The sequence below is a fragment of the Globicephala melas genome, chromosome 3 (genome assembly GCF_963455315.2).
Source record: "Globicephala melas chromosome 3, mGloMel1.2, whole genome shotgun sequence".
Lineage (NCBI taxonomy): Eukaryota > Metazoa > Chordata > Mammalia > Artiodactyla > Delphinidae > Globicephala > Globicephala melas.
The window spans coordinates 170503452-170626962 of NC_083316.1; the positions used below are offsets into that span (position 1 = coordinate 170503452).

Genomic DNA, 123511 nt, shown 5'->3' on the forward strand with positions numbered 1-123511 from the left:
AAAAAAAGGAAAAAAAAAAGATGGAGATTCTGACACCTGCTACGATATAGATGGACCCTGAGAACACGATGCTCAGTGAGAGAAGCCAGACACAGAAGGACCCACTGTGTGTGATTCCATTGATGGGAAACATCCAGAACAGGCAGATCCACAGACACAGAGAGTGGGTTCCTGGTTGTCAGGGGCTGGGGAGGGGTTGGGGGGTTGACTGCTTATGAGGACAGGCTTCCTTTCGGGGTGATGGAATGTTCTGGAGTTAGAGGTGATGGTTGCACAACCTTGTGAATGTCCAAAATCCCACTGAATTTTTTGTCTTAAAATGATTAATTTTATGTTGTGTGAAGTTCATCTCAATTAAAAGGTTGCCTTCCTAATTTCTGTTCTTTGTATCACAGAAGTCAGTCATGGTCACTGCTAACTAAAGCCATCGTAAAAGTCTGTAGCCCGCCAGGAAGCTCGCACCTGTGTTCAAAGTTCTCTCCGGGGAGAGAGGTCTGTGCAGACAATGCCGTTTTTTTTTGTTGTTTTTTTTTTGTTTTTGCGGTACGCGGGCCTCTCACTGTTGTGATCTCTCCCGTTGCGGAGCACAGGCTCCGGACGCGCAGGCTCAGCGGCCATGGCTCACGGGCCCAGCCGCTCTGCAGCATGTGGGATCTTCCCGGACCGGGGCACGAACCCGTGTCCCCTGCATCGGCAGGCGGACTCTCAACCACTGCGCCACCAGGGAAGCCCAACAATGCCGTTTTTATGTGACAGTGAAAAAGTAATGTCAGTCACGGCTGTGGTCCCCAAGCTGAGGGCAGCTCACGTCCACCCCTGCTAGCTGCGAAGGACCTCAGAGCCCACAGAGTCAGAAGTGGCTGCTGATGAGGGTCCCAGGCCCACCCTTCCTGCTGGGGGGCCTTCTCCAGCGGCATCGCTGCTCTCGCGTTTGCAAATCTTCGCCTCGCATCTGCTTCAGACCCAGAGGGGCTGCTGGGTCCCTGCCCCAGGCCCAGGAAGGGGAGAAGGAGACCCGTGGCCTCTCCCAAGCCCCAGCTCATCCCCCTGGGCACTGCCCAGACACAATGCACTTGCGGGAGACTGGGACGCCAGCCAAGCCCCAGGCCCTGACTGCTGTGTCTGAGCCGCTGCAGGGCTCGGGACTCTGCAAGTGACTCCATACCAGACCAGGCCGGGGAGGGGGTGTGTGTCCCACTTCACAGCCCAGAACACCGAGGCTCACGGAGGTCTCAGCAGGCCCCGGCCCCAGCCAGGGCGGGGCTGAGATCTTCTCTGTCCCCACGTTCCTCCCAGGGCCCCCATGCCCCACCTCGCTGTGCTCAAGCTCCCAGCCTCCCGAGGCCCCCTGCCCCCAGAGCTCGCAGCCAGGGCCCTCGCACGGGGCACCTCGGGGAGGGGAATCGTCTCTTCTCCTTAAGCCTCCATCTTTAAGCCGGCCGTTGCCTTGGCAACGGTCTGTGGCTGACCTTTGTGCAGGAAGAAAGGGTGACCCTCCCAATGCAGCCCCCCTCCTTGCCATCCCCACCTCCCGCCCCGCCATGGTTTAAAGGCATCTGTCTAAACAATACATTATGGATTTCTCTGCCGGTGCTCACGGCCTGAGAATTTCAATCTAGGTGCTCCACCGTGTCCCAGACTTGAGGAGGGAACGGTGTCCTGGGAGAGGGTGTTAGAAATGCATGCTCTGGGCTGGGGTGGGCCTGGGAATCAGCAAACGCTGCCCGGACAGCCCAAGACACAGTCGGGCCAAGATTGGCGCCCCAGCCTCAGTCTCCCCGTCTGTACACTGGACACGGCAGAACCCAGCAGGTGGAGGTGACTGGCTGGCCGTGCTGGAGCCCGTAAGGGGCAGTTCCCCGAGCAGAGCCACGGCCACACCAGGCACAGGGACGCGCTGGTCAGTGTGCAAACCAGGCCCCCCTCTATTGCCCAGGACGGGGCTGCAGCCGGTCAAGGCCCGGGGTCATCACTGGGCCCGGTGCTCCCTCAGCGGTCACACAAGGGCTGAGGGCGGGAAGGGGCGGCTGGCTCAGCTGGGCCACCCACACACACAATGGAGAGTGGCTTCGGGTACCAGGACCCTCGCCACCAGGCACAGGAACCAACCCCCAGGCCCCTCCCTCCAATTCCTTAAACAGTGAGGGAAACAAGGAAACGAGGTCGGGGAGAAGTTTTCCTCTAAGTTCCTGTTGGCAGGATTTCTGCCCTGGGCTCCTGCCCCCAGCTCCAGGCAGCCCTGTGTGCCTGGCCCCCCTGATGGGCCCACCATCGGATCACGTCCCTCCCCTGCTCCAAACTCTGCCATGGCTCCCCAGGGACCTCGGGGGGGAAACCAAACTCCTCCCTGAGGTCCCCCAAGCCCTCACTGGCCTCCCCACACCAGCCTCCCCCGCTGCCCATCACACCAGCTGCCCAGAAGACCTGCAAACACACCTGGCTGTCCCCCATCTCAGGGCCTTTGCACTTGCTGTGTCTTCTGCCTAAAGTCACCTCAAGTCACTCCTCTCCTTTCAGCTCAAATGACACTTCCTCTCAGAAGGCCTCCCGTTCCTTCCCTTAGAGCTTGTTGAGACAGACAGGGAGAGATTGAGGCAGAGAGAGATCCAGGCAGCTTTTGGAGCTCACAGACTGCCGGCTCCCTGAGGACAGGCACCAGCTCTGTCTTCATTTTTATTGTATTATCTTTTAAAATTTCATTTCATGTTCAGACACGATGCACATGGATTCTGTGCCACACACGGTTCCAGGCGCTTTACAAATACAGACTCACTGGACCCATAACCACCCAGTTACCCCAATGTCTGAAGGTGGAAACTGAGGCCAAGGGAACGGGTCTCTCTTTTCCTGCCGCTCCCCTACACCCAGAGCACACAGTCGGTGCTCAATGAATGCACACGTATTATGCGTTATGATACCAGCCACTGGGTGAGGGTTCACTCTATTGACCTCATCTTCACTTGATCACATCTGCAAGGACCCTATTTCCATACACAGTTCCATTCCAGGGGTTGGGACTTGGACACATCTCTCTGGGGACACGATTCCACTCATAACAGCACGTCAGTAGGTGTGGGCCCTCCCTCCTCCGCCCCACTCTGCACCGAACCCTCAGCCTCTCACCCTTCCCTGCGAGGTCTGGGGAGATGCCGTGAGCGTGCCGAGGGCAGTGCCTGAGGCTCCACCGTCTGAAATATTGGGACCTGACATTAAGAGGGGCCCCTCTTAGGGACTACCCTGGCGGTCCAGTGGTTAGGACTCCTCACTTTCACTGCCAAGGGCACAGGTTCAATCCCTGGTCGGGGAACTAAGATCCCGCATGGTGCAGCCCAAAAACAAAATAGAAGGCCCCCCCTTAGATCCAGAGTCAGGCCAGGAGGCCCTTCCTGGGGGCCTGGGACGCTTGGGGCCAGCAGAACCCAAGGGTGTCTGAGCCCTTTCCTGAGTCCCTACGGCCGCTCCTGACATATGGCAGGTGCTCACAGATGGGGCCACCCCAGAGCTTCGGGACACTGGGAGTGGACATGAGGCAGCCCCTAGGCCCCCGGGGCGGCAGCATCAGCTCACCCTCAACCCCAGACTCAGATGAGTCATGCGGCTGCCCGCCCAAGGCCACAGAACGGAGCCATCCGAACAGCCAGGGCGTGGGGTTCGGGCAGCTGCTGGGCTCAGGGGGCCCGGGAGTGAGGCCGCTGGCCTGGCAACATCGTCCCCAGCCCCGGCTCCTCCTGTGTCCCTCTGGGTCTGTCCCTCTCTGGGTCTCTGTGTCTCCCACCCATTGTGTGGCCTTTGGCCCCCGTCCTCTCTGGCCTCTGTCCAGCAGTCTCCACTCTGTCTCTGAGATCTCCTTCAGGAAAAGAAGGAGATGGATGCAAGGGCAGGGACTTATGCAACCCCTCCTCCTTGAGGACTGGAACGCAGGTCACCTGGCGCCCCAGGCAGAGCGGGGCAGCTTCCAGGGAGGGCCCGGAACCTGCCAGCTGCCTAGCCAGCGGACAATGGGGCTTTAGGGGCCCCACCTTTAGGCATCAGGTGGGTGCTACCCACCCCCAGGCCGGGCTCAGGGACTCCATCCCCTGCCATCCCCACCTCTGAACAGCAGGTGCGAACTCACTCCTCTGGGACCACCCCTCCAAGGTCGGGGACCAGAGGAGGAAAGTGGCATTCCTGGATTTCTGGACAGAAAACCGAGGGGTCGTGGACGCTGGGACACCCCCTCCACATGCCCAGATTGCCCTCCAACAAGAGCGGTGGTGAGACCCCCATCTGTGGGAGCATGCAAGCCAGGACCCCTGCGCAGTTGCCTTTAAGTGAAAAGCAGGTCCGGGCACAGGCGCTGTCCCGGTGTGACGTGAACACATTAGGTGCTGTTAAAGCCCTTTGGCCAATGGAGACACCGGGGTCAGGGCAGGGTCACCCAGAGAGACTCGGGGTCCATGCCCCTGACCCCGCATGAGGCTTTTTCCCGGAGCTGCAGATGCCCTGACCCGCACTATACTTTTGGCCTTGGTGGGCCTTGACGTTGTGTGAGGGTTTCATGCACAAGGCAAGGGATGATTAAAGGGTTTTCAAGAACAGCATCCCCTTGGGCTTCCCTGGTGGCGCAGTGGTTGAGAGTCCGCCTGCCGATGCAGGGGACACGGGTTCGTGCCCCGGTCCGGGAAGATCCCACATGCCGCAGAGCGGCTGGGCCCGTGAGCCATGGCCGCTGAGCCTGCGCGTCCGGAGCCTGTGCTCCACAACGGGAGAGGCCACAACAGTGAGAGGCCCGCGTACCGCAAAAAAAAAAAAGAACAGCATCCCCTAGGGCTTCCCTGGTGGCGCAGTGGTTAAGAATCCGCCTGCTGATGCAGGGGACACGGGTTCGTGCCCCGGTCTGGGAAGATCCCACATGCCGCGGAGCAACTAAGCCCATGCGCCACAACTACTGAGCCTGCGCTCTAGAGCCCGCGAGCCACAAGTACTGAGCCCACGTGCCACAACTACTGAAGCCCAGGCACCTAGAGCCCATGCTCCGCAACAAGAGAAGCCACCGCAATGAGAAGCCCGCGCACCGCAAAGAAGAGTAGCCCCCACTCGCCGCGACTAGAGAAAGCCCGTGCACAGCAACAAGGACCCAACGCAGCCAAAAATAAATAAATAAATAAAATTTTTTTTAAAAAAGAACATGAACTCCCATCATGAACTCCAACAGAGTGGGAAACAGCCCAAGTGTCTCTCAGTGGTGAAGAGATAAACACCACGTGGTCCCTCCACACACGGGAACATTACTCAGCCACGTAAAGGAGAGAAGCCCTGACACTCGCTACCACGTGGACGGACCTTGAGAACACGACGCTGTGAGAGAAGCCAGACACAGAAGGACACACAGTGTGTGACACCACTGACTGATGGGAAACGTCCAGAACAGGCAAATCCACAGAGACAGAGAGTGGGTTCCTGGCTGTCAGGGGCTGGGGTGACTGCTGATGGGGGCGGGGCTTCTTTTAGGAAGGATGAAAATGTTCTAGAATCGACTGTGCTGATGGACACATAATCTTGTGAATATAGTAAAACAAGTGAGTCATACACTTTAAATGAATGAACTGTAAGGTATGTATCTCAATAATGTTGTTAAAACCATGACATGCCCTCCTGCCCTGTGTCCCATTCCTCCCTGACTTTGGAAGTCCACCCCAGGTAAGGCACAACTTCGCCCTCACCCAGGGCCACATGCAAGGAGGCCTTGTCTGGAAGCCTTGCAAGGTAGTGAGCTTCCCGTCTCCAGAGGCATGCAAGCAGGGAGCAGCAAGCTGCGGGCAGGGCTCCCTGCCCTTGGTGATGAATGGCCTCTGACTCAGGCCCAGCACTGAAAACCCTGGAACTCCTGGCTGCTAAAACTACCTGGTATCTCAGACACTGTGCCTGGTGTAGGGGCCCCAGGGGTGAGCCCTCTGCTGAGATGGCACCTCAGGGACGCAGCCTCAGGGCACGCACATACATGTACGTTCACATGCACACATATAACTGTTTGGGGATTTTTCCCTTCTTTTCTTCAAGTAAAGGAGCCTGTCATGGTCACGGGGCAATGGTGACACCATGGATTTCACGGTGCTTTCATCATCGCCGGCCTGGCTCACAAAGGCCCCTCTAAGCCCTCTCCTCTATTCTCTACGTGGGAGCCTCCTCGTTCCCTATTAACTACAAAAGTCTCAATCCCACTAGGGTGGGGGCAGAGGGACAGCAGGCCAGCCGGGGGCCCTGGGGACTCTCATTAGGCCAGCGGTGTTCCCGCAGGTCTGAGGGTCTCTGACAACCCCCCTCCCCACCTCAGCACCTCCGGAAGCAGCAATAGGATGCTCAGCCACCCATAAGGGCCACTCCTTCCGGGCAGGAGTGCCGGGCGGGGGGCAGCGGGTTCTGGGCATCTAGGGGTTCAGCTGACATCATTTCGTGCAGCTGAGAAGCGTCTCTGGACCCTGACTTATGCCGCATCCCCTGAACCTCCGTCTCCTTACTCGGAAAATGGGGCCAGTGCCACATCCCCGAGCTGTCGCCCACCCTACCCTTCCTATCCGAGCCGGGACCCTCCTGAGGATCAACTGGCCTCGCCGTGTGGCCGCGGGAATGTCCGGCCATGCCCTGGAATTCGGATTAACCCTGAGGGCAGTGGGGAGCCTTGGATATAGGCAGGGGAGGGTCACGGTTTGACTTGGGGTTTTGAAAAGTTCCCTGGTTGCCCCAGGAAGCAGGCAGTGCGGGGTAGTTAACCGCCCTGACCCAGAGCAGAGGCGTGGATGAGGGAAGGGGCAGATGCCATGTGTGTTGTACAAGATGGGGACAGACACGGGGGTCAGGGAGGAGGCAGATCCCTGTGGGACCCCGGCCTGGGTGTGCTGGCCCACAGGGAGGAAGGAACGAATCGGGCTGCCTACATACGATGTTCAGACACGAATCTCATCGGCACCCTGACCAACACGGAGAAGAGGACAGGACAAAATGGGAATATCCACGCACGGGAGCATCACTCATCCACGAAAAGGGGTGAAGCCCTGACGCTACAGTGTGGATGGACCCTGAGACCACGATGCTCAGTGAGAGAAGCCAGAAGCAGAAGGACCCACAGGGTGTGATTCCATCGATGGGAAACGTCCAGAACGGGCCAATCCACAGACACAGAGCGTGGGTTCCTGGTTGTCAGGGGCTGGGGAGGGTGGGGGGTGACTGCTTATGCGGACAGGGTTTCTTTTGGGGTGATGGAATTTTCTGGAATTAGACAGAAGTCATGGTTGCACCACACTGTGAATGGACTTGAAAACACTGAACTGCACACTTTGAATGGATGAAGTATGTGGTATGTGAATCACACCTCAATTAGAAACAAGAGAATCACTGGGTCTTCTGGGTAAGCATGTACCGCTCACTCCATCAGTGTACGAAGCCGTCCTTTTTCAAACACATTTGCCTCCTGTACTCGACCGTAACTTCCTGGAGGCAGTGGGGCACAATCCCCCAGCCTCTTTGTAATAAATATTGTTGAACTGAAAGTGAGAATGGGGTCGACACATGGGGGAGGGTGTGCCCCGTGGGGCTGCCCTTCACCGGATTGGCCAAGGGTTGTCACACACGGGAAGGGAACAGACCTGTGCAAAGGCCCTGAGGCAGGCACAAGATTCATGTGTTCCAAAGAACAACAGGATAGCTGGGTTGGAGTGAGCAAGGAGGAGGGGCGGCCTACGGGGCCAGATTCCTTACTCTCCGTGCGCCGTGAACCCGCATAGAGAAGCGCCTGGGGAGAAGGTTCAGGGGCGGAGCAGGGCGGCTGAAAGACGCTGGAACCCCAGTGCCACCCCACAGTAGATGGCATGCTGGGGAAGGATAGAAGCCAGTGCTTTGCGGGGGACACCTCCCCACAATGAAAACAAGAACCGCTGCCAGGGCAATGTGGCCTTCCTGGGGCCCAGGACATGGGAAATGGCCACTAGATGGGCTAATCATACCGAAGGAGGGACCCAGGTGTGCTCATTACACAGAAGGGGACCACAGTGTGCTAACTGCACAGAGGAAGCACCGCAAATGTGCCAATTGTACAGAAGAGGAATCCCAGATGTGCTAATTACACAGAGGGAGCGCCATATGTGCTAATTACACAGAAGGGGACTCACATGTGCTAATTACATAAAAGGGGTCGCAAAAGTGCTAATTACACAAAAGCGGGTCCCATATGAGCTAATCACGCAGAGGGAGCCCCACATATGCTGTGAATGACCAAACCCTCTGTGCCTCAGTTTCCTTTTCTGAGAGATGGGTCTTCCAAGAGGATGAAGCCATACAGCAGAAACTAACAACATCGTAAACAACATCGTAAAGCAACTATACTCCAAAAAAAAAAAAAAGAGGGATGAAGCCAGAAGCCACTCCTCAGGCGGCAGGTGGAGCTGGCAGAGGCAGGAGGCGGGCACGGGGCAGGCTTGGGGTTCCAGTCGAGGGTCAGATACGACCCTGAGGCTCTGGCAGACAGGGGACAGCCTGGGGCCGGTGGCTGACACCTGAGCCCACTCTGGTTGTCCACAGCTTGAACCCTGCGGCTCCGTCCCTGCCAGGCCCCACCTGGACCCCACCCAGGGCCCCCTGGCCCTGCTGGGCCCCCACTCCTGCCTGTGCCCAGGCAGCTGGAGGGAACTGGGAAACAAAGTAACTTAGACCATATCACCCTCCCGTCCTCACCCACCATGGCTCCCCAGTGCTCTCTGCACAGAATTCAAGTCCCTCCTACCCTTCGTAGCCTACAAAGGCCTGGGGTGGAGGCAGCCCTGCTCCGCCTCTGCCGCCCAGCCTGTGGTCCACCTTGGGGCGGGGAGAAGCTGCCCGCTCTGTGCAGGACACTCAATCTGCCCAGTATCCCTCATGCCCCAGGTTTCAGCTGCAACGCCACCTCCTCAGAGAAGCCAACCTGGGTCCTCGCCTGGGGGTGAGGAGGGGGTCCTGAGGACCTGAGAAGACCCACCCAGCCTCAGCAGCGCCCTAACTCAAAAGGACCCTCGCAGCTCCTGCACGCTGACGGGCACCCAGCCTCAGCCTCCCCAGCCGGCTACTCGCGCCGCTGCCAGGCTGCGGGCGTTAGCTGTGAGCTGCCGAGTCTGAACTGTGCGCCGGTTTACACAGAGGCATCCGCGCGGCGGCCGGGTCAGGGGGTCAGGGGTCAAGGTCGGACGGGTCCTCACCGCGTGCGCGCTCTGGACCCCGCCCCTTCTGCTCCCGCGCTTACCCCTCTCAGGGTGTCCGGGCCGCGGGCGGCGCTTCCCTCTCAGGGCCTCTGTTTGCAGGGCAGGGGGCTCGAGCGCGGAGTGGTCGCGGGCGTCCACCCAGCAGCGTCCGCTCAGGGCCTCCGCAGCTCCGGACCGCGTGTCCGCCCGCGCCGCGTCTCCACCGGCCTCCTTGCTCCACCTAGCGGCGGCCGGAGCCGGAGCCACGCGGGGCCCAGGGAGGGCGCGGGCCGCCAGGCGCACAGCCGGGGTCGGGGCCCACGGGGCGCGCGGGGCCCCGGGTGCACAGCTGGTGTCGGGGCCCAGGGAGGGCGTGGGGCCGCCAGATGCACAGCAGGGTCGGGGCCCGGGGGGGGGGTCCCCGGGGCGCACAGTGGGGGTCGCCCCCTGCCAGGTGCACAGGCCGGAGCAGGACTGCGAGGGTGGGGGGCGGGGTTCACAGCCAGGAGAGGTGGAGCTTCATACCCCACCCCTTACTCTGAGAGGGGAGAGTCTCCCACGGTCTCTTGTTACAAGGTGGGGAAACCGAGGCACGAAAGGGACAGGCATGCCCCAAGGTCACCCAGACCTTTGGTTCAAACCAAAGTCCACCGACTCCGGACCCCATTTATGTCCTTCCTCACCCCAGAAATTGTGGGGGCCCTGGAGTCCCCAAATAGTGGGGTGAGGAGAGGGGTACGTGGATGGGGGTGCGGAGGTGGTGGCTGAGAGTCCACTGCACAGGGACGGACGATCCCCACCACCGTCCTGCCTGGGACTGTAGGACAGATCTGAGCTGGGACCAAACCCCAGCTCTGCGCCGTCAGTAAACTTGGCCAGCAGCCCCCGCCTCTCATGGCCTCAGTTTCCGGATCATAGGGTAGTTGATCATCGTGTAGTTGTGAGGGAGATGAGGCATACAGTAGGCACTAAATAAATGTTGGCTGTTGATTAGCATTGAGTCATATTGTCACCAGGCTCATCCACGCTCCCTCTGCTCCCCGCTCCTTACCTGCTCCTGCCACACGGGTCTCCTCGTGCTCTTCCAAGGCCCTATGCTCCTGTTGCCTCAGGGCCTTTGCACGTGCTCCCCCCCCCCCCCCCCGCCCAATGCCTGAGAGTCCCCTTACGCTGATTAACTCCAGCTCAGTTTTGTCTACTTTGGTTCCCACTATGTCCCCAGTGTTCCGCCTGGGATCAGGCGCACAGCTGGCACTCAAGAAATGCAGGAGGTCTGATGAAACAGGTCTGGCCCCAGGCTCCCTCCCCCCATTTCATTATTCCCGGGAAACCGAGGCCCAGAAAGGGGCAGCAACTGCAGAGTCCTCTTGGCACCAGGCGCAGGTGCCCGGGACCTGGTGGGGCAGGCTGAGGAAGCCACCACGTCCCCCACCCCGACCCCAGCCCCCGAGGAGGGCCAGGCTGCAGAGGCAGAGACCAGGCCAAATTGAAATTGATTGTGGGGAACAGCTCGGCAGGGTGGAACAGACACGCGGCCACTGGGGAGCCCAGGGGCGCCCGGGCGTGCGAATGCATCCCAGCCAGCAGTGGAGAATCGTTTAATCTTCACTGAAGGCTCCTAGCGGCGGCCTCCAAGGAGCCGGAAGGCTAAGTCGCCACAGCTGCCAGAAGCGGGGACACCCCCCTCTCCTCATGCCTTCACCCCGTTCTTCCTCAAGCATTTAACAAGCATCTGGTTATTCAGTGTCTTAGTTTCTCCTCAGCCAGCCCTACCGGGTCGGTAGAAGCAGAAAGAGGCAAAATGCTCCTCCATGGTGGCCCGAGGTCAGGACTGGAGCCAGGGCTGAAGTCAGCAACGTCCTGAGCTGCATCTATTGAGCGCCTGCTGTATGCCTAGCCCTGGGCTCAGCCTGATTAGTGCGGTTCCTCATTTTATCTTCACAACAACCCTGGTGTTACTATCCCCCGTAACCACCGGGGGAGGCCCAGAAAGGAAGACGGCTCACCCACACCCACGCCAACGGAGTGGGACTCACCCTGGGGGGTGGGGAACTGATATTTGAACCCAGGTCACAGAGCTCAATGGCCAAAGCGTTTGCCACTGTTTCTGAGGCCCTTGTCCAGGTGGGGAAACTGTCTTGAAGACAGTGGGAGTTATGGAGGAGTCTAGAGCAGGGTACGGCAGTCCGGTCAGAAAGTCCCTCCCACACTCCAGGCCAGGGTCTCCTGGGGCCTTCCCAGAGGGGACACGGGAGCCATCCTTAGCCATCCCCCAGCCCAGAGGGGTACACTGAGGCACAGAGCCAGTTAGGAGCCCAACACCCAGCATGGCTGTGGGATGCCTTCCAATACGCCCGAGCTGCCTGTGACCTTCCTATTTTCAGGCTCAGAGAGGGCAGCTGCTGGCCTCTGGTCACCAGCCTAGAGGCAGCAGGGCCTGGGGGCTTCCAAGGGCTCTGCCTGCCCTCAGTTTCTCCCACGGGCCTCTGCGGGGTGGTGACCAGACACGTGGCCAATGGGGCAGCCGTGTTCCCTGAAGCCCCTGTGACCCTGACCCGGAAGCCCCCCCTTGGTGCCTGGGGCGGGGGTCACACCCTGGCCCATCTCTCAGGGTCGCTCCCAGTGAGGGCCTCAACCCCGGGATTAGGGGGCCGGGGTCAGGGGTCAACAGCATTTGCCTCAGCCCCTTTCAGGCCTCGAGCAGATCCGTTCTCCCTGCCACCTCGAATTTCCTGGACAAAGGCTCTGTGGAGGGACTGGCCAGAGGGCCGGGCCGAGCACCCCTGGGAAAACTGCGGCAGCTCAGGGAGGGTGTCTGCCCCCCAGCTGCCTCTGCCCACACGGCCCCCGTCAATCCCCAAATGACCCATGGGCAGCCCCGGCAGGCGCGCCCATGCTACAGATGAGGAAACTGAGGCTGGGAAGGGACTCAGCTGGGCCACTGGGCCGGAAGCCTCTCTGCTGAGGGTCTGCTGGGGTTTTGTGCCGGCCTCACCCGGCAGGGGCCACAGCTGAGTGTGCGGCACTAGAGACGGCGTCTGGGCCGGCGCGCGGGCGGGGCCCGCGGCAGACAAAGGCCGGCAGGCTAGGCCCGCGGGGGCGCGTTCCGCTCGTCAGCGTCGGTTCCACTTGAGTCCATCCTGGACAGGCTAGAATAATCCCTCCCGCGACCGCTGCTGGGCCGTGAAGACTTGAAGGGGCCCCGCGGGCCTGACTGACGGCCAGGCCGGTGCGGGGGGGCGCCGGGAGCCCGCCAACAGCCCCCAGTGCTGGGAACAGCACCGAACCACCACTGATGATGATGTGGGGAAACTGAGTCACGGGAGGCACACACACCTCTCACATCACGCAGCCTCGCTGGGACCTCCCCGCCCCCACCAGCAACACAGCCTCACCTGTGACCTGGAGGAATTTGGGGGCCTGGGCCCTGCTGAGTCATGGGAACCACCCACCTCCTGTTCATTCCCGAGCACCTGGGTGGCAGGTACACACAGGTGGCTGGACTGGAGCCAGGCCAGGGTACCAGGGAAGGCCCCGCTGGCTGCTGCCGAGGCCGGTAGACAAGGCTACCTGCCACGTGCCTCCGACTCTCTGGCTCAGGCCTGGAAGGGTTTCTGCAGGAGGGGACAGATCCTGGGAGGAGGAAGCAGCTGGAGGAAGGCCCAGGGGCAGGATAATTAGCAGACTCGTGGAGCGTGAGGGTCGGATGGGGTCTGCGGGAGTGTGGGGACCAGGCTGGGGAAACTGAGCCCCAGGGGGAGGTGTCCTTGGGGGTCAAGTTTCCGCAAAGAATGCTGGGAGGGGGATGGGGACCAGTTGGGCTAAAATCCCTCACGGGGCTCCCTTGTCACCCTCAGAAGGAAAGATGAGCTCCCTTTCTGCCAACCTCCTGCCACACCACCCTCGGGCCTTCCTGGGCTCCGGCCTTTACTGCTTCTACCCAGAGTGCCTTCCGCATTGGCCTCCTCCCCCTTTGGTCCCCAGAGCTGCTCCCCAGTGGGCATTTCTCTCCCACCAGACCACTGGCTGCACGGGCCCCAGTCTCCCTCCCTCCTGTTCACTCTTTGGCCTCAGCACTGGGCTTGGCAAACAGTAGGTGCTCAATAAAGCCATTCTGAAACCACAAAGGAATAGGAGCCGCTTAAAAAGGCCTGGGTTCCAGGGACCCTGGACTCATAGCCCTGGGATCCGGCTCCTCCCCTTATGCCCTGAGAGGCCCCCTTCGCTCTGGGTCTCTGGTCTATCTGGGCCTCAGTTTCCCTCGCTGAAAATGGGTCCTGGCTTCTGCAGAGGAAGACCTCTCTCTCTCTGCCTGCCCCGCCCCCCACCCCCCAGGGATAGCTCCCTTGCAACCCTCGAGGGGCCTCGCTCCGCTAATCCACCAGCCAGCCTGCGCCTCGGTTTCCCCTCCCGGCTGCCTAATCCCAGGATTGTCGGAGGCCGGTTTTACATACATTTAGAGGCTTTTCATAATAGATTTACTGGGCCCCAGAACGGCCCTCGCTGGGTGATTAGCTTCTCCTTAATTGAAAACTCCCTTCCCACTCCCCCTGCCCCTTTGGGCCGAGCTCAGGCAGAGGGGTGGGGCCAGGGGGCACCCCACAGCTGTGCGGGCCCCACGGGGGCCTCCCCCTGTGCTCAAATGGGGTCTCCCTGGTATCCACCTTGACGGGGGCTGCCAGTACTGCTGCCACCCCCGCCCAGGAGGGGCTGAGCCTGGATTCAAACCTGTCCTGTCCCAGCCCCACGTCCATTGCTACCATGGCTTGCGGGGGGTGGTCTCCCCAGTGCGGATGGGGGGGTCTCACTCAAACCTGGGCCTGTAGGACCAGGTCGTGGGCGCCAACCCTAGGGCTCAGAATTCAGGTCTTGGACCCAGATCTCGCTCCCTGAGGTTCCCAGGATGCGCCCCCCCCCCACCCCGCCCAGGTCCGCAGCAGGCTCCAGCGGTGCCAGAATGTTCGCAGATAGAATGAGGGATGGTCAAGGGGCAGAGCCAGTGACGCATCCCCACCCACCACCCCAGCCGGGCGACTTAATGCCGCCTGTCACGAGGCTGTGCACCGGGTTATTTATCTGGTGTATATACGCATTTTAATGTAAAGATCTGCCAGCCAGCACAGCTGACTCCTGCGGCGCCCCCACTGCCCCCCTCATCCAAGAGAGGCTGTTCCCCAACACCTCCCCAAACCCGGGCTTCCCCCAAGGAACAAACGCTAGAGGAGGCCGGCACCTGCATCGCTGTTGGAGCAAGAGCGCTTGATTTGGAGTCCACGTACAAAACACACTCAGTAAGGGCTTCCCTGGTGGCGCAGTGGTTGAGAGTCCACCTGCCGATGCAGGGGACATGGGTTCGTGCCCCATGTCCGGGGAGATCCCACATGCAGCGGAGCGGCTGGGCCCGTGAGCCATGGCCGCTGAGCCTGCGCGTCCGGAGCCTGTGCTCCGCGACGGGAGAGGCCACAGCAGTGAGAGGCCCGCGTACCGCCAAAAAAAAAAAACACACTCAGTAAGTCATTCAACAAATATTCGCTGAGGGCTGGCTGACATTGTGCCAGATGCTGGGGCCATGGTGGGAGGGGAGAACCAAAGGTCCTGCCCTTAAGGGTCATCAAGAACCCCCAGGCAGAGTCCCCTCTGTGTGCCATTATAGCTCCATTTTCCAGACTAGCAAACTGAGGCTCTGAGAACAGCGGTGGTTCATCCGTGGTGGGTGGCGGGCTGCCTCCCTCCCCACCCACCTCGTGCTGACGGCAGGGTCCCAGCTGTAGGGCCCGGGGCTGGCCCGCCCCTCCTCTGGCCTCAGCACCTCATCTGTAAAATGGGTCTCAGCTGGGTCTCATCTGCTCGCAGAGAGGTCAACTGAGGCCCAGAAAGGAAAACGCCCCCTCCCTCAGGGGGTCCCAGTGGAGAGAGAGGGTGAGTGGAGGCTGGGACCCAGACCTTGCACCACACCACACAGCTGGGGAAACTGAGTCCCAGGGGAGGAGGCAGCTTAGCCAAAGCTCTCAAACCGGGCCTGTCCTCCCTACTCCAGACCGGAGCTCACACCCCGACTTTGTAAACAGGGAAACTGAGGCCCAGAGCTGGCCCTCCAGGGTGAGATGAGCGCAGGGAACCGCGCCGCTGGTTTCGGGGCCCATCTGCGGGGAGGAAAGGAGGGAGGGGGGAGCGCAGTGGGCAGGGCCTCACGGGAGGAGTGGGGCCTCGTCCTGGGTACCTGGGGGCCAAGCAGGGATTTGAGCAGGGGAAGGAGTGCGGGGTCCAGGACCTCGGCCTCTGCGGCGTTGGAGGGGGGGGAGGGGGCAGACGTGCCAGGATGCACCGTCTGTCTCAGGGGCTAGGACTTTTCCGGTGGGGGCACCCCCAGCCTCAGCCCCTGCTGCCCTTCCCCCGCCTGCCCGCCTGCCTGCGGGTCCCAGAGGCCGCAGGAGGCTTTTAAGCACTTAGAGCTGGAAACCCATGTGAGAGAAGCAGCTGGTCCTCTGGCCTATCCCAGCCCGGCCCGAGGGCCCCCAGGGATCCAGCACCACATCTCTAGCCTCTTCCTCCCCGCAGGAACCCCGCCAGGGCTGGGGCAACTCCCCTGAGGCCTGCCTCAGATTCCCGGGGAGGGATCAGTGGATGGTGCAAACAAATCCTGGAAGCCACGGAGGAGAGTGGCCCGGCGGGTGCGGGGATCCGGGTGCCATAGACAATACCCCCCACGTCCCTGCACTGGGAGGCCACGGGGGTGCCATAGACAATACCCCCCTCGCCTCCCTGCACTGGGAGGCCACACGACCTGGTGTTTCCTGGGGGAGGGGCTTGCAGGGCGGCCCCGACCCTGGCTGCTGTCGGGGGACCCAGGCCTCCCCCATCACCGGCTGCCCCCCCTTCCCCAGGGATTGCATTGTCCATTAGGGCCCATCGATCACCTCCGGGCCTCAGCCTCCATTTCCGGATCAATGGGGCAGGTGAGGGGCTGTCAGGTGGGCGGCCCCAGAGGGAGGGGGGAGGGGTCCCGCCCCGCACACCCCTGCCTCCACCCCAAGTTTCCAGGCTCCCATAAGTGAGCCGGGAAGCGTGGAGAGGATGGATACGGTGGGCTTTCTTCTCCAGCAGAGAAGGCACAGAAGGGTCAGTGGCCCCTTGGACACCTCCCTGAAGGGAAGCCGGGGTCCTCGGGCTCAGCAGTTCCCCACCCAGAGTCCTCTCCTCCTCCCTGGCCTCCAGTCCTGCCCCAAAGCCTCCCGTGGCCCCCCCTGCCCATCTCCTTTGCACCTGCCCCCCGCCCCACCCAGGCTCCATCAAGATCAGGCGAAGAAATGCCTCAATCGCCCAGCAGTCCGTCTGTGTCCTGCACCTGCCCCGTGCCCAGCATTTGAGGCCCCTCCCTGTCCCAGGTCCACACCCAGCCCCAGCCCTAATCATCCTCACAAGTATTGTTTCAGTAAGGACCACCACCAGCAGCTCCAGGGAGAGGAAACTGAAGGTGGGAGGGGCTCCTGGCTCCCCCCGCCCCCACCTGTCTCAGCCACACCAGCCACACCAGCCCAGCTGCAGCCACTTGATTTCCGACTTGTGTGTCATCGCATGTGATTTATGGCTCCTCAGGGGCTCCCGGGCTGTGAACCGGCTTTTTATTTGTCTGTCAGTGGCCGCCTGGCCACCTGCACCCTGGTCCACACTTCCCCATTACCTAGGCCTCCTCCCGTGTCCCATAAGCCCACCAAATATGGGGCCCGGGGCCCACCGGGGCTGGCCCCACTGTCCTCGCCCTGATGCCACAGGCAGAGGGAGGGCCCTGCCCTGGCTGCACACAGTAGGTGCTCACTGTTTGCTGGGGGGCACTGGCATTGACATGGGAAGTGGGGGTGGGGTGGGGCGGCAGCACCTAGACTGGGGACGTGAGCCCCAGAGCCCCCGGGATGGTGACCTTTCCTCCGAGTGACATGACCCACTGCGTGACTGTGGTCAAGGGACTTGATCGGACCCCTGAAAGCCAGGGTGGTCCCCATCAGTCCAGAGGGCAAGGCGTGAGCCCCCTCGTCACGGTCACGGTGGGGGGGTGTGGTCGGGGATCCAGGGTGTGGCCTGGGGCTTCTCCTGAGACAGCGGCATAGATTAGATAGGGACTCAGGGGCCCAGAGGGGAAGGGCTGTGGGGTGCTCTCCTGTGACTGTGGGCATTGATGCCCCCAAGCCAGGGCGGCCATGAATCTGAGGGGGCCCCGACCGGGAGGCCTGGCTCCACCCGACAGCGACCGTCAGGATGTGGGGGAAACCTCAGGACCCCCCCCTTCCCACTTCCCTGACCCCCCGCCCTTGGGGATCCTCTGGGTATGCACAGGACCCCTTTACCGATGGCTGCCCTGGGGGTACCCCACTGTGCCCAGTGCAGCCCCAGGAGTGAGGGGCCACTCTGCACCTTGGTGGTGGCCCCCGAGGCCATGGCTGGTGACCAGTGATGGACAGCATGGCCCCTGAGAGATCCAGGCCCCAAACGCAAGCATGTGTCGGTACAGGGGTGCGCACAGGTGGGCGCGGCCATGGGGTTCCTCCACACAGGTGTGTGCACGCGTGTCTGTGCAGGTGGCAGATGACAAGTCCCGAGGGAGACTCCTGATGGTGGGACTCTGGGGACTCCCAGCCGGTGGGGAAGACGGACAAGTAAAGAATCAGAGATTTGCGTTGTATGAAAGGAGAGAAGGTCAGCACTCCCCTCGACCAGGATGGAAGAGGCCCTTGGGCCTGACAACACGCATACGGTTAAGGCATTGCCACCTACTTCGTGGCATCTAACCACTGTTTTTGACGTGTACCATAATGTTCATTGCAGCACTAGTTACAATAGCCAGGACATGGAACCAACCTCAATGTCCATCGACAGATGAATGGATGAAGAAGATGTGGCACATATATACAATGGAATATTACTCAGCCATAAAAAGAAACGAAATTGAGTTATTTGTAATGAGGTGGATGGACCTAGAGTCTGTCATACAGCGTGAAGTAAGTCAGAAAGAGAAAAACAAATACCGTATGCTAACACATATATATGGAATCTAAATTTAAAAAAAAAATGGTACTGATGAACCTAGTTGCGGGGCAGGAATAAAGAGGTAGACATAGAAAATGGACTTGAGGACATGGGGTGGGAGGGGGAAGCTGGGGCGAAGTGAGAGAAGCATCGACGTATATACACTACCAAGTGTAAAATACTTGGCTGGTGGGAAGCAGCCGCACAGCACAGGGAGATCAGCTCGGTGCTTTGTGACCGCCTAGAGGGGTGGGATAGGGAGGGTGGGAGGGAGACGCAAGAGGGAGGGGATGTGGGGACATGTGTATGCACATGGCTGATTTGCTTTGTTGTACAACAGAAACTAACATAGTATCGTGAAGCAATTATACTCCAATAAAGATCTAATAAAAAAAGAAAACGTGGTAAATTAGATGTAGATAATGCCTGGTAAATAAATACACATTATTGTGAAAAAGAAAAAGAAGAATCAGAGATTTGACAGCAGGGGGATGGGGTGAGGGCCACTTGGCCAGGGAGGTCTAGAAGGGACATGTACCCCTTATGAAAGGGCTGGGGGAGAGAGTCAAGCAGTGGTCTGCAGAAAGGGCACACCAGATAGGGGGGGAACAGCATGTGCAAAGGCCCCGCGGTGGGAATAGAGCTATTTTTATACTTACCCATCCAAGGTCACCTTTTTGTGTTAAAATTTTGTCTCAAAAGTCCTCAGAATAGCTAAAAGGAAAAAACCCAAATGTCCATAAAAGAGTGAATGGGCAGAAAGTCATCCCTCCACACACGGGAACATCACTCAGCCATGAAAAGGACAGAAGCCCTGACGTTCCTACAACGTGGGCGGACCCTGAGAACACGATGCTCAGTGAGAGAAGCCAGACACAGAAGGACACGCAGTGTGTGATTCCATTGATGAGAGACGTCCAGAACAGGCTGATCCAGAGGTACAGAGAGTGGCTTCCTAGTTGTCAGGCAGTGGGGAGGGGGAGGGGGCTTCTTTTTGGGGTGATGGAATGTTCTGGAATTAGATAGTGGTGATGGTTGCACACCCTGTGAATGGATAAAAATTGTGGAATCGTACTTTAAACGGATGGATTGTGTGGTATGTGAACTATATCTCAATAACATTTTTTTAAATAACAAAATCAAAGTTAGCTGCTACGATTCTGCCCCACGACCCCTGCATTTAATCCTCGCCTTCCAGTTTCCTCTGTCCCCGTGGTCGAGTTGGGGTGTTCGAGCAAGGGGTCTCAGGGGGGTGGACATAGGGGGACCTCCTCCCTCTCTGAACCTCGGGGTCCTCTCCACAGAGTGGGGGGATCCCTCGGCTCTCCCTCCGTGGTGCTCGGCAGTGGCCACCCTCCGTCCCACTGCTGCTGGGCAGGGCAGGCGGGGCGCACACAGGAGTCTTTGTGCCGCTTCCTGGCCTCATTAAGAGGCAGCCCCCGTCGCTGGACCCAGCACGACCGAATTAATTAGCTGAGAGCCTTCCCTCTCAGCTAATTGTGACCGGGACACCGCAGTCCCTGCGGGTGGCACTGAGGCAAGGAGCAGCCCCGAGGCCCCAGTCTCTCCGCCCTGTTCTGTGCCTCTCCGGGGCCAGGCTGGGGTGAAGGCCCCTGGGAGCCCAGAAGACTCTGACACATGTCGTTTGGAAAGCCAGGAGGGAATTCGAGATGACAAACCCCCACCCTTGCCTGGAGCAGTTGGAGAAACTGAGTCACCCCTCCACAGAGCTTGGCGACCAAGATGGCACCGAACTTGGTTGGATCCTAAAAGACCTGTCATAGAACCCAAGGACCGCCCCCAAGTGAGGACAAGGGTACAGGAGGTCTTGACTGGCCCTGGGGTCCAGGGATTCCCACCTGCTCAGGTGCATCGGGTGACAGACACTTAACAAGCCCCTGCTGTGTATTCAGAAGCCAGCCCCCATCTCTTCCCTCCATCTTCCCAGCTGCCCCAGGGGAGAGGGGCTTGTTCCCCCCTCCTAGGGGTGGTATGAAGGGCACAGCACCCCATAAGATGCTCAGTTCGGGACCAGGCACCCCAACGATACACAAAACCAAAGGATCACAACCGGCCCCGGCGTCTCCAGACATTCCTTAAAGACACCCCTCCCCAGCAGATTCCAGACCCGACCTGCGGCCCCAACACAGACACGCAGCCTGGATGCTTACGCTTATTTTATTATAAAAAAATACAGAATCCAAAGTTGATTGTGATGGGGGGGCGGGGCCCGTCGCCAGCTCCAGGCGTGGCAATGCCGCACGCCCACGACCCCTACAAAAGTCCCCCACTGGCGTGCCCGAGCCATCTCCCGGCGGCCACACGCCATATATATTTATATATAATATATATAAAACACAGATCAGGAAAGGCGGGTAGAAATATGAAATCTGTATAAATGCGCTGTTTACTTCATTAGAGTGTTTTGGGGAGGGGGTATCTCTTTTTTGGTGGTGATGTTCCCCGCCCCCCCCGTTTTGTTTTGTCCTGTTTTCCCTTTTCTTACAAACATTATTAGTCATACGGTAGAGGGAAGGGGGTCTCACAGACAAAGGAGCTTATTTTGAAGTGCGGCTTCTACGCTAAAAAGTCTACCCCAACCCCCCCATCAAAATAAAAGCCCCCCCCCCATGAAGGGGTGAGAGAAAAAGAAACATTCCAGTCCATCCTCAGGAATACAGTAAAAATAAATCACAGTATATACTTGCTGGCTCTATTTACAGAAATATAATGTCTTCTCGGTCTCGGGGGCGACTGTGTGAGGCTGGGGGGACAGGTGGGGCCTACGTCATCTCTAAGACGTTGTAATGCTATGATTTTGAGGGTGCCGGGGCTCCATGGTGGCTGCTGGTGAAACCCCGTGGTTTTCTGCTCTAGGAGACAATCACCAGGAGGGAGGAGGGTAGAGCTGGCAGGACAGGGGTCTGAGGGCCCCGGACCAGAATCAGGGAGACTCACCACCCACCCCTTCTGCCTCAGGCCAGCCTGTCCCATGGCACCTGGGGTTCCATTCCATGGTTGCCTCCACCCAGGACCCAATAAATGGAGTGACCAGGCCAGGGGTGGCCCAATCCCCCTCCCCTCAAGGGGGCCAGGGACCCCTGCCCCGTCTGTCTATTCTGTTTCCTTCCCAAAGTCACAGATGACAGCAAGGAATAAATTAAATTAAAAGCTCAAGTCTTTCTGATGCAACCATGAAAAATACACTTAAAAAGCAAAAACAGAAACCAACGTCACCAAGAGATCCCAGGGTTCAGCAGGTCCCCCGGACAAGACAGCATGGCCAGCCGAGCAGACACCCGGCCCCTCTGGCACGGGGTGGGGGGACCTCGGCTGCCCTCACCCCCCTCCAGCCCTGGGGCGGGTGGACGGCCCCCTGCCCGGCGAAGCAGCACCAGTCGTGGGAGAAGCGGCGTCTCTATTTGGTCTCGGAGGCGGGCCATCAGGGCGGGGCCAACGTCCCATTGGGCACTAGGAGCCCAGGAGGGTCCACAGCACGGGGACGGTGCTGAGGAAGAGCTGGCAGCTGCGCAGGCCGCTGCATGAGTTATTGCTGGTGAAGATGGGCTCGGGGGCCTCATACAGGGTCTCATCTGGGGGGACAGGGAGACAGGGGGGTCAGTGGCAGGCCTCCCACCCCCCACCCTGCTTCCTAGACCTCACCACGACCTGACATTGTTAAACATCTCCATTACGGGACTTCCCTGGCGGTCCAGTGGTTAAGACTCCACACTCCCAATGCAGGGGGCACGGGTTCCACCCTTGGTCAGGGAGCTAAGATCCCATATGCACTGAGCAACCAAAAAAAAAAAAAAATCTCCATGTCACTGCACCTCCAAGGGCACAGAGATCTCTGTCCACCTCGGCGGAGGCTGTGCCTCCAATGCAGAGCATGGCAAACAGAAGGCTCCAGGCGAAGTGGCGAGGCTGCAGGACCCCCCTTCCCTATGTTTCAGGAGCTCAGAACACAAACCCGTTGGTCCATCTCAGAGAACTTCCGTGATACCCGCTCACTGGGTGAAGGGGGCTTCGGCCTCAGTGAAGCCCAGCCATGGACTTCAACCCTCATTCTTGAAGGTCTGAAATGGCCCCATTTGCAGATGGAAAAACAGAGGCTCAGGCAGGGCCTGTCCCAGCCATCGCTGAGGTTGTGGGACTCCCCAGGCTATGCCATGACCGCCTCCTAACTCCGCTGATGACTCACTGGTTTCTGTGAGTTAAGGACCCTACATGAACCCCCACCAAGAACTTACTGGTCGGTCGCACGTAAACTTTCAGCCGCAGGCAGGGTCGGTCCACAGCATTGGGGGGCGTGGCAGCTGGAAGAGAGGGGTTGGGGGTTAGTAGGGCAGGAGGCTCTTGGTGCCTGAGACCTCTTGGGGCTGTATGCCCTTCCCTACGCCCGTAACCCAACCCTGACCCCAGGTTGGGGAATCCACCCATAAAACTCCTCATCATACATCAAAGCCCCAGACACAATGCCCATGATTTCCCAGAAGTCCTCTTGCACTCTTCCCCTACCTCTCACTTTGCTGAATCCTAACTCCAGAGACGGGGGTCAGGTGAGGTGTCAATGTCACCCCAGGGCTCCATCTCACCCCAGGGCATCACAGGGCAAAGTTCAAAGGTGATGAATAAAAATAGGTGTGTTTCCAATCAGCAAAAAAAGGGAATTCCCTGGCGGTCCAGTGGTTAGGACTCTGAGCTTTCACTGCCAGGGGCACGGTTTCCATCCTTGGTCGGGGAACTAAGATCCCGCATGCCGTGCAGCACGGCCAAAAACAAAACAAAACAAAAATCAAACAGCCAAAAAAAAAAAATCAGTGTAACCAAATGATTGACCAGGGATCAAAGCCCTGCTCTCAGGGTGCCTGTCGGCAAGTCACCCCCTATGTGGACCTCATCTGGCCCATGGAAGTTGCTTTGGAAATCATTCTTTCCATCTGGGTGACGCCGGAAACCCAGTTACCCCTGGGAAGGAGGCAGCTTCCGGCCTCACCTGGAGAGCGACCCACACCGCCGAGTCATGTGCAGGCCGAAGTGCATTGGGTCCTCACACCTAAAATTCCACCATAGGGCTCCCAGCTTCTTGGCCCACTTGGCGGGCGGGGGAGGTACCAGAGCATCAGCCATGAGTCAGGAGGGAGGAGCTCAGGGACCAGGACAGGGGCAGGGAGGGAGGCCTGAGGCCCTGCGGATGGCGGGGCTCACGCACGTGAACAGGCACGGGCACCCACACGGCTGCGGCTGGGCCTGCCCCCGCCTGTGCTCTCGGCCGGTCCTCTCTGCGGCCATCACCTCTGCCCGCCCCCCAGAAGCCCCTCGTGCTGGGAGATGAAGATAAAAAGCACGTAATAAAAGTAACATTCATCACAGAGATAGGACGAATAATTACAATAATTATCTTTATGAAACTCCCGTCTCGGAAAGAAAAATGTAATTTTTCTTATATTACGGAGACTTAATTTAAGCACCTTCTTCCCCTCCCCCACCCCCTTCTTCCCTGAATTAAAAAGAAAAAATCCAAATAGAGCAGAGAAAGGAGGAAATGGGAGCCTTGTAGAGTTTAATTTGACTCAGCAGGAACCGGGGTGGTGAGGCGCTGGGTTCCTCTCCAAAGCCCCGGGGGCAGACCCCCCTTCCCACCTGCTCCCCATCAGCCCCCAGGACGCTGAGAAATGGGACCCCACAATCCGTTGAAGTCTCACTGCCTCGGGAGAGGCATGAGTCCGATGCCAAGGTGGGCTCCCTGATACCCCCTCTCGGCAGGGGCGATGCCTGGACCCCAGTGTTCCTGGTTTAGGTTCTCAGACTACAGTCTGCCAAGGCCCCACTGAACGGGAACTTGAACCCAGCCCCGACTCTGCCGCCTCCCCAGACCCTGCCCTTGGCACTTGATGGGAAGGAAAAAGGGGCCCCTTGGGAACCCCTGATGCCCAGGAGAGGTGGGGGCAGCCTAGCCGGCCCCCCCCGCAAGGCTCACAGCGGGGCACGCATGCGCAGTGTCCCAAGGCCGCCACCAGCCGACAGTGAAAAGCTCCTCGGGGAATCTGGGCGCGGGTGGGCCGCTGGGAGATGGGGGGGTGGGCCCGGGAGACCCCTGCCATGTCCAGGGTTGGTCGCCCTCACCCCCTCCCTCAAGATTCCACAGGCCTCAGTTTCCCACCTCCTGCAATGGGGGGATGGCACCCCTGGTCTCAGGGTGGGACAGGCTGACCACATGGTCCCAGTCCAGAGGCCCAGAGGCTTATCCAGAGGCCGAGGTCACAGGGGGGCTTGCGGGGAGGAGGGCGAGACCACCGGAGCGTCCGCCCGGAGACAGAGGCCAGCGCGGAGGACGGCCCCCCACCCCCCGCGCCCCTGCCCCGCCCCCACTCACAGATGTAGTAGTACTCATGGCCCGGGCGGAACTCGAAGCCCAGCGAGAAGGGCGTGAAGAGCTGGAACTTCTCCGAGAACTTGAGCGGCCCCCCGGGCGCCGCGGGCCGGTTACACTCCCAGCGCTTGAAGCCGCGCTGCCGGTGGTCGCAGGAGGCGTGGCCCTCGCCGTTGACCATGTACAGCACGTAGTGCTCCATGCGCTCGGCCGGCGGCAGTGGCGCCCCGTAGTGCGGGCAGTAGATGTCCAGGTAGTCGTTGATGCTCACCTCCACCGTGTAGCCGCCGCCGTCGTCCGCGGCGCCCGCGTGGAACCTGGGGGCGGGGCCGGCGGTCAGCGCGGGGGTAGGGGCGGGGCCCGAGATGCGGATGATGGATCAGTGCAAGGGAGAAGGGGAGGGTCAGGGATGGGGTAAATGGAGAGGGGTCAGCGGTCAGCGCGTGGGAGGAGACGGGGTAGGGGACAGGAAGCACGAAGGCGGGTGGGGACGGGTCAGTGCAGGTAGAAAGGGGTAGGTCAGAGATGGGGAAGGGGGAGGGGTTCGGGGACCGATGGGCGGGCACCCTACCCACAGACAGGTGCCAGGGTCCGAGCCCACGGCCCCCTGCCTGGCACAACCCTGCCCCACCAAGGCCACAGCAGGCTCCTTGAGACTGGGACTAGCGCTGAGCCCACGAGGTGGGTGCTGGGGAAGAGGGGCTGCCGCCAGGCATTCTGGGTAACCACATGCAAACGAGCAGGCGCCACGTGACTCGGAGCCCCCCCAGTCTCTCCACCCGCTGCAGAATCCACATCTGGGCCCCTCAGCCGCAACAGGCCTGGCACAAGATGTCCGCCCCCCCACCAGGAAGCCCCTCTCCAAAAACCTTACTACTTGACTTCGATGCCCCCTCCTCCAGGCAGCCCCCCACGCCATCCCCAGATGCAGCCTCCTCAGCTTTCCTTTGCAGATTTGCCTGCCAAGAAGGCCGAGGGCAAGACTATACTTTCAGGAATCATTTCTATAGTTCGTTACTAGAAAGGTTTCAATATTACTCAGCCATAAAAAACAATGAAATTGAGTTATTTGTAGTGAGGTGGATGGACCGGGAGTCTGTCATACAGAGTGAAATAAGTCAGAAAGAGAAAAATAAATACCGTATGCTAACACATATATATGGAATCTAAAAAAAAAAAAAAAATGGTTCTGAATAACCTAGGGCCAGGACAGGAATAAAAACGCAGACATAGAGAATGGACTTGAGGACACAGGGAGGGGGAAGGGTAACCTGGGACGAAGTGAGAGAGTGGCATGGACTTACATACACTACCAAATGTAAAACAGATAGCTAGTGGGAAGCGGCTGCATAGCACAGGGAGATCAGCTCGGTGCTTTGTGACCACCTAGAGGGGTGGGATAGGGAAGGTAGGAGGGAGACGCAAGAGGGAGGGGATGTGGGGATATATGTATATGTATAGCTGATTCACTTTGTTATAAAGCAGAAACTAACATGCCATTGTAAAGCAATTATACTCCAATAAAGATGTTTAAAAAAAAAAAAAGGGGGCTTCCCTGGTGGCGCAGTGGTTGAGAGTCCGCCTGACGATGCAGGAGACACAGGTACGTGCCCCGGTCCAGGAAGATCCCACATGCTGCAGAGCGCCTGGGCCCGTGAGAGCCTGCGCGTCCGGAGCCTGTGCCCCGCAACAGGAGAGGCCACAACAGTGAGAGTCCCGCGTACCGAAAAAAAAAGAAGGCCGAGGGCAGTGTGGGACATAGGCCAAGTGTTCCCAGCCTCTCTGGGGCAAGCTCTGACCCTCCTCTAGCCTCAGTTTCCCCAGAGGGGGCAGGGTTTGGCATAAAGGATGCTCAGGCCCTCCCTCGCTCAGTCCAACTCAGGGGTGCCCTGGGTTCAAGACCCCCAGTTCCACCCCTTCCATCCTGTGTGACATCCTTCCTTCTTCCTCCAGAGCCTCCAACTTCCTGGTCACCCCACCAGCTTCCCCACCCCTGACACCTCCACCCCCAAGCCCTGCCTCCCAGGCTTTGCTCTGGAGGTCTCCCCACACTATCATGCAACCTGCACCCCTTTCTCTGGGGGGAGGCCCCTGACCCAGGCTCATCTGTCAAGGATAGAGGTCAGCTGAGCGAGGGACCAGCAGCTCCCCTTCCATCACTGCCTCGGGCTACAGCGCCAGGAGCCCCTAGACCTCCTGGACGTGGTGCCCCAGGCCCCTGTCATGTAAACGTGGCCTGGATCGAGGGGGGACAAGGGGGCCTCCCGAGAGGGGCTTATTAGCACATAAAAGGCCTGAGCATCAGAGGGTTGGGGGGCGGGCTCCCCCAGTCTCCTCTACTCCCTGTATCGGCCAGTAAACTGAGGCCCAGTGTGGGTCGGAGGCAGGGAGGGCTGCTAGGATCCCAGCCACGCCGCTGCCTCCGTGCCCGCCGTGCCAGCCGCCCCGGCCCATGGGAGGGAGCCAGGCAGCCTCCATGCCGGGTGCTGGCACCTGAGGGGGGCTGGATTATCAGATGGCATCGGCTGGCCCCCCGCCACCCGTGAGACTGTGCCAGGTGGGGGCGAGGGGTCCTGGGAACTCAGAACTGGAATGACGGAGACAGGGGACCAGCTCACGGTGCCTGAGTCTCCCCCGCCGTCAGCAGGGACCCAGCATGATGATTCACGTCTGTGGCTGAGGTCAAGGGCCGCAGAATTTCAGCATGGGGAGCAGGGGCAGTGGATTCACCTCCAGCCCCTTCCCTGCTCCACTGGGTTCGTCCAGGGACGGGGAGGCCACCCCCTCTCGCAGACGTGAGAAGGCGTTTGCAGAATAAATGTGTCTGGTCTCGGGGGTCAGTTGGGAGCCGAGGAACCTCAAATGTGGTTCAGTCACAGGTTGGAACCCAGCTGGGTTCTCAGCTCCTCTTCTCAAAGCCTCAGATTCCAACTCTGTGCCGTGGGGATGGTCCTCGAGGCTGATGGGAGAACTCCAGCTCTGTACACAGCAGGCACTACATAGATGCATGCGGGGCGGCCCTGGGTCGGGCTGGGACCCTGCCCGTCCCTCAGGCAGCTCCACGGTTGGCCAGGCACGGGCGTCTCATTGACCGGCCCGTCCTCCGGCCCCTTGGGCACAATCGATGCAGAAGCTGCTCCAGGCTTTTTGAAAAGTCATTTTCGCCCCTTGCCGGGCCCACTGAAAGCCCCATTGATCAGCCGATCGATGGCAGCTGTGGCCCGGCAGCCGCCCAGGGACCCAGCCTCACCCAGGTGGGCCCCGCAGGGGAGGCTGTGACGCGGAACCACGGGCCGTGGGGGGAGTCCTGGTCCTGCCCTCCAGCCCTCAGCGTTCCCTCTTGTCCCTGGCATGATGCCGAGGGGTGTATACTCAACCTGAAAGGGAACGTGACTCCACGCATGGTCTTTCTGGAGAGAACGGACTCCAGAAGGTGGGCTCCCCTTTCCTCCTTCCTGTCCCATCAGGCTTGCCTCCCTCCCCCCGTGACACCTGCACCATCAGGTCCCCCCAGCTCACTTTCTGAAGAACATCAGAGACTGAAGCTGCTTTGCTGCCTCAGAGGCTGGACGCCTGGGCCCCACTAGGGCGGCCAGACTCCTGGCCTCCCAAAATCCAGGGCTCACTTTTCTGAGTGTACATCAGACCCCGTGACCCACTGTCTCAAAGCCCTCCATTGGCTCCCCACACACACAACAAAATCCATAGTTCTCCCAGGCCCACGAGGCCCCGTGTGGTCCCCATCCATCCCCAACCTCATCGCCCTCTGGCTCCCCCAGCTCACTCCCTTCCAGGCACACCAGCCTCCGGGCTGCCCCTGGTCCCACCCCAGGGCCTTTTCTTTCCGGCTGCGTTGGGTCTTCGTTGCTGTGCACGGGCTTTCTCTAGTTGTGGCGGGCGGGGGCTACTCTTTGTTGCCATGCGTGGGCTTCTCTTGTTGCAGTCGCAGAGCACGGGCTCTAGGCGCGCGGGCTTCAGTAGTTGTGGTGCCTGGGCTCAGTAGTTATGGCTCGCAGGCTCTAGAGTGCAGGCTCAGTAGTTGCGGAGCATGGGCTTAGCTGCTCCACAGCATGTGGGATCTTCCCGGACCAGGGCTCGAACCCGGGTCCCCTGCATTGGCAGGCGGACTCCTAACCACTGCGCCACCAGGGAAGCCCCCACCCCAGGGCCTTTGCACATGCTGTTCCCTCTGCCTGGCACATTTTTCCCTACTTTTCCCAACTCATCTCGTTTGGACATCATCATATTTATACCTTTAAGCAGCCCATTGTCTGCCTTCCTTGGATCCTGGGGGTTGGCCTCCTTCTCCGCCCTTTTCCCTGTAGCCCGCACAGGCCCTGTATACCGTGGTGCTCGATATATGTTTGCTAATCAAACAAAGGCCAAAGACTCGAGGTCTTTGAGGTGCTAGAGTCATGGGGAGCAGAAAGCTGCCCCCAGGTGGGGGCGTGAGGACCCCAGACAGGCGGGTCCCCAGGAGACGCCTACAGCCACACACACCTGAGCTCTGGCCGCCTAAATGGACCATTCTTCTCCCTTTCCTGCTCTAAAATAGTGGCGGCCTTGCTGCGTTGGCATTCCCGTTCCAAACTGGCGCCTCGCCCCTGCTCAGGGTGACGCTTATGCAGGGGAGTGGGCCCCCACCCCAGACGGAGCCTGGTGAGAGCAAGACAAAGCCTTCATTTCCTCCCTTAGCACCGAAGCCTGATATGCAAATGCTCCACTCCAGCGAGAGCGAGCGGCAGATAGAGATAGAAATTCTCACTAAGGGGTTAATGACTGACTTGGGATGGTTCCCAGACAGAGGGCTCCCCGCCCCCGCCCCGCCACACCTTCACCCCCAGCTGCTCACCCTGCTGGCCCCCTGCCAACGTCCACCCTGCAGGCAGCCCCCCCCAAAGCCCAGATGACCCTTACCCGCCACCGACCCACCCACCACCCCTTCCCCAGCAACACCCAGCCCGCAGCTAATCAGCTCCAGTCGGGCGACTGTCAAGTCATTAGATGCTAATAGCAAAAGCCACTAATTAGGGGTCTCACCCAAAATGGGGGTGGGGTGCTGTGCCACCTTCCCAGACTGGAAACTGAGGCACAGGCAAGGCGGGCAGGGGAGTCTGTGTCCCCCTCACTCCCTGTGGCTCTGCCTCTATCTCCCTGGTCTGAGTCCATGCACAGCTCCTACTAAAGGCGCTCAGACCTGCCAACAAAGATCCCAGCAAACAGCCCCAAGGCCCAGCGTGGGCCGAGCTCGCCCATCCCCGCCTGCCACCCCCAGCAAGACCCCTGCGGCCTCAGTGTCCTCCCCCAGCTTTTCTAGGGGCCAAAAGACATGTCCCCCATCCAAGGCCTGGCCTCCTTCCTCCTGCTGGCGGGACGTGGGGAGGACCTCCCAGAAAATTAGGGCCCCAAGGTGGTGCAGGATCAGCTGAGAAAGGACGATTATGGCCTTGTGTGTGGATGGGTAAACTGAGGCACGGGCCCCAGAGCTGAAGCAAGAGGTAAACAAATGGGGCTGGGTGGGCGGGAAAAGTAGGGTGAGGGCCTCAGGGCCACCCCACCCCTCAGGCCTTGGTCTGAGGCAGGAGGAGGCCCAGGTGCACGGTCCACGGGGCACACCTGCCTCGGTCACCCCACCCTCCTCTGCCCCCCGGTGTGCACGGTGTCCCTGATGCCCCTCGGCCAGCCCCAGACGTGGCTGCCTCTTGGAGGGGGTCACCCCACTGGACCCGGCTTCCTCATGACCACAGATGAGTCACTTTCTCTGGGTCCATGAAACGGAGGCCTAAGGGGGAGCCCGACCCACAGGGTGGGCAGATTAGGGGGTGCATGGCTGGGTTGGGGCGGGCGAGGGGCAACGTGGCCCAGGCGGTGGAACGAGCCCCTCGAAGCCAGGGTCCCTGCGTGGGAGGGGGTGTGGGGACAGGCACCCACCCCCAGGGCCGGCCGGAGCAGAGCTCGGACTCTGGCTTCTGTGCTCCCAGCCTTCAGCTGCGCGTCTGCCACGGGGCAGCCACAAAGGCGGCTCTGCCCCTTCCCCGCATGGCCCACTAGGTGGGGGACGCAGCCAAGCCCCCTCTGGACCCATCTTCCAAAGAGACAATTTCCCCAAAGCAGCACCTTGGGGGGGCAAGGCTGGCTGAGTGCCAGGTCCTGAGGAGGAAGAAAGGGGAAGGGGGGTGTCCCGGAGTAAAGCTGCTGAGAGGCGGGACCCCCCAGCAGGCCCAGCTCGGGAGCGGCAGAACCAGCCGGCGGCCCTGCAAGAGGCCTGTCTTCCAGAGCCCCGTTCACGCACCTGCCATCCCGAGGAAAACCACCTTTGAACCCATGACCTCGAGGGACCCGTGAACTTCACGGGACGTCTGCTGGAGGGTCCCGAGGTCAGAGACGGCCGCCCCTTCCCCGGCCCAGCTCCCAGGCAGGCTGGAGGGCCCCCCCGCACCGCCCTGCGTCCTGAGCTGGTCCCCAGCCTCGGGTCCTTCCTCTGCAAACTGAGCAGCCTGGGGAGGGGAGAGGCCCACTGCAGGGAGGGACCAGGGCTGGGGACAGGGAGCCTGTGGACCCCAGCTTCAGCGCCCAGGCCCCCCACAGGGTGGGGGCATCTCAGAACCAACCCCCAGCCCCGCACTGCGGTTCCCCCCTAACATCGCGACTGCTGCAGATGTGAGGGCCTGGTCCCCCAGGCTCCCCCACTTGCCCACAGGGGCTGCGTCGGTTTCCTCTCCCCCTCAGGGGCCTCTGATTCCCTGGGGTCACGCCCATGCCTCGCCCGTCCACACCGCGCCCTGCTGCCATCCGCAGAGCTGCCATCCACAACCCACCGGCCCACTTCCTGGAGGAGGCGCGGGGGCTCCGAGCAGCCAAGCTGCCCACCCGAGGGCACAGCCGGGCTTCCCGGATCCCCGAGTCCGAGCCCCGCCCCCCACGGCCCCCCAGACCCATGGATTCTCAGTCTCCAAGCCACCCCCCACCCCACCCCACAAGCCGGCTGGTCGAGCCTCTTCCAAAGGAAACAAAAAAGCCTCATGCGGCAAAATATGGCATCTCCCTCTTCAAAGCCGGTTCCCCGGAGGCCTGGGCGAGGCTGGCAAGGACAGGGTGCCTGACATTCCCCGCCATGGGGAAGATGCTGCCCCAGTCGCCATCTTCCCACCCGGTCGTTTGAGAGGGGAATGTGGCTGCTGTCCACACCCGAGGGCAATCAGAGCCTCCACCCGGGTCCGCACCGCTGGGTCCACCCGGGCTACAGGCCCCCAACCAGGTGGGGGCCCCGGGGACGGCGGGTGTCCTGCCGGTGCCAGCTCTGAACTTCGATGGCCCCTCTGCACCGAGGACGGCACAGTGCCCATGGGACCTGGCCGCGTCCCCCCAGCAGGAACCCACCGGGCTGGAGGAGGGGGCGGGGGAGGAGTGGCCGGGTGGGCAGGGAGGGCAAGCTGTGTCCCCACTGGTGTGGAGTGTCTGCCCCCTCACCGGAGCCCCCGGGACAGCCAGAGCCGGGCCGCACACGCAGACACTCTAAAGACATGCATGCATCCCACATACAGATGCACCTGCTCCCCAGGTGCCAATCTGCACACACGGATATACACACGCACCTCAGACACCACGTACATTCCACACCCAGACACACTGCTGCAAACATGCATGCACCCCGCACACGTGTGTACTCCAGGCACACTCACGTGGGCGCGTGCAAACGTCCAGGGCCAGGGTCGCTGTGCACACGTAGGCACACGAGCGTCTGTGTGGCAGGGTGACGCATGTCCTCCACACACACAGTTCTGCACCTCCCAGGGCCCCAGGACCCCCGAAAATCATGGGCAAGAACACGCAGCTACACGCAGTGACACATGCAGACACACCCTGCAGCCCAAAGAGACTCCTGGGTGCCCCCGGGTCCCCCACGTACACAGATGCACCCGTAGCCCCACGCTCGGCCCGTGAGCAGCCAGCCAGGACCCCCGGCCCAGTCCCACCCGGGCCGCAGACAGGTCCAGAGACACCCGGCAGCCAGCCCGGGAGTGCCCGGCCCAGGCAGGGGCCGGCCGGAGAGACGGCTGGCCAGCGGCTGGTCGGGGTGCCGGGGCCAGGTGGCTGGACTGGGCTCCACCCTTTGGCTGCGGCGGAGGTGGGCGCAGGGCCCCCTGGCAACGCCCGCCAGCCTCACGCGTGCCGGAAATACACGGCACAGCAGGAGAACGCAACTGGGGAGACATAGCCGCATGCGCATTACCTCGGCGCGGGCACCAGGCCCGGCCGGGCGAGGGTGGCCGGCCTCACTGCGGCGCCGCCTGGGCCTGGCGGCCCCCACCTGAGCGCACTCATCCCCTCCCACCCCCACTCCTCTGCTGGCTGCCTGATCGCCCCCCACCCGAGCCCGCCCAGCCCTGGCTCCGTCCCCGTCCCCACGGTGCCTTTTGTGCGCACCCCTGTCTCCGGCACGGCCCCTGTCCCTGCGTTCCCCGTCACCTCCGCCTGCCGCCACCACCAGTCTCTCTGTTTCGACCCTATCCTTGTCTCTCCCCGCACAGGCCCGTCTCTGCCCGCGGGACTGCCTCCTGCGTGGGGCCCGCTCAGTGACTCCACACCTCTCCCCGCACCCCCCGACCCTGGCAGCTGCCCCCGGGACTGGGCGCCCTCAGGAAATCTCCATTCCGGGTGCCCTCAGACCCCAAGGCCGGACAGCACCCCTCCTCCTGTGACTGACACATACCCTGTCACTGGACGCAGATTCCAGTCCAGACACCCCTGGACACGAAACCTCCTGAGGGGCCCCCGGGCCTCCAAGGCCCCCTTTGGAAGAGCCCCTGAACCTCAGCGATGGATGGAGCCCCAATTCTGGACCCAACCGGGCTTCTTGGTCAAGTGGCTCCCCAGGGCCCCAGACCCCATCGCAAGAGGTCGGGGAGGTCATCTCCCACCAAGGATGCCCCAGGCAGAGAAGGGGGAGGAGAGGTAGGAGAGGAAGGCCCTGACAGCCAGGGTCTGCTCTGGACAGCAAGGCCGTCCCCTCGGACGGCTGCTCGGAGCGGGGCTATCAGGTCAGCAACAGGAGGCGGCCGAGTGGCCGGCCGGAGCCCGGCCCCAGGGGCTACCTCCTTCCCGGCCGAGATCCTGCCTGCGGCCCAGTGGCAGGTGGGGCAGCAGGCAGCCCCAACGACCCCTCTCTGTCCCCGTTCGAGGCTCCTCGCGTGTCTGGCGTTTGCTAGAACAAAGGACAGGCCATGCCGGGACGGAGATTCCGGAGCTGAAACCAAAAACTTGGGCCGGGGAAGTGCTGCCCGCTGGGCTCCCTGCTCGGCCGCAAGGAAGAGCCTTAATCAAACCCACATGTGACCAGTGGGGCGGGCCGCATGGGGGACCAGCTCCATGATGGCCCGGCCAACCCTCCTAGGCCCGGGGTCTCTGCCCTCGGCCCCGGGGCCCAACCCCACAGCCAGGCAACGGACGGGGGTGTCTGGGCGCGCTCCCTGCCCCCACCCAGGACGCTGACTGCCCTGGTCCCAGGCCTGCCTCAAATATGGCCCTTTATGCAACTTTCCAGCGGAGGATGGAGAACGGTGGGGGACACTGAGGGGACGGTGGGCTGTGGAAGGCGGTGCGGCTGGCGCTTGAAAACCAAGAGAAGGTGACTGGTAGCAGAGGGTCATGGGGCCGGGAGGCCAGCGGCTCTGCCCCCAAGTGCAGCCCGGCTGGCCTCGATGTGACCGTGACCCCGACCGTGGGGCTGACCGGGAGCAGCAGGACCCCGAAGCCCCATCTCCCACGGATCCCCGGCCCGCTCCAGCCTCCCAGACCCTGGGTGGCCCGAGGCGTCTGCAGCTGTCCAGGATGTGGTCAGTCACCAGCAAACTTTTCTCACTCGACAAACAAGGGCTTCTGCTGCCCCCCAGATGGCACTCAGTGCCTGACACCGAGGAGGACTGCAGGCAGGCGGGCGTGGCAGGCTGGGCACAAGGCCACCTGGGTCCCTGCCCCAGCTCTGCTCCCCTGGCCGTGACCTTGAGCCAGCCGCTCGGCCCCTCTGTGCCTCAGTTTCCCCACCAGCGCCAGGACAGGAGAGGACGCCACCTGGTCAGGACTCCTGGGACAGACCCCCAACCCCCTTGGTGCCTCAGTCTCTCTGTCCCTGCAAAGCAGGAGTCAGGGACCCCCTGCAGCGAATGTGGACGCCGGGCCGTAGGGAGGGACATTCTAACTTCCCCAAGTTCATCTGGGGACCCGCCGGCAGAACGCACTCCTGGACCTCTCCCCCGAGGGGCCACGGTCCCCCATCTCCGGGCGCGGCTCAGTGACAAGGTTCCCGGGAATCCCCACCAACTCTAAAGCCAGCGGGGGTCCCTGGAGAGGCAGAAGATGCGGTGCCCCAAGTCCGGGGAGGGAACTCAGGGCCGCACTGCATCTGAGGGTGCCAGAGGGGATCCCCAAACTCCAGGGCCGGCGGCGCGCCGGGGCACGCAGGGCGCCCAAATCTGCAGGCGGCGGGGCGCCCTGGGGGTAGATGTACACGGAGCGCGAGTCCCCCAAACTCTGGGGGCCGGAACTCCCTGGGGGCGCCCGTGGGAAGCGGGCGCCCCCACTCCGGGGGCAGCGCGCAGGGTCGCCCCGAGCCCGGGGCGGGAGACCAGGCTGGGATGGGGGCGTCCGGAGTCTCCCGGCGCCCGAGATCCCCGCCCGCGGCCACGCTCACCTGGGGTTGCTGCGGTTCCAGTAGACGGCGTAGCGGTCCGAGTTGGCGCGGGCGGCGTCCTCGGCGCGCGCGAAGGGCGGCGGCGGCGGCAGCGGCAGCAGCAGCAGCAGCAGCGGCAGCAGCGGGCGCTGCGCGGGCGCCATGGCCCCGGTCCGGCCGCCGCGCTCGCCTGGCCGCCGCCTGCCAGCCGTCTCCGCCTCCTCCGCCGCCGCCGAGCGGGCGGGCGCGGGGCGGGCGGGAGGAGGGAGCGCCGGCGCTTGGAGATCCCCAGCCGCCCCCGCCTGAGCGCGCGCGACCTCGGGCGCCGGAGAAGTCAGGCGGCGGCGGGCGGGGCGCCGGGGTCGCCCCGGGCGCCGGCCCGGCCGCTCGGACTCTGAGAGCGCGGGCCGTCGCCGCCGCACCGCCGGGGAGGGGCCGGGACTCCGGCCTTTGTCCCGCCCGAGCGCCGGGAGGGCCGCGGGCGCCCCCTCCTGCCGTGCCCCAGCCGCGCGGGGGCTGGGAGGGGGGCTCCAGCCCCCGCCGCGCCCCTACCTCTCCACCCCCCGCCCCGCCCCGACTTTCCGGGACGCGTCCCCCGCCGCCGTCGGGCTGCCTGCACCCCCGGGGTCCTGCCCCCTCCAGCCCCCCGGCCACCCCAACTCTGCGGGGCCCTGCATCTGCCCCTGTCATCACGAGACCAGGCCGGGGTCGCTGAGTTGCTCTCGATCACCTCCATTCAAGCCACCAAGCGGGTCTCCAGAGCCTGGCCTGGAGCCAGAAGCAGAAGACACAGAGATTGCTCACCCCCATCTCCCCTCCCTCATTCAAACCCAGACCCCAAAATCCTAAACCAGGCCCAGCCAATGCCGTACCACCCCGCCCAGCCTGGCGAAGAGTTTTACAGTCAGGCTGACCAAAGTCCAAAGCCAGTGTCCACTGCTGCCACCCAGGGGGACCGCAGGGCAGTCACTTCTCCTCCTTGAGTCTCTGTTTGTTCATCTAGGAAACAAAATAGGAATCCTGACCTCAGCCCCTAAGGGTGCCAGGCATAGTAGGTGCCCAATACTCCCCGCAGCCCAGAGTTGGGTCCAGGCCAACAGCAGGTGGGAGCACGGGTGTCTGACCAGGGTGGAAGATAGGAAAGGCGTCAGGCGGAGGGTGCAGCTTCAGCAAAGGGCTAGAGTGCCTGATGGGTTCGGGGCACTCAGTGACCACTCCCGGAGGAAAGGGGCAAATTGCTGACTGTGGAACTGGGAGACTGTCCTTCAATTCTGTCCTCATTCATGCCATAGTCTCCCTCACCAGACTCTGAGTTTGTGGAGGTGTGCTGTCACCAAGTGCTGGCAGGAAAGTGCCAGAGGTGCCCAGCCAGATTCCACTTCTCTGGCTTTGTTTCACTCTCCCAGGCCTGGCGCAGGGTCTGGGAGCCAAGAGCTGGAAGGTCCCCATGTGAGGGATTATCCAAACTCCTCGCAAGAACCTTGAGAGGCCAGAGACCGGCAAACTAAGTTTTGCCCCAGCCAGGCGGGGATGGCAAATGCACCCGCCCCAGCTACAGATTTTCCATATGCTGTGGCCACGTTCCACACGTGCCCTGAGCTTCCCGCTCTCCTACCGGCACTCACCCCTCTTTGCTTGGGCTGCACCGTGCCTGGGAGGCCTTCCCTGCTCTTCCTGTAAAATTCTGGTTCCTCCTTCAAGGCCCATCGTCCTCCCTGTATTTCAGTCACCCCCCCCCAACCCCCACCCCCAAGGTTCTCTGTTCTCTGCCCTCCAGAGAGCTCTGCCCATCTGTTTGGGGTGTTCTGGCTTCTGGGTCTTGTGCATTGACTGCACGTGCCCAAGTCTGAAGTCCCAGGGCTGGCTGAGGTGGCTCTACAGAGGAGGGTGGGAACCTGCCCCCAGGTGGTGGGTGGGGCAGGCCCGGGAGGCCGAGGGAGGACCAGAACTGGCCCAGGGTCACGTGGCAAGGCCCCAAACAGACCATGTGGACACCGCTGGAGTGAGGGCCTGGGGCTCCAGCCACACAGGCCAGGCTCGGCCCGGGATGGCTGGTCTGGCTCTTTGGGAAGTGATGGGACCACTCTGGAAGGCATGGGGCCTGAGCCCAGGAAGAGGGGCTGCGAGCCCAGGGGTGCCAGGCCTGGCCGGCAAAGGGGTCCACCCAGAAGCTCTCTCTGCCCTGGGACGAGAGCACCCTCCATGGCATGGGACCTCATGGATGGGTGAGGGTCTCTCCTGTCACACCCAGCAGGACTTGGACCCGCAGGGTTGCAGGGGTGTGGGAGACAGAAGGGCACAGCAGGTGAGGGGACATCCAGCAAAGGCCCGGATGGGTCGGCTCATTTGCATGCAGGGGCCACCGAGGCGAGAGCCGCTGCCACCGCCGAGCGGATTTGAGCAGAAGCTCCGTTTTCCTTCTGTTCTTGTCTCTCTCTCAAGGTCAGAGCCCGAGCAGGGACAGGAACAAAGGCGCACGTCCCCCATTCAACCTCCCTGCGCCCGCCCTGCTCCCGGAGGAGGGGCCCTCGAGGAGGGGAGGGGAGGGCAGAGCTGCTCCACGGTCCGGCCCCGGGCAAGGCGGGGACGGGGGCGCGGGAACAGCTGCCCAGCTGCCCTCGCGGACTCCTGCCCGATGGGTCCCGCTGTGGGCCCCCAAGAGGCTCTGTCGCCTCCCAGAGTGGGTGGCCATCCCAGCCTCTAGGCTCTGCCGGCAGGGGGCGTCAGCTAAGGTCAGGGGTCATTCTGGAGTGAGCTTCTGCTGGAATCAAGGGTCAGTGGTCAGGCTCACTTTGGGGACCGGGGTCAGTCTTAGGTTCAAGGCCCAATCAGGGTCAGGGGTCACTCAGAGTCGACTGTCAGCCCCAGGCCCAGACCCAGGGCAGGGTTTTTGATGGGGTCTGTCCCCGTCCACTGCAGTCTGCACTCCTGGGCTCAAAGGTCCACCTCAGACTCAGGGAGGGTTTTGTCCGAGCCAGGCCCAGACCTGCCCCTAGTCTGTGCCCAGCACCCCTGCTCCAGCACCCACTGCCCACCGCCCACCAACCCTGACTGATCACCCCTACCCACTGTCCCCTGCCCACCCCCACTGGCTCCTGACCCACCACTGGTCACCCACCGCCCACAAGCTCCAACACATCACACAATACCCATCACCCTCTGCCCACTGACCCCTGGTCCAGTGCCCACCACCCATTACCTGTCGTCCCAGCCCATAGGGTGAATTCCCAGGGCTTGGCATCAGCGACCACTGCCCCCTCAACCTTCAAAGGCCACAGCGCTTTGGAGAAAGCTAAAAATATGCGGGCAAAAATTTCTCATTACAGAAAATATTGGACCCAGTCCTCCGCCCACTCCGGCTCGAGCGCTTTCCAAGAGGCGGGATGGGGTCGCAGGGGAGGGCGGGGGGCCTTGGCGGGTCTGGGGCTTCACTGAACCAGTTCAGAGCGGGTCTCAAGGAGAGTTCTCCAGGCTGTGACTGAGCATAAACAAACTAACCTGTCCCTTTCTCTTGCTGGTAAATTAAAATTCCCACCCTCGTGTCCAGTGTCCAGTCAGGCCCTTGAAACCTCAGCCCGGACCTCAGATTCCTGCAAGCTCCACAGCCAGGCCAGCGCCGGACCAAGCAGGCGTCATCCCAGCTATTCCCCCCCTCCTCCCCCCTCCCCTCCCTCCTCTCCACCCTCCTCCCCCTCCCAGTCCCAGGGCCCTGGACACAGACCCCCTCCTCCCAGTGGTCACCTGACAGTCTGGGGGCTAGACCACCGCTGTCCAAAAGAACTTCCCACAAGGATGGACAAGTCCAACACAGGCACCACCAGCAGCTCCACATGGCTACTGGGCACATGAAATGTGGTCAGTGCGATTGAGGAACAGGACTTTAGACTTCACCTACGTTTAATTAACGTGGATATAAATAGCTAGTCATGGTCACCATACTTGTGGCACAGCTCTGGGTGGAGCCGTGCCCGAGTGGGCACCTGGACCGCCACTCTTGTCCGGGACCAGGACATCAAGGCCTGCGTGGAGAAGGGAGGTGGCGGCTCAGACAGCGCAGAGAGGAGACGTGGGCGGGGCTGAGCCCCCGGGTAGGATGGGGGATCAGGGGAGGGGTCCTGGGAACCCCAGGGAGGGCACAACTCCCTCGCCTGCTGACCCCAGGGGAGCGGGGGCCACGTCCGAGGGAGAGCACGTCAGAACCAGCAGAGGGGCTCCCACCTACAGGGAAGACGCCTGGCCTTGACCAGCTTCCCCGCCCCCTCCCGGCCCCAGTCCCCAGACGGAGAACCGAGGTTGGGGGCGAGGCCGTCTAGCCGCACAGCGACCCTCCCGGGAGCCAGAGACCCCAACGTGGCCCCCGGGCCGAGGGGGCTGCTTTGTTGCGTGTCCAGTGGGCACTCCCAGGGTGGGGGCTGGGGGATGGAGGTGGTGGGAGGGGCCTCGAGGGCGCCGGGCTGTTGGTCCGAGCGCCCTCACCCGGTGCGGGCTTGGGACCCGCTGCGGGCGACACCCGTGTGTGCGCGCGTGTGGACTTGTGCCCTGTGTCCGTCCCGCACGCCTGGCGGCCGTGTCGCCTGTCCTCGCAGCCGTGTCATGCCTGTGCCCGTGTGTGAGTGCGGAGAAGGTGCTGGAAGGCCTCCCGAGCCGGCATGCACACGCACACGCGGCCCTCCAACCATCCGGGCCCGGGGGCCTTTCATCTCGCGCTGACAGGCCCCTCTCCCGGCTCTTAGCCGCCGAGAACTTCCCGCTAATAGTGCATTAACCTTGGCGGGGGCTGCCAATTACTCGGCACTAACGCCGGGGGCGCGGTGCGCGCGCGGACGGCGCTGACAGGCGCAGGGGCCGGGAAGCGGGCGGGGCTCCCCCCCCACCCGAAGGGGGCGGGCAGGAGGCGCGGGGCTGCGGGGGCACGCGGTGTGTTCCCGCCTCCGGATGGCAGAGCGCCGGGTCTCTCCTGACCTCATTATAGTAATTAATGTGCCTTTTGAAGCTCGAGAAATCGCTCAGAGCTGTGGGAAAGGGGCGCAGATCACGGGGTGGGGGGCTGGGGGCGGGCCGCGGACGGTGTCTGAGCGCCTGTTAAAAGCGTGTCCCAAAAAAAAAAAAAATTGTGTCCCAGCGGGTCAGACACGGAGAGAGACAGAGTGACAGAGAGGGACAGACGGAAACCCAGGGAGGCTGAGTGAGAGGCGGTGCAGATGGAGAGAGACACCAACAGGGAGACGAGCAGAGGTTCAAAGACAGAGACGCAGAGACAAAAAGACAGAGATGCATAGAGAGAGACCCACAGGGGGAACAGGTGGGGAGAAAGGGCGGCCAGAGCCCGGGGGTCAGGGGGCATGACATCTCAGGGCCTCCCAGGGACTATGGCCTCACTTCCTCAACTCTCCCTGGCTTCTGGGGACCGGCTCGCCACTCCGTACAGGACCCTCCCAAAGAATGGGGGTGGCAGGGGCAGTGAGGACTTCCTGGAGGCGGCAGCTGGGCACCAGAGCGGGGAGAGGAAGTGTGAGCAGACTTGGAGCAGGGTCGGGGGCTGCCAACAGAGATGCCCAAGGAAGCCAACTGGGGGCCAAGGCAGAGGACCCCGGCTGGAGAGAGGGGTGGCCAGCTGACCATGACAGCTCTTCCGCAGGAACCCGGGCTCAGGCCGGGCCAGGAAGATCAGCAGGACTGCAAGGTAGACGGGCCACAGGGGCTGATGGGTCTTGAGTGGGCAGCAGGCTGGGACCATCCCATGGTGGCCATGGCAACAAGGTGGGGTCGAGAAGGCGTGCGAAACAGGGCTCCCGACTTCGAAGTACTTCCCCACCTGTACAACGGTTTGCCTCAGGCCACCCCAAGACGACAGGGCAGCATGGTAGAGGCCGGGCAGCACAAGGCTGCCACCTGGTGGCAGCTCCTCCTAATGACAGCTTCTGCTAACGACACGGCCTCGGTGCCTCCGGCCAGCGGCCCGGGGAGACCTCAGGCTGTGGGCAGCCACAGGCCAGCCCCACCTCTCCCACTCTCCAGGACCACAATGACAGGGTGCGGGCGGGGGGGGGGGGCGGGGAACAGGCCAGAGCTGGACTCCGCCTAGAAACAAGGCCCACAGAGGAACTCATCAAGCCCCTCACCAGGGATGGGGACTGAGGTACCCCGATGGGACTCAGGTGCCCAGTATGGATCTCAGATGGCCAGGATGGGGATTGAGGCACCCCAATGGGGTGCAGGTGCCCGGGATGGGGCTCAGGTGGGAAAGGAGGTCAGGTGCCCAGGATGGGGGTCAGTTGCCCCAGTGGGATTCAGGTACACAGGATGGATCGCAGGTGGCCAGGATGGGCAGTCAGGTACCCCAGGGGGGCTCGGGTGCCCAGAATGGGGCTCAGGTGGGAAAAGGGTTAGGTGCCCAGGGTGGGGGTCGATTGCCCCAAGGGGATTATGGTGCCTGAAAGGGGTTCAAGTTCCGGGGATGGGGCTGAGGTGATCAGGATGGGGGCCGAGGTACCCCCCATGGGACTGGGGTGCCTGGGATGAGGGTCAGGTGCCCCAGTGGGACTCAGGTACCCACGATGGATCTCAGATGGCCAGAACGGAGGCCTGAGTGCCAGAATAGGCTTCCTGGGATGGCGGACCAGGTTCATCAGTGATTCCACAAGAGGCTGATGGGGGAGAGGCAGGGTGGGCACAGGGAGCCTCGGGCTGCACAAAGCTCCAGACCCGTACACTACAGCCTGGGGTTCCTTAGGAAACACCTCCAAAATAGTGGTGTGAGTGTGGTGAGGCAGAGAGCATGGCCCTTAGGGGCCCCAGGCTGAAGGCATTATGGATAGGGGAGCCCTGAGCAGGAGCTTTGCTGGATGAATAGGAGTTCTCCCTAGGCTCAAAAACAATGACTGGCAGGGTCTTTTTCCAGGCAGGTGGGAGTAGTTCTCCCCCATCTCTTTGTCTCCTTTGTGGGATTCTTCACGGGACCCTCTGGACACCTGAGGATGGGACCAAATGGTCACAGGTGGGAGAACTAAGGCCCACATGGAGCCCAGGTCTGCTGCCCACCCCCCACCTGTGAGCCAGAGCGCTGGGTCTGGCCCACTGTGGAGCTGGGTACCAGCTACAGAACCACTGGCTGCCTTTATTGTCCTCAGCCCAGGGATATGGTGCTCCCAGACAGGCCCCCCAGCCCACCCGCCTACCAGGCCTCAGCTTGGGGCTGCCACATCCCCACCAGGAAGGGTGATCGGCACAAGTCACAATGTGGCCGGGGACCTCAGAGTTCTGCGTGCTGCTGCCGGGGACCCTCTGGCTTCCAGCCGGTATCCTGGGCGGTCTTGTCCAGGGGCAGGGCTGGGGCGGCTCCTGGCAGGCCGGGCAGGCCCCACACAAGCTCTTTGGCGGCAGGAGAATCAGCAGGGCATTCTAAGCACTGGGAGGGGCCCTGTCTCTTGTCCTTCCCACAAGGCCGCTGGAAATGCTGCCTTCCCGACCTGTACATCTGGAAACGAGAGGTAGGAGGTGAGAAGTGTTGGGTGGGGAGCCCGCCCCGTCCCCGCCCCGCCCCCGCCCCACTGTGCCTGTGCCTCTAACATGCCCAGCCCCCACCCCCAGCCTGCAGGCCCTGCCAACTCCCTACCTGGGGGAAAGGGGTGCCCCAACCAGGAGATGCCGGGACCAGAGGGATTCCCAGGCCATACCCGCACCTCCCTCGGGGGGCTTGGAAAGTCAGAATCGTCCTGTGGTCTCTCAGCTTCAGTGCCTGAGCCCCCGATAAGCTGGGGTTAAACAGGCCATCCCTCCCCGCTCAGGCCCTGTCAGTGGCCCTGAGGCCAGTGGCCACTGGGTCACCTCCGTTGTCAACCCTCTTTCTTTGTCTCTGCCATTGCCTCTGCCTGGGATGCTCTACCCCTGGCTGGGGCCGTGGAGAGGCCGTCTCTGACCCGCCCCCCGGCTTTGGTAGCACCTCGCAGTTCATTCTCCACCTCTGACACTGATTTTGGCCTTCGGGGTCAGGCCCAGAGCAAGTGCCCACTGACTCAAGCACTGCAGCCCGTTCCCATCTTAAAGAAATGGGAAACTGAGGCTGGGAGATGGACGTCCCTGGGACGAGGCCACACAGCCTGCGACGGCAAAGCCAGGCCCGGCCACTGTTGTGTGCTGACCGCACTGAGGACCTCACCGGCCGACAGTCTTCCTAACTCGCTGGCCTGCTGACCTCACCCCCCAACCCAAGGAGCCCCTGAAGGTGTGTGGAGGGCTGCCTTACCATCTCAGGTTCCTTGTTTCAAAGACCGTCTCCTCGTCGCTGTCCAGCGATGCCATCTCGGTGGGGTCCTCGGTGTTGGCCAGGAGCCCGTACCTCCTCTGCTGCGGCTTTTTCAATCTGGAAGCAGACCCAGGCTCGCTCAGCGGCCCTCTCATGGCCCTTCGCTGGAGCTGCTGACACCCTGCCCTGCTTCCCACCTTCTCCGATAATGCTCGTCTGCTCGACTCCCAGAGTCTTGCTGTGAACTTTCCGGTTCCAACTGCGTTTCTTCTCATAATGGTCACAATCGTTATGAGTTGCTGTGCACATCTCCCTTGGCAGGCCCCCAGGGCGTAGGCCCTTGGGCGAGGACCCCTGGGAGGGGGGCGCTGTAATTCCATTTTACTAATGAGACGACTGAGCCTTAGAGAGAGTTTGCCAAAGATATCAAGTAGAAGGCTGTCGCGGGCAGAAGGCCCGGCTCCTGACCACCACCAGGGAAAGCACGGGACCCTCTGTGGTGGATGTGGCACGTATTCAGATGAGAGACGAACATTGTATACCCACAGCAGTGTCAATGCAAAACAGAAAAGGCCCCTTCAGAGCATCTGGATATGATCAGCTCTGCGTGACAAAGGCCCTCTGGAGATCAGCCCCAGAGAGGAAGCCAAACGGGGAGGACGGGCCTGAGGAGGGGGTCACGGGCCTGCAGGAGGCAGGGCGTATGCCGCGGGGAAGGCAAAGGGGTCCTCAACTCTTGGGGAGAGCGTGGGCAGAACCTAAACACCGACGATCACAGCCAGCTCTGGGCTGAAGAAACAGGAGGAGCAAGGTGCGGGGGCAGGCTCCCGCCGGGCCCTGGTCAGGCTGTGGGCGTTAACTACAGGAAAGGATGCGGCCAGGCCCGCGTGGCAGATGCAAGTTGGGTTAGTGGGCGCTGCGCTCGTCGTCACCGGGCTGGGGGAGCCGCAGAGGATCCCGGGAATTCCCGGTGCCCTCATCATCCCGCAACCTCTAGTCTCGGTGGCTGCGTCTAGAAAACCAACCCCAACATCCCGAAGGAGCGGCTCGTCACGTGATTGCATGACCCCACCCACTCACCACCCACGTCCCCACCCACGTCCCCACCCACTCACCACCCACGTCCCCACCCACGTGACGATGGCGAACCGCGCCGGAGAGGCGGGGCTTTCGCGCCGCAGCACTTGGGGCGCGAGACGCGCGCCCATTGGCCGCGCCAGGGCAGCGGCGGCGGCGTGCGCCTGACGCACCTGAATGCCCGGATGAGGAAGTAGAGCACGGCTAGGACGATGAGGCCCGTAACCACGTAGAGGGAACGCAGAAGCGGCGAGTCCGGCGAGCCCAGCGGCCAAGGGCGTGTGCTGTTGTGCGGCGCGCCCGGCTGGCTCCCGTTCGTCACGGCGGGATGCGGCAAGAGCGTGGCCTGCGTGCGGCGCAGTGACGGGGGCGTGGGGTCCGCGGCTCCGAACAGCTGCACCGGCAGCAGCAGCGCCGACAGCAGCAGGAGCCGCGGCGGCAGCACACGCAGCCCCATAGCCCGGCGGAAGCGGTAGCCGCGCCCCGCCCCCGCGAGGAGCAGTCACTCACTGGCGCGGGGGCGGGGCCAGCCAATGGCTCGCGGGGGCGGGGCCTGGCTCCCGGAAAGGCCCGGGCCGCCACCGCCCCCGGCCTCTCACCTCGCTTCACCCGAAGCGGGGAAGTACCCCGCGCCCCGCTGGCTCCGCGAGCACCCCGCCCCCGAAGGCTCGGAGCCGCAGTTCTGTGTCCCCGGCCCAGAGCGTGAGCACCGCGGCCGCCCCGCAGGGGGACTACGGTGAGGGGACAGGCGCGACCGTGCCCTGCGGGCCTCCCTCCCACTTGGGCCCTGGAACTCTCGCGTCCCCGCCCCCAGTCGCCCTGGGCTTCGGTGACACCAGCACGGTGGCCCGCTGTCCCTGGCCCTGCAGGAGGGGAGACCTGTCCCGGCTGTGAGCCTGGGCATCCCGCCTTTGGCGGGGGCCAGGAGGGACCAGACACACCCCGTGGGAGAAGGGGGGGGTACCGGTGACCCGGACCTCACCCTGCTGAGACTTGAGGTAACTCGCCCAGAGCCCAAGGCAGCTAGAACCGGGGCTCAGCCCCAACGTTCTGCACCCCAAGACCAGGCCTGGAGGCAAACAGCCTGGGAAGGCAGGCCGGCTCCGGGGGCGGACAAGCTGAAGGTGCCCGGGGTTACTCTGACAAGGCCTCTGCCTGGCTCCGGGGGACGCGCCGCCAAGGGACCACCTCCTCCACGGCTCCCTCTGCCCGAGAGAACTGCCCCGGTGGGGGGCAATGAACTGCCGCCTGGCCTTCCGCGTCTGGATCCAGCTCGTGGCCAGAACGAAGGCCCCAAGAGGAGGCTATCTCTAGCGGACTCCCCGCCACAGCCCCTCCAGCCAGGACTCAGGCTGAAGCTCAGTGTCCGCCCTCCACGACGCACCCCACACGAGACTCAGATTTGTGGGTGTACACACCATCCCTTTATTCAAATGCACCTTCCACATTTGTCTTGTCACATCGCGAGTGAGGACTGGCCGCCGTGCCAGCACCACACGCCCATCCTCCTGGAGCACCTTGAAGCCCCGCACCCCAACCTCGCCAGTGAAGCACCTGCTGGAAAGACGGGAGAGGTGAGAGGGGGACACGAGGGCTGCTCCAGCAGGAGATGAAGACGCTGCCCCCGACAGAGGTCACACAGCCAGGACGGGGGAGAACCCACCACAAGGGCCAGGGCCACAGGGCCACATGTCTCCCCCGCCGAGAAGCACTTACAGGTGATGGGCTGCAAGGGCAGGCAGCTGTGCCGCTGGCTCTTGCTCCCGGGTGAAGTTCCTCCTGGGGCAGTGACCCCAGGTCGTTGTTGCTCTCGGGTCACCCTTCCGGGTCGCACTGGCTTCCATTCAACCTGCCAAAGCAAAGGAGTGTTAACCCTGACACCCTGGCTGAGCTCACAGCCGCCCCTCCCCGACTCCCGCGAAACCATCCACAGCTCCTAGGAGGGTCTCAGCTAGTCACCGGGGCCAACCCAAGAGGCCCCGCCACGGGCCAGCGTGCCCAGGGCGGGCCTGCGCCTTTCAGACGGGCCAGGCCACTCTGTGCTCTTAAGCAGAGCCAGCTACCCACTTGGGATGCAGCTGCTTAGAGATCGGCGCGGGCTCTGAGCAAAAACTCATGGCAGCAACAGACATCAGAGAGAGCTAGTTAGGAGTGTGACTCAAAGAGGTCTGCAAAAGACAGTCAATTGATGAACAAAAAATTCCAAAAGGCGGGGCGTTTGGTGGTCTCCAATCCTGCTCAACTGCCCGGGCCGCTCGCCTGGCTGCAGGCGGGGAAGGGCAAACGGCCGGGGTCTGCCTTTAGTTCTAGCTTGATTTTTTTTTTTTTTTTAAAAAAGGAAAAAGAAAAAGCAAAAAAGTCAAAGGAACATTCCCCGGGTACACGACTTTACTTTCAAATGAGCTCTCAACAAGAGAAGGGATGCGGACGAGCAAAAGGAGTTACCTCGAATTACAGGACTATCTCCACATATGAGCTAGCCCAGGGAGCAGCTTGCGTCTCAGAGCTTTCTGTTGGGCGCACAACACTTCTGTCCTCCGAGGGGCTGCAGCTTCCATAGGCTAGCAGAGAACGCTCAGAACTTGTAAAGCAACAGCAGAGCTAGCTAATGAGCCGGTCAGTCTGGGGTCACCCGGGGACCCTGCCTGTGTCTGCTCTCTGGCCTGCTTCTAGACTAAGGAGTTCAGGGTCAGCGTCAGGCGCCCGCGTGTCCACCGTCCCTGCTAGGCTGCCCGCCCCATCGAGCCTTCTGGCTGCCACGGCCAGAAGCGCTCCGGGGCTGCCCTGCGGTCCGAGAGCCCGCTCCCGTCACCCACCTGCTCGTCTAACTGGGGCCGGTGGTCGTTGGCTGTCACAGGGGCCCAGCCAGCGTCACTGACCCTGCCTTTCTCCTCTAGCTGTGGCAGCCTCGGGCGGGACTGCGGACCTAGTCCTCTAGCTGCCCTCTCCGCTCAGGTCTGCCTGCCTCGAGCCCCTGCAGGGCGCGTGTGGTGCAATCAAAGGGAGATGGTCAGAGCGAGGTTCATTCAGATGGTCTTTTAATCGGCTTCGTGAAGCCAAAGAAAACTGCGTACAAGAATTCCTTCACCACTTCAGATACAACATTGACGGGATATGCGTACGTCTTCCGGCAAAAAAGGACAATATAAATACACATTTTCAAGAACCTCTCGGGGATGTCTGCAAGTCTACTGTGGGTCCCACACGACAGGTGGGCGCCCGGGCCGGGCCAGGGCAGCCCGGGTGCTCTGCTGCCACCCGCACGGTTCTACCACGCTACACTCAGAAACGTGACACCGAGTTGGAAAAAAGCTACAACTTGCTCAGCTTCCGACAAAGAGCAGATTCAGAGTCTGTTCAATCTCAAAGAGAAGTGACTCGGGGCACCCAAATTCATGGGGCCAACCCCACTGAAAAGAAAAAGAAAAAAAGCAACACAACCGAAAACAAAAAAACAAAACTCTCACAACCCCTGGTGATTTCCTAAAAAAAGAACTCTTGGCTCACGGTAAAAAGGTGAAAGTAAAACTGGAAGTGCTCTTCAAAACGTTTTTAAGACTCTTAAAAACGGACAGCGCTTCCTTAAAATGCAAAGTGTAGTAACGAGGCCATCTGGGGGCCAGAAGCAGTCAGGCTGTGTTTGACAAGATCAGAACCAATAAGACTACAAAAGTGGGTACAAGGAGGTGTGATCACTACACATTAACGATTCAGCGGAGCTCCCAAAATCTTTAAATATACGGCCATTGGAAGGACGATCTCGAGCAGGAAGGATTTTTACTCGTTGTGTGTAGCTGAGAACAAGAAGCAGGCACAGTGTAAAGGCGCTGAAGCACGCGACGAGAGGCAGCATTCCACTCCCGGCCCAAACCTGGGGGCTCAGCCCTGGGGGCTCGGGAGCGACCAACCCCCCCCATGGCCGAGGGTGGCGGGCACGGCCCACATGCACGGATGCGGCCTGCTCTGCTCGGTGGGCCCTCGCTCTCCCTTTCCTCCTTGGTCAGCCTGGTTTTGCCTTTACGTTCTGTGGCAGAAGTGGCTGCTGGCACCGAGACCCAAGAGGACAGTCTCGTCCCTTACGGGGCAAACATAGTGACCGGGTCTGAGCACTGCCCAGAGGGCACCGAGGCTCACTGAGCTCCCACCACAGGCCCTTGGAGCGCCGCTTACCGTAACTGTCGTAGCTGTCTCTGTAGGACCCGCCCGAGCTCCGGTCACCGCAGCTGCCACTCTGACTCCGGCTGCAGGAAGGACACAGGTGAGCGCTGGGGGCCACCTCGGGGGACTCTCACCAGTCCCCGTGCCAGCGTCCCCACAGAGCCTCCCAGGCCCCCCTGCGCAGGACCACCGCCCGTACCTGCTGTAGTAGTCTCTGGAGCCTCCATAGCCCCCACTCCTGGACTCGAACCGGCTCCCCCCGTAGCCGCGGTCCCCTCCTCCTACAGACGGGACGGGAAGGAGAAGTGAGTGTCAGCTTCTGCAGCAGTGCCCCCACCTTGTCCCTGCAAGTGGCACTCACCTCTGGAGAACCCACGGCCCCGACCTCGGCCCCCGCGGAAGAAGCCCCGGCCCCCGACAGAGCCACCTCGGTACCCGCGGGATCGGTTATCAGACGATTTGCCAGCCTGGTCGACCCGGATCTGCCGCCCATCCACAGACTGGAGACCAGAAGTGGACACAGTTAGCCTCTGCACCTCCCGCCCTCGGTCTACAGCCCGGACCCACTGAACCCCAGAGCAGCCGGCCCTCACCTTCCCGTTCATGGCCATCATGGCGTCCTTGGCATCGTCGATGTTCTCAAAGGTGACAAACCCAAAGCCCCTCGATCGCTGGGTCTCCCTGTCCTTCACGACCACCACTGTGCAGGGGAGAGGTCCGCGGTCAGCACCCAGCCCTCCCCGTGAGCAACCCCACTCAGCCACCAGTCTGGCACCAGCCTCACCTTCTGAGATCTGTCCATATTTTGAGAAGACCTGCTCCAGTGACTGCTCGTTGGTGTCAAAACTCAGCCCTCCGACGAAAAGCTTGCCTTCATCTGATGCCATGGCGGCCTGTGACAAACATCATCAAAAGCCTCAGAGGTCCTGCAGGAGCTTTGAGACTCAACGCCCCCCCCCCACTTTACTTTATACAAATAACGTATGTTTCGGGGGGAAACTATTTTTCTGCCCTTTAACCATCCCAAGCCCACACCCAGGACTTAATTCAAACAAACCCTTAATTCCTTTATCACTTTGGGTCCCTGGCCGCTTTTCTGTGTTTGGGCCAACTCCGCTCCCCAGACTGGGGGCGGGGGGGAGTCCCTGAAAGCTGGGGCCACACTGCGGTTCTGCAGTACTCAGTGCTGCCTGGCTGTGGAGCCCCAAAACTCCAGGCAGGGGACGCCCTCACGGGACGTTTAGGGGTACACCCTGAAGGCAGGCATCGGCCACCATCGTCACTGGCTGAGTGCACCTTGCTTTCTGCCCGTTGCAAACAGCGGGGGGGCTAACTCCTAACCCGACCGTCGCGGGGCGGGCGGAGTGGCAACGTGCTTGGTCCACTGCAGGGCGCTGTGCAGGCGGGGCGGGGAATCTGCGCCGGGATATCAAAGCGGGGCGGTGCTTATACCGACCCTTTACAGGCTGGTAGCCTACGCTGAATGGCTCCGAAATACAGGCCAGAAGGCGCCCTGCAGCACGTAACTGGGACACAAACTTGGGGCGTTGGGGGTGGCACCGGGGTTGTGTCGCCCTCGCACTACTCCAACGGGAAATCGGGGAGGAGCCCCAGCCTGGCCCCACCCACGCGCGCATGCGCCCCACGCCACTCCATCCGGGCACTCGGCGCTCCCGCCATTTCGCAGGGCGCAGCTTCGTGCTCGCGGCCGCCATTTTGCGGCGGTGTCCCGCTCGCGAATACCCTGGCCCACGGGGGATGCCCTCCGACCGCGGTTCGGCCCGGTCTCCGCTGCCCCTCGCCGCCGGCGGGGCGGACTACACCCCGGGCCCGCCCCGGCACCGCCCCCGCCCAGGGGCGTGCCGCCGCCGCCCCGCCTCCTCCGGCCGGCCGCAGGCCGCCCGCCGCCCCGGGCCCGTGGAGCCGGTGCCGCCAGGGCCCTCACCACTGAGTCGGGCAGGTCCCTGGCGCAGGCGGGAAGACGACACAGCAAAACGACCCGAGCCTCCTAACGCGCGAAGTGACTGGGGGGGCGCCCTGGGCCCGCCTTATGTACTTATTCGCTAGGCCCCGCCCCCGAGCCCGCCCCTCCGCCCCTCGCTGGCCAATCCGAAGCTCTGGAGGCCGTGGCTGTGCCTCATATTCATGAGCTGGGGGCCGGGCCTGTACCGGCCGCGCCCCCTCCCGCGAGCGGGAGCGGGGCACAGTGAACGGCGGGGACGCGCATGGTCCGCAGTTCCCCGCCCGCGCGCGGGAGGCGGGGCCAGTGCTCGGCGGGGCGGAGCTGACCCACTTCTGCGCGCCCGCCCCCCTCCCCCCCCCCGGCCTGTGGCGGAGAACAAAGGGGTTCGGGCGGCTTCTGCCAGTGGCCCAAGCCTCCTGGGAACCTTCTGGGAGTCGCTGGAACCCAGACCTTTGCGGTGCTCCCGCAGTCGGCGACTTACCGACCTCACCCAGGTCCCCACACCCACCCGAGATCAAGTTCTCGGACACCTCAACTTCATGTGAACCCCGATATCAGTCATTATGTACTTGCCAACATAACCGACACCCCAGAACTCTCAGAACCCCAACGTTCCACTTCGTGTGATCCGCCCCAAGGCCCGCCCAAACCCTAACACTGAGGCAACTCCATTTATGTGGACCCCCAATATTCTCCACGATCCCAATTCTTCCTGCTTCCCAACTTTGGGTCACCCCAACTTCACCCAACCCAGTTTTCCTACAAATCCCAAACCGCAACCACACCTAACTCCCACCCCAATCCGGACTTCACCCAGTCTGGTGCAGCACCCACACGCCACAGTCACCTGGCCAGACACTTTTTTCATCCCAGCTCTGGACCTCAGGCTGACCTCGACTTGGGCTCTCAAATCCACCACTGTGCCCAACTCTTGAGTCTCCACTGCACCCCAAAATTCAGCTCAGCCCCCCATCTCCCTTTCACCGCTGTGCTCCAGCCGCCCACCAGCACACCCAGAACCCACTTGGCTCCTCCCCCTGCATCTTTTTTCTGTCTGGGAGTCCTGAGACCTCTGCTATGGGAAGAACCAGCTTTGCAGAGATCTTCACCCCCAAGGCTGCTCCTGGGAGCCCCTCTTGTGGTCACCCCTTTCCCCCTGCCCAGGCCTTGGCTCATGTTACCTTCTGTGGCCCTGGACCCTTCCATGGGTGGAAGAAGCTAGTGCAGACCCCTGCCTGCCCAGACCAGAGGCCCAAGCTATACCCCTGCCCCAGAAAGTCTTCAAAGGGCATACCTTCTGCATAAAAGTTAGGGGGAATTTGAGGGACTTCCCTGGCTGTACAGTGGTTAAGACTCCGCGCTTCCAATACAGGGGGCGTGGGTTCGATCCCTGGTTGGGGAACTAGGACCCCGAATGCCGCACGGCACAGCCAAAAAAGTTAGGGCGATTTGAGAACAGAGACCCCTGCTTTGCTGCCTACCCCAGGAAAGTTCCAGCCCCACTCCAGGCCCCAGACTCGGTGGGTCTAGCTGACGCAGTAGGAACGAGAGCATGGACACTGTCTCCTGTGACAAGGCCACTGGGACACCCTCCTCGGGCTCAGGACCCCTTCCCCCAGGCAGCAGCTCATGACTCATGGCAGCCATGTCCGCACCTCGTCCCCCCACGCCACAGCCCCCCCCCCATACAATTCCCCGTCAGCCACAGCCGGCTGCTGCGTCAGCCACTCACGCAGGGCGGTTACTAAAAGGAGCAGAGAGAATCAGCACTCAGCTCTCGCCCTCCCGCCAGGGCCCATGGAGGGGACCTGGGGCCAGGCATGCCCAGCCCAGGAGTAATCCCCTCCCTTCTCATCTGCTCCCCCAGCAAAGTCAGGTCGGCAGCTCCTGTCCCCAGACCAGGCGAAGGGGTCCTTGCAGTCACCGGGGCCCCTCATCACTCTTTGCACCACCCTCCGTCCCCGCCCTCACTGTTCTGTGGTTCCTAGTCTGCCTTCTCCTGGTTTTGTGAAGTTCCCTGGTTCATTCATTCATTCCACCAGCAGTTATCAAGCGTGTACTTACTACGAGCCTGTTGCTGGGTACGGGGCTCCATGCGTACCCACGACTGTCCTGGGTTCCCATCACGGTGTGGACCTTTACCTATGGATATCTATGGATACCATACCTTTACCTATGGATACCATACCTTTACCTATGGATACCTGTCCCCAGGTGCGCCTGCACCGGATATTGTGTGGGAACTGTGTGCTTGCGTCTCAGGTGTGTTACCTGTCTGCCCACCTGTGTTTCTGCGTCTACCGACGTCGGCGTGTCCCTGTGACTCGGTGTGTACCTACGACCTTGTGAACCCGTGAGGGGCGAGATGGGGGACTGGTCTCAGGGGACTGGCACCACCTTCCTCCCTGGAAGGTGATGCCAGCTCCCTCGGCCGCGACTCCACACTCTCCCCGCGGACACAAGGGGGAGCTACGGCCTCGCTGTCAGCCTGGCCGGGGGCTCCCGGTCCCGCCTCGCCGTCCAGCCGACGGCCGCGAGCACCAGCGTGGGAAGGGGCTCCCGTCCCGCCCTCAGGCCCGCCCTCGAGTCTCCGCCCAAGCGCTGGGGGGTGGTCGGCGAGGAGGGGACTTAAAATAGCCGCGGGCGGGGGCGAGGCTGCTATTCACGGCCGGGACACGCGGTGCTCACCGCCTGCCCGGCGGGACGGGGCTTAGGCCGGAGGTCCCCGTCTGCACACTCACAAGACGCCCCTCCCCGGGCACCCGCCGAAGACCACCCCCGGTGCTGCGCCGGCGTTGCCACGGAGACGGGGGCGGGGCCTTCTTGCTCCTGCACCGCCCCCTCTGTCCTCCCCGCCGGGTCGGGCCCGCCGGACGCCGGGTCCTCCCCCGACCCCGGCTAATGACCGGGCGAGAGGCGGTAATGAGCGTCTGGGCTCGGGTCGGGCGTGGACGGGATGAAAGGCGCGTGGTGGGGGGGAACCCTGAGGCCGCGTAATTACCGGCCCCTCCCGGCCGGCCAGGCGGGGGCAGGGACGGTGCACCTGGAGGCCGCCCGGCGCGGGCGCGGAAGGGGACCGCCCTGGCAGAGACTCCAGCCCGCCCGCCTGGCCCAGATCCCCGGGGCTCAGAGCCAGGGAGGGGGAAGCGGGGACTGGATGTGTGTGTACGTTGCCAGGTGTGGTGCACATGTGTGCCGTGGGCAGGGGACTCGTGGGTACAGAGATGGAGAAACAAGGTTTCTGGGGACCATGCCTGTGTGAACATGAAAATGGGGCCGTGTGCCTGTGCACATGGCTGTGGAAGTGTGTGCATAGAACTCACATGTGTGTGTGTGTGTGCACACATGGAAACATGTTTGCATGGTCATGCCTTATGTGCAAGAACACAAGGGGTTGTGCGTGGACCCCAAAGCATGTGCATAACCAGGATGTGGGATCAGCCGGGGACAGCGCTGCTGCGTGTGCATGACGCGGGGGAACCGGGACTCACAGATCATATGTGCCCATGGCTGGTGGCGTGACTCATGCCCCTGGGGTGGGAACATGCCACGCACTGTCAGCAGCCGCCGGGGTCTCTAGGGCAGAGGAGAGCTACAGGAGCCCAAAAGCCAGGAGGAAGAGTTTAACTTTAACTGACTCCCCCGTCCCCACCCACCCCGTTTCCCACCTGCATGAGTAGGTGGGGACATCTGAGATCCCTAGGTGGCTGCCAACTGTGAATTGGCAGGAGATTCAGCTGCCTGCGCCCTGGCCTCAGTTTACCTCCTGTTCCTAGGAGGGGTCTTCCTGGCGGAGGGGGACGTGGGAGGGGGCATCTGGGTGGAGCTCCCTGTGACTCATGGCCCAGGAATGTGGAAGCTGCCACTCTTCTGCTCCTGCCCCAGCCCTCATCCCAGAAGTGCAAAGGCCAGGCAGCGCATCGGCCTTGCTGGTGACTGCAGTCCCCATCAACGGCAGGCACACGGGCTGTGGAATGGGACCCGGGGGACACCCGGAGGCCCACACCAATAACATGCATTCATGCAGAGGACATACGTCAGGTGTGTATGAAACGCCAGGGCCTGTGCATGCGCAGAGACCCCTGTGTGCTCGTGGAAACCCCAAAGCTTGCCTCGTTGGGGGCTGGGGATGCAACCCCCTGGGTTTCCGAGACGGGGGGAGGGCTGAGGTTCACAGCTCCGCCCCAGGGGTGGGAGGAGCTGACCCCCACTGATGCCCTGTCCGCTCCCTTGACCTTGGCCCCACGTACAGGCTCCCTGCAGGCACACAGAGGGGCCAAAGCACCCCTGACTGGGGCTGTGGCATCTCCATGGCAACACTGGAGTGGCAGTCATGGAGAGCACACCCCCCTGGGGCAGCTGCCAGAGGCTCAGGGAAGACACCTGTGTGTGTCCAGGCGGCCGCACACAGCAGTCCCACATCCTGGCCCCCACACCCAAGCAGGAAGACACAGGTGCCCATGGACCTCGTCCAGCCTTCGATCACCATCCCACCCTGGAGTGTCAGCGATGGCCCGGTGCCCAGCTGTGCAGGTAGGCGGTGTCTGGGCTCCTGTCTGAGCCTAGGGTGCATCATCTGAGAAGTGGGCACAGCAGCAGCATCTCCTGGGATCAGCGGGGGTGATGGAAGGGCAGCCGGTGACAAAAACACACCACGGAGCGGCTCCCAGTTCTCTGCTGTTCTCTCCTTTCTCCGTGTCTCAGGACACTCAGGGAATCGCCGGCCATGCCGGAGGAAGCCCCACTTCTTCTGTGGGCGCACACAGGCCCCTGCACCTGCCCCAGCCCAGTGGCCGGCTCTGCTCGGCTGGGCCTGCAGGCGCGCACGGTGCGTGGGTAGTGTTTGTGGCTGGAGCGTCCGCGGGTTTGGGTGCCGCCTCGGCTGAGCTGCGTCTCTGAGGGTCTGAGTTTGAGCTGCCTGGTGTGACCTTCAATTTTGCGGGTTTTGTCAGCGAGGTCTTGGCCCAGGGTGAGAGTGGGTTTTGAGGGTCACACTGTTGATTGAGGTTGTGGCCCCCAAAGTGTAGCTTGGGGCGGGTTTGGGGGTGTGGGGGCGGTGTGCATTGGGGTCCTTGTGCTGCAGAGCCGGAGCCTGTCACTCAGGTGGGATCGGCATGTACCCGTTGACTGCGGAGGGTGTGCAGCGCGTGTGTGGGACGGGGAGACGGGTTGGTCTGGGTCTGGTGGCGGTAAGAGGCCCTGCGTGGGCGTCTGGGCTTGTGTTGATTTTCCGCGAGGCCTATGGATAGCGTCTGGGGTGTGGGCCGTGTGCAGGGCAGATGTAGCCAGCTGTCTCGGGCCACCGGCTCCGCCTGCCGGCGGGCGACCTCCTCCCCCCGACCCCGTGGGGCCGGCCCCGCCCACATTCCAGAAGAGTTAGGGGGTGCCCTCCCCATCCCCCGCCCGCTCCCGCCCTCTGACCCCGGCTCAAGCCCACTCCTAGCATCCCGGGCACCGAACGCCGCAGCAGCTGGCCCCAGGGAGGGGCGGCGAGGCGGGGGTGGAGGCTGGAATGTGTGCGGGGGGTGAGGGAGGGTGCCCCCGAGAGGGGGCGGAAGCGGGGGAGGGGCCAGGAGGAGGAGCCGGTGAGACCGAGACGGGAGGAAAATAGAGACGAGACCTCCAGGGAGAGATGGAGACCTGGACAGAAATACAGACAGGCCCAGAGATCGAGGAAGGCGGAAAGGGGAAAACAGAAAGGCACAGGAAAAGAGAACTCAGAGGGAGCAGGGAGAGGGGCACACGTGGGTGGGGGGAACAGAGACAGCAGGCCAAGGACAGAGGCCCCTCCGAAGGGCAGTCTCCAGTCGTGGAAGGGCCCCAGGTGACAGCGGCCCCGCCCGCACCTGCGGGCTGGACGCTCTCCCATCCCGAGTGACACCGGCGGCTGCCTGTCCTCTGCCCTCCCAGGTCTGGGCGGCCGTGGGTGGGGCCCCAGCACCCTCGGCCGTAGCTCGGCGACTCCCGTTCCCAAGGTGCCTGGAAAGGAGGGCGTTCCCGCCAGGCGCGGTAGGGGTGGCTGTGCTGGGGCAGCCTCCGGGTGCTGGGGGTGCCGGAGTTGGCCCCAGCGGGGCACCACTCCCTCTCATCTTTCTAGGGGCCTGGCTCCTCCCTGCCTTCTTCCCAAGCCACCCCTCACCGCGTCCTTTGGCATTTCAAAACCGTGCAGCTTGCCCCAATTACCCATTTGGCCGCCCCCAGGGGACTCTGGCCTCCAGCAGAAAGACGTGACCCCAGTGACCTTCTATTGCCCGCCCACAGCCGCCTCATCATCCCAGAAGCCAGCACCTGGATCCAGGCCTCCGTCCGGACTCCACACTTTGGTAGCCACACCTGTCCACACCGCCAGCTCCAACCCCCATCAGTCTCAGGGCTCTCTGCCCGTCCGGCTAGCCCCAGGGGCTAACCTCGGACCAAAGGTTTGCTCACATCCTCGCCACCCAGCAAAGGCGACCCTGTTTACGCCGACCGCGGCCTGCTGCCTTTTCAGAGGGGACTCCTGGCCACAGCAAAACTGCGCCTCAGCCAGGCAGCGATGAGGACTTCCTGCCGCCATAAGCCCCCCCGGGCCCCCAACTGTCCCGGCTCCTGGCTTGTAGGCTTCCAGGTGCACAGGGGCGTCTCCAACTGCTCCCCTCCCCCAAATCTCCGAGCTCCCTGCAGCCCCCTTGCCGACCACCTCACTGTGAACCAGAGGCCACGTTCAGACAATGCCCCATCGGTCCCTTCCCAGGCCTCTCCGAAGCCCAAGCACAGCGTTCAGAAAGCTCCTGGGGTGTTCTGGCCTTTGCCCTCTCCACCCGCCCCTCCTCCCTGGGGTTCCCATCTCATCCCCCCCCCAAGCCAGACTTGAGGAATCACCCCTTTCGAGTCCTTGCCTTCGCCTTTTGGTTTAGGACCCCAAATGGACTTCCCAATTGTTCCCCAAATGCACCCGCTTTCACGTCTTCAGACATTTGCACACGCCATGCCCCCCACCTGGGGCACCAGTTCCCTCTTCCTATCCTTGGCAAAGTCCTATTCCTTTGGCAGGGCCTCAATCCAAGTGCCCTCCTCCCGCTCCTCGCCCTGCGCTCCCCCCAGCCCGGGGCTCGCGCACACGGGGTCGTGAGGAGGGGGCAACAGGCAATGGCCCGGCTTAGAATGGGGGGGTGCACGTGCGGCGCCCCCGGGTACGCCCCCTCTTCCGTCCCGGAGCTGCCGCAGGCGTCAGACCCCTTGGCGCGCATCCCGCCTCCAAACTGAGGACGGCCGCACGCCTCCGCGCCGCGCCGCGCCTGCGCACTCAGCCGGGCCACGCCGCAGTCCCACCTCCGGGCGGCAACCCCGCGCAGCTATTGGTGCGTGCGGAAGAGCGAACGACGTGGCCACCAATGAGGCGTCCCAGGAGTGGGCGGGGCCTGGGCCGCCCGACGCGAGGCCGGGGGCGGGCGGGGCGCCCTCCCCACGGTGACGTCAGGCCCGGTTCGCGGCGCGTTGCCATGGAAGCCGCGTTTCCATCCCTGCGGGCTTCCGGGGGCCGCCCCCTCCCATTCAACTTTTTCCTCAATGGGGGGAGGGGGCGGTGCAGGGCTGTCCCCGCCCCCTGTGATTCCGCGGCCCCTGCCTACTCTGGGCCTCGGTTTACCTTTCCGTGCTGCCCACGCCCACGTGGCCTGGCGTGCTGCCTTTCCGGTCGCTGCACCCCCTTGGCTGGGCACCTCTCCACTCAGCCCCCGCCTCAGGTGTGTGCGTTTCAGGCTCGCGCAGTGGGAAGGGGCTAATGGCCGCAGCACCCAACCAGGGTGGAGTTCTTCTAGGACTCCCGGGCAGGGCTGTGACCCTCGGACCCCAGGGCTGGGCGCCAGGCAGCGCCCTGTGGAGTGAGTTCCCCGGCAGTAGACCAAGTGCCCCCTGCTCTGCAGCATGCAGACACAGCCCCCGTGATTCAGCGGGTGCCGCCATCTACTCCCTCCTTCCGCATCTCCCACCCAGCCCTGTAGCGGCCACCTGGGTCACAGCCCTGACCTCCGGGGACCCGGCTGCGTGGGCAGGGGGCTCGACCTGAGCTGTCCCACCCACACTTCCACCCTGCGGTCCTCCGGGCCCGCGGGTACGTTTGACCTGAAGGTCTGAAGGGATCAGCCTGACCTGAGTATCCTACCTTCCTGGCGTGGGCGTGCGATGATTTGGGGGTGACAGGGTGGCAGGAGGGACAGAAAGGCCTTAGCAAGCTGCTCCCAGGACACTCCTGGGACTGCACCTGTTTCCGTTCCCCATGGGCGGGACTCCTAGAACTGAGGCTTGGGAGGGCAGGGTCTTGGGCTATAAGAAATCAGCCCGGGGATGGTGGTCGCTAACGTAACAATCACCCCAGTGCTCTGGAGCAAACGGTATTTCTCTTCGGGCCTCGGTTTTCTCATCTACCAAATGGGAGGGTAATTAGTTCTCTTAGGTGGCTGCGTTAAGTGAGGAAATACATGTGAAATGACCTTCAGTGTTGTTGTGATTGTGTGTCTTTGCCCAGCCCCAAAGTGGATGAAGGTGGGACTCGCCACCTGGCCCGGCCCTCAGGGAGCTCCAGGTGGGCAGGGGTGGGAGTTGCAGACAGGGGAAGTTCCCAGGCAAAGCAGGGGCGCTGGCTAGGGGTGTTCCTGGGTAGGGCACGGCCCGGAGGCTTAATCCCGATGGTCAGGGATGGGGAGCGCTGGAATGCAAGGCCGGGCAGGCCGAAGGGAGTCCACGCAGGGCTGGGGTGGAGCCAAATCGGGAGGCCTCGAGCGCCAGCCCCAGGCCCTGGCTTGACTGTGGGAGGGAGAGGGGGTGCTCTGGAGGCCTGGCGCCATACCCCGGGGGGGGGCTCGGGTCAGGGGTCCTCAGGCTGGGCCCCCCACGCGTGGGCGGGCAGGTGGAGCTGCTTCCCCGTTTCTGGGGCTGGGGAAACCGTGGCGCAGAGCCTGCAGCCAGGTCTCCCTGGAGACTGAGTCCCTGGGCTCGCCTGCAGCCCACTTTATTATTTATTTATCTTTGCGGTACGCGGGCCTCTCACTGTTGTGGCCTCTCCCGTTGCGGAGCACAGGCTCCGGACGCGCAGGCTCAGCGGCCATGGCTCACGGGCCCAGCCGCTCCGCGGCACGTGGGATCTTCCCGGACCGGGGCACGAACCCGTGTCCCCTGTATCGGCAGGCGGACTCTCAACCACTGCGCTACCAGGGAAGCCCCCTGCAGCCCACTTTAGAGCCTAGAACGATGAGGCCCCACCCAGGGCACGCAGGCTGGCAGCCCCGTGCCCACACCCTGCAGGACTTCCGGCCTTGGGTACCGGGAAGTGGCCGGCCCTCCCTCCCCCGCCAGGCGGCTTCCTGCCCACCCTCACCCCAAAGCGGGGAGGGGGCGTGGGAACTGTTCCGGGACGCGCCCCTCCCCGCGCTGGGCGCCCTGGGAGCACGTTCCACCTCCCACTCCCTGGGGTGGCGGGCTACCCCAGCATCCAACCCGACCCTCCTGAGACAGATCACCCCCTACCGTACTCAGCCCACTCTGTGACATCCAAGACCACCCCGCCCCCCGAGATGAGCAGGCCGGAGGTTCACTCGTTTCATTTTGTTTATTCCTTGAAATCACGGTGTTTGTGGAGGCTGTTTTCTTTTCCAATTTCATGTTTTCATACAGGAAACTCCCGCAAGGTGCTGGGACACCCCACAGCCCGACCCCCCGAGGGTGGGTAATGCTTTCTTGGGGGGGGCCCTGGAGAGGGCAGAGAGGGGTGGGCGGTTCCTGCCTGGGGCCTCCACTCTCAGACCAGCGGAGGCACAGACGTTATTTAAAAATCGTTAAAAAAAAAACCCCATCAGAACACACATTAAATAGATATCCAAGACAGCGCTTCAAAAACAAACCCGCCCCTTTTTTTCTTTTTTCTTTTTTTTTTGGAAAAACGAAAACAAAAACAAAGATCCTTGACCCCTACCCTCTGACCCCTCCCTGCCCACCCCCCCCCACAAAAAATGTACAGAGCTACAGTTAACACAAGATGTTCACATCTGAAACCATTAACTTTAAACACATAATCGGGGGCAGGGTGAGGACTTGGGGTTCATCTAGGAGGGAGGGGCAGGCAGAGGGCGAGGGGTGTTGCGCAGCACAGAGGGGCGGGGCCAGGACGAGACTGACAGGTGGGGGGGCAGGGCCCAAACATCTCCTTTATCAGTAAAAAATAAAAGTGAATGAAAAAAACCCTCCACCCCACTGAAATGGCCCCAGTAAGGGGGGAGAGGTCTGTCCCTCTGCCCTGGGGGATGCCCCTGGGGCATGGGCATGAGTGGGGAGGGTCCAAATTAGACCAGCAGCGAACCCCCCCCCAAGGGGGTTAATGCTACACAGCGTTGCCCCTCCTGGGGTTTCACAGCTCAGCACCCCCTCCCCTCCCCTCCCAGCTGCCGGAGGGCCCCCAGACACAGTCCACAGGCCCAGATCCCTCAGGTTGGGTGGGGAAGGAGGGCTGGGGGCGTCAAGCCCGCCCCCCCAGCCATTGCTCTCCGTATTTTTCAAGAGATTCCCAACCACTATTGGCTCAGTCAGAAAATTAATAGTCTATAAATACCCCAAGCTCAGAAAAACGGGGTGGGGCGGTGGGGTAGCGCTGAAGGAAGTCGCACAGTGCGTGGACGGGGTGCAGGCTGGCGGCGGGCACCACCCCTCCCTCCCTCTCCTTTCCTGGCAGGAAAGGGTCCCCCCCCACGCACCCCAGCCCACACCGAAAGGCAGGCTCTGGCCAGCCTCTCCCCTGAAACGGCTTTTCTTTTCTTTCCCAGGAAAAAGAAAAATGGAAAAGGAGAGACCAGGAAGAGAAAAGAGTACGGATGTGGAAGAGAAACAGTCCCTGGCGGTCAAGGTCGCACCTGCCGAGTTGTTTTAGGGCCAGGGTTTGTGGTGGGGGCCTCTCCTCTCCGCGGCCCCCTCCCCTGTCTGTAAAGTGCATAATGAGGCATCTACATTTTTGACTTCAACCTGAAAAGGGTGGGGAGGGCGGCAGAACGGAAGTGGGGGGCGGCTTCCTTGTCTCCGCTCTCAACCATCTGGAAAGACTGCTACATATTTGGAGCTTGGGAAGGTGGGCGGGAGGGACCCGGCCAGGTCGGGGATGAGGATGGGAGATGGAGGGAGGGGCGGGCAGTGTGAGCCAAACCGAGGAGGCAGGAACCCAAGTCCATGGAGAGTTCGGAAAACCACGGTAGGAAGTGAAATTTCAAAAAAAAAAAAAAAAAAAGGCCGCGTAACCGGGAGGGGGAAGCGCCCCACTGCACCAGCCGGCCGCTGGCCCTCCCGCGTGGGGCCACGCTCACAGGCCACCCTGGGCGAGGGACAGGGTTCCTAGGCCACCACGAACTCTGACTTGATGTCGGGGTTCACTTCTGGCTTCCAGACGGCGTCCTCGAAGTCAAGGCCCAAGCCAGCTGCCTCACTGGGGCCGCCGCCTCCCCCGCCGCCGGTGCTGTCGCTGCGGCCGGCCTTGCGGCTGGGCGGCCAGTGGTAGGGGCCCCGGGCATCGCGCCGGGCCTTTCTGCGGAGCCGTTTCTGCTGGAGCAGCAGCTGCAGGCGCTCCACCTTACAGCGGGTGGCTCGGTTTTCTGTCTGCCGCAGCCGGTCCCCTGCAGAGGCGGCAGTGACCATGACCCTGAGCGACCCTTGGAGGCCAGACCCCCAACCAAACGCGAGGACCCCCAGCAGATGGGCATCAGGCCCGATCCAGCTCTTGTGGACGCTCCCGCCAGCGAGTGAGTGGGTCAAGAGGGTCTGCTGGACCTTTAGGTCATTAATTCCACGTCTGCTGAACAGCAGGCTGTGAGCTCCATGAGGGCAGGGGCTGGCCTGAGCCGGGCACCGGGGACACGGCTGGCATAAAAATGAGCTGGAGCTTGAACCCTTTAGGCTATTTCTGTGACCCAGGGTAGGACTCAGGCTGTGCCCTGGTTTCCCCTTTGAGACCGGGCCTGGGGGCCCACATCACGGTTCTACAGGACTCCGGAGGCATCCGGAATAACGAGATGGCTGTGGTGGTGGGGCGGCGGAGGCCGCCCTTGAGCGGGAGGGGGAAGCTAACCCCCTCCTCAGCCTGACTGGCCCATTCACAGAGGCCCCACGCACCATCTGGAGAAGGTGCCCGAGGGGGGCGAGGAGGAAGTGAGGATGGACTCCCCCCCCGGGGAGGGCACAAAGATGCTGTGTGCCCCCAGCACACACACTCCCTTCTCTACACGCGCCTGCAAAGCAGGGCGAGTGGCAGCTGGCGGCCCCCTCCCCGCCACCAGCGGCTCAGCTGCTCTGAGAGGCGCACAGAGGGGCCTTGAGAGACCCAGGACGGGGTGGGGTGGGGGTGGACACTCACCCGGGGGCTTGCACAGGCGGGCCTGGCTCAGGGAGGCCGGGGTCGCGGCCGCCAGCTTCTCGCAGGAGGTAGTTTTGGGGGCGAGGTCCGGGGCACACTGGGCGTGGCACCGCAGCTGGGTCAGCGATGGGGGCATGCCCTGGTAGTGCCGCGTGGCACTCAGGAGGTCGTTGAGGATCTGCAGGATGGTGCCGATGTCCCGCCTCGGCCGCCCGCTGCTGTCCTGGCAGTTGGGGTGCAGCGTACCTGCGGGAAGGGGTGTGGATGAGGACCCCAGTGGTGGACGTGAGGCCTTGGCAGTGCCCGGGTCTCACATGTGCAGGCGGAACCCTGGGTGACACGGGCGCTCGCACCCACCCATGAGGACACGTGGCTTGCTGTATGGCCGGGCACACGCGTGGGGATCCCGGGGAGTGTGTCCCATGCCTGGCGTGGGTTCACGTGACTGCTCGCAGGGCACGCCATGACACCTACCAGAGAAGGTCCCTGAGAAGACCCCCGGGGCGTGGTTCACGAAGCTCTCGATGACTGCGCCAGGTTTGCGGGAGCGGGACGTGGGGCTGCCCCCGGCGGGGGACGTGGGGCTGGCACCGGTGCTGGCGGTGGGGGAGCAGTCCATCTGCTGATGGGGGAGGGAGGCACATGAGCTTTGGGGTTCAGGGTCAGGGGATCACCCACCAGACCAACACCAGCCCAGGGTCTGAGGACGGCCCTTGATACAAAAGACGTATCCAGGGCTCTGACGTTCTCCCACCACGTCCTCCCCCAGACTCACCTCGGGGCAGGTGGCAGAGGCCGAGTGGGAGCGGAAGGAGCCGGCCGTGACAGGGGAGGACGTGGGCGCAGGGCCAGTGGGCACTGGGGGGACGCGGGTGGCACTGGACACTGGCCGGCAGGGAGAGGACACAGGGGTGGTGGTCACGCTGGGGTCTCCACGGGCGGCAGCAGCGGCGGCAGCCAACACGTGGCGGTGCTGCAGTGGGGCGTGCTGGGCTGCGAGCTGCAGCTGGACGAACATCATATGGTCACCCACGCGCAGCGCCAGAGTCAGCGGCGAGCGGCCCGACAAGAAGTCACTGACCTGCAGAGAGCGGCCCGTCAGCCCAGGGCTCCAGCCTGTGGTGCCCCCAGCCCGGCCCGGCCCGGCCCCCCGCGCTGCGTGACCTGGGGCCTCTCGCCGCCCCTCTCTGGGCTCTGGGGTCCCTGTCGGTGCCACGGATGCTTAAATAAAATGAATCGGTATTTCCGGAAGCTGCCTCCGCCAGCCCGGCCCGGGCTGGGCGCCGCTGGGGGCTGTGGGGGGACAGAGGCGGATGAGACGGGGGCCTGGCCCGCCCTGGCCAGCTTGGTTCTTTCAAGGGGAAACCGAGGCCAGAGGGGGCGGGGCCCAGCCAGCAATCACTGTTCTCAAAGAACCCTCACCTCACACCTCTACCCCACCCTCTCTCGCCTGTGAACACTGCAGGGGCCTAGCTCAGGCCCCCTCCCAGCTAAGCCACTGGAACAGCGAGTGGGCGAAATTCCTGGACAAATTCTTGTCCTAACCTTTGCTTTCTCAAGATAAATATTTATCTGTCCTGGGCGGGGCCGAGGCTGAGGGGGAGGCGTTGCCTCTGCGGGCGCTGGGGGGACCCTGACCAGTTCCCTGGGGCCCGAGTTTCCCAGGGCTTCAACACAGCCCATTCAAACATGAACCTTCAGTCTGGCAGCCCCTTCGCAGCGGGCGAGGGGTGCATACCACCCCCATCTGCACTGGACCCCTCCTCTGGGGCCCGGCCAGTGCCGTGCTCTCCCCGGGCAGGGATGGGGCGGAGGTTTCTGAGAAGTGACACAGGCCACGATGACTCAGAACCACCCCCTCCCTGCTGGCAGTGGCTGGCGTAACCTTCCCTGCTTGGGGGCCATGGGGAGAAGGCAAAGGAGGCGGGCCGAGCGCAGCCCCCACCCCGCAGTCCCTGTGCACACGCCCTCCCCAGCCCCAGAGATGCCCTTTGCAGGAAGGGCCTGGGGTGGCTTCCCAAGAGCAGCTGGGGTGTCCCCCCCCACACTCCACCCTGCAACTTCCTCCCAGGGGAGGGTGAACGGGCAGGCATGACTCGGTGCCAGGCGGAGAAGCAGCTCTGGGAGCCCAGTCACTCCGCCCAGAGCCTCCCATCTCCCTCCTGACGTAGACACCCTGCAGCGGATGTGAACCAAACACGCCCAGGGGCCCCCTGCCAACCACAGCCCCCCCAGGAGCAGGGAGCTCAGTTCACATCTGCCCCAGGAAAGCACACGCTAGCCCCACCCGACTCCAGGGACCCTGGCTCTCCCCCCACCCCACTGCTCCTCCTGACGGCAGACCACCCAGCTCCTGGGTCCCCCCCCCCCCTCCTCCGCGCCAGCTGGCTGGTGAGGGCAGGATGCTAAACGCCGGGAGGGGGCAAGGGCCTCAGGGCAGGAGGAAGGGAAGCCGCTGAGCAGGTTCCTGAGGCCGGGGACCTGCCACCCCCACCCTGGCAGCGGGCAGATAGCTGAGGCCTGTGTCACCCTCCTGGGAGGAGGGCCCTGCTGCCAGAAAAATGAGGAAAGGAGGAGGAAAGAAAAAACCTGCAACAAAACCGGGAACCCAGTGTGGGCCAGCCCCAGCCTTCCTCCTCGTCGCCCTCCCGGCACTTACTAAATATTTCCCTAACATCCTGTCTGGTCTGTGCTGGCCCCAGGGGCTGCGCGCCCCCGCCCCCTCCCCCTTTTGGGGCAGAGAACAAAGGGTAGAGGGAGGAGAGGGAGGGGTGACTCCCCACCCCTCGCAATGGGGTCACGAAAGGCGGAAAGAGTATCACCCAGTCCCATCCCCCCCCCCATCAGAAATGTTAAAAAGGTCGCTCTGTGGAAACCACAGTGGGGCAGGGGGGAGAGTGCCTCGGCACGGCTGGTGAGGTTGGGGACGCAGGCCCGGTGGTGTGGGAGCATGGGCCAAGGTCACCCCGCAGGCAGGCTTGTGAAAGCTAGGCCCCCTCCCCCATGGCGGCCACCGTGGGAGAGAAGGCTCTCAAGGTCAGATGGTGAGTGCTGGGGGGGCGGGGAGGAGGAATAGGAAGCTGGGTGACCAGGCCAAGCTGGCACGAAGGCGGAGCGGCGCGTCCCCTCCCCTCCTCACAGGCCTGCTGGGGGCACAAACAACCCCCAGGCCCTCCAGAGTGGCCGGGCACTGGGCCTGCTGCCCCCAAGGGCCAGGAGGGGGCCGGCGCGGGTCTTACCTGGGTCTCAGTCAAGCTCTCGAGGGCCTGCATCACAGACTGTTCTGGCCTGGAGGCCTGAGACTACAGAGAGAGGAAGAAGAGACCCTGAGGGCGCACCCGAACACCGGGGTTGGGAGGGCCCCGCTTGATGGGTGGGGTGGGTGGCCCGGAGGGGAAGGGGTCCAGTGTGTGATGGGGACTGTGCTGGCAGGGGAGGGGACTGCGCTCGCAGGGGAGGGGGCTGCCTGTCAGTGCGGGGCCTCGAGGCGCACCGCCCCAGCCATTTACCATGAGGCCCGCCTCCACGGTGGGCACGAGCGTCAGCTTGCTGCCATCCCCCACGCCGAGCTCCTGCAGCTTCCCCGAACTGAGCCGGCTGAGTGGGGAGGAAGGAAGAGGGTGAGGCTACACCGAGACAAGGCAGGGGCTCGGAAGCGGAGTCCGCGGGGGAGGGTTGGGCTCGTGAGGTAGAGACAGACGTCCATCACCCCCACCCCTTCCTGGTCTCCAGATCCAGAGACCTGAGTGTGTGCGTGGTTGAGGTCAGACCCTGGGAGCCCCTGCTGACGGTGCAGATCCCTTCTTCCAAGGAACCCCAACTCTGGACTGGGGGCACTCCCTCTGCGCCTCAGCGAGGCACGTTTTCACCATCTAGGCCCAGCGAGTCCCTTGGCACCCTCCCCCAACCCTGGGGCCGCCCCCCTGTAATTCAACCACCGGGGCCTGGGCTGTCCCTGCGGGCCAAGCGCTTAGCCTTTCCGGGCTTCGCCGGGCGGGCCTCCCCTCCTCCCTCCCTCCCTCCTTGGCGCAGGCCGCCGCCGCGGCCGCCGCTCAGACAAAGGAGACCCTCCCCCTCCCGCCCCTCCCCCACCGGGGCCCCTCCGCTGGGGATGGACACTGCGTGTCCCCAGAGGCCCGCGGAGGGAGGGCTCCCGGCTTGGAGGCGATTTAAATGGCGGGGGGGAGGGGGAGACTGCGGGAAGGGCTTGGTGGCGAGAACAAAGGGGGGCAGAGAGACGCAAGTGGGGGGAGAGGCAGCCAGACGCAGAGGGGGCCGCCGAGCAGATGCGGAAGCCAGCGGGTCGCAGGCAGAGGAGGCAGCCGCCGCGCCCCCCACCCCCGTAGCTGTGACCCCCGCGCCGCCCGGGACTCCTGCCTTCCGGTGGGGGACGCCGCCTAAGCCCGACCCGAGGCGCCCTCGCAACCGCCTTTGTGCAGCGACCCCGGGCGGGGGAGGGGGCCAAGACTGGCAGGGCCGAGCAGAGGGCGCCCGAGAGCGCGCGGCGCGCCCCCGCCCCCCGTCTGGCCGCCCCCTTCCTTCCCCGAGCGGCGCGCTCTTTGTTCCCGCCCCGGGGCCGGGGCCAGAGGGGGCGGCGGGCCCGGGGGGCGCGGGGGCTGGGGGCGCGCGGTACCTACGTGTCTTTGTGGAGCAGCGCCAGGCGCTCCTTGGGCACTTTGAGACGTTGGGACAGCCTCTTGCGCAGCCCCTCCACCGTCTCGTCGGGGGGCACCGACAGCTCGTAGCGGGTGCCCGTCGTGCTGTGGATGGCCAGGCTCATGGGCGCCGTCTCGGCCGCCGGGCCCAGCTCGCAGGCACCGCCGGGGGCACCGCGCCGGCAGCTCCGGGCGCCGCCGGGCTGCGGCTCCATCCCCGGCCCGCGCTGGGGGGCTGGAGTCCGCGGGGCGCCGCCAATTCTTGCCGCGCCTCCGGGCAGGGCGGGGGGGCTCCCCAAACAGGGGTCCTCGGGGCCCCTGAGGGCGGGGGGCAGCGCGCTTTCCCTTCGAGAAGGTCCCAGGAGCGGAAGGCGAATCAAGAATCAAAAATCCGAGTGGCGCTCCGGAGTCGCGTCGGCTCGTCGGGGCACCTTCCTGGGTGGGGACTACACTCTCAGCTCCTTTCAAGGGCGGCGGGCGCGGGAAAGGGTCCCGGAGGAGGGGGCGCCACTCAGCCGGCCGCGCTCAGGGCCGTCTGCCGCTCGGGCCGAGCTTCCCCGCGCGTCCCCTCCCTTAGCAACAGCCGCCGCCGCCGCCGCCGCCGGAGGATCTGGGGGTGAAAGTAACAAGAAAAAAAAGTTATAATGTATCAACGTCCCGAAGGGCGGGGCCTCCGCCCCCTCCCATTCACTACTTACTCCGCCGGCCCGCGCCGACCAATCAGCGCGTGCTGAACGCCCAGTCGGCCACACGGGCCGGCCAATGGGAGCCCCCGCGGCACCGCCCCACGTGGCCGCGCGGGCCCACCCCTCGCTCCGCCCCTGTCCCGTTGGCCAAGCGGAGCGCGGCAGGGGCGGGGCCGGCGCCGCTCTGGCCCGCCTCCGCACCCCCGCCCCGCCGCGGCCATTCATAAGGCCCGGGCCCGCAACAAAGGGCGGGCGGCCCGGCCCGGGGGGCGCGGGACCCAGGGTTGGGGCGGCGCGCCGTGGGGGAGGGCAGTGGCTGCGCGCCGAAGGAGCAGGAAGCCGGGGCCTTCCCTAAGCGCCGATCCGGGAAGCCGCCGCTAGCGGAAGCTGGACGCTGTCCCCGCGCCTCGTGGCCGAGCCCAGGCTGGGGCGCTCGCGGGAGGGTCGGTCCGGGGTGCCCCCCACCCGTGAGGCGTGAAGCCCCGGCAAGGGGTGGAGCTGCGGGCGGGGCCTGCACCCCCGTGGCCGGTGCCGTGGTGACGTGGCCGGTGCCGGAGAGGCCCTCCCGCGCCGGTGCCACCTCGCGTCCCACCCCCGTCCCGCCGGGCCGGGCCCGCTTCCCGACTCGCGCCCGCCCGAGCCGTGACGTGACGCGGCGTCCCCGGCTGCGCCCGCGCGCGCCGCTCGGGGCTGCGGTGAGTCAGCAGCGCCGGCGCGCCCTCTGCCGGCCCCACCTGGGAGCGCTGCCCGGAGACCCGGGGAGGGGTCGCCGAGGCCTCCAGGGACGGGGGCAGTCCGACGGGACTGCGGGCGTTGTGGGAGCCTCGCTAGGGGTATGAAGCCTCCAAGTCAGGAGACTGGGGCCTCACATTCGGGGAAACTGAGGCCGGAAAGGCAACTAGCTCAAGGTCACTCTCGGGGAGGGGGAGTGCCCGGGGGGCGGGGCGGGGGCAGAGGTCCCTCCCGGGCTGTGCTGGCTGCGCCGAGTGCCTCCCACTCCACGTCCCGGGGGGCTTCCCAGGGCTGGAGACACCTTTGAACACTGCCTGCTCAAAGAACAAAGAAAAGTGGGGCACCCTCAAGAGCCTAGAGTGAGAACCCCCTTCCTCGGCCCGCGAGGTCCCGCCCCCCACTCACCGGGAGAGGCAAGTCCGAAGTCCCAACTGTCCTGAGTGTACCCACGTCCAGGCTGAGTGCGCGGTGGCGGAGCCGGTCTGGGGCCGAGCGGGCGGCCCCCGAGCCTTTATCCGCGCCGCCTTCCCTCGGGGTGGAGTTTGGGCGGCCAGGGGGCGGGGGGCCGGGCAGGCGGTGACGCAGGCCGGCCCCCGCCCCTGCCTGCCGGCCAGGGCCCTGGGGCGCCGTCGGGCCTGGGCCACCCGCCCCCTAAATCTCGCATTTTAAACGGGGAGGGGGTGGCGCTCCTTGAATGCTACGAACCTGGGGTCACGGTCGGCCGCGTTGACGACTCGGGCGCACCCGCACTCCGGCCCGTGCTACGGGGTTTCGGGGTGCACAGCTGGATTCTCTGCCCCGCCCCCTTTCTGGCCGAGTGCTTCCGCCTGGGGGCGCCCGCGTGGGGGAGCGGTAAGGGGGGCCTGAGTCAGCGGCCTCGGTCCAGGAAAACAGGCTGGGGTCACCTGCCTGCAGTGGGGGGGCCCCAGCCAGCTGCCCTGGCGGCCCAGCCAACTACATCCCTTAACGGTGACCTCAGAGGGCATTTATGGAGCGATTCACCAGCGCCAGGCCTGCCTTGTGCATCCAGTCACCGCCCGCTGGGCTTTGTGACCCCGTAGGGCACTGACCTTTGTGAGCCTCAGTTTCTGCAGGGTGGCAGTAGAATGAAGTGAGAGAACACAGCAGACCTCACTCTGGAGCCTGGGGATGTGGGGCCCTCACCTAGGCCTGGCAATATTGCCATCATCCCATCAGGCATGCTCACCTGCTGGTATCCTGCCTTTGTGGTGGGCGTAACACCCTACCCATTTTACAGGTGAGTAAACTGAGGCCACACAGCCATTAACAGGCAGAAGCCTGGCATGTCCTCAGGTGTGTCCCTACAGGTCGCCCTGTGTAAGGGGTTTTCTAAGGATGACCCTGGCTGAGGGTAGGGCCCTCTCAGTCGTCCCTCCCTCTCTGTCCAGAGGAGGGGGACCCCAGGCCACTTGTCCACTTATCTGGTGTCTCCCTTTATCTGACCCGACCACCTCCGCCCCCAGCCTTGCCCTGGGGGCCCCTCCCAGGGCTGTGCTCCTTTCCAGGTCTGCCTCCTGCTCCCACCCAAGGGCTCCTGCAGCCTCTGGCCCCCCACCCTCTCACAGGCACACCCAGACACTCCCAGCCCCATAGGGTCAGGGCTGGGCTTGAGGGAGGGATCAGGAGGCTGGGGTTGAGGCACGGATAGGAGTTTGCCAGATAAACAGAACAGTGCTCAGATGAGAAGCAAGTGAGCGCAAAGCACCGGAGGCTCTCACGAGTGCCCCGAGACCTGGTGATGGGGCCGGGCTGAGGGTCTGCGGGCCCGGCCTGCTCTGCCTGCAGAGAGCAGGAAGGCAGCACAGGGGACCGTGCGCTCTGAAGCCGGAGCATCTGAACGCTGGAGGGCTCACGGAGGGACAGGCCAGGTGGGACCCTCAGGTGGGCAGGTGGCGCTGGGTGGGGTGCGGCTGAGACCTCCAACGGGTCTGTGATCTCACTGGGGCTGGTTCGTCTGCCTGCAGGGAAGTGGGCTGTCTCCTGGCATGGGGCCCCTGAGGGTCACACACACAGGAGACCAGTGGCCCCTGCCTGGCTTTGCAAGTCCCAGTTGATAAACATGCCAGATCAGCCTAAGGCCTGTTCTCTCCCACTCATAGCATCCCTGTGCTATGGGGGGCAGTCCCAGGCCGTGAGCGCACTCAAAGCACGAGGGGACCCCTTCCTGGGAAGGAGATGAACCCTTGGGCACCGCCTGCCCCCACAAGGCCCAAGGCCTGCACTCTCAGAAGGGGTCGTGACCCCTGGTTCCTGGCCCTGTGACCCATCCCACCCTGGGTGCCTCCCACCCCAGGACGCAGCCTGGCCAGCACAGGCTGTTCCTGAAGCTGTCAGGGCGCAGGTGTCCCCAAGCCGGACTCTGAGGCGTGCACATCCCCCAGGGGGCCTGCACCATGCTGGGGGTCCTAGCTGTGTGGCTGTGTCCCATAGCCCCGGGCTGTGGCCTCAGGGGGTGATGGTGCAGGCAGGTTCCCTGGTGTGGGGACCACTGGTCCAGGGTCTCCTCCCACAAGCCCCCACCAGCCCCCAACTGTGTCCTTGCTCTTATTTATAGAACAGATGAGAAGCCAGTCCAGGAACTCGAAGACCTGGGCTCTAAGCCGGGAGACAAGGAGGGGAGGAGTGGGGCTGCACCTGTGACCCCACGGCTGTCCCAGCTTTAGCTGAGCTGGGGTTTCCTGAGGAAGTGGGGGCCGGCTGCTTGGACCTCACCTGCACAGAAGGAGCGAGCCCCAGACGGACACCGCCCAGAGCCGCAAGCTTGCCTGGAGACTCCCCAGACATCGAGCCTCTGAGGCAGCTACGGGACAGTCATTCGCATAAGATCGTGACACAAGACCACACAGCCCACCCGTGCCAATGACAAGCCCGGGAGTGGCCTCTCCGTCACCTTCTGGCTGCCGGTGACACACAGAGAGGCCCAAGCGTTCCCACACACTCACCCCCATGAAATGCCCCACCAGCTCTGCTCTGACCCAGGGCCGGGGAGGGGGACAAGGAGGTGGCCAGTGCCTGGGTCACCCCCATGGTTGCAAAAGTGAGTTACTGGCTGAAAGAAATGGGACAGCCCTGAAGCTTCAAGGTGCCAGGACCGCCCCCGCCTGGCCACCCCACCCATCTGGGGCCAGTCCAGGGGCCCCGGTGCCACGGAGGTGCCAACACCATCAGGGATCGGGCACCTGGCCAGCTGGGGCCACCCACAGGCCAGGCAGGCACAGGGCAGGGCCTCCGTTGGAGCAGGCAGGACCCACCCCCTCCCAGTGCAGCTGGGGCGGGGCCGGGGAGCCCACGGGACAGGCGTCACAGTCTGGAACCTGGCAGAGCCTCATGTCTGTCCAGCAGCCCAGGCCCAGCCCAGAAGTGGCAGCCACGCTGCTGCCTGCCATCCCCAGCCCTGGCTGGTGACCTTCACCTGTGCCCACCCTCCCGGCGTGACAGCCAACAGCCTTCCCACAACCCAGTCTAGTTTTGCGAGCTGAGCCCGCACCGCCAACACCCCAAGCGGTTCAGACTACAGCCTGCTGAGCTGGGAAGGCTGAGGCTGGCTGCCCCACCTCGCTGCGCAGACACAGGACACTGGGGGAGAGGCCGCGCTGGGTCCCAAGCCCACCACCAAGCAGGATAAAGTCAGCGTATGCAAACTGGATTCCAGGTGTTTAATGAGGGTTCGGGCAGGGAGCAGGCTGTCCGTTGCCGGTGGCTGGGAGCAGAGGTCTCTGCGGCAGATGCGGCAGAGGAGTGGTGGCCAGCACGTCAGGTTGGGGAGATCTTAGGAAGTGGAAGAGCCTTCCGGGGTGAGAGTAATCCCCACGAGTAGGGCAAGTGCCCGACCTTGACGCCAGCCCCCAGGCCTACCAGAGCTGGCTTGTTTCCCTGGTTTATTCACCACAGAGAGGCAGAACCCTGAAAGGCGCTCTGGGCAGGCGCCGGCACTGCACTGCCCCCTGGTGGCTTCCTAGAGAGGATGGCTCCCCCAGGATCACTCCCCCAGCCTCCCAGACAACCTGCACCCACAGGAACTGGGTCCTCACGCCAGGCCATCCCCTGCCCAGCTCTGGCCCAGTCTCCCTGCCGGAGCCAGCATGGGGCATGCACCACCTACTCCAGGGCCTTCACCAAGGCCTCGTTGGCCTCGATGCGGATTTGGATCTCGGCCCTCATGGCCTCGTCCGTGGCCCCCAACAGCTCCGACTGCGCCTTCTCCAGGTTCGCCTTGGCCACCTGCAGGGGGTGGGTGGCGGGTGAGGGCGAAGCAAGGAGCCCAGCCCGGTACCTGTTCCCTCCCTGCAGTTGGGGATTTCGTGGCAGCTCAGAGCACCAGCTTCCCCTGGGACACTCACCCCCAGATCCAACATGTCCAGTGTGACGGCTTCCTCAGCCAATAACTGCACCGAAGAGTCAGCGTTCACCGTGACCGAGCCACTGCTCACTGCAGGAGGAGGAGGAGTGAGAGGTCCATGTACGGGTGTGGGGACACAGTCAGCCCCAGAGCCCCTGCAGGGCCAGGAGGGTGACCACACAGCGTGGCTCCACGATCCAAAGGCCCCAGCACACAAGTGAACAGAGGCCACCAAGTGCATCTACTGTAGAATGGACATGGGGACAGAGCCCCCTCCTTTTGCCCCGCAGCCCAGGAGTTGAGCCAGGGTTAGGAGTGAGCCGAAGCTGATTTCCAGTCTGGGTTGTACCGCTGGGGCCACGCTGTGGAAAACCTCCTCCGAATTGAGGATCCTTTCTCCTCCGATGGGCCCCCGCCCGGCCCACTGCTGACCACTTACATCCCTAACCACACCCAGCCCAGTGCCGGGGAGTTCTATATCCTTGGTGTCCTTCCTGACACTGCCAACTGAAACAAGAACTAACCCGTTGAGACAAGCATCTCCCACCCAGCCCCTTCCCTCTGCCCTCTCAATCAACTCACCAAAGTATTTGGAGATGGTGCCGTCCTCAGCGTGGACCACAACCAGCCCTGGTCGCAGGACCTGCAGTGTGGGTACGTGGGCTGCCAAGATGCCAAACGCTCCGGTCTGCGTGGGCACGTCCACCTGTCGAACGTTGACGCCGTTGAAAAACACCTAGACAAGATACATAAAGAAAGGATCACTTAAGGCTAGTCCCTCGGGGAACAGCAGTCAGTCTCCGCCGCAGTTAAACAGCCAAGGCAAGACTGAAAGCTGACGGGGGACACGGAGGCAGCCGATGCTTCGGTGGGGTCCTCGTGTAGGACTGCAGCGCCTTCGTCTACTTGACAATGGAATCCAGGCACCCTAGCCCTCGGGTAAGAAGGCGCGGTCAAGGCAGAACCAGCGAGCCACCTGGGGAGGAGCGTACAAGAAAGGTGCCCAGGGACTCAGGTTCTGAACCACGTGAGGAAGGGCGCACATCGAAATGGGAGGCTGAGGAGCGACCTGAAAGTTGGGCGGTCAGATCCCGGACCACACGGGGGAGGGGCGCGGGTCGGGAATGGGGGTCGCCGACCTGAGGGTTGGGGGCTCGGATCCTGGGCCACACGGGGGAGGGGCGCGGGGTCCAGAATGGGGTCTCGAGCCCGGCGGACGTCCGAACCTGCGTGGGTGAGGCGAAGGTGAAAGACATCTGTCCCGGGCCCGCGGCGGGGGCCGGGGCGGCGGCGGCCTCGGCGTAGGCGCGGGCCTGGCGCACGAGGCGGCCCAGGCCTGGGCGGCGGAGGAGCGCAGCGGGCAGCATGATGGAGGGCGGACGGCGGACAGCAGAGCAGGGGCGGGCGGACTCCGGCTGGACGCCAGCGGCCTGGAGGTCGAGGAAGACGACGCTCGATGACTTCTGGGAGAAGAATCCCGACGAGGGCGCAGGCGCGAACTACGACTACCGGCGCGCTGTGCGCGATGTTGTAGACGGCGAACCGCCTGGACGCGCGGCATGCTGGGGGTTGTAGTTTCCTTCCGGCAAGAGCTCCCAGCCCTGTGGTCAGGTGCGGGGGTCGGTTACACGGCTCTGCACGGGGAGCACCAGAAGCCCGCGCGGAGAAAGAGACACTTAATTCAAGATTTTGGGGGCGCTCATTGGATGTCAGGCGCTGGGGAGACATCAGGGAAATATTAAGATTCCTGCTCTAGTTTGGGGTGGTGGGGGCGTTTAACAGACACTCAACGTAATAAATTGTACAGTATGTTAGGAGGTGACAAATACTTAAAAATGAAAAAGAGTATGGGGGCCGGATAGGGCAGGCAGTGATTGTAGGAGGTGCAGGCGTCCCGGGAACGGTATCCCAGGCGGAGTGTCCAGCTCCCGTAAGCGTCCAGCGGTGTAGGAATCTCTTGGCTGCACCCCTAAGGGCGCCGGCAGAGGGCGCGCCGCGCCCGGAGATGCGCCCCCCGCAGCCCCTCCCGGCCACCGCCTCCGCGCGCTGCTGACGCAAGGGCGCGTGCGCGGGCGGCCCTGGGCTCCGCGGACGTCACCTCGGCCCGCGCAGCCTCGCTCGCGGCGCTGACGTCACCGCTCCGCCCCCGCGCGCGGGCAGGTCGGCACCCCGGGTTGGGCCCCAGCCCCCACCTTGGGCTCCGGGAAAACGTGGAGTCCGGCTAGACCGGGCTGGGGTCCACATCCGGAAGGGCCTTGGGTGAGGAGCGGACGGGTGCAGGGCGCGGGGGGTGGGGGTGGGTCACACCTGGGCTCGTGGCTGGGCAGGTGCTGTGGCCGAAAGAGGCTCCCACACGAGGGAGGCCCGGGGCCTGGCGCCCAGGCCCCCGCACCCTCTCTAGGTCAGCGCTGTGAGAGGTACTCGTGGAATCAGTCCTTATGCGCTGGGCATCCTGGCCCTAGTCAGGTGTGTGCAGAGGGAAGCTCTGCTCCCATTTCTTAGGGGTGCGTCCTGTGCACGGCTTGCTCGTCCCGGAACCCTGGATCCTACTGGAAAAGAGGCCTATTTTCATATGCTTCTCAGACCCATCTATTGGACTTGTCTCTAATCCCCACTCCAGGGTAGCCAAGGGGTCGGCGCATCACCTGTTACTCAGGTCCCCAACCCGGGTTTATCCTGGAATTCTCTGGTGTACCCATCGACAAGCCACCCAGCTCGGCCCCTGCAGCTACCTTTACTGACTTGGATGGCCACAGGCTCCTCCCCTAGCTTCACCAGGGCACCTTCTCCACAAACAGCCAGAGGGACCACATCATTCCCCTGCTGGGAACACAAGCTGCCTCCCCCTGGTCCTCCAACACATTCACCTTCAGCCCACACACTTGGGGACCTCAGGGACTTTGCCCATGCAGTTCCCACACGCCTGGAGCCAGCCTTCCCGGGTAATTGTCCACTTGACTGCCCCTTGCCCTCCTTGGGCTGTGTCACCCTTTCATCCACTGGACACACACCTTCTCTCCAGGGTGCTGCCCCTGTGCTATGCTCTGCTCTCGGACCCAGCTGTAAATGAACTGCTTTTGGAGGTCACCGCAGTGGGGGCAGGGGTGAGGAGGGACACAAGGCAGAGGAACAAGTAACAGGCAACGACGTGCAGGGCCTCGGAGAGAAGCAAAGCGCAGCAGAGCTCCGGAATGTGGGGTGGGAGTTGCTTTGTTAGCAAAGGGAGTCAAGAGGAGATGAAGACTTCGTCGTTGGGAAAGAGGTGAAGGAAGCTCCGGAGGGGACAAGCTGTCCGGGCCTGGCACCTGCACGTGCAAAGGCCCTGGGGTTGGACTGGGCCTTCCTCTTTCACTGGAGGAGAAAGGGGTGCCATTGTGCTGTGCTGAACACAAGGCCTGGCAGGCTGGGATGGGACCCCGACCTGGCTGGTGGCAGATTGGTGGCCTGAGCATCTAGAAAGATGAGGCACAACTGTCTGAGAAAGAGCAGTTTGGGGTTGACCAGGCATGGGGTTTCTGCAGGGGTAGTCCTGTTGTCACCCCACCCCAGGCAAGCCCTGGTGGCACTCAGAATGCGTTGTGTTCCATTATCTTTGCTGCTCATCCTAACAACAAGACAACCCTGACAGTGCTGCCCATGTAGGGGAAGAAAAGTGGGACATGTGCCCTGGAGCCCCTAGGCTGTGCACCCCGGAGACTCCCAAACCGGGGAAGCGATGGTTAGGGAGTCTGGGCACCCCCGGACTCCAGGCCGCGGGGAGTCGTGCGCCCTGGGACCAACACCCCTTTGGTCCCCCGTCCCCGGGGATCCAGTGAAGGTCGGGGAATCGTGCCTCAGGGGCCGGGGGCGGAGATTCAGCTGCCTCGGGAGAGGGCGGCTTCGCGTGGGGAGGGGGCGCCCAGGAGCACAGGCTCCGCCCCCCGCCCCCGCCGGAAGGGACGGGGAGGCGGTGGCCGGCGCGGAGCAAGCGAGAAGCGGCGGCGAGCGAGGTGGGGGCGGCCGGCCGGGGACCCGGCAGCACCGGGCGGCACCGAGCGGGTCGGAGCGGGCTGGCCGCCAGCGCGGTCACGTGTGTGACCCCTCCTCTCGCGCCTGCCTCCCCCGCGCGCCGAGCTCTCCATTCATAAATTCTCCGCCTGCTCCGCGGCTACCGGGCGCCGGAGCCCGCCGGGAGCGCCGTGCAGCAGCCCGCCCGCCGCCCATGGGCCGCGCGCCCCGGCGCTGAGGTAGGCGCGCGGGCCTGGGGCTGCACCGGGGCGGGCGGGGGACAGGCCGAGGCCGCACGGCCCGCCCTGGCTAGAGACCACCGGCCCTCTCCCGCGAGGCGGCGAGGCCGGAGGCAGGGAGCGGAGGGGCCAGGGCCGGCGTGGGGGCCAACCTGCCAGGCTCTGCACCCGTCTTTGGCGGCCCGGAGAGGGACCCTCGCCCACGCCCTCCCTCAGCCTCAGTTTCCCCCTGAGAAATTCGGCGAGGGCCGTGGCGTTTCCGCCCCCGGGCTTAGCCCGGGGTTGAGATGTGCCCGAGGTCGGCTGTCTGCATCTCATCGCTCGCCATCCCGGTCCCCCGGGCCGGTTGGGGACGCGGGGGTGGGCGCGGTGGCGAGCCCGATCGGGAGCCGAGGCCCGGCAGGACTTTAGGGTGGCCCGTGGGCAACCTCCGCCCTGGTCTCCCGTCCCCACCTGCTCCCTAGGAGTCCACCTCCCTTCCCCTTCGGCCTCCTGCTGTCTTTCCTGGTCTCCTGTCATCGTCCCTGTGCCTCTGCCCCCTCCCCCCTAACCTGAACTCATTTCCCGACCTACATAGAGGCGCCCCCTCCCCCGAGAATGCAGGGGAGCCGCGGCCAGCCTCTGACCCGAAGTGCCGAGGACACCTGGCTTTTCCCGGACCCTCCCCTGCTATGGGCCTCAGTTTCCCCCGCTGTAGAGTAGGGTGAAAGTCCCAAAGGGTTGGGGGCGCTGGAACCTGTACACAGGCTTTCCCTTTCGTGTGGGGACGGGCCGCGCGCCGTGCCCACTCAGGGCTGCTGGTCGTCCCGGCCCCGGACTCGGTTTCCTGAGATTCCAGAATGCGGCCACCGGTCCTTCCCGCCGGGAAGAGCCGCGTGTTGGGGAGGGCGGTCAGGTGCAAGGTCCAGGCAGTCCCTCTCCCGAGAACTGAGACCCTCTCTGCCTCAGTGCCCCCGGCTCCAGGCAGACGTGGAGCCCGGCCGGCTCGGGCGGGGACGGGTGCGGCGGGGGCGCACAGCCGACCGGGCACCGGCGGGCGGCGGCGGCAGCAGCCATCTTGCCGCCCGGGGCTGGCTCCAGCCGCCCCTGCAGGAGGCCTCCCTCCCCCGCGCCCCCTCCCCTCCCCAGTGCTCCCTGGCAACCCGCCCCCCCCCCCAGCTTGGCCTGCTAGCTCAGTCGCCATGGGAACCAGATTCTTGAGGGTTGGGAACAGATGCGCCTCCTTTGGCCTTTTCACTCCCACCGGTACTGGGCGGAGGGGGAACCTGTACATCCAGGAGTCGTAACCTGGAGTCCCGGCGCTCAGCCCCTCCACCCCCTCCCCGGGCTGGCCAGCCCCAGGGATGGCCCGAGTCCCCGCTATTCTGGAACCAGTCTCCTGGGGCCGAGGCGGCCCCTCCCGCTCCCTGATGGTGCAGGCAGGGCCCCTGGGGTCTGGCGGGAGTGAGTTGACAGCCTCAATTTGCCTATTCCTCGCAGAGGCACTTCTCCTTTCCTGGGCAGGGCTCCGGCCCCATGCCACCTTGCCGGGCCGGCCCCACCGGCTGGGGAAGCTGTTGATACGCACGCGCCTCCCCCTTTTCAAAGATGGGGACATGGATGTCTGATCTGACCCGGGTGGGGGCTGCCTCGGGGCTCCTCCCCACCTCTTCGTGAGTCACCGCCCTGTGTGGTCCCCTGCTCGAGCTCCCGGGAAAGCGGGAGGAGGGATAGAGGAGCTGGAGCTGAGCAGGCCCTGCCCCTCCAGGCCCCTCCTCCTAGCCTCAGAATGCAGCCCACGGCCACCATGGCCACGGCCGCCACCACCTCCACCACGGTCGCCCTGACCACGACGTGGGACAACGCCACGGGCCGCCCCACCGTGAGTGAGGGGGGTGGGGGGCGGGGCCGCCAGAGTCCACGCCCACAGGCCCTGACCCTTGACGCTGGCCCCGCAGGGGGAGCCCGACCCTGTCCTGGACAACTACATGCTGCTGGTGGTGGTGATGGCGCTCTTCGTTGGGGGCACCCTCGTGGTGCTGTCGGGCACGCTGCTGCTCTGCAGGCGCTGCTGGGAAGTCCACAGGCGCGTCCACAGGTGCGCGGGCCCCCAGCCCCACGACCTGCCCCGCAGGGGAGCTAGGACAGGTCAGCCTAAGAGCCCACGCCGCAGGGGCGCTGGGCCTGCTTCTGAGTGACGGTGCCCACGTGTCTGCGCAGGAGCCTGGGAGAATGGGGTGGGTCCGAGGGAGTGGGCTCCGTGAGCTCAGGATGCCCCGGTGGCCATGAGCCCTGCGGGGGACCCCGTGGGCAGCGCCCTGGGTCCTCTGGCCCACTTTGCTCTCCTGCTGCCCCTCCCCAGAGCCACAGAGGAAGCAGAGAAGACCACCACCAGCTACCTGGACAATGGCGCCCGCCCTGCCCAAGGTGAGGAGCCCTGCCAGGCCTGTCGCCGCCCGTCTGTCCGCCCCCCCCCCCCCCGCCCCCGGGCCGCCTGACCATCTGTGTCTGTCTGTCTCCCCCACCAGACTGGGCGCAGCTCGAGTCCGACTCATCTCTGTTTCCTTAAGCCCACGCGTAGGTGCTCACAGGCGCGTGCTGCGTGAGTGAGTGTGTGAGCGGATGAGCGAGTGCCCTCCACACCCCCACCCCGCCCCCGGTGGTCAGTCGGGCCCTCGGCGCTCCCTTCCCGACCCGGCCCCGCAGCCCAGCCGCCCGCCGGCGCCCGGCGCGGCCCACCCGGGGCCCACCCTCTCTTGGCTCTCCTCGCAGACCCCGAGTTCAGGGGGGAGGAGCCCGAGGGCCAGGACGCCGAGACCGAGCGCTTCCTGTCTACCAGCTCCACCGGCCGCCGGGTGTCCTTCAACGAGGCGGCCCTGTTTGAGCAGAGCCGGAAGGCGCAGGACAAGGGCCGCCGGTAAGGAGGGCCCAGTGCCGGGGCTCACCTGGGAGGTCACCTTGCTGCGCTGGGCTTGCGGGGCAGAGCTGGCCCCCGCCGGTGCCTGGCTGTCCCCCACTCTCGGCAGGCAGGGTGACGGTGGGGCCGGGGAGGACGCTGGGGTGTGGGTAGAGGGACCCAGCTCGCCCAAGGTGACGGGCAGGCGCGCTGGGCGCAGGTACACCCTGACCGAGGGGGACTTCCACCACCTGAAGAACGCCCGCCTCACCCACCTGCACCTGCCGCCCCTCAAGATCGTCACCATCCACGAGTGTGACTCAGGCGAGGCCAGTGCGACTGCCACACCCCACCCCACGGCCGCCCCCAAGGCCAGCCTTGCCATCTTCCAGGTGAGTTGGGGGTGGCAGCTGGCCCGGAGCTCAGGGGCGGCCCACCCTCCCCCAGCAGGCACCACTTTTCCCACCTTCTGGCTGCGCCCTTCACCTCCGGGTGGGGAGTGGGGCCTGGCTGGGTCCAGCGGGTGGCGGGTCCAGCACGCATCCCCCCCACCCGTGCTCTTTGACCTGTCACTGCTTCCTCCCCACCCCGGCTCTGTCCCACAGCCCCCGGGGAAGGCCCTCACCGGCCGCTCTGTGGGCCCCAGCTCCGCCCTGCCAGGTGACCCCTACAACTCGGCCGTGGGCCCTGCCGACTTCGAGATCAGCCCCTCGGCTTCCAGTGACTCTGGGGAAGGCACCTCGGTGAGGCCCCCGCGCATGCATCCCCCATCCCACTCCAGGACGGGGCAGCCTGTGGCCCCCTGCCTGGTCCCCGAGCTTGGGGGGAAGAGGGGCAGGTGGCACACAGGGCACATGCACGGCTGGCTCACCTGCACACAGGGCAGTCCAACAGCTGCAGAGGGTGTGGTCAGGGACCCATCTCAGCCCAGGGGACGGGACCCCTTGTGTCCAGGGCTGGGGGAACAGAGGTGGCCAGCGCCTGGCCGAGCCCTGGGGAGCCTCTCTCTCGGGGGGAGGAGGCCCCAGCCCACCCCCAGCCCCCTGTTCTTCCTCTGCCTTCTGTGTGAGTGCCGGGTGGCCTGGGCTGGGCTGGCACTAGTGCAGCAGGGAGAGGCTGGGGGGTCTGAGAGCATCCCTCTTCCCTCACAGTTGGATGCAGGGGCCAGGAGTGCAAAGCCTGGTGGGCCAGGGGCCGCAGCAGGGCCTGGGGAGGCAGGCCCAGCCTCTGGGGCAGGCCCCGTCCTGCAGTTCTTCACCCGCCTGAGGCGCCACGCCAGCCTGGACGGGGCCAGCCCCTACTTCAAAGTCAAGAAATGGAAGCTGGAGCCCAGTCAGCGGGCGTCCAGTCTGGACACGAGAGGTGAGCTGTGGTCCCTGGTGGGGAGCGAGGCCCAGGGGCGGCCCCAGGAGAATGTGGAGCAGGCGGCTTTGCACCCTGGGAGGAGTCCCCAGCGCCCACCCCATGCTGGCCGGCATCGCCCGCTTACCAGCGGGCATCTCGCCCAAGGTCAGAGCTGGTCAGGAGGAAGAGCCAGGGCTGCACGCTGAGCCCCGGTAAAACAAGGGGTTGTCAGGCTAGAGCGGGCATCAGCGAGCGTCACCTACGAGGCACTGCATGGTGTGTTTCTGGTTCTGCGGTCAGTGTTTCTGCTGCGGTGGCGTGAAAGCAGCCCTAGATGGCGTGTAAAAGAGTACAGCTTTGGCCAATAAAACTTTATTTACAACTACAGGTGGTGGGCCTTCGATCCTGCAGACCCCTGGTACGGGGCCCTGGATACAGGGCTTCCAAACCTCAACCCAAGGACCATGCATGTGTGTCTTGGGGGGGAGGTGGCACCGACAGCTACAACCATCCCTGCTCATGGGAGCTCAGCAGGGCCAGGCGCTGGGGTGCCTGCTGCCCTGTGGCGGAGGTGGTGGGTCCCACTGCCAGGAAAGGCGGGGCGAGGGGATGAGCAGTGTTGGAGGCCAGGGAAGGTGCGTGGCCAGTGACAGTGCCAGTCCCCTTGTTGGGGCCCGGCTCCAGCTGCTGTGGGGTGGGGGGAGGGGTCAGTTCTGGCTGAAGTGCTCCTGGCCGGGGAGGGGAGGGGAGGGGAGGGCTCGTCCCACTGTGCCATTGGGAGCCCAGACAGAGCCTGTGATTCGGGAGGTTGATTATAGGCAAATGCAGGCACAGAAGCACCCAGAACCTGTTTGCTGGGTGACTGTCATCCCCACCCCTGAGGCTTTCCCACTGAGGCCTCCCTTGTGGGAGGGTCCTGGCCCTGGGCCGGCAGGGCTGGAGCTGGCAGGAGAGGGCGTCACCTCTCTCCCCTCACCTGTCCCTCACTCTCCCCCACCTTCGGCCTTCTTTGGCACTCTAGCCGGGCTGTGTCTGTTACCTGGTGTCCAGGACAAGGCTGTGCTCTGGCCACACCTGCCTGCCAGGGCCACTCGGACCAATGCTGCCACCTTGGCACCTCCAGTCCCGCCTGCCCTGGCTGCTGGGCTTTCGGTCCTGGTCTTTCTGCCCTCGGCACCTTGGTTTCCCCACCTGCACGGCTGGGTACATGCTCACCTGGTCCAGGCTGGCTCTGTTGGCTCAGGGGTCAGGGGGTGGGGCCCGCGGTGGGAGGGGCCCAGGCAGGCTGCTGTACCTTCCTCTGCACAGGCTCCCCCAAGCGACACCACTTCCAGCGGCAGCGGGCAGCCAGCGAGAGCATGGAGCACGAGGAGGGGGACGCCCCCCATGTGGACTTCATCCAGTACATCGCCAGCGCTGGCGACACCGTGGCCTTCCCGAGCCCCCGCCCCTTCCTGGCCAGCCCCGCCAGCCCCGCCAGCCCCGCCAGCCCGCCCCCCACTCTCGGCAGGTATTTTTCAGTAGATAGAGGTGCTAGGGGTGGGCCCCTGCCCCACCCCGTCCCCCATAGGTGGCCCAGGGAGCGCTCTCCCCGCCCTTCGGACAGGTGGTCGTGTTCGTGTTCCTCTGGCTCCACCGTCCTTCCCGGAGGCTGCCTCGCTGGGGCCACCTCTCCAGCACGGACCAGAGGAGGGAAGCAGGGGGAGACTGGGTAAGGGTAGAGGGGCGGGCGGGGCCTCCAAGACAGAATGCCTGCTCAAGTAGGGCCGCTGTGGGTATGTGTCCGCGTGGGTATCGCTGCTTCCTGGTGGAGCCTGAAGGGCTCCGCTGTGGCCCCAGGGTCCCTCTTGCCTGTCCATGCTCCTGAGGGCTGGAGGCCGCTACTCAGAAACTGCTGTGACCACTTCTGCCAGCGGTACCCCCTCCCCCAGCCCAAGGACAACTCTGCTGAAGCTCTGGGCCCACGTCAGTGGGATGGGGAACTGGATCCCGGGAGCAGGGCTCCCGACTGTTGGGCATTTCCTGGTCTGGGTAGTTAACACTTCCTTTGTGTGTATCTTCCTCCTGGCTACTTGTCAGTCTATGGCGGGGGGCTGAGGCGACACACTCAGAGTCACCCAGGCGTAGGGGCTGAGCTGGACCCTGCTTGGTCCAGTCCATCCCCAGCCACCCCTTGGTACACGAAGCTCTTAGTCAAAGAAGGCCATCTCCCGAGAACAGCCTTCACTCTTTCTGGGCGAGGGGCCAACCTCCTGCAGTGGCAGCAGATGCTCTGGTCACATTTTGTAAGAGGCCCTGGTTGAACGGCAGGCGCCAGGACGGCTCCGGGTTTACTCGAAAAGCATCCAGTGCAGAGTGAACAGGCAGCATGCAAATACATCATCTTCCACAGGGCCTGGCCAACCCTAGAGGGTTCCCACCCGTGCCCACCCTCCCGGACCCAGAGGCAGGGTGGCCGGGGAGGGGGTGCGGGGGGCCTGGGCTGCCTCCTGACGGCTGTGGCCTGGTTTGCAGGCTAGAGGCAGCCGAGGAGGTGGGCGCCGCAGGAGGAGCGAGCCCCGAGTTCCCCCCGGAGTGCGGCGTCAGCGCGGGGCCTGAGCAGCAGCAAGACTCAGATGGTGAGCGAGACGCGGAGCCAGAGCAGGCCCAGACCATCTATCGCGACATCTGGAGCCTACGCGCCTCGCTCGAGCTGCACGCGGCCACCGCCTCAGACCACAGCAGCAGCGGCAACGACCGCGACTCGGTACGCAGCGGCGACAGCTCGGGCTCCGGGGGTGCCGCACCCGCCTTCCCGCCACCCTCGCCGCCGCCCACACCACGGACGGCGGACGGCGAGGCGGGCGGGCCGCGCAAGCTGCTGCAGATGGACAGCGGCTACGCCAGCATCGAGGGCCGCGGCGCGGGCGACGACGGGCCCCCCAGCGCGCCCGAGAAGCGCTCCTCCTTCACGAGCTCGGGCCGCGAAGCCACCGTGGGCTGCAGCTTCGAGGGTCCCACGCCCGAGGCGCCCGCCCGGCCTGGCAGCCCGCGCGCCTGGCCTCGCCGCGCCCCGCGCCGCGACTACAGCATCGATGAGAAGACAGACGCGCTGTTCCACGAGTTCCTGCGCCACGACCCGCACTTCGACGACGCCCCTCCCGCCGCAGCGCGCCACCGCGCGCGCGCACACCCGCACCCCCACACGCGCAAGCAGTGGCAGCAGCGCGGCCGGCAGCACAGCGACCCAGGCGCGCGTGCCGCACCCTCCGCCCCACCCGCAGCCCAGCCCGGCGCCCCCCGCCCCGCACGCGCACCCCTGCGCCGCGGAGACAGCGTCGACTGCCCACCCGACGTCCGTGTGGGCGACGACCCGGCCGCGCCTCCCATCCCCGTCATCGAGGAGGAGCCCGGCGGCGGCTGCCCTGGCTCCGGCTTGTGCGCCGGGCCCCCGGGCGCGCTGCTGGATAAGCTGGCGGCCAGCCTCGACGACAGGCTCTTCCCGCCACGCCTGGCCCAGCCTGTCGCCGCGGCCCCTGCGCTGGCCGTGGCCGCGCCCACGTCCCCAGACCACAGCCCGGTCTAAGCCTGCGCCCCGCGCCCACCTCGTCAGCTTAGTCGGCACCGGCGGGGCCTCGGCGCTGGACACACCTGAGGTGCGACGCCCCGGTGCGCCTGCGCTGGGACCGCGGGCCTCGAGCACGCACGCAGTGCCCCAGGCACCCTGCGCCAGCCCAAAGTGCGCACGCACACAGTCCCCTCCGGGCACTTCATCGGGTCGACTAAAGGGAGTGTGGCGGATTCTCAACTTAGGGGTTCCGAGGACCACATTCAACTTCCCTTGGCCCCAGACAGCGGCCTCGGGCTAGTGACCGGGGTCGCCGCGTCCACGGCACGACGCAACGGGAAGCGCATGCGTAGGGCTTGCATCCTGGAGGGGCAGTGCGAGCCGACTGCGCGAGACGCATGCGCAGAGCGCCCCTCCCAACACCAATCGAGCCTAGCGACGCGTCCGGTTCGCACGCGTCCGGTTAGCACGCGCCGGAGTTCGCGCTAAGGCGCACGCGCAGGGACCAAGGGGCGCCGAGGCTCCGCGAAGAGAGGGCGCGCGGGCCCGGGCTGTGAGGTTAGCTCGAGGCCGTGGCCTCCAAGCCCCCGAAGCCGTTTACCTCACCGCGGCGAGTGCTCGCGGCAGTCCGCGCCCCCTCCGAGCAATAACCGTACTCGCCGCCGCCGCCCCCAGCCCTGTACACGCCCCCCGGTCCCCTTCCTCCCGGTGTCTGCACCCTGAACCCGCCCTCCGCATGTTGAGCGGGCCGCACTTCCCGTAACCACACCGTCCAAAGAGCAACCAGGACTCACCAGTGTTTGAGACACAAAACCCAAACGGTCAAAGTTTCAAGTTTCCCAAGCTTTATTTATTGCCAGAAGATGGGGCAGCCCTCGCCAGCGGCCGAGTCGCCCTGCCCCGCCCCTCGAAGCTTCGTGCTGTCTGTGTACCATCCAGTGATGGAGTTTGTGTTCTGTTTTCTGATTGATTATATTTACTGCATACTCTTGCTTGCTCTGGGTTTTCTCTGGGGACCCAGGAGTACAGAGGCCTTGGGCGAAAGGGGATCAGGCCCCCCTGGCCACTGCACTGTGGAGCTGTGGCCCCTGGGCTGAGCAGAGGGGCCTGTGGAGCTCTGGGGAAGCCGGGTCACCAGAGAGCACAGAGATCCAGCATGGCCAGAGGCAGACACGCGTGGGAGGCCCACGTTTCCACCCGGCACCACCAGCAAGACCTGCAGACCCGGGCCAGCCCGTCCACTGTGGGGTCCACAAAGGGCCCCAGGCTCAGGCTCAGACTCACACCCCCCCACCTGACAGCACGTCCTGCCACCCACAGTTCCCAAACATCCCTCACAACCACAGCTCAAATCCACCTGTTTTATTTTTTCTTAAAAAAGGAGAAGAAAAAAGAACCAACCAAACAATGAAAACAAGGCAGCCGCCGGGCTCCCCTGGGCACTGGGCATGCATCTCGGTCGACAGGCCCACTTGTCCTGCCCGTCCCGCTGAGGCTGTGGTTGGTGGGAACACATCACCAGGTGTGGGAGGCGCTAACGAGCGGCAGAGTAAAAAGAGGGGTCGGGGCGGGCGAGAACCAGTAGTCTCAACGTAAAGTGCATGGCGAGGGCTGGCGTGGGGCCGCGCCGGGCCCACTCCCTCCTCCCCCGGCGGGGGGAAGGGGCTCAGCACAGGATTGCAGTCAGCAGGAGGTCGTGTCCACCGGCCACCAGGGGAGGGTGGACCCCAGTCCCTGCTGTCCCCCAACCACAGCCCTCCAGGACCCTCCGGCTTCCGGAGGGGCAGTCAGCACGAAGGGTGCAGCGGCCGCCTTCCTGGGCAGTGGGCGGCAGGCCAACAGTCGGCGCGAACACTGAGCAGGACCTGGCCGGGGCTCCTGGAGACAGGCTGAGACCAGAACAGAAGGTGGGTCACTTTTGGGTCAACGAAAGGCCCTGCATCCCAGGAAGCAGGCCCCCCTGGGGCCGCCCAGAGGGTGGGGAAACTGAGGCCTGGTCATGCCTCAGTGCTGTCAGACGCCTCAGGAGGCTAGGGAGGGCTGCGCTGCCTCAAGAGCCACCCCGGGCATCTCTGGCCACCTGGTGGGATTAAGCACGGCCTTTCTGCCACGGAACCGGGCCTCCCTCCAAAGAGTTCCTACCCCACCTGGCTGGTTCTGCTGCTGGCATACAAATTCCTTGGGAGGTGTTTCAGGGGCAGCTCCCTGGGAGAGGGAGCATGGCTGGACAGGGACTGTAGCCTCAGACCCCTACCCCACTGCTCACATCCTGAGCAGGCGATGGGGTCTCCAGTGCCTCTGGGGCCCAATCACCCTTTGTGGACTGGGCGGTCAGGGCTGGGAAGAGGAAGCAGGGAGGGGAGATGACGGCCTCAGTCAGAGCCCAGCCCCTCCTGACCTGCTCACCCCCCAACCCCCAGCCTGGTCTGACGCCAGCATCGCCCTGTTGCAGAAGCAGCCTGGCGGGGTGGGGGTGAGCCCCGCAGGTCTGCAAGACAGGCTGCCGGCTTAGGGGCCCTGATCCTGCACACGCCGCCCCCCGACCCCAGTGTGTGGCCAACGCCCTGATGAAAGTGACCTCCAACCCAGACCCCGGGGGCGACAGGCACAGGCCGTGACAGTGACACCAGCCAAGCAGGACAGTGACACCAGCCAAGCAGGGCAGTGCCCACGGCACACCCCCAACCCATTCCTCCGGTCCCCGCCACTTCCCACCTGCAGGCGGCCACCCTCACTGCTGCTTGCAGGCTGACAGCCGGCGAATCTTGCTGCTGGCCGAGCAGGCCTTGCGGGCGGGGTTGGAGGCGGCACTGGCCCGGCGCTCCGCCCTCGACCTGGCGCTCAACTGGGCTGACTCGGTGCCATTCACACACACGGCTTTGGGCGGGCCCCGGCTCTGTGTGCTCCGCCCAGCCTCCTCCTCTGGGACCTGTCCTAGGAAGGAGAAGGCAAACTTGTGCTGACTGGGGGTTCCCGACCAACACGCCCCCAGCGCCCCGCCTGCCCGGGCCCAGGGCACCTCCACCACCTGTCCCACCAGGTCCTGCCAATGGGGAGCAGCGGGGCTGGCCTTCGAGCCGGCTGGGGCGGGGCCCAGCCTACGCTCACCTGCCTGTTCAGGTGTGAGTGGAGCCCTGCACTCAGGTGGGTGGGAACACGGTGGACATCAGGGACCTGGGGCCCGAGCCTTGGCTCTCTCACCTGTGCGATGGCCAGACCTCGCTGGGCCCCGTGGGACTCGGAGGGGCTGGGCTCGGGCCGGGTGTCCGGACTCGCCGTCTCTCCCACAAGAGCCCGCCCCGGCTCTCCACGCCGGCACAAACGGAGAGGCCGTCACAGGTGCCTGCCATGCCCCGGCCCCAACCGTGTGGGCTGCCAGTGCTCACCGGGTCCCAGGGCCACTGGCCCGGGGCCGCCCGCCCCACTCTGTCCCCGCTGAGGCGTGGGGGGAGGGAAGGGTGCGGGAAGCCCGTGCTGCCCACGGTGCACCCCCCTCCCATGGATGTCGGCAGGAAACTGCCTGCAGCTGCCTCAAGCCCATCTCCTCCGCACACGGAGCCCCGTCTCCACCAATGGCGTCCTATGCCTGACTCAGCCTCTGAACCTAGCCGGGAGGCACCGGCCCGTGACCGGGAAGCGTCTCAGGTCAGAACCCAGAGCGTGGGGCAGTGTCAGCTGCCTGCTCTGAAGGGGGAGGGGGGCTGCAGGGGCGCTGAGCACCGAAACTCTGCGCAGATCACCTGGGGCCCAGCCTCTGGCACAGTGACCACGGTCGGAGGGTGGCTGGAGGGCACGGGATCTGCCCCACATGCCCTCAAGGCACTGGGGCCACTGGCCCCGACCAACGAACACCCGGCCCAAGGCCCAGCACCAGCCCTCAGGGTGGACGGCAGGACCAGGGACCCAGGGGAGCAGCTGAGAGCCAGCCTCTGACCATGACCACACGACAGGACCAGAACGGGAGAAGCCCCAACACGGCCCTCTGCCGGCCCACGGGCAGGTCAGCGAGAAGCGGCTGCCCAACCTCAGCACAGGACCGTCCGTCCCCACGTCTCATGTGGAGGACGTTCCCAGGCCAGGGATCTGGCTCCGGCCCAGAGAGCCGCTCTTGAACAAGCCCTCCCCCACCCAGGCAAAGCAGCCCCAAGCCTCTGGAACAGGCCTGAAGAGACGGTGTGTGGTCAGTGCCTCTACAGCCGGCTGACCAGCAAGGCTCATGCCCAGGCACCTGTCCCGGGGCCCTAGTGCCTCTGAGAGACAGGACACCTTGCTTCTATCCTGTGGAAAGGACGGAGGATCCAGGAGGCCTCAGGACTGGACCGTGGCCAGGGTTCCCAGGGCGGGGCATCCCACCTGACCCCAGGACCCCATGGGGAACAGCTGCAGCCAGATGCACCAGAGGCCTGAGTGTGCCCCCAGGAGAATGGGACACGCGGACCCACCCTGGGGCTGCTCCCTGGAGGCCCCACTGGCCACCCTGCACACGGGCTCTTTCTACAGTAAACGCCTAAGCCCTAGGCGGCGAGCCGGAAAGAAACAAGCATGACCCGCACACGCTCAGCGGGGCAGACCTTTATGCAGGAGCCTGCGGAACCAGCCCCGGGATAGCACAGCACCGCGGGGAGGCGGGTGGGGCAGCGCTACACTAGGGCCCGAGCTCTGCCCGGAGCTCCTCGGCGGCCCTGGCCTCAGCTTCCTCTCCAGAAAGGTCTGAGCACTGGCTCTCCTGCGGGTCTCTCTCTCTAAGCCCTGCCTCAGACGCCTCCTCGCCACCTGGGGAAGAAGGCCACTCGTCAGAAGGGTGGCCACTGCGGGGAGGGCCACTGGACCCTCGGGCCGGGGGCGGGGCCTCCCCACTTCTCCCGTGACCCCCGGGGACTCACCGGGCACCGTGAAGTCCTGAGTGTAGATGATGTCGTCCTCAATGTCGAAGAGCTCGTCATCCGCAGCGTCGGCACAGCCGTGCAGGTCCTCCAGGTAGGGCACCACTGTCATGCCGCGCCACCGGTCCTTGCAGTCCGCGCTCGGCGGGATGGGCACCGGCTCCTCGGCCGGCGGGTGCTTCTTCCGGAACCAGCTGCGGAAGCCAGCGGGTCACGGCAGCCGGAGGCTTGCCTGGCTCACCACGTGGGCCCACCCCCAATTCCCGCTGAGAACCACGCGGGGTGGGAGAGGGAGAAGGGGCCCAACGGGAGAGACTGAGCCAGCAAAACCCCCGCAGCCCTGACCTCCCCCTCCCCTGCTCCCACTTGCTCTCACCAGATGGGCCCCCAAGTGGGGAGCCCTGCGGGGACTCACCTGTGCTGCCGGATCTGCTGTATGGAAAACCGCTTGGCCGGCTCGTATTCCAGCATCCCTGCCGGGGAGACCAGCGGTGGGTGCAGGGGCCAGCACGGGCAGAGGGCCCTCCCCTGCCTGGGAGAGGTGGGGACGCCCGTGGGTGCCCGTACAGGGGAGGGGGTGGCGTGAGTGAGCGGAGCCCCCTCCCCCGCAGGCCTGGCCTCTACAGCTGGGTGCCCAGCACGGGGGCAGATGCTAAGCCCCCAGCTGAACGGAGAAGGACACAGCTGGGGCCGTCTCTCTGTCTTGACACGAGGGGCTGCCCGGCAGACACTACAAAGCCAGGTTGGGAGGACCAAGACCAAAAAAGGCTGGGACGCAGGACGGACAGCCCACCCCAGTGACCCTGAACCTGTTCACACGCCCTAAGGAGACAAAGCACATGGCTCGCCCCTGCTGGTGCCCACCGGCTTTGGCCAGCAAAGCCTGTGACTGGCCATTCTAGCTAGGACACCAAAGCCCCCCGAGGCAGCGGCAGGAGAACCGGAGACCTCGAGGGCAACACACCGTATGTAGACACTGGTGTGAGGGCCTTTTGCCTGGCACCCGGACACTCAGAAGGGGCAAGGCTGACCTGCAGGCTGTGCTGGGCTGGCCCGAAGCAGCAAAGGGCGGCACCCCCCCCGCAGGGCTGCAGGGGGCCTAGGGCCCAAGGTCCCCAGCCCCCACCATGCTCAAGTGCCCACCCCCTTCCCCACGGGAGGACCGAGCGTGACGCAGAGAGGGGGATGGGGGCGGCAGGGCTCTGCACACCACCTCTTGGAGATGCCTTTGTTCTCAGGAAACGAGAGGCCATTTCAGAAGCTGGGGCTCAGAGAACTGAGTGTCTGAGTGATGTGAGAGAGGAGGAAAGGTCAGGGTCGCGGGCTCGCTGCAGGAGGGCAGGGCCAGCGCGGTGTTCCAGACACTCACGGGGGAGGCGGCTCAACAGCCCAGTGGCCGGGAGGAGCCTGCATGCGGAGTGCAGTGCAAAGGCCCTGAGGCAGGCCTGGGCGGAGGAAGCGAGAATGGGACACCCTGCCTGGACCTGGGGACAGGGACACGGGTGCCCTCTGCCATCTCGTCGGCCCCTCCTGGGGCTGTTTTGAGCGTTTATGAGAGCGAGGGTGGCAACAGATCATCATCTGTGTCACTGGAGCAAAGAAAGCTCCGTACAGAGGAAACTCCAACCCACCAGCCCCTGGCGAGGGAAGGAGAGTCCGAAACAACAGCTCACCGCCTGCAACAGCCCTCGGCCCTCAGTGGAGCTGGGGGAGGCCAGGGGGCACGCTCCGGGCACCCCCAAGGACGGGGCCCACGAGCTGCTAAGGAGCGCTCAGGTGGGGAGGGCTGGGACTGAGCCAGCCGGGCCACCGCCTCCCGCTTGCTGGCTCCTCCCACATTCCAAGAAGACCCCAGGCAGGCGGTACGCCCACCCCTCTGAGGGCCCTGGGGCAGCTGGCAATGCAGGCCTGGACTGCGGGGGGCGGGGGGGTGGGGCCGCAGAGCACTGGGAACGCGGCTGCCCAGCTTCATTTCACCTTCACTAACAAGCCAAAGAACCGGCGAGACTCAGTCATCAGAAAGCTCAGGCGCCACGCAGGGCTGTGAAGATCCTCTTGGCTGTGCCTCACACGAAGGCCGGGCACTGACCCAGCGTCCAGCACAAGCCGAGGGTCAGGTCAGTTACACAGAGCCCGGGACTGTGGGCAGGGAACCTAGGACGGTGCCGGTCACACAGGGCGATACCCTGCATGTGCTGCGTCATCAAAACTAACTTCAGGCAAGCCCCAGGATGCTGGTGTGGCTCTCACCCATCCACGCCCAGACAGGCCCCTGCCATACACAGACAGCGCCACCTGCTGTACAGGCCGGGAACTGCAGCAGGAAGAGGCCCCCCCCCCCGCCCCCCCCGCAGGAGACCCCCACTCAGCAGGCGGACTGGGGTCCCCGCTGCTACTTCACTGTAGGGATGGGGGATCAGAACAGGGTGGAACGAAGGCCCAGGGCAGGCAGTGGAGCCCAGAGGAGCCAGCGGCCCCTCGCAGGCGCCCCTGCGCCCACTGCTCTCCACACCCGACTAGGCTCTGCACCACCCCGCCCCGCCCCATGTCGGGGAACTGCACAGAGAAGGGTCGGCCCACGGGAAACCCACGGGGGCCCCAGTACCCGCCGCCAGCCCACCCACCCCACCCACCCCTACAGCCCAGCCTCCTGCCTCGAGAGCCTCACCTTTGAGCAGGTCTGAGAGTGGGGGGCCGCAATCCCCCGGGATGGTGTAGTCCCCCTTCCCGATGTTCTCAAACAGTTTGTAGATATTGTCCCCCTCGAACGGGTACAGGCCTGTCGTGATGTTGTAGCTGTGGCCCCAGGAAGGACAGACCAGTCAGGAGGGCCTGCCTCGCGCCCCAGCCTGGAGCCAGTCTGGTCCCGAACCTTAACCACCCCCACCTGTGGGGACTTGGACTTGGTGAGGAGAATGTTCTGGAACACATGGTGGTGGCGGCTCACTAGGAAGATATGGAAAGCCACCGGATGGCACGCTCTGACATGGTGGGTCAACGATATATGAGTCAGCTCTCAGTAACATGAAACGGGACACCCACGCCACTGGCTGCGCGCACAGGGGGCTGCAGCGTGAACTCGCCTCGGGCAGGAGAGGCTTCCAGAGAACACAGGCCCACCCAGTGCCGCCTGAGCTCATGGAGGAACAGACGACCACGTGGCGGCGTCTGGGTCGGGGGTACGCAGCGGTGGGCCGAGCATCGCCGGCGACTCATGGTGTCTGAGAATTCTCAGCCCCAGGAGTCAGGATGGAAACACCCACCCAACAGCGACTGTGGCCGGTGTGGGAAGCAGCGCAGGTGGAGACCAGCACAAGCCCAAGGTGGGCAGGGGCCAGGAGGATGGCCGGTCCCAGTGCCTGTCTCCCCACCCATGGGGGCTCCTGACCCCGGCTCTGTGGCCTTCACAGACTCTAGGGGGCAGCAGCAGCTGGGGGACCTGCCAGGAGGGGCAGGTCAGGGAAGCCTGGAGCCCAGACGGGGTACCTGGGGCCGGGGGGGTGATGGAGGACCCCTGGGGTGGAGGGACCCAGGCCCAGGGGCACTTACAGTGTGACCCCAGCTGACCAGATGTCCACCTTGAAGCCAGAGAAGGTGTCCAGGCCATTGGCGATCTCGGGCGGCTGGAACGCGGGGGAACCCTGGCTCGTCCGGCACGTGTCGTCCTCGGCAAACGGGTGCAGGGCCTGTAGCAGCACCAGACAGCCCTCAGGGAGCGGCCCTCGGCGGGGCCGGGACCCCACCCCGGGTCTGGCTTGGGGGTGGGGGGCACCTACCTCGGCCACGCCCAGGTCGGAGATCTTGAGCGTGCCACCCGTGGTGAGCAGCAGGTTGCCGGGCTTGATGTCCTTGTGCACGATGCCCTGGCTGTGCAGGTACTCCAGGCCGTCCACCAGCTGGCAGAAGTACCTGCAGGGCACAGCCTCTGTGACCCACCGCACCAAGAGGCGCGGCCCCACCTGTCGGGAACCTCAGCTGCCTGGAACAGCTGCCTGCAGCGACCCAGCGGGACCAAGGATGGGAGGCCGAGGCTCAGGGGCCGTCGGTGCCGGGCAGCCCATCAGGGAACCAGAGGGCCAGTGGCTGGGCTGAGCCACTCCTGGGCCCCCGCTGCAGTAGCTCCCACCACGGGCACCTGCCCCAGCTGCCCCCCCAGCCTGGGCAGCCCAGGGGCCCTGCTATCATCCCAACCTCTGTGGCCTGGATACAGCCCTGCTGCCCCCCCGTCCCCGCTGGGGCCAGGGACCCAGGCCAACCCACTGACCCCTCACACCACAGGCCAGCTGGTCCTACAGCAATTGGGTGTTAGGGGTTGACTGCCCAGGAGAACTAGCCAGCCGGGGCAGTACAGGCCGCTGTCAGCAGCTTCCCAAGCACAGGAGGCCCCAAAGCCTCGGTGGCGGCCACAGTGGGGCAGGGAGGTGCACAGAGAGGAGCTTGGACCCGTGAGTGACCGGGCGGGGGCGGAGGGGGCAGCAGTGGGGTCCGCACGCTCACCCGTGGGCCTGGCACACGGGGAAGCGCTTCTCGGGCACGCTGTCCAGCATCTCCTGCATGCCGCACACGCAGTACTCCATCACCATATACGTGCGGCAGTGCTAAGGAAGGCACGCTCAGCCAAGCCTCTGCCCCAGATGGGCCATCCCCAGGGAACAGACAGATGCCAGGGGGTGAAGGCTGCACTAGTGCAGTGAGCTGGAGACCCCAGAGGGATCACAGGTGCTGCAGGAAGCCCCCCGGTCATTCCACACCCCAAGGAGGAGCTCAAGCCCCAGCCCTGGCCCCCAAAGGAGCGAGGAGGGGCGTGCTGGCCCTGTGGAGAGAAGGCCTGAGCAGGGGCGGGAGGCCAGGGAGAGACGAGGGCAGCACAGGGGTGGGGCTGCGGAGCAGGGGTGGGGAGCCCAGGGCCAGGCTGAAGCCCCCCAGCCGCATCTACACCGTGGAGGGGCAGCCCTGCGACTAGGATGGAGAGGACCCCCATCACCCTGCATCCAGCGAGTCAGTGACAGGCCCCTCTGCGACACAGGCCCCTCAGCAGGCCCTGGGGCCCCTATACCCTGCTTCTCGGAGCTGCAGCCCAGGAGTAAAGGGCGAAGGCCGAGGACACTCCCAGTACACCACTGCCGCAGTGACACACTCCCCATCCCTTCCCCCATGCATCCGCCACAGGCCAGGGCGCACAGCCCCCCAAACAGAAGCCAGGAAAGCGTCTCGCTCCTGGGACCAGGCTGACAGCAGGGCCCCAGCTCCACATGAGAACAGGAGATCTAAGCAGAGAACCAGCCTGCATCCTGCAGCGCCCCCCGTGGGCACTCACTGGAGAGGGGCCCCAGCCCCAAGGTCGGCAGCGCTCAGGGAACACCTGGCACCCCGAGCCCCAAAAGGATATATCTTCTGCTTCTCCTCGTTGTACAGCACGTCCACCAGCTGGATGACGTTTTTGTGCCGTAACCTCCTCAGCAGCTGGATTTCCCTGAAGACAGAGAACGGAGGCGTCAGCCAAGCCCCCTGGCCCGGCAGTGCCGCCAGCCCCCAGGAACCGTGCAGAGGGCAGCACCGGAGTGAGCAGCTCCGCACAGGGGCAGCTAGTCCTGGGCATGTCCCCGAGCCCAGCAACACGACCAGGCCCCGTACCCGCATTTTAACTGAAGACGCACAGAGACCACAGTGAAGGCCGCGCGGGGACAGCAGGAGAGCACGCGGGAGTTGGGGCTCCAGCCAGGTCTCCGCATCCCCCCACCCACTCCTCCCTCTGGAACTGAAGCCCACGCTCCCCGCCGCTGTCAGGGCAGCTCCACGAGGACTCCCTGCAGGAGCTGGGGGCGGGGGGGGGGGCCAGGCAGCTCTGCAGAAGGTTGAACAGTCACCAACTGACCCAGCACCTCCAATCAGGGCACGTGCCCGGGAGGACCGAGAGCACGGCGACCCGGTCACACGTGCTCATGGCAGCACTGTCCACGGGAGCCCAAGGGCGGATACAACTCCAGTGTCCCTCCACACATGCGAGCATCACTCAGCCATGAAGAGGAGAGAAGCCCTGACACTCACTACAGCGTGGACGGACCCTGAGAACACGATGCTCAGTGAGAGAAGCCAGACACAGAAGGACACACAGTGTGTGATTCCGTTGATGGGCAACGTCCAGAACAGGCCAGTCTACAGACAGTAGGTTCCCGGTTGTCAGGGACTGGGGATGGGATGGGGTGACTGATGAGGACAGGACTTCCTTTTGGGGTAACGGAATGTTCTGGAACTAGACAAAGATGAGAGTTGCTACGAAGATACTAAATGTCACCGAATTGCATGGTATGTGAATAATACGTCAATAAAGACTTTTTAAAGTCCTCACCGGGAAGCCCAACCATGAAACATAAGACCAGCCGGGCAGGTGAGGGGTCCCCAACGTCATGAGACCCGAGGCGCATGCCTCCCACTGTCCACATTCCATGAAGAGGTCGCCTATTCCAGGAAGCCGTTCCTGACCACACCCCACCCTCGCACACCAGCACGGATCCTGTGCCTTCGACACCACCCACCCTCCCCAGCGTAGGTCCTCCTCCCATGCAGATTCCCTGGCCCGGCACTCATGCAGCCTCTGAAGGGAGGGTGCCCCGGAAACAGCATTTCTGTGTAGCACCCACTCCCCAGACCCATAGCACAGGAGGCCACCGACTTGCTGGAGGAAACACAGCTTTACAGCTGCTTCCCGTGAGCTCACTGCCTGCCTGGCCTGCCCCCCACCCCACTCCCACCCTCACCAGAGGGTTGCGGGGCGCAGCAGTAACTCTGCCCTCGTTCCCCCCATCATTCCGCGCTTATCCCTGACCACCTGGCCTCTGAGGTCTGGGGTGCTGCACACATTTCAGTCCACACCTGAGTGGGAGGGAGGGGAGGAGACTCACAGACGTTGGGGTCACCTGGTTTACACCGCCTGACCTTTGGGATTTATCCTGGTGTCCAGTGTGAACAGGGATCACACTCAATTTTCCCCCAAATAAATGACACACAGTAGCTCCGCCTCAGCACTGTGACGTTGGCGTGTCCTGGGCTCTATGGGGTGTGGAGCAGCATCTGCCCTCCACCCCTTTGATGCCAGGAGCCCCCCTCCCTCATCGTGACAACCACAGATGTCCCCAGGTATCGCCAGGTATCCCTGGGGGCAAGACGGCCCAGGTGAGAGTCCTGCTATAAAGGACCAGGAACGTTCTGGGGTGTGGGGAGCAGACCCTGTACCGCCCCTTCTGGCCTGTGAGCCCCTCTTGACCTCTGGCAAGTGCTCCCTGAACCTTCCCACCTCGGGCCCCAGTGCTGGTCCCCCAGATCTCACTCACTCACTCAGTCTTGCAACGGACGGACCTTACCAGGCCCCTGTGGGTCAGGCCCCGGTCAGGTGGGTGCCCTGTCCGTGGGGGCTTGGGTGCACCTCTGACGCTCCGGGTCCACCACCACTTGTCAGGGAGCGGCGCTGTGCCCCCAGGCGTCCTTCCCGCTCTCGCCCAGACCACCCCACAGCTCTGACTCCCAGCCTTGCTTGCTGCCAGCTCTCCGGGGCCAGAGCTCAGCTCTGCTGACTCAAGGACCCTCCCCCGCGGGCAAGTCCCCTCCCTTTCTGACAGTTGAGGGCTGGTGGCCGCCCCGGGCCACACGGCACAGCAGCCTTTGTCATGACAGTGGTGACCAGGCCTTTGGGGTCCCTGCCAGGACTGAGTATAGAACTCCTCCTCGCAGGGGTCCCAGGGGCAGGGGTTCCAGGGGCAGATGCAGAGCCGGCTCCCCTCAGAGACCAGTGTTTGGCACCTGCCGTCCACCCAGCCAGCCAAGTACCCGCTGAGCTACCTGGCCAGAGCCGCCATGGGGTCTGCGGCCCAGAAGGGAAGGGTGTCACGTGGGGAGCAAGCTGTCGCGAGCTACAAGCTGCGGGGGGCTGAGGGGGGTGCCCAGCGCAGACTCTGACCCTGTGCCAGCCTCCCTGGGAAGCTGGCTCCGGGGGGGCTGAGGGAGGGCCCAGCGCAGACTCTGATCCTGTGCCAGCCTCCCCGGGAAGCTGGCTCCGGGCACTCTCCCTCTCGTCTCCATCCAGAGGCGCTGCAGCGGCTAACTAAACCACACGTGTGGACACCAGAAGGCCCTTTGTACCTGGAGCCAACACGTGGCCACCACCTGGAGCGCTTACAGCCAGGCTTCAAGCAGCGTCTGCCGACCCAAGTGTGGGAACCCGCCTGAACTCAGACACAGGCTGCCAATAACACGCGTGGCAGCTCCGGGAGGGGGGCCCGCGGCTAGTCCAGGGGCCCCGGGGAGCTCACCCCAGGCCTTCCAAAGCGAGGACAAGCCCCATGGCTCTGCCTTCTGTGCCGTGAGATACCTGGGCCTGGAACCATCTTCCGGGCCGCACCTCCCCATCCGCCCACTGCCTTTGGGGCAAACTTCTGTGCGGGAGGAGGCGGACGGCAGCACCCCTCCCTCCACAATTAAACAGCTCACCCCCTACTCCGATGCCGACAAAGCCAGCCCTGAAGGGAGGTCCCCGCGCTGTGGGTGCGTCAAGCGCTCATGTGGTCAGTTAACCGTGATGGAAACCTCCTGGAGAAAAATGTGTAAGTTCCAGTATGGATACCAGAGAAGTGGCTACAGTGTCCAGCTCCTCCGAAAGAGGAGAACCACACCCACAGGCGGCATGGAGACGTGCGCTCCGAGCGGGTAAAATGGGTGTGGAGGACCCCCGAGACATTCACTGCAGAGACCCGGCCAGGGAGGAGCTGCTACACCTTCTCTGAGTTCTCCGTCTCCTACAAAGCACACCACTGACCGGAAAAATAGAAAAACAGTATTTAAAGAAAGAGGAAAAGCCAGGCGCTCAGCCAGGATGCAGGAAGTAAAGTGACAGGAAGCTGAGCCTTCCGGCCCGGCCGCAGCTGCTCAGGGCGGGTGTCACAGGGACCTGCCTGCAGTGCCGCCTGAGCAGAGCGGACTGCTGGGGATGGACTCGCTGACTACCCAGGAGGGAAATGGAAGAGCCCCTGGAGCTCACAGAGGAATGGAAAGGAGCTGCCACCACGGTCGCCCATCCCACAGCCGCCGGGGATGCACCCACCTCTTTCCCTCCAGACGGGGATGGTGACAGGCATGGGTCCACAGAGGGCAGGGGAGGGGACGATGGCAGCTCTGGACGAGGGACACTGAGCAAGACCCCCCTCACCCCTTGGCCTCTCTGCTGATGCTTCTAATCATATGGCAAGAGGCCATCGGGGATCCGGGAGAGAGACTAAAATGAGGAGGAATTCACTAAAAGTGAAGTTCAACACAAACACTCGCTCACGCAGCTTCCCAGAAGCACAATTCCTAACGGGCACCAAGTGGGGACAACCCGAATGTCCACTGACGGTTGAGTGGATACACCACGTCCCTCCACACCCGGGAACATCACCTGAAAAGGGGTGAAGCACTGACACTCACTACCACGTGGATGGACCCTGAGAACACGATGCTCAGTGAGAGAAGCCAGACACAGAAGGACCCACGGTGTGTGATTCCACTGGTGGGAAACGTCCAGAACAGGCAGATCCATAGAGACAGGGAGTGGGTTCCTGGCTGTCAGGGGCTGGGGGAGTGAATGCTGATGGGGGCGGGGTTCCTGTTGAGGGGATGGGAGGGATGTCCTGGAATTAGAGGTTATGGTTACACTCTCTGAAAATACTAAACGACACTGAGTTACCTGCTAATAGTTGAATTTTACGTCACGTAAATTATGTCTCATTAAAGCCGTTAAAAGAACGAATCGCCGTGTAAAAGAACGAATCGCCGTGCAGCATGAGGTCAACATGGGATAAAGGGCAGCTTTGATGTGATTCCCAACACACTCCTGAGTGAGGAGCCAGTGTCCCCCCCCACCCCCTGCGCCACAGCCTGGGGTGTATCCCAATGGCCCCTGAGCTCCCACTGCACCTCACAGTCACACCCCTTGGCCAGGGAAGGACCAGACAGGGAGGCCGCGAGGACGTTCAGTGCGGGGCGCCTCAGTGGGCCAGCCGTGCCCTATCGCTGCCAGCCTGGCCTCACGGCAGAATCCTTCCCAATGGGGGGTGGGGGGCAGGTGCCCAGCAGATGCCAGGACCTGGCAGAGGCCACTCAGGACGGGAACAAAGGCCAGCAAAGTCCAGGCTCTGCTGTACATGCTAAAATCCCAACCACTCACCCCCCAGGTTTAAGTACCTGCCAGTCGCTACTGGCCTGGCCAAGGGAGGCCCAGCCTAGAGACTGGCGTCGGCCTGCTGGGACCCAGCCACACGGGCAGGGACGCCGATGAAGGAGGCTGGCAGGGCCGCGAGCCGCCCAGCGCCAGCCCTGCACGGCTAAGTGCCCGCACCCCGCACACACTGGGTACAGACCCTGACCTGCCTCACACAGACGGGCCGTGGGGCACACAGACTGCCCTGGCCGCTGTACGCTTCTAAACAGCTGATGAAAGCCCACAAAGAACAGTATCTTGGGACAGGTGAGAATCCCGTGAGCGGGGCCCATCTGCCACCCAACTTCCCCGGGGGGTTGCGTCAGAGGGGCGTGTGCCCACCGTCTGTATGGGTGCGAAACCCCACGGCTGCCCCCAGCCAGGGAGGCGCCAGCGCGGCTTCTGCTGCCAACCGGGAAAGCAAGCAGGTACAACTTACTGTTGAAAATGATCTTTAGGGGAGTTTAATTTTTCATTAAAAAGTGCTTGGATAGGTGACGAAAACATGCTAAACAAAGGCTCGAAGGGAGCGTGGCAAAGGCATTAGTATTAAAACGATGAGTAATTTCTGTCTTACTTCTCGGTGGTTTTCAGAACTTTCGTGTTTTACAATAAGAGCAAATTAGTCTTTGTGAGCAAGAGGGGGACAAGCACAGACCCACAGCAGCCCTCCTGGGAAGAGCCACAAGGGGGGAGGACCTCCTTTAACACAAAGTGCATTCTTTAAGGAAAAGCTTCCCATCCCAACTGGAGCTGGAGGACTCCTGAGGCTTCTCTGGAAAATTCTGGATGCTTCACTCCAAGAGAAGAGTCTGGAGTTGAGTTCATTAAGTCTCTCCAAGACAAAGGAGCCTTTTTTCCCTGCAGCCGTCTGGCGGCAAGGCTGACCCAGAAGCCTGGATCTCCGGGCCGGGGAGTGGACACCCAGCCCTTGCTTGAGCCCAGGGCCTCACCTCCTCCGGCCTCCAACCCGGGGCACTCTGTCAGGACTCAGAACAAGGGGACAGGGTGCCTCCGAGCAGGGCGCGCCCCCTCACAGCGCCCAAGGAAGGAGGCGCGGTGGGTTTTAACCCGCAGTCGCATACCCAGCAGGTCCTCACGCCACACGCTGCAGACGGCAGGTGAACGCACGGGGCCAGCGCTGTGCTCCAAGGGGCCTCAGAGAGGTGAAGACCTGCGCTTCTAGGGCTAAGCTGGAGGAACCGGCCCAGGCCCTGCAGCTGTGACACCTCGTGTTGACTGCCAGGCCGGCTGTGGACCGCCAACCACTCTGCCTCCTGGGCCTCAGTTTCCCCTCCGGTTCTTCGGATGGACACTGTGTCTCCACAGCTCCTGGGACCGTGGCTGACCGCTCAGGAAACGAGGACTGGGAGCCAGCAGGCTGCGACCCTCCAGTGGGGCAGCAGAGCACGAGGGTACGCTTTGGGTGGTGAACGAACGTCCCCTAACTTGACCTTGAGCATGTGCATTTGCATGTGGGGAGGGCCTTTATCACGTGTACATCATGCTTTGGCAGAAGTGGGCGCTCGACACCTCCATCGCGTCTGCGGATGTGCTGGGACCCACTCAGCTCTGCTGCCCCCAGTCCACGCCCCTGGACGCGTGCACTCCCTGAAGCCCCAGGGATGGCCAGCAGGGTGGGCTTGGGCGACTCTAGCCAGACAGATCAGTTGGGGCTGGAAAGCAGCCTGGCCCCTTGGGGACGGACTCTGGGAACCCCTCCTACCTCGGGGTGCTACTCCCAAGAGGCTGGGGCCTGGGGTGCCAAAGCAGCCCAGCGTAAAGCACCGGCACCAGAACACCTCCACGGACCCAGGCTGACCTCAGGCGGAGGGAGGGTGCATCCATTCTGCAAGAGCACAGCACCGCGTTCCCTGGACAGATCCAGGGATGAGGCCTAAGAGGAGCCAGGAGGACGAGGACCAGCCCTGGAGAGTGGGGGGGCCCAACCCGAAGCAACGGCCAACTGGCATCCCGAGGGCCACGTCTCCCCCACACGCTTCTGCCTTAATGAGAAAATGTGACTTAGAAGCAGGGAGTGGGGATCTGATGAGAGGCATGGCCTCGCTTGGCCCACAGGAGGGCACCCGCTGTCCCCTGGCCTGTCTCCCCAGGACACCGGTGGCCCCTGCCCCACCCCCACCCTGCAGGTAAGAGACGGGCACAGAGAACTGAACAACTGGCCCTGGGGCGCCTGGCCCCACCTTCGCCGGGGGTCCACAGCTGGGGCACTGACCACAGCCAATCAGGTCTCAGCACCCTGCTCCGCGACTTGACCACCCTAGGCAGCCCAGAGCAGGCAAAAACAGCTGGGCAGCGCGCTGTCACACTGCATGAGAGCAGGGGGGCCAGGAGGACGGAATGAAAGTGGATCTGGGAGCAGCACTCCCAGTACCGGCCAAGGTCACCAGCCAGTCCCGCTGCCGCCTGGCCCGTGAGATAAACCCCTCGGCTCGGGCAGGGCAGCAGCGATAAGGATGGGTGGCCCCTCCTGAAACCAGCAAGAGGGATGGAGGCAGGGCTCCCACTGTCCTGGCGGCGGTGGGGTCTGCACACAGACCCCACCATCTCTGGGATGTCAAGGGGCAGACGGGTGCCTGAAAAAATACGTGTAAAAAGTTTGCGGGGTCACAAGTTGACCCCCTTCTCAGGAGTCACCGGGCCTGCGACTCGCCAAAGTGTCCTGTGTCACGTCCCAGGAAAGTGAGAAAGGGCGAAGTTCCCCCCTGCTGACTGATAAGCCGGTGCAAACAATTATTTTTGGCAACCGCACGGTCCCCCTCCAACAGGATAAACAAACCGCGTGTCCCCAGCCCTACTAAGAGCCGCGCGCTGCGCGGAAACCTGCCGGCGGCGGTCAGGCCCCTTTCCGAGCCCAACTGCTCTCAGCCAAACCAACGCCGGCCGCTTCCGCCGGGCACCTCAGCCCTCCGGACAGCCGGGAGGGCAGAGGGGGTGAGGGGCGCCCCCTTCCGAGGAGGGTTCCGCATCGGCCGAGAGCACAGGACGCCCAACCGCAACAAGCTAGTCTGACTTCACCAAAGTACCCTAGCGAGTTGCCCACGACCTTCCCCGGCTGGTCGGCTCGGGTGCTTAAGGAAAGAGAGGACGAAAGGAAGAAAGCGAGAAATGGAGGGAGAAGAAAGGGAGGAAAGGAGGAAGGAGGGGGCCGCCCAGCGGGCCGCGCCCCCACCCAGGAAGCCCGCACTTACTTCTTTACGTTGGCCTCCCCGTTGGGGATCCTCCGCAACTTCTTCTTCTTGAGAATTTTGACGGCTCTCCGGCACAGCGTCTCCGAGTCCAGCACCTCCTTCACCTTGCCGTACGACCCCTCCCCCAGCAGGTCCCCCATCAGGTACTTGCCGATGAGCTTGGCCCGCTTGCGGCGGGGCTGGTAGATGACCTCGGTGGAGTCGATGCGGTGGATGAACGTGTCCATCCCCACCGACATCAGCTCGCCCTCTGTAAACATGCCCAGCTGCTGCGGGTCCGCCACCTCCATCCTAGACCCCAGGCCTCCGACTCCCGCCGGCGGTCCCTTATCCCCTTTCTGAGCTTCGCGGTGGACGGTTCTTCCGTTTGTCACCCCCCCCCAAATTCCCTTCTTCAAAAATAAAAGTCAACAAAATCTCAAAAAAAGAAAAAAAAAAAAAAGGAAAACCCTTCTTGGAAAAGAAACGATTGTACTGAACGTGAGTTCAAGAGGCGCGCCTGGTCCAGAGCCCGGGCAACCGGGCGTGCGCAGCGTCCCAAGTTTGGGGGCCGCCCGGCCTCGCAGCTTCGAGGCGGGCCGGCGCGTCCACGGGGGCCCTCGAGAGGCCGGTGGGGCCGGGAAGTGCTAGGTCATTCTCCAGGGACTTTAGACCCTCGAACGAACACGGCCGCGGCAGAGTCGAGTCTTCTCCGCGCCGTCCATTACCAGCGGCCCATGGCGCGCGCCGGGGGCCCCGCACAGGCCGGCCCCGGGGCCCCCAGAGCTGGGCAGGCGAGCTTAGCCGGGGGCCGGGCGCGCCTCTCGGGGGCGTCTCCCGCCGACCTCGCCGTCCGGGGAGCCCGAAACGCCGGCAGGTGCGTGTCCTGAGCGCGCGGGGCACCTCCGTCCGGCCCAGCCGGCTCCCGCCAGCGCCGGAGCAGCCCGGGGCCCGCCGGCCGCAAGGAACAAGCCCCGTCCGAGCCGCCCACTGCCCGGGCGCCCGCACACCGGCCCGGGACCCCGAGCGGCCGCGCGGGCCCGGCGGGCGCCCCTCCCCAAACGGCAGCCCGCGCTCGCTCTCCGCCCGAACGCCGTCGGCCGCGGGCCGCGGGCCGCGCGGGGCTCCGGGCGGCCGAGGCGGCGCAGGCCGCAGGCTCCGGGCCGGGGTTCCGAAGGCCGCCGGAGCCCGGGCGGCGCGTCCCCCGCCGCGGCCGCCGCGCGCGTGGAGCAGGCGGGGCGGCGCGGGGACCCAGCCCATGCAAGGCGGCCGCACTGCCGGCCGGCGCCCGCCGCCGCTGCCGCCGCGCCCCGCCTCACTCGCGGGGGCCCCGGGCCGCCTCCCCCTTCCGCGCCCGACACGCCGCCGCCATCTTGTTTACCTCCTCCCCCGCCCTGGGCCGCCGCGCCGCCGCACGCCCGCCGCGGGCCCGCCCCTCGCGGCACCGACGTGCACGCCCGTTGGCCGAGCCGGCCTGCCCCGCCCCCTAAGCGAGCCCCGCCGCCGCCCCCCATTGGGCCGTTTGGACCCAGGCGGGCGCCCGAGCGGGGATTGGCTCGAGCCCGGCCCCGCCCCAGGGGTGGATACTCCTTGATCATTGGTCCGCGGGGGCGACCGTCAATGGGAGGGGGCGGGAAACAGGCGTGCGGAGGCGAGGCCAAGACGCTGACCTGGGAGGGGTTGGGGGCTGGGGGCGGAGGTCGCTAGTGCCAACAGCGTCTTCGGAACCGGCGGGGTCGGAGCGCAGCTCTTGCGGCCGGGACGCGGCTCGGGGACCCTGGTGGGTGCCTACCAGGGCCTCTCCCCCGAAACCCCGTTTGAGGCTAGGTCAAGGGTCAAAAAGTAGCCGAAAGTGGCCAATTCGAGGCAAAAAGCCTTTAAGAATCTCTCGGCCCAGATCGTGAGAGAAGTGCGCTGGGCGGAGTCTGCCCAGAGAAACTCACGGGCTAAAAATTCAGAACCCAGCTGGGATGGTGCCAGCAAAGTGCTTTGGATGAAAAACAAACAGTTGGCAAAATACTACGTCTTAATGAAACTGAAAATACTTCCAGGCCTGTGTTTTTTTTTTTTTTACCTTTCTGTTTTTTATCATTAGATTCTTACTTTGCCGGAACAAACTGCTTGAGTGGAAACGTTGGGAGCTGACACCATCGGATTTGAGCTCCAGGTTGGTGGTTCTGAGCCTGACACCTGTGAACTACCTAAACCTATGTGCAAAATTGAGTGTGCGCATGTGCTTGTTCTTGGGGACATCCGTGAGTTTCATCAGATTCTCAAATGACCCACAGAAGAGGGATTGCTGTGGCTTTGGGGGTGGGGGGCCACAAGTCACACCAACATACCAACAAGTCCTAATCAGACCATGTGGATTAGCCTGAGATTTCTAAATCATAAAGATCAGAGCAGAAACCACTGAAACAGAATAGAAAAAGAATAGCGAAGGGCTTCCCTGGTGGCGCAGTGGTTGAGAGTCCGCCTGCCGATGCAGGGGACGCGGGTTCGTGCCCCGGTCCGGGAGGATCCCACGTGCCGCGGAGCGGCTGGGCCCGTGAGCCATGGCCGCTGAGCCTGCGCGTTCGGAAAAATTAAAAAAATAAAATAAAATAAAATTAAAAAAAGAATAGCGAAAATTGATGAAGCCAAAAGATCGGTCTTTGAAAAGATAAAAACAATTGATAAAACTCTAGCCAGACTGACCAAGAAAAAAGGATGACCAGTATCAGGAATTAAAGAGGGGATATCACTACAGACCCTGCAGATATTACAAGGATTAGATATAGGAACAACTCTATGCCCATAAAGTCAACATGAAATGGACCGACACCTGAAAAGGCACTAAAATGAAAGCTTACTCAAGAAGAAATAGATAATTTGCATCATTTTATATCTATTAGAGAAATTAAATCTGTAGAGAAAAACCTTTCTTATTTTGGCTGCACAGCTTGTAGGATCTTATTCCCCCATCAGGGATTGAACCCAGGCCCATAGCAGTGAAAGCACAGAGTCCTAACCACTGGACTGCCAGAGAATTCCTGGGAAAAACCTTTCAACAAAGACAATTAAGGTCCAGATGGTTTCATTCATGAATGTCCATCAAACATTTTGGGAAGAAATAACATTGGTTTCAAACAATCTCTTCCAGAAAACTGAAGAAGAAGGAACACTGCCCAACTCCAATTCCTTTTGGTATTTTCTATGTTTTTGACTGCTGGCTTACGCCCAAATTTCTTGGAATCTGGGGTATTTGATAATTTTGGCATCTGTAGGCCTCACTCTCCTTCACTCCACCCCTCTCCTGATGTTCAGGACACATGGAAGGGACTTGGGAAATGTTTGGTGACCATTGCAGAAAGAGTCCATGAAGGTGAATCTCAGTTCAGACGCCACCTTTTCTGAGAAGTCCTCCTGATCATTCCCTTGAATGTAACCCCTTTCCAGTTTGATTTTCTTCTTAACACTTGTCACCAGCAGAAACTCTCATTTATACATTCCGTTACCCGTTTTTCTTCGGTGTCTGGAACTATGCTGGGAACTCTCTGAGGCAGAGCCTGGGTATGTCTTGGCCACTGCTGCATCCTCTGCAGTTTGAGCTGTGCTGTCCAGTACGGCAGCCACTGGCCACATGTGTCTGTTAAGCTCCTGTAATGTGGCTGCTGGAATTGAGATGTGCTGTGGGTGTAACCGCACACTGGAATTTGAAGCCTTAATGTGAAAACATGTTAACATAATATATGTGTATATACATATATATATGCGTATATATGTATATCTTAATAATTGCAATGTGAAAACACCCAATAACTTACATTGATTACATGTTGAAATGATAAATTTTGGATATGTTAAGTTAAAATAAATGTTATTAAAATTAACCACTTCAGGGAATTCCCTGGCAGTACAGTGATTAGGACTCCACACTTCCACTGCTGGGAGCCCAGGTTCGATCCCTGGTCAGGGATCCCACAAGCTGTGCGGCACAGCAAAAAAATTAATTAATTAAATTCAATTAGGTTAACCACTTCATACCCACTAGGATGACTATGGTCAAAAAAGAAAGGATGATAACAAGTATTGGCAAGGATGTGGACAAACTGGAACTTTCATATAGTTGGTGCAGCCGCTTTGGAAAAAAAGTTGAGTTTGACATTGAGTGACAACGTGGCCCAGTAATTCCACTCCTAGGTGTCTGCCCAAGAGAAATGGAAGCATACGTCCACACAAAAACTTGTACACAGATACTTGCAGGAGCATGATTCACAGTAGTCCAAAAGTGGAAACAACTCAAATGTCCATCAACAGATGATGGATAGACAGAATATGACATATCCACACACTGGAATAATATTCAGCCATGAAAAGGAATGAGTCATTGACACACATGGATGAACTTGAAAACATGGTGCTCAGTGAGAGAAGCCAGACACAGAAGGCCACCCAGTGTGATTCTATTGATGGGAAACATCCAAAACAGGCAAATCTGCAGAGACAGAGAGTGGATTCATGGTTGTCAAGGGCTGGGGGAGGGGCTGGGAGTGTTTGACTGCTGATGAGGACGGGGTTTCCTTTCCAGGTGATAGAATGTTCTAGAATCCTCCTTCCACCCTCCTTACAGGTGACTGAGGTTTGCAGAGGCGAAGCCCCCGACCAGGTGCCTGGTGGAGCGGGCACTCACATCTCAGTGCCCAGCCTGGGAGCCCCCAGGAGCCCAGTAAGAATTCTAGCATCATCCTCTCCGGGTGATGCAGGCCTTGGAGCTGCCCAGCTGTCGTGCTTATGTAAGGTTCAAACCCAAGCCAGGCTAGCACAGAGCCAGTTTGGGGGGACCTTCCCAAGCACGATGAGGTTGAGACCCCTGTGAGGGCTGCTCTAAGCCTCAGCTGTGGAGCTGGTGGGGGGGAGGCGGGGGGGTGGGGGGTGGTGGAGTGCTGGGGGGGTTCCTGGCTTCTCCTATACCATTTCTCTGAGTGGGGGAGTAACAATACCGTGTCATCAAATATAAGAGCCATGGGAAGTGAGATATACTTTTACTTTATGAATCACCACAAAAAGAAAAGACTTAGCAGCCAGGGATGACACTTTGGACCTAGAGAGGCAGCATGACCTCTGGGACAGTAAACTGTGACACATAGGATTAGTAATAGGCCTAAGCCGTAGTTACAAATATCTACGGGAGCCCTGGGGAAAATGCTTTGCCAGCACGCTCTCACCCTCACCATGCTTCGGGTTCTGTTAAGGACCCTGGGTTACAGGTGGGGCCCAGGTTATAGAGGTGGGGGGCCCCAGGATGGGGTCTCAGGTTACCATTGAGGGGCTCCAGTTTCTAGGTGGGGTCCCCAGGTTATGCGTGGAGGCTCTAGGTTTAGGTGTGGGGCCCAGGTTACAGATGGGAGCCCCAGATTACAGGTAAGGGGCCCCAGGTTACAATGGGAGGCCTCAGGTTATAGACGGGGGCCGCAGGTTGTAGTGGGGGACCCAAGGTTATAGGTGGGGGGCTCATGTTACAAGTGAGGGGCCCCAGGTTTGAGGTGGGGACCCCAGGTTATAAGTAGGAGCACCAGGTAATAGCAGGGGGCCCCAGGTTATAGGTGGGTGGCCTCAGATTATAAATAGAAGTCTCCAGGTTACAGGTGGGAGCCCCAGATTACGCTAGGGGACTCCTGGTTATATGTTGGGGCCCCAGGTCATAGCAGGGGGCCCCAGGTTATACATGGAGCCCTCTAGGACTCAGGACTTTCCTCTGCCCCTGTCTCCTCCTGTGTACCCCATCCCTCTCACCTCTCACTTCTCCCAATCCCGCACAACTGTCACACACAGACACGCATACTCAGCAGGGCCCCAGACTTGCTCGCTCCCTCGCAGCCCCCTCGCTGACCCCCTTGCTTCCCTCAGCTCTGATAGCAAGACCCCTTCACCCATTCCGTGAGGACCGAGGAGGCAAAGGTCCTCCTGGACCCTCTCCTGGCCAGCTGCCCCACCCTGGGTCTCCTCCCACTTGGCGGGTCTCTTAAATGTTGGGCTCTGGGCCCCAGGACCACCCCTCTCCAGAGGCCCAGCTAAGCCCCCCACCTGCGGAGTGGGGCTCCCAGGAGCCGGAGGTGTCGTGGGGTCAGCCTCTGCCAGGAAGCCAGCCATGGTTAGGTTAGGGGCTGCGTCTGTGTGGGCCAGCGTGGCCGCCAGGGGGCGAGTGGGGATCGTGGCCGAGGTTAGCCGGGTACGGAGCGTGAGCATGTGCATGTGTGCGTGAGTGTGTGTGTGTGTTGCCAACACGAGAAGCCACCTCAATGAGAAGTCCGCGCACCGCAAGGAAGAGTAGCCCCCGCTCGCCGCAACTAGAAAAAGCCCCTGTGCAGCAATGAAGACCCAACGCAGACAAAATTAAATAAATAAGTTTATCAAAATAAGAAAAAAAAAAAAAAGCCCCCGTTCCCCCCCTGTAGTTAAATCCCTCCCCCAGCCCTTCTCAAGTGCGGATCAAGTTTTGGCCTCTTATTTTGATCTTCTCTGGGATGTCACGCGGTGGAATCAGACAGTAGGAGCCTGCTCTCCTTCACCTCACATAATTCATCTGCGATTCATCAGCATTCTTTTTTTTTTTTTTTTTTTTTTTTTGCGGTACGCGGGCCTCTCACTGTTGTGGCCTCTCCGTTGCGGAGCACAGGCTCCGGACGCGCAGGCCCAGCGACCATGGCTCACGGGCCCAGCCACTCCGCGGCATGTGGGATCTTCCCGGACCGGGGCACGAACCCGCGTCCCCTGCCTCGGCAGGCGGACTCTCAACCACTGCGCCACCAGGGAAGCCCGCATCAGCATTCTTGAGAGCACTGACTACTTGTTAGGTCTGGATGATGTTCCTTCGTACGGACATCCTGTAGGGTTGTTTCTCATCCTTTGACCAGTTGAGAACCATTTGGGTTGTCTTCAGTTTTTGGTGATTACAAGTCATGCTACTATGAACACGTGTGTGCAGCTTTTTCTGTGGACAGAAGACTTCATCTCCCTTGGGTTAACACCCGGGAGTGGAACAGCTGGATCATCTGGCAATTCTGCATTTCACATTTTGAGGAACCGCTGAGCTGTCTTCCAAAGTGGCTGCATCCCCGCTGGCAACATCTGAGGGTTCTGGTGGTTCTGCATCCTTGCCAGCACTTCGTTTTGTCTAAATTTTTTTGGTTTTGGTTTTGCCATTCAAATAGGTGGCACGTTAACACACAGGCATGCACAAAAATGTGGCCACATAGAGGAAAGGATGGAGGTTCAGTTATGTGCTAAATAAATATAGTAGAATGTTAATCGTAGGAGCTAGGTTTTGAGTTTTTAACCACAAAATCCTTTCAACTCTTCTCCACACTTGAAAATATTCATAATAAAAAGTTGGAAGAAATAATCCAAGGGACTTCCATGGTGGCGCAGTGCTTAAGAATCCTCCTGCCAATGCAGGGGACACGGGTTCGAGCCCTGGTACGGGAAAATGCCATATGTCGTGGAGCAACTAAGCCCGTGTGCCACAACTACTGAGCCTGCGCTCCAGAGCCTGCGAGCCACAACTGCTGAGCCCGCGTGCCACAACTACTGAAGCCCGCGCGCCTAGAGCCTGTGCTCTGCAACAAGAGAAGCCACCGCAATGAGAAGCCCGCGCACCACAACGAAGAGTAGCCCCCGCTCACCGCAACTCGAGAAACTCTGCGCGCAGCAATGAAGACCCAACGCAGCCAAAAATAAATAAATAAATTTATAAAAGAAATAATAATCATCCAAGGGTGAACTGGAGAAAAAACAGGGGGTGGATACTGGTTGAGGCTGGATGCGGGGGGGCGGGGGGTGTCCATCTACTTTCTCCTCTCCTGTGTGTTTGAAATACTCCATAACAAAGAGTTAGGGGCTCATACCTCACGCCCCTTAGGTTGGCTATGAAGGAAAAAAAACAGAAATAACAGGCTTTGGTGAGGATGTAGAGAAATTTTTGGAAGCCTTGTGGACAGCTGGAGGGAACGTAAGAGGGTGCAGCTGCCATGGAAAACAGCCTGGAGGTTGCTCAAAAAATTAAACATAGAATCACCATATGACCCAGCAATCCCACTCCAGCGTACATACCCAAAAGAATTTAAAGCAGGGACTCGAAGAGGTATTTGCACACCCGTGTTCACAGCAGCATGATTCACAAGAGCTGAAAGGTGAAAGCAACCCTAGTGTCCATCGAAATATGATGGATAAACACAGTGTGGTCCATCCACACCACGTGGTCCATCCATGGTCATCCTCAGCCATGAAAAGGGGAGAAGCACTGATACTCGTTACCACGTGGATGGACCTTGAGAACACAAATGCTGAGTAAGAGAAGCAAGGCATAGAAGGACACACAGTGTGTGATTCCACTCATAGGAGGTCCTTACGGTTAAGATAGTGAAATTTATGTTATGTGTTATGCTATTTTATGTTACGTTACCCCTAAACGTACGTTACATTACATTCTCTAAAAATTTGGAGGTCCAGGAAACAGTCTCTGGTCTTCGCTGGTGGGACCAAATGGTCCCCCCAAGGGCAGTGAGGCCACATCTTCTGAAATGACAGACAGCTGCCAGGGCTTGCTCCCTGGTTCACTTGCCCACGTGGAGGAGTCGGGACCACGTGGCTGCCCCTGGCAACCCCAGGGGGCTAGGTCAGGGTATTGTCTGGCTGAGATTCCTCTGGAAGGACACCCAGGGCACCGTGGGAGGGGGATGTTCATCTGGGCACACCTTTTTGTGGTAAAATACACATAATATAAAATTAACCATCTTCCCCATTTTTAAGCTGACAGCTCAGTGGCATCGAGCACCTTCACACTGTTGGGCAACCATCCCCACCATCCATCTCTAGAACTTTCTCATCTTCCCAAACTGAAGCTCTGTCCCCATGAAACCCTGACTCCCCACCCCTCCGCCAGCCCCTGGCCCCCACCATCTACTTCCTGTCTCTGCGGATGTGACTCCTCTGGGGACGTCATGTGAATGGAATCAGACTGTATTTGCCCTTCTGTGTCTGACGTATTTCACTGAGCATCATGTCCTCAAGGTTCATCCACAGTGAAGCAGGAAATCTTCCTTTTTAAGGCTGAGCAATATTCCACTGTGTGGATGGCTCATGTGTGTTTATCCCTCATCTGTCGATGGACACTTGGGTTGCTTGCACCTTTGGCCATTGTGAATCCGCTACTGTGAACATTCACACACAGGCAGGTACCTGTTTGGGTCTCTGCTTGCAGGTCTTCTAGTTCACACCTGGTAGAAGAGCTGGTGGGTCAGGTGGCAATTCTGTTCAACTTTTTGGGGAGCCACAGACTCTCCCACAGCAGCTGCCCTCTGGATGTCCTTTTGACTCTTGAATTTTGAAACAAGGGAATGAACTACCTATTCAAAAACTTAAATCATCACAGGGAAACAAATCAGCAAGTTCTAGACTGTGGGAAACTTAACAGGAAAAACAACCGGGTTTCATGCATAAAAGCACAAAGAACAAAAAAACCCACCAAACCACAGAAAAAAAGGGGGGGAGGTGAAGCTATAAATTAAGACGTGAGCGGCATCAGCTACATTTTGTTTATTTGTTTATCCATCGATAGGCATGAAATGACCAGGTTGGACTGGGTCACCAGGGCCAGCATCTGCTGAGATGCTGTGGGCACCAAAAACCTTGAGCAAAAGAATGAGTGAGTGAATGAATGAATGGGTGGAGTGAATGAATAAATGAGTGAGCGAATGAATGGAGTGAGTGAATGAAGGAAGGAAGCAAGGAGTGAGTGAATGAATGAGTGAGTGAAGGAAGGAAGGAAGGAGTGAGTGAATGAATGAGTGAGTGAAGGAAGGAAGGAGTGAGTGAATGAATGAATGAGTGAGTGAATGAATGAATGAGTGAGTGAATAAATGAGTGAGTGCGTGAATGGAGTGAGCAAATGAATGAGTGAGTGAGCGAGCAAATGAGTGAGCAACTGGGGTGATGAAGGAGGAGAAAACCTGCCCGTGACCACTCCAGCTTGCTTAGGACTCCAGGTTCCCAGCCCCAGCTCTGGGTTTCCAGACCTACCTTGAGCCTCTGTGGGCCCACCTCTGAGATAAGCTTCTCATTCAGATCCAGGATCCCTGGGTGGCCAGGGAAACACCAAGGAAGGGGCAAGGCCGACGGCCAGCCCTGTGGGAGCAGGGTCCTGGCAGAGGAGGGTCCCTAGGGTATCTGTCCCCACTGTGCCCAGGGCTCTGCTCTCCCTGACAACCGCACCCTCACATTGATCCTTCTTGGCCTTAATGGCAGGGTTGGGGCTTGGGGGCAGCACTTACTAGAATCGGACACCTGTGGGGTGGGAGAGACATCTGTCAGTATTACCCTCCCTCCCGGGACCATTAGCCCATCAGCCCATTGCTGGGCTTTGGGAGCCAGAGATGTGGTGGCCGGCTTGACACACAGCCAGGCCAGCACAGACCTGAAATTCCGGGACATGATTGGGTACTAGCCCCCATTCTACAGTTGGGGAAAATGAGGCTTGGGAGGGGAAGGCTGGATTGGGGGTGGATGAGGGACCCACCAGCCCAGTGTGCCTGGTGGTCTGGGGCATGTGGCTTTGGCTAGGGGTCATTTTGTTCCAGTCACATTGTCCTTTCATCTCCAGTCACCAGAGCAGCTTCTGTCTTACCCCAGGGCCTTTGCAATTGCTTTTCCCACAAGTGTCCACACAACTCACTCATTCAGGTTGTGGCTTCAGGTCCCCTGACCCTCCTGGCTAAGCCCCCACCCTGACACACACACACACACACACACACACACACACACACACGCTGCCCCCATCAACCCAGGCTGCGGGATCCTGTTGCCCTATTCGACATGATCTCACAAGGTTGTGCTGTGGTTCTAAGGCACAAGCATGTGTAGGTGCACAGGATTCAGGTGTGGCTTCTTCTCCCACCTGCTGCCTGGGAAAGCTGGAGGCCTCATGCCCCAGGCCACCTAAAGAGTGACAGTTATCATCATAGTGCTGACCCGGAGTTCACCTCTTGCTGGCTTGGAGGCCAAGATCCTTCCTCCCTCTCACCAACCCCTTTTTTTTTTTTTTTTCTTCCGGTACGTGGGCCTCTCACTGTTGTGGCCTCTCCCATTGCGGAGCACAGGCTCCGGACGCGCAGGCTCAGCGGCCATGGCTCACGGGCCTAGCCGCTCCGCGGCATGTGGGATCTTCCCAGACCGGGGCACGAACCCGTGTCCCTTGCATCGGCAGGCGGACTCTCAACCACTGTGCCACCAGGGAAGCCCTCACCAACCCCTTTTGACAGAGGGGACTCCTGGGCTCAGAGAGGTCCCTGCATCCTTGCCCAGGGATGTACATCCATGTAGAGCAGGGCTCAGCCAATCCTTTGTGTCAAGGGCCAGAGAACAAACATTTTCAGCTTTGCGGCTGGATGAACTCTCGTAACTGCTCAGCTCGGTCCGTTGTGTCACCTCACCGAAGTAGCCACAGATGATGCTTAATGGAAGGTATGTGTCCGTGCCAGTGAAACTTTGTTCGTGGACAGTAAAATGTGCATTTCATGTCATTTTCACGTGTCACAAGAGAAGTCTTCTGATTTTTTTCACCCGTTTCAAAATGTAAACATCACTCTTACGGTGATAGAGTCCTCATTACAGACGGACGGTGGCTGGACCAGGCCTGCAGACCAGAGTCTGCAGACTCCTTCAGGCAACCTCACTCTATTGCACTCAAGCACTGAGCTGCAAGATGGTGGTCCTTCTTTGCTAAGGCTGGAGGCTGTGTGGAGGATAGGCCCTTAAGTGGCCTGTGATTCCACCTCCTGCTGGTCATGCCTTGGTGTCGTCCACTCCCCTTGAGGTGGGCGGGACAAACAGGCTGTGGACGAGGTGACATCATACACGACCAGACCTACATCCCCTCCCTGTGGGTTTGACAAAGTGAGAAGCTGAGTTGGAGAAGCCCACGTGCAGCCGAGGGCAGCCTCCAGCCAACAGCTAGCAAGAAACAGGACCCTCAGTCTTAAAACAGCAAGGAAATAAATCCTGCAACAACGTGAGTGGGCTGGAAAGCAGCCCCCTCCATGGTGGAGCCTCCCGATCAGCCCCCAGCCCTGGCCAACACCAGTGATGCAGCCTGAGCAGAGGACCCAGCTCCACCAGCCTTGGAAACTGTGAGATAATCAATGCGTGTGTTGTTTTAAGCCTCTGTGTTTGGAGAAATTTGTTATGCAGCAGCAGCTAACTAATACAAGCTATATGTGGGGACCATCCCAGCTTCCACCACTTGTCAGTCCATTCATTACTTTACATCCAGCATGTATTTATTGAGCACTACTGTATACCACTCATTCATTTATTGATGCTGCCACCCCCAAAGCCCAGAGCGGGATGACTGGCCAACCTTGCCCAGCAGGGGTCTCTGCTGCCCAGGGCTACTCCTCCTGTTTCCAATCCAGTCCAGAGGGTCCTTATCCCACTGGCTGACTTTATACACCCCACTAGCTGACACCATGGAGTTCTTACCCCATTGGCTGACTCCATACAACCATGTGATCCCAGCTCGGCCAATCAAGGCTTTCCCTTACCTGGCCACAGAGATTGGTTCAACAAGGAAATGTGACTAAAGTTGGGCCCCAGAGATTGGCTCAACAAGGACATGTGACTAAAGTTGGGCCGATCAAAACCTTCCCTGTGACTTTTGCTGCTTTTCTTGAGGAAGAAGTGCTGACCTTCTTCTGGGGCTGTTAGGCTGATGGGGGGATTTGGTCTGGGGCTGCCGGCACCATCTTTGTCCCCTCAAAGGGGGAGACTGTTGAGGAAAAAAGCCAAGAAAGAGGATGGCAGAACTGAGAGATGGAGAGGTAGACAAATCTTTGCGACACTGTTTGAGGGTCCTGGATGCAGCTGAGCCTGAAACTAGCTGGACCAGGGACGGTCCTGCCCCCAGGGGACACTGAGCAACACCTGGGGCGTCTGTGGTTGTCAAGACTGTGGGGCTCCTGGCATCAAGTGGATGGGGGGCAAGGAGGCTGCTCCACACCCCACAGTGCCCAGGATAGCTGCAAAACACAAAGAGCCATCTGGTCCCAAATGTCAGCAGTGCTGAGGGGGAGAACTCTGAGTTAAATCTATCCCTGGACCTTTCAGTTCCATGAGCAAAATTTCTCATTTAAAAGAAAAAAAGTGCCAGTTTCAGTTGCAGTTTCTGTCACTTGCAACCAAAAGATTCTAATCAAACTGGAGTTAAGACTCATGCAGGGGGTTTTGGATATGGAAGCTACGGTGGCCAGCCTGGCTGGGTTTCATTCCACAGGGTGGGGTGGGAGGACAGGTCAGTCCTTACACTTTCATTATTTTTAATAGGCTTATTTTAGATTCATAGAAAAGTTGCAAAGATGGTACAGGGAGTTCCTGTATCCTGGCACCCACTTTGTCCTGCCGTTAACATCTTCCACGAGTGACAATGACATTTGTCGTTGATACATTATTATCAACTAAAGTCCTCATTTTTTTTTCAGATTTCTTTAGTTCTTCCCTAATGTCCCTTTTTTGTCCCCAAGACTCCATCAGGATCCCACATGACATTTAGTTGTCACATCTCCTTAGGCCCCTCTGGGCTGTGACAGTTTCTCAGACTTCCCTTGTTTTTGATGACTGGACAACTTTGGAAGGGGTTTGTCTGGTGTTGTTCTCAGGGTTCAACCGGAATGATGGGCTTGGGGAGGAAGACCATAGAGGGGAGGGGGCTTCTGATGCCATCACTTCAAGGGTCCATGCTGCCCACACCGATGATCACAGTCAGGGGCCACGGAACTTCTTGAGTGTGTTTGCAACTATTTTTTTTGTTTTTTTGGAGGCCTTACTGGGATTTGAATGCAACTTTAGTTTAGGATTTGATGACCACCTGGCCGTGACATCTATCACCCCTTTGATTGCCTTTTGCTGCTGCTTCTTTTTTTTTAATTTTGGTGAAATTCACATGACATACAATGAAGGATTTTTTTTTAATGTTATTTATTTATTTATTTATTTATTTATTTATTTATTTTTAGCTGCGTTGAGTCCTCATTGATGGGCACGGGCTTTCTCTAGCTGCGGCGAGCAGGGGCTACTCTTCTTTGCAGTGCACAGTCTTCTCTTGCTGTGGAGCATAGGCTCTAGGCACCTGGCCTTCAGTAGTTGTGGCACGCGGGCTCAGTAGTTGTGGCTCGTGGGCCCTAGAGTGCAGGCTCAGTAGTTGCAGCACACGGGTTTAGTTGCTCTGTGGCATGTGGGATCTTCCCGGACCAGGGCTCAAACCCGTGTCGCCTGCATTGGCAGGCGGATTCTTAACCACTGCGCCACCAGGAAAGCCCCATGGACATGGGTTCGAGCCCTAGTCCGGGAAGATCCCACGTGCCGTGGAGCAACTAAGCCCCTGCACCGCAACTACTGAGCCTGCACTCTACAGCCCGCGAACCACAACTACTGAGGCTTCGTGCCACAACTACTGAAGCCTGCGTACCTAGAGCCCGTGCTCCGAAACAAGGGAAGCCAGTGCAATGAGAAACCCGCGCACTGCAACAAAGAGTAGCCGCTGCTCACCCCAACTAGAGGAAAGCCCGCACACAGCAATGAAGACCCAACACAGCCAGAAATAAATAAATAAATTTTTAAAAATAAATAAATAAAAAAAAAAGTGTACAGGACAGTGGCTTTTAGCACATTCACCTTGTACAATCACCATCTCTCTCTAGTTTCAAAATATTGTCATCACCCCCTAAAAACATCGAGTACCCAATAGCACTCCCCCCCACCCGCCTTCCCAGCCCCGAAAACCACGAACCCACTCTCTGTGTCTGTGGATCTGCCTGTTCTGGACGTTTCCCGTCAATGGAATCACACCCTGTGTGTCCTTCTGTGTCTGGCTTCTCTCTCTGAGCATCGTGTTCTCACGGTCCGTCCACGTTGTAGTGAGTGTCGGGGCTTCACCCCTTTTCAGGGCTGAGTGATGGTCCCGTGTGTAGAGGGACACATCATGTGTATCCATTCATCAGCTGAAGTACATTGGGTTTGTTTCCACTTCTTGGCTGTGATGAATCGTGTTGCTGTGAATTTGTTTTTTTAAACAATTTTTACCATAAAGTCCCCAAGCTCATACTGGTTCATGACAAATTCTCACAAAAACCCTCCAAGGGAGGTACCATGATTTTTCCCATTTTATAGGTGGGGAAACTGAAGCATGTAGAGATTAAGTAACCTGCCTGGGGTGACCCAGCCACTGGCAGAGCTGGATTTGAACCCAGGAAGTGTTAACCTCATGGTCTGCTGCTGGACCTCCACTCCATTCTGCTGGTCATTTTTGCAGCCCTGGGGACATGACACGACCATCAGAGAAGGAAACACCCCAGACCAGCTCCAATAGCCACCCCCAAATTCTCACCCATTGGAACCCAGATTCCTGGCCTCACCCTGCAGATTCTGATGGGGACACCTGACCCAGGGCTGGGGAGTCTGGCTTCTCCCTCAACTTAGGGGATGCAGGAGGGTGGGATTCCACAAAGTTTTACAAATGCCCCCAGTGCCCCTCAGCAGCCTGGCCGCTCACGTGCCACTGGGGCCTGGACGTGAGTCAGCTTGGCCCCGGCTGGTTTGGAATTTCCCCGTGGGTCCGGGCAGATCCAAGGTGAAGGTTCAGAAAGTTCCAGCGCAGGTGACATCAGTGTGCAGGGCTGGCTGTGATCTACACCCGAGAGGACGGGCCGGGGCAAGGAGAGGTTTGGTCCACCTGCTCAGACCCTCCTCTGGCCCTTGTGTTGCAGGAACTTGCCGGGAAAGGCCAGCATAGCCGTGCCCTGTGCTGCAAGGGTGTCCTGTTCCCTTGTGACCCAGGAGCATAACGGGTGTGCCCTGCTCTCTGTTCCATCCCTTGTGCCTGGCCCAGGATGATAAATGTTTAATGGATGAACATGTGGCCTCAAACTTGCGGTCAGCCTCGTCTCTGTGCCCTGCGGCAGCCCACCCATCTCCCTCCCGGGGCCCTCTCCCCTTCCTATGTCCACCCTTGCCCTAGCTGCCTTTCTGCTGGTGCTCTAAATCCTCCTATTTTCCTACTGCCCTGGGGATAAAGCCAAGCCGAGTCCCCCTCTGAAGTGGGGTTGGGGGTAAGAGCACATCCTGAGGGTCCTCACCTCTCTCCAGCTCAGGCCTAGCTCACTGCTGGCCTTTGATAAAAAAGAAATTCAAAGTTTGGTTCCTTTGGCTTTGGGACAGCAGCTGCACCTCCTCCAGTCTCCATCTTTCCACCAGATGAGCTTTGGAGAGGTGGCCCCTCTGTGCCGCCCTGTCCAACATATGTGGCAGATGGAGTGACCTCCAGCCCCACCCTGACCATACCACACCATTGCTCCATAACCTTCAATAGCTCCCTAGTGTCCCCAGGATAAAGGCCTCGCCCTAGCTTTCCATGCCCCCCACCATGCCACCTCTCCCTTCCCAGCCTCGCTGCCTGTCCCCCGCCCCCCCCCGGGGGGGGGTTCCTAGTCAGGTGTCACATTTAACCCCTGCTGCCCTTGTGTCCCAGGCTCCGTGCAGAGGCAGGAAGCCCTGTCTGGGGCGGATCTCAAACCCGTTAGACAGGTTTGCTGTTCCCTGAAGTGGCTCTGGCTCAGAGGCAGCCCTGCCCAGGCCTGGCAGGATCCCGCTCTGGGCTCAGGCCAGGCAGGAGGGAGCCGTAGGGCCCTGGAAATCGCCAGCCGGCGCCACCTGAGGACACCTCCGGGCAAGTGGCAGGTGGGCCGGGTACAGGGAGGGCGTGGTGGCTGGACTGGACAGAATAGGCTCCAGGCTGGAGGGCTAGTGAGAGCCGGAGATAGAGGTGGGGACAGCGACAGAGACAGACAGAAAGACAGAGAGAGAGGCGGCAGAAAAGAAGGAAAGTGACCAGAGACAGAGGCCGGGGAGGGCACAGACGTGGCTTGTGGGACCTTGCTGCCTCTGCCTCAGTTTCCTCTTCCACACCCTGGGGAGGCCTGACTGGGACTTGAGAAGGAGAGAAAAGAGGGGAGTGGGACAACGGATGGGAAAAGATGGGGAGGAGGGGGAGAGGGGAGGGGTGGGGTAGGTGAGAACCCAACCCGCTGAGCCGGGGTGGGGAAGTGGGTGTGGAAAGGAGAAGTGGTGAGGGACCCAGGCCCTGAGGAACAGGGAGGGAGGAGGTGCTCCGTGGCCCGGGAACGCCGGGGCTTTCCAGAACATGGAGAAACAGGAAGTGGCTAGTCTCTGCCCCCGCTGGCTGGATGGGCCAGGCAGGGCCCACCTGCCCCGCCTCACCTGCCCGATCCCCCAGGGTTCCTCCTCCCTGGATGGGCCTGGCCCAGGAGTCCTTCCCAGGAGGGAAACAGAGGCTGGGGGGTGGGTGGGGCGGTTTCTCCTAACCGAGGGTTAGCCCAAGAATCTCCTGACTCACAAGGAAGCCCCCAGGGATCTGACCTCTGTCAATCTGAAGTTTTCTGCTCTTTAAAATAATGACCTGCACAGTAAGCTTGCCTGTATGTTGGTGCTAGCATCTCGCCAATTTAGCAGGCGGAAACACCAAGGCTCGGAGAGAGGGAGCTGCTCGCCTGGCCCCCTCCTGGCTTGGCTCATGGGCCCCATTTCTCTCTGTGGTCTCCCCATGTCGGGTCCCTTAATTTCACTGATAAAAACACTGGACTCCCAAACGAGTTAGATGTGAATTTCAGATACATGGAGGCTACTTCTTTAGTATAAGTATATCCCAAATATTGCCTGCGATATACTTGCACTAAAAAGTTATTCTCCGTGTACCTGAAATTCACATTTAAGTGGGTGTCCTGCATTTTATCTGGCGACCCTACTTCCTCGAGCCTGGTCAACGTGCCTGGGCTACAGTTAGGGGGCCCCTGCATGGGGCGGGGGCAGAGGGAGGGCTTGAAGAGGAGGCTTTTTTACCTCAAACAGCGCTTCACCAGACAGACCTGTGGCCTTCTGTGAGCCCTTTTCTCACCGGACGAGGAGCCTTGGGCATTTCTGACTATTGAGTGTTCACTTAGGTGACCAGATCCAGATGTTCACCTAGAAATATTCATAATGGCTTAATACTAGGCACTGTTCATTTAGCTGTCTGAACAGCCTTGGAGATGGATACTATTATCCGTGGGAAACGGAGACACAGAGAGGTTAACTCACTTTTCAGGGGTCACACAGCACCCAGCCCAGAGCCATGCCTCGAGTTCCAGAGCTGCATCCTTTCTGCTCTCCCAGGCCTCCTCTTGCGATTCCCTGGAAATCCCCAAATCTGACTAATTCCCTAGACATCCCCAGACTTGGCTGTTTCCTCCATGCTGAGATGGCTGGACCCACCCCGGCCTGGGCAAACTGCCCCCATTTCAGGCAGAGTTACCCATAGAGACCCTGTGTTTACCCGAGGTGGACGTGGTGGAGGTCGAGTCCACGCCTCCCTTCAGCTTGCTCCCTGACCTGGGCCAGCTGCGAAACACTTCTGTGCCTCACTTTCCCCACCAGCAAAACGTAGGTAATACCGGTCCCGACCCCAGAGGGCCACAGTGGGAACAGGGCCCGCTTCGGGGGCGTGTGACTCAGGACCTTGCCCAGGCCTGGCGCTGGGGCGGTGGCGGTGGTGCTCTGCTCAGTTGAATGCTCTGCGGTCTCCAACTTGAAGTTCTTAATACTTTTTGAACAAGGGGTCCTGCGTTTTCACGTTTCACTGGGTCCTGCAAATTGTGTGGCTGGTGCTGTGTAAGTGGAAACAGGAAAATGCCACCAGATACCCTGTAAATCAGTTTATTCACCCTTTCAAAGCTTAAGTGTCTGTTGCTCAATTTGATTTCTTCTCATTAGCTGTAAAAAATAGTTCCAAAGTCAAGGTTATAACCCAATTGCCAAAAACTACACATGCCAAAGTGAAGCTTGCTCTGGATAAATCACTTCTCTCTGGGTCTCAGTTTCCCCATCTCCTCCCTTGTGCTTGTGGGTTTGGGCATAGGGGTCCTTGGCCTGAATTTTTTAGGGCAAACAGATTTTAAACAGACCAGGCCTTTGAACAGCTTATAATTTGCCCTTCTTGGGACTTCCCTGGTGGTCCAGTGGTTAAGGCTCGTGCTTCCAATGCGGCGGGTGTGGGTTTGATCCCTGGTTGGGGAACTAAGATCCCACATGCTGCACAGTGTGGCCAAAATAATAATAATAATCATTTCCTAAGTTTAGCTGCCTGGCAAACTCCTACTTGAACTTCAAAGCCCCAGCTTCAACACCCCCTCAACCCCTCCTTCCATGATGCCCTAGGCAGACACTGTACTCCTCCCTGGGCTCTAGGCTTGATCTTGCAGATGGAAGTGTCTGGTCCTGGTCCTATTTCCCCTAGCCTGGGGGCTTCCTGAGGGCGGGGTTGAGAACTGAGTCCTCTCTGGGGCCCCGGATTTGTCTCCAGGCACATAGCAGCATCCATAAGAATTCACTGAATAGATAAGCAAGTGGAGAGGTGATCTCTAAATTCAAGGGGTACAGGAGGCCTCTGGCTGGTGGTGAGGTGGGTCCAGGGATATGGTGGTGTCTTCATTCCTGCACATCCTGCTGGGGAGGGGATGGTGCCTCCTCCCCTGGCTCTGCCTGAACCACCAGGCCCACCCCGTGGTGGGCCCAGTGGGCTCTAGTCGCAGGAACACAGCTTGTCTGTGCCAGGGCTGAGTCCCACCCTGTTCCTGGCAGTAAG

At 62.2% G+C, this 123511-nt stretch overlaps 7 protein-coding genes, 1 long non-coding RNA gene, 1 other non-coding gene and 1 pseudogene across 21 annotated transcripts; 4 read left to right on the forward strand and 6 right to left on the reverse strand.

The window, feature by feature from the left end:
- Positions 1 to 17854: 17854 nt before the first annotated feature.
- LOC115846736 (U6atac minor spliceosomal RNA) lies at positions 17855 to 17980 on the forward strand. The gene has a single exon (XR_004037047.1). It is a non-coding gene; the product is annotated as a U6atac minor spliceosomal RNA (small nuclear RNA).
- Positions 17981 to 20417: 2437 nt separating this feature from the next.
- Positions 20418 to 35415, reverse strand: EFNA2 (ephrin A2). The gene is made up of 4 exons (XM_030845630.2): positions 35273 to 35415; positions 24586 to 24899; positions 22460 to 22525; positions 20418 to 21799 (listed from the first exon to the last, which is right to left on the reverse strand). Exons 1-4 carry the CDS (start codon positions 35413 to 35415, stop codon positions 21678 to 21680), a joined length of 645 nt encoding a protein of 214 aa, XP_030701490.1. The 3' UTR covers positions 20418 to 21677.
- Positions 25562 to 25655, forward strand: LOC115846733 (small nucleolar RNA U3; annotated as a pseudogene).
- A 6937-nt stretch (positions 35416 to 42352) lies between the features above and the next one.
- FAM174C (family with sequence similarity 174 member C) lies at positions 42353 to 45037 on the reverse strand. 3 transcript variants are annotated; one of them, XR_011377311.1, is made up of 4 exons: positions 44747 to 45037; positions 43694 to 43864; positions 43497 to 43613; positions 42353 to 42728 (listed from the first exon to the last, which is right to left on the reverse strand). XR_011377311.1 is itself a non-coding variant. In XM_030845791.2 (3 exons), coding segments are annotated over exons 1-3 (402 nt in total). In that variant the 5' UTR covers positions 45031 to 45037; the 3' UTR covers positions 42353 to 42727. The 3 variants fall into 3 exon arrangements, 1 of the variants encoding a protein (XP_030701651.1); XR_009563333.1 differs by having other exon boundaries at positions 43497 to 43864; XM_030845791.2 differs by lacking the exon at positions 43694 to 43864.
- Positions 45038 to 45972: 935 nt separating this feature from the next.
- On the reverse strand, positions 45973 to 50824 carry CIRBP (cold inducible RNA binding protein). 2 transcript variants are annotated; one of them, XR_009563588.1, is made up of 8 exons: positions 50677 to 50824; positions 49516 to 49624; positions 49325 to 49431; positions 49093 to 49231; positions 48931 to 49012; positions 48744 to 48814; positions 46290 to 46422; positions 45973 to 46130 (listed from the first exon to the last, which is right to left on the reverse strand). XR_009563588.1 is itself a non-coding variant. In XM_030845788.3 (7 exons), exons 2-7 carry the CDS (start codon positions 49616 to 49618, stop codon positions 48351 to 48353), a joined length of 519 nt encoding a protein of 172 aa, XP_030701648.1. In that variant the 5' UTR covers positions 49619 to 49624; positions 50677 to 50824; the 3' UTR covers positions 47595 to 48350. The 2 variants fall into 2 exon arrangements, 1 of the variants encoding a protein (XP_030701648.1); XM_030845788.3 differs by lacking the exons at positions 45973 to 46130; positions 46290 to 46422 and adding an exon at positions 47595 to 48367.
- A 9443-nt stretch (positions 50825 to 60267) lies between these two features.
- MIDN (midnolin) lies at positions 60268 to 69687 on the reverse strand. Of its 4 annotated transcripts, none has more exons than XM_030845623.3 (9): positions 69540 to 69687; positions 67699 to 68326; positions 66571 to 66658; positions 66301 to 66363; positions 64226 to 64354; positions 63837 to 64142; positions 63536 to 63680; positions 63062 to 63307; positions 60268 to 62324 (listed from the first exon to the last, which is right to left on the reverse strand). In XM_030845623.3, exons 2-9 carry the CDS (start codon positions 67929 to 67931, stop codon positions 62047 to 62049), a joined length of 1488 nt encoding a protein of 495 aa, XP_030701483.1. In that variant the 5' UTR covers positions 67932 to 68326; positions 69540 to 69687; the 3' UTR covers positions 60268 to 62046. The 4 variants fall into 4 exon arrangements, with proteins under 4 accessions (XP_030701483.1, XP_030701482.1, XP_060153449.1 ...); XM_030845622.3 differs by having other exon boundaries at positions 63536 to 63683; positions 69540 to 69684; XM_060297466.1 differs by lacking the exon at positions 64226 to 64354 and having other exon boundaries at positions 69540 to 69672.
- Positions 69688 to 72796: 3109 nt separating this feature from the next.
- Positions 72797 to 75434, reverse strand: ATP5F1D (ATP synthase F1 subunit delta). The gene is made up of 4 exons (XM_030845627.3): positions 74721 to 75434; positions 74077 to 74230; positions 73496 to 73584; positions 72797 to 73376 (listed from the first exon to the last, which is right to left on the reverse strand). Exons 1-4 carry the CDS (start codon positions 74859 to 74861, stop codon positions 73254 to 73256), a joined length of 507 nt encoding a protein of 168 aa, XP_030701487.1. The 5' UTR covers positions 74862 to 75434; the 3' UTR covers positions 72797 to 73253.
- A 257-nt stretch (positions 75435 to 75691) lies between these two features.
- CBARP (CACN subunit beta associated regulatory protein) lies at positions 75692 to 86475 on the forward strand. 5 transcript variants are annotated; one of them, XM_060297461.1, is made up of 10 exons: positions 75692 to 75753; positions 79468 to 79581; positions 79658 to 79797; positions 80062 to 80126; positions 80472 to 80616; positions 80816 to 80987; positions 81201 to 81338; positions 81747 to 81957; positions 83248 to 83449; positions 84454 to 86475. In XM_060297461.1, the coding sequence occupies exons 2-10, from the start codon at positions 79489 to 79491 to the stop codon at positions 85502 to 85504; spliced, it is 2217 nt and encodes a 738-aa protein (XP_060153444.1). In that variant the 5' UTR covers positions 75692 to 75753; positions 79468 to 79488; the 3' UTR covers positions 85505 to 86475. The 5 variants fall into 5 exon arrangements, with proteins under 5 accessions (XP_060153444.1, XP_060153443.1, XP_030701474.2 ...); XM_060297460.1 differs by lacking the exon at positions 75692 to 75753 and adding an exon at positions 75813 to 77720 and having other exon boundaries at positions 79200 to 79581; XM_030845614.2 differs by lacking the exon at positions 75692 to 75753 and adding an exon at positions 75813 to 77720.
- A 358-nt stretch (positions 86476 to 86833) lies between these two features.
- STK11 (serine/threonine kinase 11) lies at positions 86834 to 104827 on the reverse strand. 3 transcript variants are annotated; one of them, XM_030845615.3, is made up of 10 exons: positions 103810 to 104826; positions 95759 to 95842; positions 94867 to 94956; positions 94146 to 94278; positions 93919 to 94055; positions 93038 to 93165; positions 90785 to 90842; positions 90370 to 90563; positions 88202 to 88415; positions 86834 to 87375 (listed from the first exon to the last, which is right to left on the reverse strand). In XM_030845615.3, exons 1-10 carry the CDS (start codon positions 104097 to 104099, stop codon positions 87153 to 87155), a joined length of 1551 nt encoding a protein of 516 aa, XP_030701475.1. In that variant the 5' UTR covers positions 104100 to 104826; the 3' UTR covers positions 86834 to 87152. The 3 variants fall into 3 exon arrangements, with proteins under 3 accessions (XP_030701475.1, XP_030701478.1, XP_060153448.1); XM_030845618.3 differs by having other exon boundaries at positions 87239 to 87375; positions 88202 to 88420; positions 103810 to 104822; XM_060297465.2 differs by lacking the exons at positions 86834 to 87375; positions 88202 to 88415 and adding an exon at positions 88450 to 90259 and having other exon boundaries at positions 103810 to 104827.
- Positions 104828 to 105451: 624 nt separating this feature from the next.
- Positions 105452 to 108666, forward strand: LOC115846645 (uncharacterized). The gene is made up of 3 exons (XR_004037026.3): positions 105452 to 105568; positions 105884 to 105955; positions 108401 to 108666. It is a non-coding gene; the product is annotated as an uncharacterized lncRNA (long non-coding RNA).
- The last annotated feature ends 14845 nt before the right edge of the window (positions 108667 to 123511 follow it).

Bases quoted from the DNA above. Each gene is read 5' to 3' on its own strand.
- FAM174C (XM_030845791.2), bottom strand. From the start codon at position 45,030: ATGGGGCTGCGTGTGCTGCCGCCGCGGCTCCTGCTGCTGTCGGCGCTG. The intron at 43,614-44,746 runs GTGCGTCAGGCG...GTCTGCTTCCAG, and splicing joins TTCCTCATCCGGGCATTCAG to ATTGAAAAAGCCGCAGCAGA.
- EFNA2 (XM_030845630.2), bottom strand. From the start codon at position 35,415: ATGGCGCCCGCGCAGCGCCCGCTGCTGCCGCTGCTGCTGCTGCTGCTG. The intron at 24,900-35,272 runs GTGAGCGTGGCC...CCCCGCCCCCAG, and splicing joins TGGAACCGCAGCAACCCCAG to GTTCCACGCGGGCGCCGCGG. The intron at 22,526-24,585 runs GTGAGTGGGGGC...CCTCTCTTCCAG, and splicing joins CCATGAGTACTACTACATCT to CTGCCACGCCCCCCAATGCT.
- STK11 (XM_030845615.3), bottom strand. From the start codon at position 104,099: ATGGAGGTGGCGGACCCGCAGCAGCTGGGCATGTTTACAGAGGGCGAG. The intron at 95,843-103,809 runs GTAAGTGCGGGC...CTCTGTCTTCAG, and splicing joins GGGGAGGCCAACGTAAAGAA to GGAAATCCAGCTGCTGAGGA. The intron at 90,564-90,784 runs GTGAGTCCCCGC...TGGCTTCCGCAG, and splicing joins CAGCAGATCCGGCAGCACAG to CTGGTTCCGGAAGAAGCACC.
- MIDN (XM_030845622.3), bottom strand. From the start codon at position 67,931: ATGGAGCCGCAGCCCGGCGGCGCCCGGAGCTGCCGGCGCGGTGCCCCC. The intron at 66,364-66,570 runs GTAAATGGCTGG...CTCTCTCTGTAG, and splicing joins CCGTGGAGGCGGGCCTCATG to TCTCAGGCCTCCAGGCCAGA. The intron at 62,325-63,061 runs GTGAGTGTCCAC...CCGCCTCTGCAG, and splicing joins CCGCCTGTGCAAGCCCCCGG to GGGACCGGCTGCGGCAGACA.
- CIRBP (XM_030845788.3), bottom strand. From the start codon at position 49,618: ATGGCATCAGATGAAGGCAAGCTTTTCGTCGGAGGGCTGAGTTTTGAC. The intron at 49,432-49,515 runs GTGAGGCTGGTG...TCCCCTGCACAG, and splicing joins ATATGGACAGATCTCAGAAG to TGGTGGTCGTGAAGGACAGG. The intron at 49,232-49,324 runs GTGAGGGCCGGC...TCTGGTCTCCAG, and splicing joins TGATGGCCATGAACGGGAAG to TCTGTGGATGGGCGGCAGAT.
- ATP5F1D (XM_030845627.3), bottom strand. From the start codon at position 74,861: ATGCTGCCCGCTGCGCTCCTCCGCCGCCCAGGCCTGGGCCGCCTCGTG. The intron at 73,585-74,076 runs GTGAGTTGATTG...CTCCTCCTGCAG, and splicing joins CACCATCTCCAAATACTTTG to TGAGCAGTGGCTCGGTCACG. The intron at 73,377-73,495 runs GTGAGTGTCCCA...CACCCCCTGCAG, and splicing joins TGGACATGTTGGATCTGGGG to GTGGCCAAGGCGAACCTGGA.
- CBARP (XM_060297461.1), top strand. From the start codon at position 79,489: ATGCAGCCCACGGCCACCATGGCCACGGCCGCCACCACCTCCACCACG. The intron at 79,798-80,061 runs GTGCGCGGGCCC...GCCCCTCCCCAG, and splicing joins GTCCACAGGCGCGTCCACAG to AGCCACAGAGGAAGCAGAGA. The intron at 80,127-80,471 runs GTGAGGAGCCCT...CTCTCCTCGCAG, and splicing joins TGGCGCCCGCCCTGCCCAAG to ACCCCGAGTTCAGGGGGGAG.